The 144,179-nt window shown below is 47.6% G+C and overlaps 1 protein-coding gene and 26 non-coding genes across 27 annotated transcripts; all 27 read right to left on the bottom strand.

Annotated features, from left to right (window-relative positions):
* Positions 1-4,818: 4,818 nt before the first annotated feature.
* Positions 4,819-4,891, bottom strand: Trnak-uuu (transfer RNA lysine (anticodon UUU)). Its single transcript has one exon. It is a non-coding gene; the product is annotated as a tRNA-Lys (tRNA).
* Positions 4,892-12,954: 8,063 nt separating this feature from the next.
* Positions 12,955-13,027, bottom strand: Trnar-ucg (transfer RNA arginine (anticodon UCG)). The gene has a single exon. It is a non-coding gene; the product is annotated as a tRNA-Arg (tRNA).
* Positions 13,028-25,134: 12,107 nt separating this feature from the next.
* On the bottom strand, positions 25,135-25,207 carry Trnak-cuu (transfer RNA lysine (anticodon CUU)). Its single transcript has one exon. It is a non-coding gene; the product is annotated as a tRNA-Lys (tRNA).
* A 5,246-nt stretch (positions 25,208-30,453) lies between these two features.
* LOC126281707 (testis-specific gene A8 protein-like) lies at positions 30,454-31,065 on the bottom strand. Its single transcript, XM_049980882.1, has one exon. It carries the CDS (start codon positions 31,063-31,065, stop codon positions 30,454-30,456), a length of 612 nt encoding a protein of 203 aa, XP_049836839.1.
* Positions 31,066-32,853: 1,788 nt separating this feature from the next.
* Trnar-ucg (transfer RNA arginine (anticodon UCG)) lies at positions 32,854-32,926 on the bottom strand. The gene has a single exon. It is a non-coding gene; the product is annotated as a tRNA-Arg (tRNA).
* A 9,334-nt stretch (positions 32,927-42,260) lies between these two features.
* On the bottom strand, positions 42,261-42,333 carry Trnak-cuu (transfer RNA lysine (anticodon CUU)). Its single transcript has one exon. It is a non-coding gene; the product is annotated as a tRNA-Lys (tRNA).
* Positions 42,334-43,801: 1,468 nt separating this feature from the next.
* Positions 43,802-43,874, bottom strand: Trnak-cuu (transfer RNA lysine (anticodon CUU)). Its single transcript has one exon. It is a non-coding gene; the product is annotated as a tRNA-Lys (tRNA).
* Positions 43,875-45,311: 1,437 nt separating this feature from the next.
* On the bottom strand, positions 45,312-45,384 carry Trnak-cuu (transfer RNA lysine (anticodon CUU)). Its single transcript has one exon. It is a non-coding gene; the product is annotated as a tRNA-Lys (tRNA).
* Positions 45,385-46,810: 1,426 nt separating this feature from the next.
* On the bottom strand, positions 46,811-46,883 carry Trnak-cuu (transfer RNA lysine (anticodon CUU)). Its single transcript has one exon. It is a non-coding gene; the product is annotated as a tRNA-Lys (tRNA).
* Positions 46,884-48,315: 1,432 nt separating this feature from the next.
* Positions 48,316-48,388, bottom strand: Trnak-cuu (transfer RNA lysine (anticodon CUU)). The gene has a single exon. It is a non-coding gene; the product is annotated as a tRNA-Lys (tRNA).
* Positions 48,389-51,367: 2,979 nt separating this feature from the next.
* Positions 51,368-51,440, bottom strand: Trnak-cuu (transfer RNA lysine (anticodon CUU)). The gene has a single exon. It is a non-coding gene; the product is annotated as a tRNA-Lys (tRNA).
* A 4,450-nt stretch (positions 51,441-55,890) lies between these two features.
* On the bottom strand, positions 55,891-55,963 carry Trnak-cuu (transfer RNA lysine (anticodon CUU)). Its single transcript has one exon. It is a non-coding gene; the product is annotated as a tRNA-Lys (tRNA).
* Positions 55,964-62,889: 6,926 nt separating this feature from the next.
* Positions 62,890-62,962, bottom strand: Trnak-cuu (transfer RNA lysine (anticodon CUU)). The gene has a single exon. It is a non-coding gene; the product is annotated as a tRNA-Lys (tRNA).
* A 1,425-nt stretch (positions 62,963-64,387) lies between these two features.
* Trnaq-cug (transfer RNA glutamine (anticodon CUG)) lies at positions 64,388-64,460 on the bottom strand. Its single transcript has one exon. It is a non-coding gene; the product is annotated as a tRNA-Gln (tRNA).
* A 6,650-nt stretch (positions 64,461-71,110) lies between these two features.
* Positions 71,111-71,183, bottom strand: Trnak-cuu (transfer RNA lysine (anticodon CUU)). Its single transcript has one exon. It is a non-coding gene; the product is annotated as a tRNA-Lys (tRNA).
* Positions 71,184-102,010: 30,827 nt separating this feature from the next.
* Positions 102,011-102,083, bottom strand: Trnak-cuu (transfer RNA lysine (anticodon CUU)). Its single transcript has one exon. It is a non-coding gene; the product is annotated as a tRNA-Lys (tRNA).
* An 8,569-nt stretch (positions 102,084-110,652) lies between these two features.
* Positions 110,653-110,725, bottom strand: Trnak-cuu (transfer RNA lysine (anticodon CUU)). Its single transcript has one exon. It is a non-coding gene; the product is annotated as a tRNA-Lys (tRNA).
* A 1,413-nt stretch (positions 110,726-112,138) lies between these two features.
* On the bottom strand, positions 112,139-112,211 carry Trnak-cuu (transfer RNA lysine (anticodon CUU)). Its single transcript has one exon. It is a non-coding gene; the product is annotated as a tRNA-Lys (tRNA).
* A 1,415-nt stretch (positions 112,212-113,626) lies between these two features.
* Positions 113,627-113,699, bottom strand: Trnak-cuu (transfer RNA lysine (anticodon CUU)). Its single transcript has one exon. It is a non-coding gene; the product is annotated as a tRNA-Lys (tRNA).
* A 1,462-nt stretch (positions 113,700-115,161) lies between these two features.
* On the bottom strand, positions 115,162-115,234 carry Trnak-cuu (transfer RNA lysine (anticodon CUU)). The gene has a single exon. It is a non-coding gene; the product is annotated as a tRNA-Lys (tRNA).
* Positions 115,235-116,649: 1,415 nt separating this feature from the next.
* Trnak-cuu (transfer RNA lysine (anticodon CUU)) lies at positions 116,650-116,722 on the bottom strand. Its single transcript has one exon. It is a non-coding gene; the product is annotated as a tRNA-Lys (tRNA).
* A 4,449-nt stretch (positions 116,723-121,171) lies between these two features.
* On the bottom strand, positions 121,172-121,244 carry Trnak-cuu (transfer RNA lysine (anticodon CUU)). The gene has a single exon. It is a non-coding gene; the product is annotated as a tRNA-Lys (tRNA).
* Positions 121,245-122,684: 1,440 nt separating this feature from the next.
* Trnak-cuu (transfer RNA lysine (anticodon CUU)) lies at positions 122,685-122,757 on the bottom strand. Its single transcript has one exon. It is a non-coding gene; the product is annotated as a tRNA-Lys (tRNA).
* A 4,479-nt stretch (positions 122,758-127,236) lies between these two features.
* Positions 127,237-127,309, bottom strand: Trnak-cuu (transfer RNA lysine (anticodon CUU)). The gene has a single exon. It is a non-coding gene; the product is annotated as a tRNA-Lys (tRNA).
* Positions 127,310-131,743: 4,434 nt separating this feature from the next.
* On the bottom strand, positions 131,744-131,816 carry Trnak-cuu (transfer RNA lysine (anticodon CUU)). The gene has a single exon. It is a non-coding gene; the product is annotated as a tRNA-Lys (tRNA).
* A 6,144-nt stretch (positions 131,817-137,960) lies between these two features.
* On the bottom strand, positions 137,961-138,033 carry Trnam-cau (transfer RNA methionine (anticodon CAU)). The gene has a single exon. It is a non-coding gene; the product is annotated as a tRNA-Met (tRNA).
* A 1,438-nt stretch (positions 138,034-139,471) lies between these two features.
* Positions 139,472-139,544, bottom strand: Trnak-cuu (transfer RNA lysine (anticodon CUU)). The gene has a single exon. It is a non-coding gene; the product is annotated as a tRNA-Lys (tRNA).
* Positions 139,545-144,179: the final 4,635 nt, after the last annotated feature.

The following is a 144,179-nucleotide window of genomic DNA, read 5'->3' as shown; positions in this document are numbered from 1 at the left end:
TCAGCAGGTCGTCAGTGTACGCTTTACATCGGAAAGTGTGGCCTCGTAACGTCATACCCGTTAGTCGTTGGCGCAGGCCGCAGAGGAGAGGTTCCATGGCCACAGCGTAAAGTAAAGTGGACAGAGGGCAGCCTTGGCGTATCGATCGAGAAATTGTGAGGGGCTGCGAAGGTGGGCCGTTGACGATCACCTTGGACGTCGCGCCACGGAGTAGTCGCATGACGACAGTGACGAATGGCTGTGGGTACCGCATATGTTGGAGGACCGCTTCCAAATAGTTGTGGTCCACTCGGTCGAAAGCTTGACTAAAATCGATGGCCGCCAGTGCACCCTTCAGACGACATGCCCTCGCCAGTGAGATCAAGTCACGATATTCGCTGAGTGCCGTTTGAATATTATTGTCGCCTCCCAATGACGTCTGATCGGGTGAGATAACATTGCGTAGGGTCTGGCGTATCCGCGCCGCCAACAGTCGAGAAAAGATTTTAAAGTCGCAGTTCAATAGCGTCAACGGGCGGTAGTCCTGCAGTCGTCAGCCGCCAGACGGTTTGTGAATAGGAATAATCATCCCTTCCACAAGGGCCGCAGGGAGCGGCACGTCCGGGGATAGTAGTTCGCGACAGATGTCCGTCCATCGGGAGGCTAATAAATATTGAAAAGTCCGGTAAAATTCCAAGGGGAGGCCATCAGGACCCGGAGACTTGTTGACAGCTCCTTTTCTAATGGCGTTGGTCACTTCTTCTTCTGTAATTTCTTCCATCAAGGCCGCTTTTATTACCGGGGTGATGGTGCCGTAAATCGTCTGAGAGACGTCCTCCAGTGCTGTCGGATCACGGTTCTGAGCGGAATAGAGCTGGGCATAATGATTGTAGAACGCTGTGTTTATGTCTTGTTGCGTGGTGAGGCGATGACCGTCCTCCGTATCGATGAAGCGTATCATCGCCTGTTGGCGTCGTTTACGTTCACGAAGGACGTGGAACATTGACGGGCGTTCGCTAGGTATCCGATCCTGCGTACTCGAGCGGATGACTACCCCCTCTAGGTGGCGTCGCATATGAGCGAGGATCTGAGCCTTGGCACGGTGGACCGCCGTTTGTCGTTCCGGAGACGGCGCCATAGCATCGCAGGTGCGCAAGACCCGGAAGTAAAAGTCGAGTGTATGTCTTCGCCAAGTAGCATGGTCGCGACCGTAGGTTATCAACGTTCGCCTCAGTGCCGGTTTGGCGCAGTCCAACCACCAGCGGATCGTTGTGGGATACGCACGGAGGCGATTTTCACACGAATGCCACGTATCCTCAACGGCTTGGCGGCAATCCGGGTACGACAGGTGAGCGATTTTTAATTTCCACGGGCTGCGGCTTCTCCACATTTGTTGCTGCCGCAGGGTGACGGCACAAATGTAAGCTGAGTGGTCCGAGAATGCTGCAGGCCACAGTTCCACATCCTGTGTTCCAGAGAGAGTAAGACATAAATCCTGTCGATACGACTGGAAGAGTGACTCGTGAAGTGCGTGAATCCCGGTCGGTGGCCGTGAAGATGTTCCCAAGTGTCCACCATCTGCAGGTCTCGAAATAGCGTCTCGAGTTCCGGGCACGGATTATGACGTGGTAGTTGGTCTCTGGGCGCCAGTACGCAATTGTAGTCACCTCCAAACAACAGACGGTCGTGGTGGCCTTGGAAGAGCGGGGCGACGTCTTCCGCAAAGAATCGTGAACGTTCGCGACGTTTGTCCGTCCCGGAAGGTGCGTAGATATTGATAAGGCGGACACCCAGTACTGTGAGTGCCATTCCTCTTGCCCCAGGCAGAAACATCATATCGTCCGCCACTACCCCTTCCCGAAGAAGTACAGCGACACCGCTGCATTTTGGGGAAGCTGGAGAGACGCAAGCATCGTAACCGTACATGCCTGGGAAGTCGTTGACGTACACTTCCTGGAGGGGGGCTATGTCGATGGAAGCAGAGTTCAACATATCCTGAAGCAAGGATAACTTAGCGCGCGTCCGTATAGTGTTGATGTTTATAGTTGCAATGCGATAAGTTTGAGGTGTATCCACAGCATCCGTGTTGGCCATCAGTACCCCTGTAAGGCTGTCTCGTCACTCTAACTGATGGCGGGAAAGGGTCAGCACTGGTGGGATAAATTTCCCCCCGTGTCGTCCGACACGATGGGCAAGGAGTGTGCCTCACAGTCGTCTGCCCAGTCGCCATGAAATACCATCGGCTGTTGGTGGCTGTTAGTGGCTGCTGCGGCACTCGGCGCTGACTCCATCGGCTCTTCTGGCTGGGAATCGGCAGCGGCTGCCTGCTTGTTATCCTGCTGTTCTGTGGGGTCGGAGGGGCTGAAGCCGTCACCACGGCGATCTGTTGAGTTTGAAGTTACAGCGGACTCTGTACCTCCGGTACCGTCGTCGGAATTTCCACTGTCCATGTCAGACGATCGCTGCAAACACTCGTCCGATGGAGCACGCCGCCGTCTCTTGTGTTGTCGCGGGGAACGCTGTTTACGGTCGTGTGCTTCAGTATCTGAATGTGGGTGGATTTCTTCAGCTGCTCCGGTGTCTGGAAGAAAAGCCGCTGTCGGCACAACCCGTGGGTCAATGTCCATCCTGGCATCCATGCCTTCTTGCAAGGTCGGTCGGCGATTATCATCAGGTGGGGGTGCCGTTGTACAGACCGGATCCTGTACTGTAGAAGCCATTATGTTCACGCCGTCGGGGGCGGCTATCGGACTAATTTCGTCAGTATCGGTAAAGGTTGCTGCCCGTGTAACTTCGGCGTAATTGAGAGGAAGGGTCGTCACCGTAGAAGGAGTCATAGATTCACCTGTCGGGATTTGAGTAAGCCGTCGTCGGGGACAATCCGAACGGACGTGCCCTACTTGGCCACAACCAGAGCAAGTGCGTGGCTGACCGTCATACATAATGATCGCCCTACATCCGCCGATGACAAGATAGGACGGAACATGTTTGGTCAATTCAATTTTAATCTGTCGTACCCCGTTCTTAACGGGGTACGTTGTAAAGGTGGTCCATTTTTCTGCCATATGGCTGATCACTCCGCCGTAGGGCTGGAAAGCTGCGCCGACTACGTCCGGTGGTACTTCAAAAGGGAGTTCGAAGACGCGTATCGTACGTAGGCCAAGCCCCGCGTGATCGATAGAGACCGCCCCAATATGGCCATCAGAATGTTTGAATTTAAGACCGTTCGCATGGGCGCTCACGATGCTGTTGCACACCTCGTCATTTACTAGCTTGACGTAGACAACACTGCTCGTGATAGAGAGATGGATACCAATTATGTCTCGCGGGTCAATTTTAACGTCGTCACGTAAGAAACGTTCCACTTCAAAAGCTCGCGGTCGTGCATGATCGGGTTGAAAACTGATCTTGATGGTGGTTTGTCTGTATGAATGTGCCATGGTGCGTCGGTAGTGACAACGCAGTAGTAAACAACTACGAGCACTCGCGACCACGCGGACGGGACGTAAACAAGACGTCCTCGCCGCAGCGCTGCGGAAAGCAGACTGACCATTAGGCCACACGGTCACTGACGACCAAGTATAACTTATATACGACTCATCTCGAAACGCTCACACACCAGAGGAATTGTGTTTTCGTTCTATACAGACGCTGCCCCTTGCTGTTTCCCACCCTTTCGTCACATTCAACCTCTTACGAGACCGACCAAATATAGACTGAGAAACAAAACCACACACTTTGTGCATTCGCAATCGAAGACAGGGCGTCTCTCGCCGCATTTGCTACGATGGCCATTTGCTACTTCTGCAGAAGCGGCGGCGACGACGACGACCGAGAGAGACACTGAGATATATGAAAAATACATCTACTGTCTCGTCCCACATTATGCTGTACCGCTTTGACAAACGCTTTATCTGCGCCATTCGCCTTAATCACATCTGAGAGTAATTCTTAATAAAACGAGTGTCGCTAATTGTTCGTCATCCCAATTACTGTTTGCTATACGGCCACGACGCACAACTGATATCCAAAATTCGTCTACCTCCTGTGAGAATCGAACTCATGACCCCTGGTTTACTAGACCAGTGCTCTGCAACTTCTTTTTTTTTGATGTGGTGAGAGTGATTTTGCCCCAGTGAGTAAAACGTGTACTTCTGGTGGGACTCGAACCCACAATCCCCAGTTTAGGAGACCGATGCCTTATCCATTTTCTTTAACGCGCATTTCCGTTACCGGGAATCGAACCCGGGCCTCCTGGGTGAGAGCCAGGTATCCTAGCCACTTTCTTTTCCTTTTATCTTTTTTTTCCCTTCCTCTGAGGATTGAACTCACGACCCCTGGTTTACCACACCAGTGCTCTGCCACTTTTTTTAAATATACAATCATCTATATGAAGGAGATTATAACTGAAAATTATCGCGGCTCCATTGCCTTGTGGTAACAGAAAAACGACAAAGAAGTGAAAGGAAAAGGGAAAATTAATCCACTGAGCTAAAGATGCGCGGCCTAGCGGTACTTTTGCGTACTTCGTCCTTACGGTCGTCTGGATAATCAGTCTTCAGCTGACAACACTTCATTTTACCGACTAATATTTGCAGCTATGGATACCCATTACTGCTTGGCTACACATCTGACACGTAACCACTGTGATCTCCGACCAACACCACTTGCATTTCAGAACATGTCTTTCAAACATGTCTACAAATTCACCTTCACCTTCAAATACAGTTTCCTTGCGACTGACGGAGACCCAGGCAAAGTTTAAAGTTGCTATTTCCATTAAAGCACGTTAATCAGAAAAATGGTAATTTATATCTGCAGCGGAACAAAATTCCGTTCCGCCCAGCGTGGGGCTCGAACCCACGCCCCTGAGTTTAAAAGTCTCATGCTCTAGCGACTGAGCTAGCCGGGCTGTCTCTGTGAACACATGCCGGGTACCACGTCACACAGTAATCGTTTGGGTTGGGTGGTCCCATACAGAATCTCTCCATGCTGCCTAATGTGTTCCTAACGTCACACTCGTCACGTATTCACTTTTATTTCATAATCATTTCTGAGAGGTAAAGGAATTGCATGAAAACCTGCAGAGCTAGTGGCGTCAAAATTAACACACATACTGGATGTGACTCATAAGCCGAACGAGTTACTTTCCGACGTTGTCTTAGATGTACAAGTGCCAGTCAAAACTCGCGGCGACGGCACTCTGCCGACCATTTCTCTAGTTAACACCGGTCTTGTTGTGTGTGTTTCAAGCTGAAGAACATCTCCAAGCAGGAAATGGTCAACAGTAACATTCAGACGGTTTCGTACTGCTCAATTGCTACATTAAAACGGTATGTTTCTTTTTCAGAACTGGAAAAACACGACCGTGACAGAATTCAAACCTGCAGTCTTCGGATCCGAAGTCCGACGCCTTATCCTTTTTTTTTTTTAATCTCATTTTGTGCGCTTTTCTTTGTTGTATCTGCTCGGGGCGGACGTTGTAAGACATCCGATGAAGTTCATTGATGATCGATCAATTCAGTTCACGGTACGTAACCCTCTGACCGAACACTCTGAGCTAACGTGCCGGCAAAAATCTCATATTGTTCGTTTCATCTGCTAGTGGCGGACGTCGTAAGACGTCCGTTTCAGTTCGTCGTTGATCCCTTAACTCAGTTTTTTTTTTTATTACAGAGGCAGCTAACACTGACCGAACACGCTGAGCTCCGTGCTGGCAAGACCATTTCGCTAGTTAACATCGGTCTTGTTGTGTGTGTTTCAAGCTCAAGAGCATCTCCAAGCAGGAAATGGTCAACAGCAATATTCAGCCGGTTTTTGTACAGCACAATTGCTACACTAAAACGGTATGTTTCTTTTTCAGAACTGGAAAAACACAACCGTGACAGGATTCGAAAGTGCAATTTTCGGATCCGAAGTCCGACGCCTTATCCATTAGGCCACACGGTCACTGACGACTTAGTGTAACTTATATACGACTCATCTCGAAACGCTCACACCCCTGAGGAATTGTGTTTTCGTTCTACACAGCCGCTGCCCCTTGCTCTTTCCCACCCATTCGTTACTTTCAACCTCTTACGAGAACGACCAAATATAAACTGGGAAACAAGACCACACTCTTTGTGCATTCGGAATCGAAGGCGGGGCGTCTCTCGCCGCATTTGCTACGATGGCCATTTGCTACTTCTGCAGAAGCGGCGGCGACGACGGCCGCGAGAGGCTCTGAGATATGTGAAAAATACATCTATAAGATATAATTCAGACTGCCTCGTCCCACCTTATGCTGTACCGCTTTGCTTTATCTGCGCTATTCGCCTTAATCACATCTGAAAGTAATTCTTAATAAAACGCCTGTCGCTAATTGTTCGTCATCCCAGATACTGTTTGCTATACGGTCACGACGCGCAACTGATTTCGAAAATTCGTCGGCCTGCTGTGAGGATCGAACTCACGACCACTGGTTTACTAGACCAGTACTGTGCCACTGAGCTAAAGAGGCGCGGCCTAGCTGTTCTTTTGCGTACTTCGTTCTTACGGTCGTCTGGATCATCAGTCTTCAGCTGACAACACTTTATAACACCGACTAATATTTGCAGCTTTGGCGACCCATTACTGCTTGGCTACACATGTGACGCGTAACCGATGTGCTCTCCAAACAACAACACTTTCATTTCAGAACATGTCTTTCACACATGTCTACAAAATCACCTTCACCTTCAAATACAGTTTCCTTGCGACTGACGGAGACCTAGGCAAAGTTTAAAGTTGCTATTTCCATTACATCACGTTAATCAGGAAAACGGTGATTTACATCTGCAGCGGAACAAAATTCCGTTCCGCCCAGCGTGGTGCTCGAACCCACGACCCTGAGATTAAGAGTATCATGCTCAAGCGACTGAGCTAGCCAGGCTGCCTCTTAAAAAAAATTTTTTAAATTTTTTTATAGTTTATTTTCTTTTTTTTATGCATCTCAGCGCTAGGCAGTCGGCGGCAAGGCGGGCAGGCGTCGCATCCTGAGGCCTGGCCACGATGTCACCGCCATACCCCGCACTCATTCGCATGGTTTTGTGATTTTATGTTATGGCTATTTGTGTATCATTCATTTTTGTATTAATTTTCAAAGTGGCATCATGTGCGCCAGTGTTTTTATACATATAAACAGAATGTTAAAATAAATCCATGTCTGGTCTTAGGATTACGCAGCATACTATGAAATCCAGCACAGCAGATACTCTAAGTTGGTCTTCGCGTACAAATAATTTTCCCAGTTTCCATGTCGTTTATTAGTATGGTCAATTCTGTTGCCAGATGGTTGATTGTGGATTCCTGCTTCTCAAAACCTTGAGCATGCTATGCGTTTGAAGATGCGCGCTGGTAACGTGGGGGCACCATAGAGCAGGGACATGCCAAACAACCATTTCCCGTATTATAAGTCCTCTTGATAGGAATAATAGAAGCTGCAGAAAACTTCTGGTTCTTACTAAATCTTTGTGCAGCTTTGATGAAAGATAATTCGAAATGAAAGTAAACAAATGAGGATCCTCTTCTGGGTGTCGCACTGCGGAACCAAAAGTAAAGTGCTTTCACTGCAAAACGAAAAGGAACACCAAAATACAATTAAATGTTCGAGGCCGAGTGCACGATGTACTCTGTACCGTCTATTGATCCATGATGCAAATCACCCACATCTGACGGTGCGGAGCAGACCAATCCATGGAAACAATAACAACAATAACAAAGTAGTGAAGAAAAGAAAAACTCCGCCCAATGGATTTAGAAACTTAAATTCTTCCATCACTTAAAGCAATAGTGAGAAAATATTGGAACTGGTCTTTATACTGTCGCAATTTCTTAATCGCATAGTACTCTTCGATGAGGTACATCTGATAATCGTGTAGCGTTGCCGTTGTATGGACGAGCATGTAATAGACGAAGTGGCCCATGAGCCATACATAACTATTATTCTTAGATTGAGGATAAAGCTGCCAGTCCGGTCGGAGCGCGTCTTGAAGTTGAATGGAAGTATCCGACGTCCTATTAATGGCAGCGAGTTTCTTTCGTGTCCACTGCCATATCTGTGTTTGATCCCTGCAGTGAAAGAGATGCGGCAGGGTTTCCACTAGGTTACACTTGGCACAAAACGGGGTGGGCCGCAGCTTGATTTTGTGCAATTTCTCTCCAGTGGGAATCACCTTATTGACAGCGTCATACCAAACAGATCGAACTCTGGAACGAAGGAACGGATAACTAATGTTCTTCCATATATTTCTATAGTTTATGCCTAAATGTTTCTTCTCAATTGGGTTATTCAGCTGCCGTTTAGTAAGAGCACGATAGATCTCCGCCGTGTGGAACGGATGCGGATTATCCTGAACATAGCTGAGCTCCACGTAATATCGCCAGACATAGCTGAGCTCAGGATGAATGTGTCCCACATACGTTGGCGCAGACAACTCCTTTGGACGTAAGGTCTTGAAAAGCTAGTCCGTAAGGCTATTTTGGTTACTGTGTAGTATGCGGGAAGTACGAGTTAAAAAAGTAGCCACACATTGGGATTCAACTTCTTTGACGCCTAAGCCACCTCGGGAACGAAGTAACGAGGTAGCTTTAAAGGAAACTTTAAAGATGTTCCCTCCCCAGGCAAACCAGCAAGCAAGTGCTAAAAATTTTTTCGCAATGGCTGTTGGGATTGGTAAAACAGCGGCAGTATGATAGAGCTTACTGAAAACGTAACTAATAATAAACTGTGCCCTCTGCATCCGGTCTAAAGACCGCATGTTAAGTTCTTTGATCACCGCACGTAAGATGGTAAGCTTGCGTTCCCAATTCGCGTTGAGCATTGCCTGGGGATGTGGTGATATAACCAGTCCTAAATGCCACAGATGTTCGGTCTTCTCCAACCAAGAAATATCGATGGAGTTTGGATTACGACCCAACGGCATGATTTTGGACTTTCGCTCATTAAGTCTGGCGCCACAAGCGACAGAGTACTGATGGACAATCCGACGAACTGACCCCAGCTCTTCGGTGGTAGTAATAATCACACTGATATCGGCGGCATAGGCGTGGTAGACCGTTTTGTTGTTTAACGTTTGCAACCCATGTAAAGTTATGTAAAACTTTTTAAGAAGTGGCTCTATAGCAATCGAGAATAAAGTCATGGAAAGGGGGCACCCTTGTCGTACTGATTGTCGTATAGGCACAGGGGCGGTTAACTGGCCGTTAACCTTCACGCGTGAAGACGTTCCGCAGATACATTTCTTAATAAGCTGTCGAAAACGCTGACTGAATCCCATTTTACTCATTGTGCGCAATAAAAATCAGTGATTAATTCTGTCAAACGCCTTATCGAAGACAAGAAACAGTTACGCCAAATCAGTGTTGGTAATCCAAGTTAAATAAGCCAGGTCACGATATTCACACAGGGCATTTAACATAGATCGACCACTGACTGCACTCGTCTGATAAGGGCCAAGTACTTTGCCAAGAAGCACTTTAAGCCTGTTGCTTATAATCCTAGTCAAGATCTTAAAATCGGAGTTAAACAACGTAATGGGCCGAAAATCATTTAACATAGTCGGATTTGATGTTTTAGGAACCAGGACAACCATTCCTTGCGTGAACTGCGGGGGGAAGGCAGCATGCGAGAACAATTCATTGTATATTCGGGTCAATTCGTCACCGATCACATCCCAATACCGTGAATAAAATTCGACCGGTAAGCCGTCTAAGCCGGCAGCTTTGTTCTTGGCAGCGCACGCAATAATGGACTTAACTTCAGAGTTGGTGACATTGGCCAAGAGATCAGCGTTATCATCCTGATCCACTGTGGAGGCGATGTCGGTTAAAAATCATCCCCCGCCGATAGATCGGTATCTGACTCGGAATAATGTTCTCGAAAATAATTGAAGACATACGCCTTGATAGCACCCTGCTCATTGTACAGATGTCCCCCAGCATCCGTAAGATGAGCAATAAGTTTTTGTTTACCACGTTTCTTTTCCCGTATGATATGGAATAACGATGTGGACTCGTGGGAAACGTCATCAGAAGAGCGCGATCGTACCCGATTACCAACAAGTGCTTCACGAACTAAAGCTGTAAGTTTTGCTTTGATACGCTTGATGCGGGTCAGGTTGTCGGACAATGCGGAGGGATCGCTGTACAGCTGGCGTAAACCGAGGAAATAAAATTCTAGAGACTGTTTCCTCCAATAAGCCCTGGTCCTGGCAAACTTGCAGAGACATTTCTGAATCCGCGGCTTAACAAAATCCGTCCACCAAAGAATGCGCTCCCTATAACGAGCTTGCCTCTGGAGGCACTGCTGCCACGTGGCAACGAGGCAACGCCTTCTTCTAGCAGAGAGACATTCAGCTGCCACGTGCCGCGTCCCAAAAATGTCTTCTGTCGCAAATGCCGTAACGTTACGTGGTATGCGGAGCGGTCACTAAAACTGAGCGGCCATAGTTCACAATCACGAATGGTATTTAAAAGGTCTTGAGAAACATAAAACCTATCCAGACGGCTGGAAGAAGCAGCGCTCACATAGGTATATACCATCGTGTGTGGTCGAAGGTGACACCAACTATCTTTTAAATGCAGTCCATCTGTTAACATTAGTAGGTCGGGACAAAAATTAAAATTCGGACGTTGATCTGCTTTGCGCAAAACGCAGTTAAAATCCCCACCCAGGATGATCTTCAGACGAACGTTTGTCAATAATGGCACAACTTCAGCCCTAAAAAAATCACTTCTGTCCCGTCTGCCAGCGGACCCTGTCGGGGAGTACACGTTCAGGAGAAGCAAATCCTGTAATTGGGCGGCAATGCCGCGTCCCGTTTCTAAGATCGCTGTAGGTTGGTAAGCGATGCCAGCTTTGAATAAAATCGCAGTTCCCGTCTCAGCGCCTAGATTTAATATGGCATCATACCCAGGTATTTCTCTAACCTTGGGTGACACAACTTCTTGGAAGAAAACTATATCGATATCTGCTGCATGTAGAGAGTCGGTCAAACATTTAAGTTTGACATCGGATGCGATCCGATTTAAATTAACTGTGGCAAGTGTGTAATCTTGCATGGTGGGGATAGGAAGGGTCCGTTTTATTCACTGTCGTCGGCCCAAGACTTTTCGGATGGCGTATGCTGATGGCCAGTATCCATCAGCTCAGGACTCGGACGGTCGACATGCATGTCCATATCGGCCTCCCCCACGTGGCGGGCGACGGAACCCATTTCATCTGTGCTGCCGCGGTCACTGCCGTCTTTTCGGATCTGCTTTATGGTGCGCTGCAGTTTCTTTTCCAGAGTGCGTATCTCCTCCTCACTCTGCTTCCGTGCCGCCCGCTTAGATTTCCCCGTTCTTTGGGGAGGTGCGTCGGCGTCAGAAACGGTTTTGGTATCCGTCAAGAGGCTGTGCGTAGAGCCTTCCTCAGATTGGTCACTGTCGGGAGGGAGGGGTGTGGGGGGCGCAACGTCAGGGGTGCAAGAAACGCGCGACCTGTCGCCACCATCCGACAACTGTTTCAGCTCAGCGAACATGGTTGGAGTAATGACGGGAGTCGGTCCTGCATGGTCGGCACGACGGCCGACAGTCGCGGAAACCTGCAGGTGTGCAGCGTGGCTGTCGGCATCGGTGACATCACTACGAACGGGACATTGGGGGGTTGTCGCAGAGTTGTTGACAATAACTGCGCCGGCGTCTGGGGTCACCGCAGCCGGTTGGTGGAGCGTCGGGTGTGTCACAGGCGACTCCATCAGAGTCTGGGCGTAAGACAACCGATTGTCATCTTGCCCATCGAGAGGCGTAAGACAATGTGGCATTCTTCGTCGACCCGCCCGGACACGGGGACAAGCAGATTTTAAATGGTCGGTAGAACCACAAATTACACAAGTTCTCGGTTGTCCTTCGTACATCACCACCGCTCGAAAACCCTGCACCAAAATGTTGGACGGGATGTGCTTCGTCAAATCAATTTTCGCATTCCTAAAGCCATTATCTACATTGAAATGTCTGTAACCCCTCCACTGCTCGGCATGAATTTGCAGGACATTACTGTAGCGAGACAAAGCTTGCCGAATTCTATCGAAGCTAACTTCGAAAGGCAAATTAAATATCCGGACGGTTCGTAGCCCTAGGCCAGCATGACTAACAGACACTTTGCATATGTCGCCTTTAGAATTCACAAAATCCGCTGTGCCCTCCGTGAGGGTCATAATACGAACGCAAGGATCGTCACTAACAAATTTTACATACACAGCGTTCGCAAGAAAATCATATGAAAAGCCAAGAACTTCTTCATCTCGCAGTCCTAAACGATCGTAAAACCAGTCAACGAGTTCGTGAACCTGAGGTCAAGCATATCCATACGGAAATCCAAATCGTAGCGTGTAACGTCTCAACTCATCTTCCATCACTTTCTTGAAGTACTACTTACAGTACCAACAGCTGCGGGCGACGCCAAGCTCAGGCGAAGCGACCACTACCGCACGTCTGCTCACGGCCGCGGCCGCGGCGGAACTATCTGCCTAGGTGAATATGTGCCGGGTAGCACGTCACACTGTACTCGTTTGGGTTGGGTGGTCCCATACAGAATCTCTCCATGCTGCCTAGTGTTTTCCTAACGTCACACTCGTCACGTACTTCACTTTTATTTCATAATCATTTCTGAGAGGTAAACGAATAGCATGAAAACCTGCAGAGCTGGTGGCGTCAATATTAACACACATACTTGATGTGACTCATAAGCCGAACGAGTTACTTTCCGACGTTGTCTTAGATGTGCAAGTGCCAGTCAAAACTCGCGGCGACGGCACTCTGCCGACCATTTTGCTAGTTAACACCGGTATTGTTGTGTGTGTTTCAAGCTGAAGAACATATCCAAGCAGGAAATGGTCAACAGCAACATTCAGACGTTTTCGTACTGCACAATTGCTACACTAAAACAGTATATTTCTTTTTCAGAACTGGAAAAAACGACTGTGACAGGATTCGAACCTCCAATCTTCGGATCCGAAGTCCGACGCCTTATCCATTAGGCCACACGGTCACTGACGACCAAGTATAACTTATATACGACTCATCTCGAAACGCTCACACCCCTGAGGAATTGTGTTTTCGTTCTACACAGCCGCTGCCCCTTGCTGTTTCCCACCCATTCGTTACATTCAACCTCTTACGAGACTGACCAAATATAGACTGGGAAACAAGACCACACATTTTGTGCATTCGGAATCGAAGGCGGGGCGTCCCTCGCCGCATTTGCTACGATGGTCATTTGATACTTCTGTAGAAGCGGCGGCGCCGCCGCCGCCGACGACGACGACCTCGAGTGGCTCTGAGATATGTGAAAAATACATCTATAAAATATAATTCAGACTGCCTCGTCCCACATTATGCTGTACCGCTTTGGCAAATTCTTTATCTGCGCTATTCGCCTTAATCACATCTGAGAGTAATTCTTAATAAAACGCCTGTCGCTAATTGTTCGTCATCCCAGATACTGTTTGCTATACTGCCACGACGCACAACTGATTTCCAAAATTCGTCTGCCTCCTGTGAGGATCGAACTCACGACCCCTGGTTTACTAGACCAGCGCTCCGCCACTTTTATTTTTTTTTATTTTTATTTTTTTGCAGGCTGTGTGTACTATGTCCCTCTTGTTGTAAGTACTAGACAATCAGAACAGCTACAGGGCGGAGTAATTCACATCCTCAGCGGTAATTGCATTGTCACAAAGGCAGAGCAATTCCATAGGCGTCAGCTTCAAAAAGATCGCATGCCGATACCCGGGTTCGTACTAGGGACCTTTAGATCTTCAGTCTAACGCTCTCCCAACTGAGCTTTTTTTTTTTTTTATCAACAACTAAAACACTCTTCTTTGCTTGTCACTGATTGCTTCTGGAGAAGTATAGAAAAAAAAAATAGCTCCGTTGCTAACACAAGAATTGTCCTCATTTTCCGGCGTACTGGAGTCTGCGAGTGGCGGGGGTGGGAACCAGGACGCGTGACAGAAGCAGTGGGGCCTCTTCGCGGCACCACTGGTGTCCTGCGGCCCGGGCCCACCCACTTACACTCACATGTCTCACCCTATACCCATTCTATTAAATGTTAATTTAAGCATATTGCCGAATATGTTGCCATGATTAGGATATCCGCAGGTTTTTGGGAATTCGATGTCCATAAACAGCTTGAATTCTAAGTGATCGTCACCACCAAGTTTATTAAAAACATAGCTGGAATAAGTGCCCAGCAACCACATAACTACGTTATTTTTCGACGGCGGATAAAATCGCACGTCGGGTCGAGACAACATAGTTGAAGGTATGTTGGTGGTTGTGGTCCTCGTAATAATGGCTAGTTTTTCTCTCAGACAAGCCCAATTTCGTGCACGTTCTCCGCAGGTATAACGGTGCATAACGGTATCCACCAGTTGACGGCTATGGCACAGAATTGTATCACTGAGTCCGATTTTATGTAGCCTCTCACTTGTACTAATCACTTCATTGATTGCTTTGTACCATGCAGTTCGAGCGGCTGAAGTAAGGATCCTGGAACTGACATTACGCCACACTATATCCCAGTTGATGCCACTGCACTTCGTAACAATTGGATTTGGTCCTTCATGTTGTCGCCAGTATGCCAATATTGCTGTAGCTGCTAAATGTCGAGAATTTAAGCTCTTGACTGATGTAGCTGCATGCAAGGAAATAGTCGCGGATGTATTTGAGCTTGTAACTGATGGTCTGAATGTTCAGCGGGTGGTCAAGACTTTGCGGCCTGACAGCATAGAATAATTGCGCCGTAATGCCCGAAGGGCAGTTGGTAAGGATAGAGACCGTCCTTGTGACATAGAGAGCCGCTGCCTTTTTCTTGATGTCGACTAAGCCCATCCCTCCGTTCAGGGTGTGGAGTGTAGCAGTTTTGGTAGATACACGAAAAATTTCCACTCGCTAAATAAAATTTGTTATCGTCGACATAATATTTCTAGCAATGACAGCAGGGAGCGGCAGAAGCTGCGCCATGTAGTAGGCTTTTGATAAGATACAGGCATTGATAAGTTGAATGCGATCAAATTGGTTGAGGCTGCGATGGTAATTATCAATTAGGGCTCCATTTATTTTACGTGCTACATCTCGCCAGTTAGCCGCTATCATCTGTAGAGAGGACGCCGTCAACATGATCCCCAGAGCCTTGTGTTCTCTGACTTGTTTAGCATAATCAACACGCAAATGCTGGAGGCCACAGAGGTTCAGAAATTTGCTTTTGTGTTCATTTAACTGCACCCCTGACACCAGACAGTATTTCCGAATTTCAGACTCTAATACGGTGACATCATCGACATCGCGAATCACCACACCCACATCGTCGGCATAAGCTCCGATTACACTTTTTACCCCAGAAATTGTAATCCCAGTGAGTTTCGTCTGCAACTGTTGTAACAGAGGTTCAAGGAAAAGTACAAAAAGCAACATAGACAGAGGGATCCCTTGTGGAACCCCTCGGTTGATTCATATTGGTCGCGTCAGTTGTGAGTTGACAGAAAGTTTTGCAGTGATTCCCATGGCCGCGTTTTTAATCATGTCAATCGTGTTCCGAGAGTAGCCCAATCTTTGCATAGTCTCGAGAAGGTAAGCATGATTTACGAGATCAAAAGCTTTAAAAAAATCAAGAAAGATCAGCCCACATTTCATGTTACTAGCGTTCGTTAACGCAATGACGTCGCGGTAAAAAGCAGCCGTTTGCAGAATTGTTCTCCTGAAGGCGCATGTCTGCTGTTGGCCAATGATTTTAGCAGTGAGTGGCGTGAGTCTCATGTTAATTGCGCGAGCCACGATCTTATAATACGAGTTTAACTACGATATTGGCCGGAAATTGGTGATAGTTTTAGTACCTCTGTTTTTAGGGAGAAGCACAATTTTACATACCTCTGTTTTTAGGGAGAAGCACAATTTTACATTCCTTAAAGAAGGGTGGGACAGACGTTCCTTGCAAGACTTCGTTCACGACGTGAGTGATTTTGTCCCCGATGATGTGCCAATATTGCTTGTAAAATTCAATTGGTAAACCATCATGGTCCGGCGATTTCCCAATCGGCGAACTGCAGACAACCCCCAAAACATCTTTATTACTGAAGGCCAACGAGATAGAGTCATTGTCTTCCCTAGTTACGGTAGATGAAATGGCACTAAACAGTCCATCATAGCAGTCATCGTGTAGAGTCACTGATGCGTAGGTGTTGACAAAATAGTCGTGCAGTGCTGTGACAATCTCTCGTTGTGTGTCAACCGTTGTTCCATCCTCGAGTTTCAGGGAGCCAATAAAAGTCCGCCTCCTGTTCCTTGTATGTTTGACGAGGTGGTACAGAGCCGCTGCTTCATCATCTCTGACCGACGTCACTTTAGATTTTATCTTAAGGCCGTCCAGTTGCATCCTCTTCAGACAGATTAATTTTGCCTTTATTTTCCGATTGTCGTCAATTCTGGTGGCCGTCGCGTCTGCACGATCGTACAGGTCCCGTAAGATTGTGTAATAAAGTTCCATCGTCTTTTTGATTTCCGCCGCCCTTTCAATTCCGAATGACATGATAACTTTTCGCAGTTTCGGCTTTGCCTGCGGAGTCCACCACTCTATAGTGCTGCGAAACTTGTGAGTAGCGCGGAAGCACTGCTCCCAAGCACGACGCACCCCCTCGTCCAGCTCAACATCCGATAACAAAGACACATTCAGGTTCCATTGATCTTTATACCATCGCGTGGGTTGGGGAAGTAATTTCAAGCACGCGATGACACCACTGTGATAGGAGAAACTGGAGGGGATCGTCTCTACTTTTAATAAATCATTCTCGATAACATCGGAAACATAAATCCGGTCGATTCTGCTACAGGAATTTGCGACGATGTGAGTGAAGCGTACCAATGTCGGGTACCTAATTTCCCACGCATCTTTAAGTTTGAGGTCGGTCACGAGGCGCTTTAATTCAGACGAATAATTAAAAGTTGGGGACTGATCTTTCCTGGATAAGACACAATTAAAATCACCACCAATGATAATGTGTCGGGGATTTTTCCGAAAGAAAAAAAGTAGCTCGTTCCGCTCTATAGGTATTACCAGAAGGTGCGTACAAGTTGATGATGGTGACGCCGAAAACGGTGATCCCGATCCTTCTACCCGATTCCAATTTGTCAATCTGAGTAACTGGAATCCCTTCTCTAATTAAGACTGCGGTGCCCACGGTCGTTTCCAGGCAAAAATTTGCAATGCCGACAAACCCAGGAAGAGTAAATTGTGGCATCGACACCTCCTGCAAAAGTGGTATATCAGTACCGGGCTCATATAGATATTGTTTTAATGCATGCAGTTTCACTTCTGATCTGATTTTATTAATATTGAGGGTCGTGATCGTATAGGCCTGTGACATAATAACAGGACGTCTGAGAGAAGGAGGGATCAACTGCCGTTAATTGCCCACATCTCCATGCCATTCCATGTGAGTAGCGGCCGCGGAATTCCTGTCTGGAACGTCACTGAGTTGATCTCTTGCATCTTTGTTTTTACTCTTTTTCCGGACAGCATTAACATTGGGTGGTACTCGGATCCTGTGACGGACACTCTGCAGCACCGCTGCAGTCGGAGGTGTGGGAGGGTCTTGGGTGATGTCAATCGTCTCTCCCGACACATCTTGCGCCGGGAGCGCATGCGCCGAAACCGCTGGCGAGCGATCAGCTGAGCCACCACTTTCACTATCAGCTTGTTTGGCAACACTCGCTGCCCGAAGTTGTTTGTTGTCACTGACAGTCCCAGGCTGCTGTGTTTGTATACCGTCGCGGAGTTGCTGACATTCATGTTGTTCTGAGGCTAGGGTCGGAGCAGTTGCCACGTGTTGTGTACCGTCCGCTCCCGGGGACATTGTTTGTATACCATCACGGCGAGCCGCGATGTGAGTACTTCCAGTAGATACGTGAGCCACATCTACTTGTTGACTTTCCTGAGTGTGCTGTTGCGGAAGTTCTGAGACATGAGCCTGTGGTAACTGAACGGCGTCGACGGAAGTATCGACGCTTGAAATTGCGGTAGAAGAATCGTCCACAATCGCTGCACCGGTTATAACTTTAGTATCCGAAGCGATCCCCCGTACGACCGATTCCGCGGTCTCGTGCGCACTGAAGGTTTTATCATCAGAGTCACGGCTGTCACAAGTTCAACGCCTCTTATTAGTCGTAGCATCGACCTTCGCGGGTGGCTTAGCACCATTGTCTCTCCTAACCAGAGCTGGAAACTCTTCAGGGCGAAATTCTTTTAGCTCTTCCGAGGGTACGGCAGAACTAGGGACCTCACCCTCTACGATATGGTTATCCGAAACTACATCAGCCAACGTAAGACTTTTACGCTTCTGTAGCGAATTTTTTAGCACAAACATTCGCCTGGGACAGTCATGACGCAGGTGACCACTCTCATTACATATATGGCATGTGGGAGTTTGGCCACTGTAAGTAACATGAGCCCTATAGTCACAAACGGTAACATGCGAGGGTATATTCTGATTTATATGCATTTCTACTGATCGGACGCCACTGTAACATTGTAACCTGTGCTGGTTTGACCACCGTTCGTTACGAATCTGCTTGATATCCCCGAATTTGGACAGAACTTCCTTCAGACAACAAATTTCTACTTCAAGGGGTAGGTTAAAGATACGCACATTGGTATACTCCACATCGGCATTGGAAATGAGCACAGTACTTACAGACTCGTCCCGGTGTCGAAAAACAGCTCTCCCTCCGTGTTTCGTCAGAATCTTTCCCAGTAATACAGGATTCAGCAATTTTACAAAGAAGCAATATTGCTCGGTATCATAGTACGCCGTGTGCACTTGATCAGAGGTAATTCCAATGACATCCACAACCCAATCTGGTATTTCCAAGGAACTAGGCTGCACAGAACGGGTAGACTTGTCAAATTCAAATCAGAGTGTACACTTTCTAGGAAATAACCTGGACATTGCAAAACGATAACTAGCAAAGGAACCGCTAGAAGAACACAAGAATGAAAATCAAACTCAAGAACAATATACACTAAATAAAAACACTTCACGATAAAGAGAAAACTTAAGTTGTTATCACGACTTGTAAACACGTGGCGGAGTGGAGCACTTTACACGTCCGATCAGCACGGTGTCACAGGCGCGACTTCCACTGAGCTAAAGAGGCGCGGCCTAGCGGTTCTTTTGTGTACTTCGTCCTCACGGTCGTCTCGATCATCAGTCTTCAGCTGACAACACTTCATATCACCGACTTATATTTGCAGCTTTGGCGAACCATTACTGCTTGGCTACACATCTGACACGTAACCGATGTACTCTTTAACCAACACCACTTGCATTTCAGAAAATGTCTTTCTCACATGTCTACAAAATCACCTTCACCTTCAAATACAGTTTCCTTGCGACTGACGGAGACCTAGGCAAAGTTTAAAGTTGCTATTTCCATTACATCACGTTCATCAGAAAAACGGTTATTTACATCTGCAGCGGAACAAAATTCCGTTTCGCCCAGTGTGGGGCTCGTACCCACGACCCTGAAATTAAGAGTCTCATGCTCTAGCGACTGACCTAGCCGGGCTGCCTCGGTAAATATGTGCCGGGCAGCACGTCACATAGTACTCGTTTGGGTTGGGTGGTCCCATACAGAATCTCTCCATGTTGCCTAATGTTTTCCTAACGTCACACTCGTCACGTACTTCACTTTTATTTCATAATCATTTCTGAGAGGTAAAGGAATTGAATGAAAACCTGCAGAGCTAGTGGCGTCAAAATTAACACACATACTTGATGTGGCTCATAAGCCGAACGAGTTACTTTCCGACGTTGTCTTAGATGTGCAAGTGCCAGTCAAAACTCGCGGCGACGGAACTCTGCCGACCATTTCGTTAGTTAACAACGGTCTTGTTGTGTGTGTTTCAAGCTCAAGAGCATCTCCAAGCAGGAAATGGTCAACAGCAACATTCAGACGGTTTGTGTACAGCATAATTGCTACACTATAACGGTATGTTTCTTTTTCAGAACTGGAAAAAAACGACCGTGACAGGATTTGAACCTGCAATCTTTGGATCCGAAGACCGCCGCCTTATCCATTTTATTATTATTTTTATTTTTCTTCTGCTTACGAGATGAAGCTTGAAAATCTTGCCAATCGAATCCTTCAATATGGTTGTAACTTGGGAGTCGGTCAACATGATATATTATTCGCCTTATAGATGGTCCGCCTTTTTGCAGTGAATATCTGCTGAACGTTCTGTAACATGAAATTCAATCAGTTGACCTGTTAGTTTCTTTATTTTACGTCACAGTTTTGAGCAGGTAGTTGGCGAAGTGATCCTTGTAGTTCTGTGTTTTCATTAGCAGATGGTGCTGAGTTGTAAGATAGACCCAGAAGTCTTCTTTACTCTTTTCTTCTTTTGTAAATAAGTAGTGTACTGTAGCGGATTTTAACCAGTTTAGTGCGTTCCTTCTCGTCCGTGGGTACGGAGTATCATCCGGCGTTAGAAAGGCAGCAGGCGTTATATATCTGGGAGATGTTCTGCTGATGAGCGCCAACTTGTTCGTAATATATGCCCATATATCTTTTACTTTGTCGCACACAAATCTGTGTTCATCAGTATCAATTAAATTACACGTGATGCATAAAGGTGATTCTGCGAGGTGTATGTTATGTAGTTTGGAGTTAGTGGCCAATTTTCTGTTAACTGCGAAATACCAAGTGGCATGCATTGCTGACGGCTAGTGTGGACAATGGATGTTCACCCAGATTACCTTCCAGTCGTAAAAATTGTATTTGTCTTCGACGTTATTTGGCTTCTTATCTTTCATGAGTTCCTGGTACACGCGTTTCACTGCCGTCATTGCTTGTACGGGGATCCTTGTCTGTGCATAACTGTACTCCAATAAAAACCGTTTTAAATGATAAAGTCCGTTTGGAATATGTTGCACCGTGATGGGTGGACTGAGGTTGGCCGGAGCTATCTCAGTAAGCAGGTGAGCAGCGAGACTATCAGCTGAGTGTTTCCATTGGTGGAAAGTTTTTGATATGTATAAAGCTTGCGCCTTCTTTCCAACATCGACAAGCTTTAAGCCACCATTTATTGTGGCCAGCGTTAAGGTGTCAAACTGAACTTTAAAAATGTGACGATGGCTGACAAACTGTCCTAATGCTGACATAATTCGTTTTGCAGTGAGTGCGGACATTGGTAAAATTTGAGCGATATAATTGATTTTTGAGGCGAGATATACATTTGCGACCGTGACTTTCTGAATTTCATTTAGTTTTCGTACACTGTGTTCCCGTATGCCGGCACGAATAGTCTGTAGAAGCTTTCTATAGTTGGTTGCAATTGTGTTGTGTCGGATACTACGCTGAAAATCAATTCCAAGACACTTGAAGATCTTCAGCTGACGTAGTTGCCTGTGAGGGCGCGATCCTAGGCCGCGGCCAATATTGAATATTCCAGACTTTGTTCAGTTTAGTTGTGCAGCGGACGCTTGCTCATATTGCCTGACTGTCTGTAGTGCGGTTTCCACTTCAGTTCTATTTATGATAAGGAAACCGACATCGTCTGCATACGCCTTGCACACAACTCGGGATCCATGTATGACGATGCCCTGTAAACTTTTCGTCAGGGTAGCTAACAAAGGCTCAATGGCAATCGCAAAAAGCGCCATGGACATTGGGCAGCCCTGCCTGACGGAACTGACTATCTCTATTGCTCTCGTAGGCTGGCCATTGTTGATGATTCTGGATGAATTAGTCGCTACCATCTGTTGTATAATGGCAACGAACCCAGGTGGAAAACCCATCGCAGACATGGTACGAAAGAGATACTGGTGGTTTACCCTGTCAAAGGCTTTGTCGAAATCTAAGGACATGATGGAACATTTCAGTTTACAGACTTCCGCAATGGAGATTAAATCACGGTAGTCGCATAAAGTCTGTTGAATTTTCCGATCCTTGCCCACGCTGGTCTGGTAAGGTCCAATGATGCTGGTCATCGTGGATTTCAGCCTTTGGGCCAATAGTCTCGCAAAGATTTTATAGTCGCTGTTGAGCAGCGTTATCGGTCTTAGATTTTTTACGTTGGCACCGCCTGAGTTTTTTTTAATTAGAACGATTGCGCCTTCACAGAAGCTGGTGGGGATCACGTTGTTGTGGTCTAGAAGTTCGTTACACATGCAAGTGATCTTCGCCTTTATGGTGTTCCAGAATTTTTGATAGAATTCGGCGGGAATTCCGTCAGGTCCGGGGGATTTATTCTTAGCACTTTCCCAGATGACATATTCCACGTCGTCTTCGGTTGCCACGGCTAATAGCTGTTCCGCGTTCGCGAGACGGACTCTGTTGTGCAAATTATTCAAAAGATCGTCCCGCACTTGCACGTTAACTTCTATTTTTGACATCAAGGTGGTGAAGTAGTTTAGCACCGCCGCCTTAATCTCATTGTGCGTAGTCAGCGTTGCGCCATCCTCAGCAGTTAACTCCGTCAGAATTTTACGGGATCCTTTCCTACTTTCTTGGATCATATGGTAGACTGAGGTGAGTTCTTGGTGTGCAGTAGTCTGGACCCGCGACCTGACTTTGTAGCCTTCTAGCTGCGTCCTCCTTAGGGTTAGGATTTTGGCATGGATTTTCTTAATTCGTTTACATTGCTCGACGGCCGAAGTGCCGAGCGCATACAGTTCCCGCAGACAATGAAAATAGAAATGGATCGTCCTGTGAAGCCAAAAGCTCTTTTCCCGTGCGTAGTTCATGAAACACCACCTAATTTTAGGTTTGGCGCACCTGAGCCACCAATCAATGGCTGTATTGTAAGAGGCATATCTCTGTTCACATTCTCGCCAGGTTTGGAGGAAGGCTTCTTGACACGCCGAGTCTTGAAGATGTGAAATATTTAATTTCCACAGGCCCCTGTATCGATACGTTCGTTGTCGGTCTAGAGTGATAGTACAGATGTATGCAGCATGATCTGAGAACGCCACTGGCCATACTTCTGACTGCAGAATGTTATTCCTCAAATTAGGTGTGACATAAATTCGATCGAGACGGCTTGCCGAATGGGTCGTAATATGGGTAAACCCAGGTGCAGCCCCATGCTTGAGCTCCCAAGAGTCAATTAAGCGTAAGTCTCGTACAATTCGTTCCAGTTCAAGTGATCTGTTAAGATTGGGAGTCTGGTCCTTTGCACTGATGACACAGTTAAAGTCACCTCCGAAGATAACATTGTCGTGGCGGACGCCAAAGATTGGAACTATTTCTCCTTTAAAAAAATCTGCTCTTTGACGTCTATTACTGGAACCGGATGGGGCATATACATTAATTAGTCTGTTTTTATAAAAAGTGCCCGCAATGCCCCTACTGTTCGGCAATTCTGTGACGTCAGTGATAATAATACCTTCCTTGGCAATAAAAGCTTTACCTAGTTCACAACCGGCTCCAGGATTAGTAATCACATTATAACCTGGTATGCAATCAAGTCCGAACTCTGTTACTTCTTGGACAAATAAAATGTCTACATCAGCTGCATATAAAAAGTCCTTTAAATGTTGTAATTTACAAGCGCTACGTATCTTATTAATATTTAGAGTAGCAAGTCGATAGGCCTGTGGCTGAATTGTGGGCTACTAAACAGAAGCAATGCCTAAAACCCGTCCAATATCAATCATAAATAGCGCTGGAAAAGCAAACCACGTCGAAAATGCACTGTGCAAGCAATTTAAAAACATCTATGGACAGTCACTGTAAAGGCAGAGTTAAAAATATTCTCCGTTTGAAAATGGATCAGTCGCGAGTTCTTTTTGCACAGTAGTTTCTGTCGAGGCGTTACCTTTCTCATTAACATCGTCGTCCTTGGGGACCGAAGTTATGGCTGTCACCGTTTCTGAAGTATCCATACTGTCTACTTCGACATTGGATTCTGTATCGTCTGCCCAACTAGTTGGCTGTGGGCCTGTCGAGGTGGTTATTGACGCTTCAACAGGATAGAGGTCGATCATGTGGTTATCACGGTCGGCTCGAAGTGTAGCTGACTGTTCGGGGTTCAGAGGTAGAGCATCTGAGACATTGTCAAGGACTGATGGTAAAATAGCTAAGGGATGATCATGGTTTGTGCTATAAGATGCTTTTGCACTGATTTGTTCACCGATCTGTTTAGCCTTTTCGCGCAGAACCGGTGCAATCAGTTCGGCACCCTGGCGGGCAACTCTCCGTTTTTTAGTTTTTCTGGGAGATGCACACTTTTGTGGACTTTTATCATCACCTGCTTGAGATTGCCCCCGTGGAGTAGCATAGGCCGGTGGAGACGCAGCCGTTTGCAACGCAGATGCCCGTTCTTCGGTGACTACGATAGACGTCGATATTTCTACTGGTTTAGGTTGACTCTGATCAGGCGTTTCAGCAGTCTCTATTCGTCTCACAGTCGCAGGCAGTTCAGTGGTTTCACTAACTTCTGGGACCGTGGGTGTAGCCGAAAGCCCACGCGCCACGGCCACATACGTTACAGACAGTGTTGTCATTCAGGGGGGCGTGGCAGCCCCGCCGATAGGCAGCTGCGCCACTCGCCTCTGCATGCATTCGGCTTGCACGTGACCTGTCGAGTTGCATGCTGCACATGTTCGAGGCTGGTCATCGTACATTACTATCGCACGATACACGCAAACGTGAACATAAGACGGGATGTGCTTCTGCAGCTCGATTCTTAATTGCCGCACCCCGTTAAGAACTGGGAATTTATGTGCACTAGACCAGCGTTCCGCAATATTGCTTATGATTTTACCGCAAGGACAAAGCACTGCGTTTATCTGTTCACTGGTTATTTCAAATGGAAGTTCAAAAATTCGAACAGTTCGTATTCCTAGGCCGGCATGCGAAACAACAACTTCTCCCACATTGCCATCGCTATGTTTAAACGTTAGGATACCACCACAAGATGCAACAATTTTCTCGCACATGTCGGATCTCGCTAATTTAACGAAAACGGTGCTACTGACAATCGAAAGATGTCCTGGCGACTGACAGAGACGTAGGCAAAGTTTAAAGTTGCTATTTCCATTACATCACGTTAATCAGAAAGACGGTAATTTACATCTGCAGCGGAACATAATTCCGTTCCATCCAGCGTGGGGCTCGAACCCATGACCCTGAAATTAAGAGTCTCATGCTGTACCGACTGAGCTAGCCGGGCTGCCTCGGTGAATACCTACCGGGTAGCACGTCACACAGTAATCGTTTGGGTTGGGTGGTCCCATACAGAATCTCTCCATGCTGCCTAATGTTTTCCTAACGTCACACTCGTCACGTACTTCACTTTTATTTCATAATCATTTCTGAGAGGTAAAGGAATTGCATGACAACCTGCAGAGCTAGTGGCGTCAAAATTAACACTCATACTTGATGTGACTCAAAAGCCGGACGAGTTACTTTCCGACGTTGTTTTAGATGTGCAAGTGCCAGTGAAAACTCGCGGTGACGGCACTCTGCCGACCATTTCGATAGTTAACACCGGACTTGTTGTGTGTGTTTCAAGCTCAAGAGCATCTCCAAGCAGAAAATGGTCAACAGCAACATTCAGACGGTTTCGTACTGCTCAATTGCTACATTAAAACGGTATGTTTCTTTTTCAGAACTGGAAAAACACGAGCGTGACAGCATTCTAACCTGTAATCTTCAGATCCGAAGTCCGACGCCTTATCCATTAGGCCACACGGTCACTGACGACCAAGTATAACTTGTATACGACTCATCTCGAAACGCTCACACCCCTGAGGATTTGTGTTTTCGTTCTACACAGCTGCTACCCCTTGCTCTTTCCCACCCATTCGTTACATTTAACCTCTTACGAGACCGACCAAATATAGACTGGGAAACAAGACCACAAACTTTGTGCATTCGGAATCGAAGGCAGGGGGTCCCTAGCCGCATTTGCTACGATGGCCATTTGCTACTTCTGCAGAAGCGGCGGCGGCGACGACCGACGACCGACGACCGACGACGACGACGACGACGACCGCGAGAGACTCTGAGATATGTGAGAAATACATCTATAAAATGTAATTCAGACCACCTCGTCCCACCTTATGCTGCACCGCTTTGGCAAATGCTTTATCTGCGCCATTCGCCTTAATCACATCTGAGAGTAATTCTTAATAAAAGGCATGTCGCTAACTGTTATTCATCACAGATACTGTTTGCTATACGGCCACGTTGCGCAACTGATTTCCAAAATTCGTCTTCCTCCTGTTAGGATGGAACTCACGACCCTAGTTTACTAGACCAGTGCTCTACCACTTTTTTTTTTTTTTTGCCGTCACTTGAGGCCGCGAACCATATTTTACGTAGTTTTCTGCAAGCGTCAGCAGAGCGCCAGTCGAGCTAAGTCGGGACAAGTCGCATAAGAGGAGCAACAAAATGCGCATTTCCGGTACCGGGAATCGAACCCGGGCCTCCTGGGTGAGAGCCAGGAATCCTAGCCACTTTTTTTTTATTCGCCTTAATCACATCTGAGAGTAATTCTTAATAAAACGCCTGTCGCTAAATGTTCGTCATCACAGATACTGTTTGCTATACGGCCACGATGCGCAACTGATTTCCAAAATTCGTCTTCCTCCTGTGAGGATGGAACCCATGACCCCTGGGTTACTAGACCAGTGCTCTACCACTTTTTTTTTTAATACTGGGTGAGAGCCAGGTATCCTAGCCACTTTTTTTTATGACCCCTGGTTTACAAGACCAGTGCTCTGCCCCGTTTTTTTTTTCTTTTTTTTACCATTATTTTGTGTCGTTTTCGTCTGCCATTGTTTAAAAGTTAGGGGTGACAATCAGATTCAGGCCTACGGAAACAAAGCGGGCAGGGGTCGAAACCCGATGCCTGGCCACGATGATTCCACCGTCCTGTTTCCGAATGGCACCTGTACAACGGCGTCGTATTTTCCCCTACTGTCTCGGTTCTTGGTCTTACGTTTGTTTCTCTTGTTCGCCCTAAAGGTGCACGTAAACTTCAGTCCAGGTGTAGAGAAGAATTTTACATAAAGGCGGCAAAACCAGCTACAGTATAAAAGAAATCGGCTCACACAGGCGACCTTAGCCAATACCCTCCCTTTCAAATGTCAGGCTAAGCATATTTGCAAAATTTTTACGAAGTCCTGGCAAGCGCAATCGGTTCCAGTAAGCAGTAACGATGTACTGCCGAAACGTTAGGTGTTCTTCCTCTTCATGACAACTATTGACAAAATGTACGAAGTGTCCAAGCAACCATATAACGGTATTGAGCTTCGTTCACGGATAAAAGAAAGATTCGGGCCGTACGATGATGTCAATGGTATAAGCGGTTTCAGCAGTCCTAGTGACAAAAGCCAGTTGTTTCCTGAGCCAAAGCCAATTAGCAAGGTGCCCACTGCAGGTGAATCGATGCTCAAGTGTGTCCAGGAGACCACACCGAGTGCAGTTGTCCGTGTCGGAAAGACCAATACGGTGCAGTCGTACGTTGGTGGGGACCAAACCATTAACTACCCTATACCACGTGGACGCCACAGCCATAGAGTGGATAGGCAGACTAACATTCTTCCAGACGTTCCTCCAGGACACTGATGGAGACGCCAGTTCGATTGGATTGGGACCAGCCAGCCCCTCACAACGGGCAATCAAGCTCTTGGTCGTTGGCACCGGTCGTCGCAAGAAGACGTCACCGAGGTAACTAACCGCAATATAAAATTCCCGGACGTGTTTCAACTTAAAATTGAGGCGACCGACGTCGGCAGGTGGAGCAAGGATCTTCGGACGCAGAACAGTAAAAAGTCTGGATGTAATAGAAGTCACTTCTTGCGTAACAATTAGAGTCGTACGGTGGACGTACAAGGCAGAAGTCTTGCGAGTAATGTCAGTGAGGCCCAAGCCTCCGGAGATACGCGGTTTCGTCATAACCTCGAAACGCAACTTGAATAGATGACCCTTCCATATAAACCTGCTAGATAATTGGCGCAACCTTTTCGCCACCATAATGGGAAGTGGGAACAGCTGAGCAACATAATAGGCTTTACATAACACGTATGTGTCTAAAATTCTGACTTTTTGCAAAATGGTAGCAGAGCGCTGCTCATGGACCATCAGAGCCCCCTGTATCTTCTCGGTGACAGATTTCCAATTAAGAGCCGCCATTTTTATAGGACACCGATCAATGGTAATCCCCAATGACGTATGGCGATCGACAAAAGTGGCCCAAGGGACACCAGCATCGCGAAACCCTTGAATATCAAGGAACTTACATTTACCCTGATTGAGACGCGCTCCAGAGACACAACAGTATGCATCAACTGCCCCTTTCAACAATGTGATATCATCACGTTGACGGAGGAGAACAACGACATCGTCCGCGTACGCCTTAACAGTGAGCTTCCCACCAGAGAGGGTCATACCCTGAAGCTTGAAAGCAAGAGTCCGAAGCAGCAGTTCCAGGGACAATATGAATTGAGACATAGAGAGCGGACTACCCTGAGGTACCCCTCGGCGGATAGCAATGGGCGGCGTCAGCTGCCCATTGACTGACACCCGAGCAGTTATTCCCCTATACAAATTGCCAAGAACACCACGTGATGAAGCGTTAAAACCTATTGTATCTAAAACACGATCTAAAAACACATGACTGACGTGATCAAAAGCCTTATAAAAATCGAGGAAAGCAAAGGCACAATGAACATTTGTAACCGCCGCAACCGAGACAACATCCCGATAATCGGCTACTGGGGTCAGAATAGATCTACAAGGAAAACAACATTGATGTGCACCAATCACACCCCGAAGCAGAGAAGACAATCGACTATTGAACGCTCTAGCAGCTGTCTTGTAATCAAAGTTCAGCAATGTGAGCGGACGAAGATTGGCAGCAGATAAACGACCAGTGGACTTCGGAATTAAAACAATTTTCCCTAGTTTAAAATCGGCTGGCACATCCATCCCCCTGACAATGTAATTTAAAATCTGAGTGAAAGTGCCACCCAAAAGAGGCCAAAAACGGAGATAAAATTCTTTAGGCAGGCCGTCTGGACCCGGCGATTTACCGGACGGAGAGCAAGCAATAAAATCGAAAACATCATCTACCTGGAACTCCCGGAGAAAGTCGCCGTTCGCGTCAGGCGAGATCGTCGCAGGAAGATCCTCAAGAACATCATCAGAAAGTGACGCACCAGAATCATCGGCAGAATAGAGACTAGCGTAATACTGATGAAGAGCACGAGTCACTTCCTCCTGTGCAATAAGCTGTTGTCCATCATCCACCATAAGAGAAGAGATGAAGGAGCGACGACTTCGAGTCTGATGCCGCAGCAGGTGGTACAAAGAAGTCAGTTCACCTTCAACAAGAGAGTGAGTTTTCGACTTTACTCGCAGACCATCCAACTGTCGTCGTTTGTGGGTCAAGAGCTTGGCTTTAATACGACGAACATCATGGATCCGCAGAGGAGAAGGACCCGCCGCGTCATACAGATCACGCAGGACACAGTAGTAAAATTCATACGTGTTCTTAAAATCACGCGCCCTTGCGGCACAGTAAAAAATCAAAGACTGACGAATCTTGGGCTTGGCAAACGCAGTCCACCAAACGAGCAAGGAGGGGTAACGCGGGACAGAGCGAAGACATCGCTCCCACACGGCACTTACAACTTCATCAATGGCACTGTCGGCAAGGTGGGAAACATTTAACATCCACTGGGAACGAGAAAGTTTTGCTGGTTGGTGACTAAGATTTACAGTTGCAGTAAAAGCACAATGGTCAGAAAAACTAGTAGGAATAACATCGACAGAAAGTAGGTTATCAAATAAAAAATCAGATAAGTAGAATCTGTCGAGTCTACTGCATGAGGACGCGGTAAAAAACGTAAATTTCACCAGGGTGGGATATTTGTGTTCCCAAACATCACGCAGGTGCATCGTACGAACCAAGTCATGTAGATCTCGGCAATAATTACAAGTCGGGGACTCGTCTTCAGGGCGTAAAACACTATTAAAATCGCCTCCGAGCAGGAGACTCCGAGGACTCTTGCGCAAAAGATAAATAAGCTCTTCCTTATAAAAGCGCAATCGAGCCACAGTGCGACCCGAACCAGAGGGGGCATACAAAACAACTAGGCAGATATCAAAAAGACGACAACCAATCCCACGGCCAGAGTCAAGGATATCAATGTCGGTAACAGGAATACCTTCTCGAAAGAAAAGAGCAGTTCCTGTTGAATTTTCCGGTGCGACATTAAAAACAGTTTGAAATCCAGGTAGAGAGAGATCAGAAAACAATACTTCCTGCAAAAATACTACGTCCGCACAGGAGTCGTAGAGAAACTGCCGTAAAGAGGCAATGCGAACGAGAGACTCAATACGGTTAACATTTAAGGTAATAAAGGTGTATGCTTGAACCATGGAGAGAAAAGCGAGAGAAGAAACCACCTACACCGACGCATCAACATCACAGTCCATATCAGGGGAGACGGAGGCATCCGAGGGAGGGGGACTGCTACCCCCTTCCGCGGATCCCTTACGTTTCGGTTTTTTACGAACAGCATTGACGTTCGGCTGAACGCGCAACTTGCGTCGGCTGACGGGCAAGGAAGCGGCAGCCGCCGGTGACGTAGGAGGGTCAAGTTCTGTATCCGACACCACCCGCACCGGTCCACAGTCAGGGTCCGGCGTCGCGGGGGAAACATCCGACGAAACGGACTGGTCTACACCAATACTAGCTTCCGGCAAACATGGACTACACGGAGGCGAAACGTGAGCAGGAAGCTCCGAAGCTGCTAAGTTGGAAGGAAGCGGAGCAGCTCCGCTGGCAGAGGTGTGGGGCAGCGAAGCAGGAAGTTGTTGCGACTCAACTTGTTGTGACAACGAAGTCGGTTCGGAAGGCGGCGCCAACAGGCCCGACCGACGAGCCGACTCGAGAGAAGCCGCGTCGGAAGCCGGAGGGGCGTCAGCAGCCGCTACTGGAACAGCTACTTCAGGGGAACAGGGAGCATCTACACGACTCTGTGGCTCGGAGGATGTCGGTCTCTCGGAGTGGGTCATCTCGGGGAGATCCTAATCCGTACTATTTCCATCTTGTGCGCGACGCCGTTTATTATTCAAAAGCGGCACACCCACCTGAGGAACAGACGCAACAACATCAGATTTTGCACGCAAAGGAGGAAATTCTGTGTTGGTACGCACGTGGCCACTCTCATTACACAAAAAACAGGTGCCAACCTGACCACTATATGTTACATGGACACGAAATCCACCGATCTGCAGGTGCGAGGGAATATTCTGCTTCACGTGCATTTCGACGGAACGAATGCCACTGTAACACTGCAGGCGATGTTGGCTGGATCAGCGTTCAAGGCGAATACTCTTAACATCACCATACTTGAGTAAACGCTCCTTAAGATACACATTATCAACCTCCGGCGGAAGGTTGTAAGCACGAACACTGGTGTACGTAATGGAAGCATTTGAAAGCAGTACGGTACTGACAGAACCATCCCGATGCCGAAAGAGAACCTGATGACCAAATTTGGAAATAATTTTATCAACCTGAAGGGGGTCCATAAATTTAACAAAGAAAACATAGAGTTCTGTATCAAAATAAGCAGTGTGCACCTGATCGGAATGAATGCCAAAGGTATCTACTAACCAATCATGAATCTCAAGGGAACTAGGTTCCACATGGCGGGTGGCCTTGTCAAAAGCAAAACTAACTGTAGCCTGACGAGGAATAACCTGAGACGACATTTTCAAAAACTACGCGGTCTAAACCGCTACACAAAAAAACACTGAAATACACACAGAAAGTAACACAAGGAACGAAACAACGACGGAGAAAAACTCACAAAAGGTACAACACTACACATAACCCAACGACATCCCACTATACGTAACGCTACGGCGGAGCGGAAGACTAGCCACGTCCACACTGCACGACATCTGAAGCGGAACTGTCACTGAGCTAAAGAGGAGCGGCCTAGCGGTACTCTTGCGTACTTCGTCCTTACGGTCGTCTGGATCATCAGACTTCAGCTGACAACACTTCATATTACCGACTAATATTTGTAGCTATGGCGACCTATTACTGCTTGGCTACACATCTGACACGTAACCGATGTCCTCTCCAAACAACAACACTTGCATTTCAGAACATGTCTTTCACACATGTCTACAAAATCATCTTCACCGTCAAATACAGTTTCCTTGCGACTGACAGAGACGTAGGCAACGTTTAAAGTTGCTATTTCCATTACATCACGTTAATCAGAAAAACGGCAATTTACATCTGCAGCGGAACAAAATTCCGCTCCGCCCAGCGTGGGGCTCGAACCTACGACCCTGGGATTAAGAGTATCATGCTGTACCGACTGAAATAGCCGGTTCCCTCGGTGAATTCCTGGCTGGTAGCACGTCACATAGTACCCGTTTGGGTTGGGTGGTCCCATACAGAATCTCTCCATGCTGCCTAATGTTTTCCTAACGACACACTCGTCACGTACTTCACTTTTATTTCATAATCATTTCTGAGAGGTAAGAGAATTGCATGACAACCTGCAGAGCTAGTGGCGTCAAAATTAACACACATACTTGATGTGACTCAAAAGCCGAACGAGTTACTTTCCGACGTTGTTTTAGATGTGCAAGTGCCAGTGAAAACTCGCGGTGACGGCACTCTGCCGACCATTTCGCTAGTTAACACCGGTCTTGTTGTGTGTGTTTCAAGCTCAAGAGCATCTCCAAGCAGAAAATGGTCAACAGCAACATTCAGACGGTTTCGTACTGCTCAATTGCTACATTAAAACGGTATGTTTCCTTTTCAGAACTGGAAAAACACGAGCGAGACAGGATTCGAACCTGTAATCTTCAGATCCGAAGTCCGACGCCTTATCCATTAGGCCACACGGTCTCTGACGACCAAGTATAACTTGTATACGACTCATCTTGAAACGCTCACACCCCTGAGGATTTGTGTTTTCGTTTTACACAGCCGCTGCCCCTTGCTCTTTCCCACCCATTCGTTACATTCAACCTCTTACGAGACCGACCAAATATAGTCTGGGAAACAAGACCACACACTTTGTGCATACGGAACCGAAGGCAGGGCGTCCCTCGCCGCATTTGCTACGATGGCCATTTGCTACTTCTGCAGAAGCGGCGGCGGCGACGACCGACGACCGACGACGACGACGACGACCGCGAGAGGCTCTGACATATGTGAGAAATACATCTATAAAATCTAATTCAGACTGCCTCGTCCCACCTTATGCTGTACCGCCTCGGCAAAGGCTTTATCTGCGCCATTCGCCTTAATCACATCTGAGAGTAATTCTTAATAAAAGGCATGTCGCTAATTGTTCGTCATCACAGATACTGTTTGCTATACGGCCACGACGCGCAACTGATTTCCAAAATTCGACTTCCTCCTTTGAGGATGGAACTCACGAACCTTGGTTTACTAGACCAGTGCTCTACCACTGAGCTAAAGAGGCGCGGCCTACCGGTGCTATTGCGTACTTGGTCCTTACGTTCGTCTGGATCATCAGACTTCCTCTGACAACACTTCATATTACCGACTAATATTTGCAGCTATGGCGACCCATTACTGCTTGGCTACACATCTGACACGTAACCGATGTCCTCTCCAAACACCAACACTTGCATTTCAGAACGTGTCTTGCACACATGTCTACAAAATCACCTTCACCTTCAAATACAGTTTCCTTGCGACTGACAGAGACGTAGGCAAAGTTTAAAGTTGCTATTTCCATTACATCACGTTAATCAGAAAAACGGTAATTTACATCTGCAGCGGAACAAAATTCCGTTTCGCCCAGCGTGGGGCTCGAACCCACGACCCTGAGATTAAGAGTCTCATGCACTACCGACCTTTTTTTTCCAACTTTTTTTTTAAGTTAAAGTGTGTTCAGTTATAAGTAGGTGGGGACAAGGCGGGCAGGGGTCGGAACCCGAGGCCTGGCCGCAATGTCTCCCCCGTCCCGTTCCTGAATCACTCCCTCAAACAAGCTTTGTTATTTATGGTTGTTTTATTTTATTATTTTTATTATTTTTTTTCTTCTCCAGGAACAGGGTAAATGAACAAAAGATCTTTATTGGTACAAACTTAAATACAAGAAAAATGCCATCTTTCCGGCGAAAATAACACAAGACATGATATTCGTATAAGGTGAGCAAGTTTCTTTTTTAGTATGAACAAGGTGTAGGGAAAAAAAAACCTAATAATAGTGATGGAAGCTAAGAGGTGTAAAGCAATTTACAGTGGAGTGAGGGAAAAGCCAGTGTTTATCTGGTGTAGTGCATAAAAGAAAGGAGGCGTGTGTCCATGTGCCTACTCCACTATGGGTTACAATGTAGAAAGCAGCGCGAGGGGTCTCAGATGTCAGCAGGGGGGGCGGGAGTGCTGTCGGCGTGTGGTACCATCCAACTGAGCGGGGGTGACGTAAAGATCACGTGTAGGTAATTAGCGAAGAAGGCGCGGTAGCGCGGTCGCTGTTCGACTTCGCTGTGGGCGGTTTGTAAGTACTGCCAGAAATCAAGGCGTGATTTGTCGCCATCATTATACATGTAGGTGATGGTCCATCCCTTGACCCATTAAATCGCATGATTTTTAGTGGCGGAGAAATAAGTAATCTCAGGATGGATAAAAGTCCATGGGTCAATCGAATCCGGCGGAACATGGAGGTAACAGGCAACGAACTGTCGGGTAAGTTTCCAGACGTCACTGGTGGCAGCACAAGTCAGTTGATGGACATCGTCATCCACGAGGTGGCACATGGAGCAGAGTGGAGAGTCCTTTAGTCCTATGGCGTGAAGACGATGATTTGTGGCGAATTTTTCATCTGAGACCTGGTACCATGTTGTCCGGACTTTGGAGGGAAGAAAAGGCTGGTGGATGTGTCGCCAAACCGTGGGCCACCGCGTGGACGGATGTCGCAGTTCGATATTGTTGCTGGATATGGAACGAAGGAGTGGGGTGTAAAAATCTTTAGGTCGAGGAGAACGCGTGGTCGGTAAGTGTGTGTGAGCATAACTGAAGTCGACGATGAAATCAGAAATGTGCGTCAGATGGTGCTTGATGAGTCCGACTGGTACTGGTGGTGTTATGGTCGCGGGCACAAGAATTTCCAGCAAGCTGCGCGTAAGGGAGGTGCCCCCGTGCCACTGCTTGTGCATGGTGGACATGTACAAGGACGCCGCGCGGAGTCGCACATTGACAAGACCGAGGCCACCCGCTCGCGGGGGAAGGGTGAGCGTGTCGTAGCGGACCTTAAAGAGCGTACCAGCCGTAAGGAAGTATCCGAAGGCAGCCTGGAGGCTACGTCCAATAGTTGATGGCAGCGGGAGGACCTGTGCAATGTGGACCATTCTGGACGCCACATGTTGATTGAGGTATTGGACACGTTGTAAAGAATCGAGTCGTCGGAGAAGATTTTGTCGCACCGTCGTGCGGATGGTTTGAAGAGCACGCCGAAAATTGATGGCAGCGGAGCGGCGCACGGTGGAGGTGAAAATGGTACCAAGGTATCGTAGTTTCTGTACACACGGGAGAGGTGCTAAGTCGTAGTGTGAGAGGCCGCGTCCAATGGGCATCGCCGCGGATTTTGTCACATTCATGTTACTGCCCGCTGCAGTGCCGTACGTTGATATCAAATCAAGTACATTGTGTGTTTCACTCCGTGAGCGGATCAAGAGGAGGAGGTCGTCCGCATATGCACGACATCGAAAACTGTGCTGTCGCAAAGTGAGACCAGAAAGGTGGCTCGTCAGACTCCCGATGAGTGGCTCCAGGCTGATGGCATAGAGTAAGGTCGAAAGTGGGCAGCCTTGCCGTACGGAACGTCGGATCGCCACTGGTCCCGCCACACGGCCATTAACCTGAATCAGCGATTCGGCGGTGCCGTACAGGCGCCGGATTACGTCGATAAAGGCTGGTGGAAAACCCATGCGGTTCATCACGGAGAACAGAAAAGGATGTCGCACTTTGTCGAATGCGCTGTCAAAATCAATGGCAACCACTGCGGCGCGGAGTCTGCACGCCGCTGCCAGTGCAATTAAATCGCGACATTCTCCTGTTGCCGTTTGTACATTAACTGACCCGCCCGGAGTTGTCTGTTCCGGGGATAGAATGCTAGCCAGGACCTTGCGGCATCGCGTTGCCAGGAGGCGTGTAAAAATTTTACAGTCTGCGTTAAGCAGAGTCAGGGGACGGTAATGTGCTGTCGTCACACCTGGTGTCGGTCTGTGGATGGGTATAATAATTCCCGTGACGAAGGACGGCGGTACGCCGTTCCCCATCGTCAGCAGTTCATAAAACATCGTGGTCCACCGTGACGCCATTAGTGTGAAGAAAGCGCGATAAAATTCTATCGGCAATCCGTCGACGCCAGGTGACTTATTCAGAGCACCTTTTTTGGTTGCATCGTGGATTTCGTCACGCGTAATGGGCTCCATCAGCTCATCCGCTTCGTCGCTGGTGAGGGTGCGAGTTACGTGTGGTAACACAGACTCCTCAGCGTGGTTGTTGGTAGTCTCCTCCTGGTACATTGTGCGGTAGTAGTCAACAAACGCACTGACGATTTCGGCCTGGCAAGTGACGTGCTGGCCGCGACAAGTTGTGATCTCGGTGATGAGTTGTTGTCGCCGGTGTTTCCTATCGGAGGCGATATGATGCATGGTCGGATGTTCCTGTTCCGCCGAATCTTGATATCGGGTTCGCACCATAGCCCCCTGCAGTCGACGGCGTGTCAAAGTTACAATTTGGGCCTTAATCCTGCTGCGTTCCCTCTGGGTGTCGGGTGTGGGCGGTTGGACGTCCAGGTCGCGGAGAACGGCGTAGAAATAGTCGGTAGTGTGCCGGCGCCACATAGCAATTTCCTTTCCATACTGAATCAAAGTACGTCGAATGGCAGGTTTGGCATATTCCAGCCACCAGGTCAAGGTCGTGCAGTATTTAGGTAAGCGACGTTCACAGGTGGCCCATGTCTCGGTGACACGTTGAAGACATTCGGGATCATGAAGATGGGAGGTGTTTAGCTTCCACGGTGCACGACTACGCCAGACCACTTGCTTGGGGAAGAGAATGTTGCAGATGTAGGGACAGTGGTCCGAAAAGGCCAGGGGCCAAAGTTCTGCACCTTGGACTGCAGGTGTGAGTTCCCGAGAGATGTAAATTCTGCCCAGGCGGCTCGCGGAGTGACTAGTCTGGTAAGTATGTCCAGGGGCGTCGCCGTGCTGAACTTCCCAAGTGTCGCGGAGCAACAGATCTCGGACGACAAGACGCAGTTCTTGACAGGTGTTGTAGTGGGGCACTTGATCTTTAGGGTGCGAGACACAATTAAAATCACCCCCAAACAAGTAATGGTCGCAGCGTCCAAGAAACAGAGGAGCGATTTCTTCTGAATAGAAGAGTGCCCTGTCGCATCTGCGGGTGGAGCCCGACGGAGCGTAAATGTTGACGATACGCGTCCCCATGACGGTGACGGCCATGCCTCTGGCAGATGGAAGGTATGTGATATCGGCCACTGGAATGCCTTCTCTGGCGTAGATGGCTACGCCGCGTCCCAGGTGGTCACCAGGAGAAGGATAAGTGTTATATCCCGCGACGTCTGGAAGTGTGGCCAAGTGTACTTCCTGTAGTAGTGCTATATCGACGTCTGACGCCCATATCATCTCTCGCAGCAGTTGAAGTTTCACGGGTGAGCTGATGGTGTTAGTGTTGATCGTCGCTATTCGGTAGGTTTGGAGCCGTCCCCCGCCGTGAAGGGAAACTCCACCGGCGGAGGATGAAGAGGGGCGAGGCAACGGCGAGTCGTGCCGTGCGCCACCTGACGGCGTTGTCAGCGGCGTAACGATGCTTGCGTCTGGGGTAACTCTGTCCCCAGCGTGTGGTCCGGGTCCTCATCGACGTCCTCACTCCACACCATTGAGGGCGCTGTCGTTGTGATGGTCGTACGTTCCACTTCGGTCGTAGAGGCGGAGGACGTCTCGGCGGCAGTAGCATCGGTTGAGTCCATTGGTTCAGGAGCACCTGAGCGAGCCAGTAGAGTTGGCATCGAAACATCCACAGTCGGCGTCATGTTGTCGTCATTCGTAACGTCGTGTAGGTTCTCTGAGGCCTCGTCGTGTCGGACGGCCTCTGGAGCATCAGGGGGAGGTGATCCGTCTCTTTCCGAGACCGTACGACGCCTCCTCTTGCGCCTCTTAGGTGAACGTTGTTTGCGGGTTCGTCCCTCTGTGTCGGAAGACGGAAGGGAGTCGCGTCGCTCTGAGAGGAAGGCCGTCGCGGGAACGTCAAATGAAGGGGTGTCCATATGTTCAGGCTGGTGGGTCTCGGAAGTCGTCGCTGTTGGTAGTGGCGCCGTAGTAGCGTCTGGCTTTGAGCGCGACGTGTCGGCCCCGGCGGTATCCATAGCAGCTGGAAGGGTCACCGGTACATGGTCCGATGAGCGGCGGCCGGTGGGAGGAGAAGAGAGTGCCGATGCGTAGGTGATCGGTAAAATCGTCGTCGGAGCCGTAGGTGCCACGGTAGCGCCTGGCAATTGGGTGATCCGTAGCTGAAGACACTCAGATCTGAGGTGGCCTTCTTTTCCGCACCCGGAACAGGTCTTGGGTTGGCCGTCGTATATGACAACCGCTCGGCACCCGCTAATTGGCAGGTAAGATGGCACGTGGCGATGGAGGTCGATGGTGATCTGCCGTACTCCGTTAAGAACGGGGTACGTTTGGAATTGCGCCCAGCGTTCGGCAGTGTGGCCATGTACAGTACCAAAGGGGCCGAAAGCCACGATAACGTCTTCCGCCGGTAGCTCGAACGGGAGTTCGAAAACTCGTATGGTGCGCATTCCTAAGCCGGCATGGTCGACAGTGACCGCTCCGACATTGCCGTCGGCGTGGCAAAAGCGTAATCCATGGTTGGTGTCACGAAGTATTCTTTCACACACCGCGTCGTTGACAACTATCACGTACACAGTACTGCTTAATATGGACAAATGGATGCCCAAGATGTCGGAAGCTGGGATCTTAGCAACGTCGCGTAGGAAGCGTCCCACTTCCAAGGCCTTTGGTCGTGCGTAATCGTTGCAGAAGTTGAATCGTAAAGTTGATTTTCGAAAACGATTGGCCATGGCTCTAGTGTACGTAAGCGACCCGTAAGTGACGGCCGCTGAAATGTAAGCAAACGCGAGCGCGCGCGCTCCGCAGGCGGAAACAACAACACGTCCGCACTGCACGGCGACGAAAGGCGAACTGGTGAATACTTGCCGGGAAGCACGTCACACAGTACTCGTTTGGGTTGGGTGGTCCCATACAGAATCTCTCCATGCTGCCTAATATTTTCCTAACGCCACACTCGTCACGTACTTCACTTTTATTTCATAATCATTTCTGAGAGGTAAAGGAATTGCATGACATCCTGCAGAGCTAGTGGCGTCAAAATTAACACTCATACTTGATGTGACTCAAAAGGCGAACGAGTTACTTTCTGACGTTGTTTTAGATGTGCAAGTGCCAGTGAAAACTCGCGGTGACGGCACTCTGCCGACCATTTCGCTAGTTAACACCGGTCTTGTTGTGTGTGTTTCAAGCTCAAGAGCATCTCCAAGCAGAAAATGGTCAACAGCAACATTCAGACGGTTTCGTACTGCTCAATTTCTACATTAAAACGGTATGTTTCTTTTTCAGAACTGATAAAACACGAGCGTGACAGCATTCGAACCTGTAATCTTCAGATCAGAAGTCCGACGCCTTATCCACTAGGCCACACGGTCACTGACGATCAAGTGCAACTTGTATATGACTCACCTCGAAACGCTCACAGCCCTGATGATTTGTGTTTTCGTTCTACACAGCCGCTGCCCCTTGCTATTTCCCACCCATTCGTTACATTCAACCTCTTACGTGACCGACCAAATATAGACTGGGAAACAAGACCACACACTTTGTGCATACGGAACCGAAGGAAGGGCGTCCCTCGCCGCATTTGCTACGATGGCCATTTGCTACTTCTGCAAAAGCGACGACGACGACGACGACGACGACGACGACGACGACGACGACGACGACGACGACGACGACCGGGAGAGGCTCTGACATATGTGAGAAATACATCTATAAAACGTAATTCAGACTGCCTCGTCCCACCTTATGCTGTACCACTTTGGCAAAGGCTTTATCTGCGCCATTTGCCTTAATCACATATGAGAGTAATTCCTAATAAAAGGCATGTCGCTAATTGTTCGTCATCACAGATACTGTTTGCTATACAGCCACGACGCGCAACTGATTTTCAAAATTCGACTTCCTCTTTTGAAGAGGGAACTCACGACCCTCGGTTTACTAGACCAGTGCTTTACCACTGAGTTAAAGAGGCGCGGCCTGGCGGTACTTTTGCGTACTTCGTCCTTACGGTCGTCTGGATCATCAGACTTCAGCTGACAACATTTCATATTACCGACTAATATTTCCAGCTATTTCGACCCATTACTGCTTGGCTACACATCTGACACGTAACCGATGTCCTCTCCAAACAACAACACTTGCATTTCAGAACATGTCTTTCACACATGTCTACAAAATCACCTTCACCTTCAAATACAGTTTCCTTGCGACTGACAGAGACGTAGGCAAAGTTTAAAGTTGCTATTTCCATTACATCACGTTAATCAGGAAAACGGTAATTTACATCTGCAGCGGAACAAAACTCCGTTTCGCCCAGCGTGGGGCTCGAATCCACTACCCTGATATTAAGAGTCTCATGCTATACCGACTGAGCTAGCCAGGCTGCTTCGGCGAATACTTGCCGGGTAGCACGTCACACAGTACTCGTTTGGTTTGGATGGTCCCATACAGAATCTCTCCATGCTGTCTAATGTTTTCCTATCGTCACACTCGTCACGTACTTCACTTTTATTTCATAATCATTTCTAAGAGGTAAAGGAATTGCATGACATCCTGCAGAGCTAGTGGCGTCAAAATTAACACTCATACTTTATGTGACTCAAAAGGCGAACGAGTTACTTTCTGACTTTGTTTTAGATGTGCAAGTGCCAGTGAAAACTCGCGGTGACGGCACTCTGCCGACCATTTCGCTAGTTAACACCGGTATTGTTGTGTGTGTTTCAAGCTCAAGAGCATCTCCAAGCAGAAAATGGTCAACAGCAACATTCAGACGGTTTCGTACTGCTCAATTGCTGCATTAAAACGGTATGTTTCTTTTTCAGAACTGATAAAACACGAGCGTGACAGCATTCGAACCTGTAATCTTCAGATCAGAAGTCCGACGCCTTATCCACTAGGCCACACGGTCACTGACGATCATGTGCAACTTGTATATGACTCACCTCGAAACGCTCACAGCCCTGATGATTTGTGTTTTCGTTCTACACAGCCGCTGCCCCTTGCTATTTCCCACCCATTCGTTACATTCAACCTCTTACGTGACCGACCAAATATAGACTGGGAAACAAGACCACACACTTTGTGCATACGGAACCGAAGGAAGGGCGTCCCTCGCCGCATTTGCTACGATGACCATTTGCTACTTCTGCAGAAGCGGCGGCGGCGACTACGACGACGACGACGACGACGACGACCGGGAGAGGCTCTGACATATGTGAGAAATACATCTATAAAATGTAATTCAGACTGCCTCGTCCCACCTTATACTGTACCACTTTGGCAAAGGCTTTATCTGCGCCATTTGCCTTAATCACATTTGAGAGTAATTCCTAATAAAAGGCATGTCGCTTATTGTTCGTCATCACAGATACTGTTTGCTATACAGCCACGACGCGCAACTGATTTTCAAAATTCGACTTCCTCTTTTGAGGAGGGAACTCACGACCCTCGGTTTACTAGACCAGTGCTCTACCACTGAGCTAAAGAGGCGCGGCCTGGCGGTACTTTTGCGTACTTCGTCCTTACGGTCGTCTGGATCATCAGACTTCAGCTGACAACACTTCATATTACCGACTAATATTTGCAGCTATGGCGACCCATTACTGCTTGGCTACACATCTGACACGTAACCGATGTCCTCTCCAAACAACAACACTTGCATTTCAGAACATGTCTTTCACACATGTCTACAAAATCACCTTCACCTTCAAATACAGTTTCCTTGCGACTGAGAGAGACGTAGTCAAAGTTTAAAGTTGCTATTTCCATTACATCACGTTAATCAGAAAAACGGTAATTTACATCTGCAGCGGAACAAAATTCCGTTTCGCCCAGCGTAGGTCTCGAATCCACGACCCTGACATTAAGAGTCTCATGCTCTACCGACTGAGCTAGCCAGGCTGCTTCGGCGAATACTTGCTGGGTAGCACGTCACACAGTACTCGTTTGGGTTGGGTGGTCCCATACAGAATCTCTCCATGCTGCCTAATGTTTTCCTAACGTCACACTCGTCACGTACTTCACTTTTATTTCATAATCTTTTCTAAGAGGTAAAGGAATTGCATGAAATCCTGCAGAGCTAGTGGCGTCAAAATTAAAACTCATACTTGATGTGACTCAAAAGGCGAACGAGTTACTTTCTGACGTTGTTTTAGATGTGCAAGTGCCAGTGAAAACTGGCGGTGACGGCACTCTGCCGACCATTTCGCTAGTTAACACCGGTCTTGTTGTGTGTGTTTCAAGCTCAAGAGCATCTCCAAGCAGAAATTGGTCAACAGCAACATTCAGACGGTTTCGTACTGCTCAATTGCTACATTAAAACGGTATGTTTCTTTTTCAGAACTGATAATACACGAGCGTGACAGAATTCGAACCTGTAACCTTCAGCTCCGAAGTCCGACGCCTTATCCACTAGGCCACACGGTCACTGACGATCAAGTGCAACTTGTATATGACTCACCTCGAAACGCTCACAGCCCTGATGATTTGTGTTTTCTTTCTACACAGCCGCTGCCCCTTGCTATTTCCCACCCATTCGTTACATTCAACCTCTTACGTGACCGACCAAATATAGACTGGGAAACAAGACCACACACTTTGTGCATACGGAACCGAAGGAAGGGCGTCCCTCGCCGCATTTGCTACGATGGCCATTTGCTACTTCTGCAAAAGCGACGACGACGACGACGACGACGACGACGACGACGACGACGACGACGACGACGACGACGACGACCGGGAGAGGCTCTGACATATGTGAGAAATACATCTATAAAACGTAATTCAGACTGCCTCGTCCCACCTTATGCTGTACCACTTTGGCAAAGGCTTTATCAGCGCCATTTGCCTTAATCACATATGAGAGTAGTTCTTAATAAAAGGCAAGTCGCTAATTGTTCGTCATCACAGATACTGTTTGCTATACAGCCACGACGAGCAACTGATTTTCAAAATTCGACTTCCTCTTTTGAGAAGGGAACTCACGACCCTCGGTTTACTAGACCAGTGCTCTACCACTGAGCTAAAGAGGCGCGGCCTGGCGGTACTTTTGAGTACTTCGTGCTTACGGTTGTCTGGATCATCAGACTTCAGCTGACAACACTTCATATTACCGACTAATATTTGCAGCTATTTCGACCCATTACTGCTTGGCTACACATCTGACGCGTAACCGATGTCCTCTCCAAACAACAACACTTGCATTTCAGAACATGTCTTTCACACATGTCTAAAAAATCACCTTCACCTTCAAATACAGTATCCTTGCGACTAACAGAGATGTAGGCAAATTTTAAAGTTGCTATTTCCATTACATCACGTTAATCAGAAAAACGGTAATTTACATCTGCAGCGGAACAAAATTCCGTTTCGCCCAGCGTGGGGCTCGAATCCACGACCCTGATATTAAGAGTCTCATGCTCTACCGACTGAGCTAGCCAGGCTGCTTCGGCGAATACTTGCTGGGTAGCACGTCACACAGTACTCGTTTGGGTTGGGTGGTCCCATACAGAATCTCTCCATGCTGCCTAATGTTTTCCTAACGTCACACTCGTCACGTACTTCACTTTTATTTCATAATCTTTTCTAACAGGTAAAGGAATTGCATGACATCATGCAGAGCTAGTGGCTTCAAAATTAACACTCATACTTGATGTGACTCAAAAGGCGAACGAGTTACTTTCTGACGTTCTTTTAGATGTGCAAGTGCCAGTGAAAACTCACGGTGACGGCACCCTGCCGACCATTTCGCTAGTTAACACCGGTCTTGTTGTGTGTGTTTCAAGCTCAAGAGCATCTCCAAGCAGAAAATGGTCAACAGCAACATTCAGACGGTATCGTACTGCTCAATTGCTACATTAAAACGGTATGTTTCTTTTTCAGAACTGATAAAACACGAGCGTGACAGCATTCGAACCTGTAACCTTCAGCTCCGAAGGCCGACGCCTTTTCCACTAGGCCACACGGTCACTGACGTTTAAGTGCAACTTGTATATGACTCACCTCGAAACGCTCAGAGCCCTGATGATTTGTGTTTTCGTTCTACACAGCCGCTGCCCCTTGCTACCTACCACCCATTCGTTACATTCAACCTCTTACGTGACCGACCAAATATAGACTGGGAAACAAGACCACACACTTTGTGCATACGGAACCGAAGGCAGGGCGTCCCTCGCCGCATTTGCTACGATGGCCATTTGCTACCTCTGCAGAAGCGGCGGCGACGACGACGACGACGACGACGACGACGACGACGACGACCTGGAGAGGCTCTGACATATGTGAGAAATGTAATTCAGACTGCCTCGTCCCACCTTATGCTGTACCACTTTGGCAAAGGCTTTATCTGCGCCATTTGCCTTAATCACATATGAGAGTAAATCCTAATAAAAGGTACGTCGCTAATTGTTCGTCATCACAGATACTGTTTGCTATACAGCCACGACGCGCAACTGATTTTCAAAATTCGACTTCCTCTTTTGAGGAGTGAACTCACGACCCTTGGTTTACTAGACTAGTGCTCTACCACTGAGCTAAAGAGGCGCGGCCTGGCGGTACTTTTGCGTACTTCGTCCTTACGGTCGTCTGGATCATCAGACTTCAGTTGACAACACTTCATATTACCGACTAATATTTGCAGCTATTTCGACCCATTACTGCTTGGCTACACACCTGACACGTAACCGATGTCCTCTCCAAACAACAACACTTGCATTTCAGAACATGTCTTTCACACATGTCTACAAAATCACCATCACCTTCAAATACAGTTTCCTTGCGACTGACAGAAACGTAGTCAAAGTTTAAAGTTGCTATTTCCATTACATCACGTTAATCAGAAAAACGGTAATTTACATCTGCAGCGGAACAAAATTCCGTTTCGCCCAGCGTAGGGCTCGAACCCACGACCCTGATATTAAGAGTCTCATGCTCTACCGACTGAGCTAGCCAGGCTGCTTCGGCGAATACTTGCTGGGTAGCACGTCACACAGTACTCGTTTGGGTTGGGTGGTCCCATACAGAATCTCTCCATGCTGCCTAATGTTTTCCTAACGTCACACTCGTCACGTACTTCACTTTTATTTCATAATCTTTTCTAAGAGGTAAAGGAATTGCATGACATCCTGCAGAGCTAGTGGCGTCAAAATTAACACTCATACTTGATGTGACTCAAAAGGCAAACGAGTTACTTTCTGACGTTGTTTTAGATGTGCAAGTGCCAGTGAAAACTGGCGGTGACGGCACTCTGCCGACCATTTCGCTAGTTAACACCGGTCTTGTTGTGTGTGTTTCAAGCTCAAGAGCATCTCCAAGCAGAAAATGGTCAACAGCAACATTCAGACGGTTTCGTACTGCTCAATTGCTACATTGAAACAGTATGTTTCTTTTTCAGAAGTGATAAAACAAGAGCGTGACAGCATTCGAACCTGTAACCTTCAGCTCCGAAGTCCGACGCCTTATCCACTAGGCCACACGGTCACTGACGATCAAGTGCAACATGTATATGACTCACCTCGAAACGCTCACAGCCCTGATGATTTGTGTTTTCGTTCTATACAGCCGCTGCCCCTTGCTACTTACCACCCATTCGTTACATTCAACCTCTTACGTGACCGACCAAATATAGACTGGGAAACAAGACCACACACTTTGTGCATACGGAACCGAAGGCAGGGCGTCCCTCGCCGCATTTGCTACGATGGTCATTTGCTACTTCTGCAGAAGCGGCGGCGACGACGACGACGACCGGGAGAGGCTCTGACATATGTGAGAAATACATCTATAAAACGTAATTCAGACTGCCTCGTCCCACCTTATGCTGTAAAGCTTTGGCAAAGGCTTTATCTGCGCCATTTGCCTTAATCACATATGAGAGCAATTCCTAATAAAAGGCATGTCGCTAATTCTTCGTCATCACAGATACTGTTTGCTATACAGCCACGACGCGCAATTGATTTTCAAAATTCGACTTCCTCTTTTGAGGAGGGAACTCACGACCCTCGGTTTACTAGACCAGTGCTCAACCACTGAGTTAAAGAGGCGCGGCCTGGCGGTACCTTTGCGTACTTCGTCCTTACGGTCGTCTGGATCATCAGACTTCAGCTGACAACACTTCATATTACCGACTAATATTTGCAGCTATTTCGACCCATTACTGCTTGGCTACACATCTGACACGGAACCGATGTCCTCTCCAAACAACAACACTTGCATTTCAGAACATGTCTTTCACACATGTCTACAAAATCACCTTCACCTTCAAATACAGTTTCCTTGCGACTGACAGAGACGTAGGCAAAGTTTAAAGTTGCCTTTTCCATTACATCACGTTAATCAGAAAAACGGTAATTTACATCTGCAGCGGAACACAACTCCGTTTCGCCCAGCGTGGGGCTCGAATCCACGACCCTGATATTAAGAGTCTCATGCTATACCGACTGAGCTAGCCAGGCTGCTTCGGCGAATACTTGCCGGGTAGCACGTCACACAGTACTCGTTTGGGTTGAGTGGTCCCATACAGAATCTCTCCATGCTGCCTAATGTTTTCCTAACGTCACTCTCGTCACGTACTTTACTTTTATTTCATAATCTTTTCTAAGAGGTAAAGGAATTGCATGACATCCTGCAGAGCTAGTGGCGTCAAAATTAACACTCATACTTGATGTGACTCAAAAGGCGAACGAGTTACTTTCTGACTTTGTTTTAGATGTGCAAGGGCCAGTGAAAACTCGCGGTGACGGCACTCTGCCGACCATTTCGCTAGTTAACACCGGTCTTGTTGTGTGTGTTTCAAGCTCAAGAGCATCTCCAAGCAGAAAATGGTCAAAAGCAACATTCAGACGGTTTCGTACTGCTCAATTGCTACATTAAAACGGTATGTTTCTTTTTCAGAACTGATAAAACACGAGCGTGACAGCATTCGAACCTGTAACCTTCAGCTCCGAAGTCCGACGCCTTATCCACTAGCCCACACGGTCACTGACGATCAACTGCAATTTGTATATGACTCACCTCGAAACGCTCACAGCCCTGATGATTTGTGTTTTCGTTCTACACAGCCGCTGCCCCTTGCTATTTCCCACCCATTCGTTACATTCAACCTCTTACGTGACCGACCAAATATAGACTGGGAAACAAGACCACACACTTTGTGCATACGGAACCGAAGGCAGGGCGTCCCTCGCCGCAATTGCTACGATGGCCATTTGCTACTTCTGCAGAAGCGGCGACGACGACGACGACGACGACGACCGGGAGAGGCTCTGACATATGTGAGAAATACATCTATAAAATTTAATTCAGACTGCCTCGTCCCACCTTATGCTGTACCACTTTGGCAAAGGCTTTATCTGCGCCATTCGCCTTAATCACATATGAGAGTAGTTCTTAATAAAAGGCATGTCGCTAATTGTTCGTCATCACAGATACTGTTTGCTATACAGCCACGACGAGCAACTGATTTTCAAAATTCGACTTCCTCTTTTGAGGAGGGAACTCACGACCCTCGGTTTACTAGACCAGTGCTCTACCACTGAGCTAAAGAGGCGCGGCCTGGCGGTACTTTTGCGTACTTCTTCCTTATAGTCGTCTGGATCATCAGACTTCAGCTGACAACACTTCATATTACCGACTAATATTTGCAGCTATTTCGACCCATTACTGCTTGGCTACACATCTGAAGCGTAACCGATGTCCTCTCCAAACAACAACACTTGCATTTCAGAACATGTCTTTCACACATGTCTAAAAAATCACCTTCACCTTCAAATACAGTTTCCTTGCGACTGACAGAGACGTAGGCAAATTTTAAAGTTGCTATTTCCATTACATCACGTTAATCAGAAAAACGGTAATTTACATCTGCAGCGGAACAAAATTCCGTTTCGCCCAGCGTGGGGCTCGAATCCACGACCCTGATATTAAGAGTCTCATGCTCTACCGACTGAGCTAGCCAGGCTGCTTCGGCGAATACTTGCTGGGTAGCACGTCACACAGTACTCGTTTGGGTTGGGTGGTCCCATACAGAATCTCTCCATGCTGCCTAATGTTTTCCTAACGTCACACTCGTCACGTACTTCACTTTTATTTCATAATCTTTTCTAACAGGTAAAGGAATTGCATGACATCCTGCAGAGCTAGTGGCTTCAAAATTAACACTCATACTTGATGTGACTCAAAAGGCGAACGAGTTACTTTCTGACGTTGTTTTAGATGTGCAAGTGCCAGTGAAAACTCGCGGTGACGGCACTCTGCCGACCATTTCGCTAGTTAACACCGGTCTTGTTGTGTGTGTTTCAAGCTCAAGAGCATCTCCAAGCAGAAAATGGTCAACAGCAACATTCAGACGGTTTCTTACTGCTCAATTGCTACATTAAAACGGTATGTTTCTTTTTCAGAACTGATAAAACACGAGCGTGACAGCATTCGAACCTGTAACCTTCAGCTCCGAAGGCCGACGCCTTTTCCACTAGGCCACACGGTCACTGACGATCAAGCGCAACTTGTATATGACTCACCTCGAAACCCTCAGAGCCCTGATGATTTGTGTTTTCGTTCTACACAGCCGCTGCCCCTTGCTATTTCCCACCCATTCGTTACATTCAACCTCTTACGTGACCGACCAAATATAGACTGGGAAACAAGACCACACACTTTGTGCATACGGAACCGAAGGCAGGGCGTCCCTCGCCGCATTTGCTACGATGGCCATTTGCTACTTCTGCAGAAGCGGCGGCGGCGGCGACGACGACGACGACGACGACGACGACGGCGACGACGACCGGGAGAGGCACTGACATATATGAGAAATACATCTATAAAATGTAATTCAGACTGCCTCGTCCCACCTTATGCTCTACCACTTTGGCAAGGGCTTTATCTGCGCCATTCGCCTTAATCACATATGAGAATAATTCTTAATAAAAGGCATGTCGCTAATTGTTCGTCATCACAGATACTGTTTGCTGTACAGCCACGACGCGCAACTGATTTTCAAAATTCGACTTCCTCTTTTGAGAAGGGAACTCACGACCCTCGGTTTACTAGACCAGTGCTCTACCACTGAGCTAAAGAGGCGCGGCCTTGCGGTACTTTTGCATACTTCGTCCTTACGATCGTCTGGATCATCAGACTTCAGCTGACAACACTTCATATTACCGACTAATATTTGCAGCTATTTCGACCCATTACTGCTTGGCTACACATCTGACACGTAACCGATGTCCTCTCCAAACAACAACACTTGCATTTCAGAACATGTCTTTCACACATGTCTACAAAGTCACCTTCACCTTCAAATACAGTTTCCTTGCGACTGACAGAGACGTAGGCAAAGTTTAAAGTTGCTATTTCCATTACATCACGTTAATCAGAAAAACGGTAATTTATATCTGCAGCGGAACAAAGTTCCGTTTCGCCCAGCATAGGGCTCTAATCCACGACCCTGATATTAAGAGTCTCATGCTCTACCGCCTGAGATAGCCAGGCTGCTTCGGCGAATACTTGCTGGGTAGCACGTCACACAGTACTCGTTTGGGTTGGGTGGTCCCATACAGAATCTCTCCATGCTGCCTAATGTTTTCCTAACGTCACACTCGTCACGTACTTCACTTTTATTTCATAATCTTTTCTAAGAGGTAAAGGAATTGCATGACATCCTGCAGAGCTAGTGGCGTCAAAATTAACACTCATACTTGATGTGACTCAAAAGGCGAACGAGTTACTTTCTGACGTTGTTTTAGATGTGCAAGTGCCAGTGAAAACTCGCGGTGACGGCACTCTGCCGACCATTTCGCTAGTTAACACCGGTCTTGTTGTGTGTGTTTCAAGCTCAAGAGCATCTCCAAGCAGAAAATGGTCAACAGCAACATTCAGACGGTTTCGTACTGTTCAATTGCTACATTAAAACGGTATGTTTCTTTTTCAGAACTGATAAAACAAGAGCGTGACAGCATTCGAAATTGTAACCTTCAGCTCCGAAGTCCGACGCCTTATCCACTAGGCCACACGGTTACTGACGATCAAGTGCAACTTGTATATGACTCACCTCGAAACGCTCAGAGCCCTGATGATTTGTGTTTTCGTTCTACACAGCCGCTGCCCCTTGCTATTTCCCACCCATTCGTTACATTCAACCTCTTACGTGACCGACCAAATATAGACTGGGAAACAAGACCACACACTTTGTGCATACGGAACCGAAGGCAGGGCGTCCCTCGCCGCATTTGCTACGATGGCCATTTGCTACTTCTGCAGAAGCGGCGGCGACGACGACGACGACGACGACGACGACGACGACGACGACCGGGAGAGGCTCTGACATATGTGAGAAATACATCTATAAAATGTAATTCAGACTGCCTCGTCCCACCTTATGCTGTACTGCTTTGGCAAAGGCTTTATCTGCGACATTTGCCTTAATCACATATGAGAGTAATTCTTAATAAAAGGCATGTCGCTAATTGTTCGTCATCACAGATACTGTTTGCTATACAGCCATGGCGCGCAACTGATTTTCAAAATTCGACTTCCTCTTTTGAGGATGGAACTCACGACCCTTGGTTTACTAGACCAGTGCTCTACCACTGAGCTAAAGAGGCGCGGCCTGGCGGTACTTTTGCGTACTTCGTCCTTACGGTCGTCTGGATCATCAGACTTCAGCTGACAACACTTCATATTACCGACTAATATTTGCAGCTATTTCGACCCATTACTGCTTGGCTACACATCTGACACGTAACCGATGTCCTCTCCAAACAACAACACTTGCATTTCAGAACATGTCTTTCACACATGTCTACAAAATCACCTTCACCTTCAAATACAGTTTCCTTGCGACTGACAGAGACGTAGTCAAAGTTTAAAGTTGCTATTTCCATTACATCACGTTAATCAGAAAAACGGTAATTTAGATCTGCAGCGGAACAAAACTCCGTTTCGCCCAGTGTGGGGCTCGAATCCACGACCCTGATATTAAGAGTCTCATGCTCTACCGACTGAGCTAACCAGGGTGCTTCGGCGAATACTTGCTGGGTAGCACGTCACACAGTACACGCTTCGGTTGGGTGTTCCCACACAGAATCTCTCCATGCTGCCTAATGTTTTCCTAACGTCACACTCGTCACGTACTTCACTTTTATTTCATAATCTTTTCTAAGAGGTAAAGGAATTGCATGACATCCTGCAGAGCTTGTGGCGTCAAAATTAACACTCATACTTGATGTGACTCAAAAGGCGAACGAGTTACTTTCTGACGTTGTTTTAGATGTGCAAGTGCCAGTGGAATCTCGCGGTGACGGCACTCTGCCGACCATTTCGCTAGTTAACACCGGTCTTGTTGTGTGTGTTTCAAGCTCAAGAGCATCTCCAAGCAGAAAATGGTCAACAACAACATTCAGACGGTTTCGTACTGCTCAATTGCTACATTAAAAAGGTATGTTTATTTTTCAGAACTGATAAAACACGAGCGTGACAGCATTCGAACCAGTAATCTTCAGATCCGAATTCCTACGCCTTATCCATTAGGCCACACGGTCACTGACGATCAAGTGCAACTTGTATATGACTCACCTCGAAACGCTCACGGCCCTGATGATTTGTGTTTTCGTTCTACACAGCCGCAGCCCCTTGCTATTTCCCACCCATTCGTTACATTCAACCTCTTACGTGACCGACCAAATATAGACTGGGAAACAAGACCACACACTTTGTGCATACGGAACCGAAGGCAGGGCGTCCCTCGCCGCAATTGCTACGATGGCCATTTGCTACTTCTGCAGAAGCGGCGACGACGACGACGACGACGACGACCGGGAGAGGCTCTGACATATGTGAGAAATACATCTATAAAATGTAATTCAGACTGCCTCGTCCCACCTTATGCTGTACCACTTTGGCAAAGGCTTTATCTGCGCCATTCGCCTTATTCACATATGAGAGTAATTCTTACTATAAGGCATGTCGCTAATTGTTCGTCATCACAGATACTGTTTGCTATACAGCCACGACGCGCAACTGATTTTCAAAATTCGACTTCCTCTTTTGAGGAGGGAACTCACGACCCTCGGTTTACTAGACCAGTGCTCTACCACTGAGCTAAAGAGGCGCGGCCTGGCGGTACTTTTGCGTACTTCGTCCTTACGGTCGTCTGGATCATCAGACTTCAGCTGACAACACTTCATATTACCGACTAATATTTGCAGCTATGGCGACCCATTACTGCTTGGCTACACATCTGACACGTAACCGATGTCCTCTCCAAACAACAACACTTGCATTTCAGAACATGTCTTTCACACATGTCTACAAAATCACCTTCACCTTCAAATACAGTTTCCTTGCGACTGACAGAGACGTAGGCAAAGTTTAAAGTTGCTATTTCCATTACATCACGTTAATCAGAAAAACGGTAATTTATATCTGCAGCGGAACAAAGTTCCGTTTCGCCCAGCATAGGGCTCTAATCCACGACCCTGATATTAAGAGTCTCATGCTCTACCGCCTGAGATAGCCAGGCTGCTTCGGCGAATACTTGCTGGGTAGCAAGTCACACAGTACTCGTTTGGGTTGGGTGGTCCCATACAGAATCTCTCCATGCTGCCTAATGTTTTCCTAACGTCACACTCGTCACGTACTTCACTTTTATTTCATAATCTTTTCTAAGAGGTAAAGGAATTGCATGACATCCTGCAGAGCTAGTGGCGTCAAAATTAACACTCATACTTGATGTGACTCAAAAGGCGAACGAGTTACTTTCTGACGTTGTTTTAGATGTGCAAGTGCCAGTGAAAACTCGCGGTGACGGCACTCTGCCGACCATTTCGATAGTTAACACCGGTCTTGTTGTGTGTGTTTCAAGCTCAAGAGCATCTCCAAGCAGAAAATGGTCAACAGCAACATTCAGACGGTTTCGTACTGTTCAATTGCTACATTAAAACGGTATGTTTCTTTTTCAGAACTGATAAAACAAGAGCGTGACAGCATTCGAACCTGTAACCTTCAGCTCCGAAGTCCGACGCCTTATCCACTAGGCCACACGGTTACTGACGATCAAGTGCAACTTGTATATGACTCACCTCGAAACGCTCAGAGCCCTGATGATTTGTGTTTTCGTTCTACACAGCCGCTGCCCCTTGCTATTTCCCACCCATTCGTTACATTCAACCTCTTACGTGACCGACCAAATATAGACTGGGAAACAAGACCACACACTTTTTGCATACGGAACCGAAGGCAGGGCGTCCCTCGCCGCATTTGCTACGATGGCCATTTGCTACTTCTGCAGAAGCGGCGGCGACGACGACGACGACGACGACGACGACGACGACGACCGGGAGAGGCTCTGACATATGTGAGAAATACATCTATAAAATGTAATTCAGACTGCCTCGTCCCACCTTATGCTGTACTGCTTTGGCAAAGGCTTTATCTGCGACATTTGCCTTAATCACATATGAGAGTAATTCTTAATAAAAGGCATGTCGCTAATTGTTCGTCATCACAGATACTGTTTGCTATACAGCCACGGCGCGCAACTGATTTTCAAAATTCGACTTCCTCTTTTGAGGATGGAACTCACGACCCTTGGTTTACTAGACCAGTGCTCTACCACTGAGCTAAAGAGGCGCGGCCTGGCGGTACTTTTGCGTACTTCGTCCTTACGGTCGTCTGGATCATCAGACTTCAGCTGACAACACTTCATATTACCGACTAATATTTGCAGCTATGGCGACCCATTACTGCTTGGCTACACATCTGACACGTAACCGATGTCCTCTCTAAACAACAACACTAGCATTTCAGAACATGTCTTTCACACATGTCTACAAAATCACCTTCACCTTCAAATACAGTTTCCTTGCGACTGACAGAGACGTAGGCAAAGTTTAAAGTTGCTATTTCCATTACATCACGTTAATCAGAAAAACGGTAATTTACATCTGCAGCGGAACAAAACTCCGTTTCGCCCAGCGTGGGGCTCGAATCCACGACCCTGATATTAAGAGTCTCGTGCTATACCGACTGAGCTAGCCAGGCTGCTTCGGCGAATACTTGCCGGGTAGCACATCACACAGTACTCGTTTGGGTTGCGTGGTCCCATACAGAATCTCTCCATGCTGCCTAATGTTTTCCTAACGTCACACTCGTCACGTACTTCACTTTTATTTCATAATCTTTTCTAAGAGGTAAAGGAATTGCATGACATCCTGCAGAGCTAGTGGCGTCAAAATTAACACTCATACTTGATGTGACTCAAAAGGCGAACGAGTTACTTTCTGACTTTGTTTTAGGTGTGCAAGTGCCAGTGAAAACTCGCGGTGACGGCACTCTGCCGACCATTTCGCTAGTTAACACCGGTCTTGTTGTGTGTGTTTCAAGCTCAAGAGCATCTCCAAGCAGAAAATGGTCAACAGCAACATTCAGACAGTTTCGTACTGCTCAATTGCTACATTAAAACGGTATGTTTCTTTTTCAGAACTGATAAAAAAAGAGCGTGACAGCATTCGAACCTGTAACATCCAGCTCCGAAGTCCGACGCCTTATCTACTAGGCCACACGGTCACTGACGATCAAGTGCAACTTGTATATGACTCACCTCGAAACGCTCACAGCCCTGATGATTTGTGTTTTCGTTCTACACAGCCGCTGCCCTTGCTATTTCCCACCCATTCGTTACATTCAACCTCTTACGTGACCGACCAAATATAGACTGGGAAACAAGACCACACACTTCGTGCATACGGAATCAATGGCAGGGCGTCCCTCGCTGCATTTGCTACGATGGCCATTTGCTACTTCTGCAGAAGCGGCGTCGACGACGACGACGACCGCGAGAGGCTTTGACATATGTGAGAAATACATCTATAAAATGTAATTCAGAGTGCCTCGCCCCACCTCATGCCGTACCGCTTTGGCAAAGGCTTTATCTGCGCCATTCGCCTTAATCACATCTGAGAGTAATTCTTAATAAAAGGCATGTCGCTAATTGTTCGTCATGACAGATACTGTTTGCTATACGGCCACGACGCGCAACTGATTTCCAAAATTCGACTTCCTCCTTTGTGGATGGAGCTCACGACCATTGATTTACTAGACCAATGCTCTACCACTGAGCCAAAGAGGCGCGGCCTAGCGGTACGTTTGCGTAGTTCGTCCTTACGGTCGTCTGGATCATCAGACTTCAGCTGACAACACTTCATATTACCGACTAATATTTGCAGCTATGGCGACCCATTACTGCTTGGCTACACATCTGACACGTAACCGATGTCCTCTCCAAACAACAACACTTGCATTTCAGAACATGTCTTTCACACATGTCTACAAAATCACCTTCACTTTCAAATACAGTTTCCTTGCGACTGACAGACACATAGGCAAAGTTTAAAGTTGCTATTTCCATTACATCACGTTGATCAGAAAAACGGTAATTTACATCTGCAGCGGAACAAAATTCCGTTCCGCCCAGCGTGGGGCTCGAACCCACGACCCTGAGATTAAGAGCCTCATGCACCACCGACTGAGCTAGCCAGGCAGCTTCGGTGAATACTTGCCGGGTAGCACGTCACACAGTACTCGTTTGGGTTGGATGGTCCCATACAGAATCTCTCCAATCTGCCTAATGTTTTCGTAACGTCACACTCGTCACGTACTTCACTTTTATTTCATAATCATTTCTGAGAGGCAAAGGAATTGCATGACAACCTGCAGAGCTTGTGGCGTCAAAATTAACACTCATACTTGATGTGACTCAAAAGGCGAACGAGTTACTTTCTGACGTTGTTTTAGATGTGCAAGTGCCAGTGAAAACTCGCGGTGACGGCACTCTGTCGACCATTTCGCTAGTTAACACCGGTCTTGTTGTGTGTGTTTCAAGGTCAAGAGCATCTCCGAGCAGAACATGGTCCACAGCAACATTCAGACGGTTTCGTACTGCTCAATCGCTACATTAAAACGGTATGTTTCTTTTTCAGAACTAGAGAAACACGTGCGTGTCATCATTCGAACCTGTAATCTTCAGATCCGAAGTCAGACGCCGTATCCATTTTTTTCTATTTATTTTTTTTTCTTCAATCTCTACTGTGAACATTTAAATCGATTTCAAACGTCCAACCACCAGGCTGCAGATGGCTCAAATGATACACGAAACTCTTTCAGAACCGGCTACTTGGTTTTTGTGCTTACCTGGAGGGCTGGAAATGCGCGGAACAGCCGCCGGCATTCCGGTAGTCGCCACACTTTTGCACAAAACGCAAGGGCTCGTCCGGGATATGAACCCGGGACCTCCTGCACCCGAAGCAGGAATCATACCCCCCTTTCTTTTTTTTTTTCTTTGTAGCGGAGCAAAATTCCGATCCGCCCATCGTGGGGCTCGAACCCACGACCGTGAGATTAAGAGCCTCATGCTCTACCGACTTTTTTTTTATAATAGTAGAGATTTTTTTTATGTATACATGCCGAAAAGAGGCGTCAGGGCAAGGCGGCCAGGGGTCGAAACCCGAGGCCTGACCGCGATGTCCCGTTCTCCTCCTCCAGGCACAACCAACTAACTTGCTTCTTGTTAATTATTTATTTAATTAATGTGTTTTAGTGCGCTTCCACTGTTGTTATGTAGTGAAGTATAAAAAAAAATTTACTCCTAGAAATTATAATATTTCTTCGTGAAACATCTGTGTCCCGTGACTGGCTTGTGTACATGTCCTTTGACGTGTTGGCGCTTCGCAGTTATGCAAAAGTATTGTTTCCGGAGCGGAAGTAAGCCAATGTAGAACGTCTCTCAAGTTGGAGGTACAGTGCAGATAAGAAAGTTTTGGAACAATTGGTTATACTTTGGACGTTGTTTCAAATGATAATGTTGGTCCTGAAGATACAAAATGAAGGCGCTGAGATCTGCATGATTTTTGGTAACAATGTAGTATGCACATTGTCCTAGGAGCCAGGCGTAACTATTATTCTTCGCGGCGGGGAACAATCGCCAATCCGGATGTAGCACATCTTCCACAGTGATCGTATTTTCCGACGTCCTGTTAATAATCGACAGCTTTTTCCTCGTCCAGTTCCAGATGACGACATTCTCTCAGCAAACGAACGTGTGAGCCAGGGTATCTATAAGCTGACAACGGGTACAGTATGGCGTAGGGCGCAGTTTAATTTGATTCAGCTTTTCGCCTGTGATGATCTTTTCATTGATAATATCATACCATACCGACGCTACGTCCAACGGCAGAATTGGGTTGCTGATGTTAGCCCATATACGTTGCCACATTTTTCCCGGATGTTTTGTTTCAATCGGATGTCGGTGCTGCCGCTTCGCTAGTTGAGTGTAAAGGGTTGAGGTAGTAAAATGTTGGGGCGACTGAGGCAGGTAGCTGATTTCCGTGTAATAGACGCGGACGTATCCCAACTGTTCACTGATGCGCCCAACATGGATTGGTGGCCGCATATCCTTAGGTAGTAAGGAGGTGAATAGGCTCTTCGATAGTCCAGTGTGATTACAGCGAAGTATTTTGGACGTTCTATTTATGAAGACTGCAAGACACTGTGAGCGTACATCCTTGATGCCTAACCGGCCTGCGTGGCGAGCCAGTGTTAACGTGTGAAGTGGAGTTTTGAAGATATTGCCTCTCCAGACAAACCAATACATGGCAACAAGCAGCTTGTGAGCGACGTCATCGGGTATTGGCAACACAGCGGCGATGTGATAGATTTTACTAAGAACAAACATATTTATAAACTGCGCTCGTTGGAGACGATTGAGGGATCTAGACTTATGCTCCTGGAGCGTTGCTCGAACTGTGTTGAGTATAAGTTGCCAGTTCGTCCTGGTCATTTCACGCGGGTCCGGCAGCAGAGTCATTCCAAGTTGCTTAATCTTATCAACACGTTGCAACCAAGATGATACCATATATTCATCAAATGGACCGAGAGGAAGAATTTTAGATTTGTGGGTATTGATCAACGCACCGGAGGAATGCGTGTACTGTGTGGTCAGGCGGCGCACCGTCTCAATATCGTCCGTCGTATTCACAATGACGCTAATGTCATCAGCATATGCATGGCAAACCGTTTTAACATTAAAGACCGTGAGGCCGGCGAGTTGTGCATGCAGATTAAATAACAGCGGCTCAACCGCGATGGCAAACAACGACATCGAGAGAGGGCAGCCTTGGCGAACAGATTGTTTGATGGGCACACGAGTAGTGAGTTGACCATTAACCTTTATTCTAGACGTTGTTCCAACGATGCATTGCTGTAAAAGCTGAAGGAACTGATGACTGAACCCCATTTTGTGCATGACGTTTGTTAAAAACTTGTGGCTAATCCTATCAAAGGCCTTTTCAAAATCTAAAACCATAATTCCTAGTTGACATTTACAGAGCCATGTTAAATGTAGGACGTCCCTGTAGGCACATAAAACATTCGTCATGGATCGACCTGTACCGACGCTTGTCTGGTACGGACCAATAACTTTCGAGAGAAGGGGTTTCAGCCGATGATGTAATAGACGAGTCAAGATTTTAAAATCAGTGTTCAACAATGTAATGGGTCGATAATCGTGCAAAGAACGGCTGCGCGCTATTTTGGGAATCAATACGACCAAGCCTTCAGTAAAGTCTATTGGAAAGGGGTCACCATTCAGCAATTCATTGTACATAGTTGTTAATTCATCACCAATAAGGTCCCAGAAGCGGATGTAAAATTCAGCAGGGAGACCGTCTAATCCCGCCGCTTTGTGTCGTGGTGATCCTGTTATGACAACCTTGAGGTCTTCATTTGTAACATTTTCCAGAAGGTCAACATTGTCGTCAGCAGTAACTGTCGTTGCAATGGGAGATAAAATAATTTCTTCCATTAATGAGTCGGTTTCCGGCTCTGCATAAAGGTTCGTATAGTATGCGACAACATGAGTTTTGATGTCGTTCTGCGTGTTGTACTCCCGTCCTCGGTCGTCTCGAAGATTGTGGAGTAGCTTCTGCCTTCCACGATTAGCTTCCCTGATAATGTGGAAAATTGAAGGCCTTTCGTGCATAATATCAGTCCCAGTCCGCACTCTTACTTTAGGACCATCCAGTGACCGCCGCATCAGAGTTGTAATTTTGGCTTTAATGCGTTTGATTTGAAGGTTGTGGCTGATGATCCGTGCGGGATCACCGTACAACTCGCGCAAGCAAGAGAAATAAAACTCTAATGTTCGCTTCCTCCAGTATGCTGTGTCCCGGGCATATTGGACCACACATTTCTTGAATTGCGGCTTTACGAATTCGGTCCACCAGACTACACGTCTTGCGTATCTTGCTTGATTGCGCATACACTTGTCCCAAGTGCGTGTGAGAGCTTGTCGCAGTTCGACGTCGTCGAGGAGAGAGAGATTGAGCTGCCATACACCACGACCCAAAAATGTCGTTTGCTTAGCAGAGTTGACTGTTATATGGAAGGCACAGTGATCAGAAAAATTTACCGGCCATATCTCACAGTCAATTACATTGTGCATTAGTCCTTTGGTGACATACATTCTGTCTAATCGACTTGCTGAACTATGGCACACGTAGGTGTACGCCAGAGCCTGTGGACGAAGATAGGTCCAGATATCTATCAGACCTAAACCATCAGTTAAAACTTTTAAGTCGTCACAAAAATTAAAATTTGGGCACTGGTCCTCGCGGCGTAACACACAATTAAAATCCCCGCCTAAAAGTATATTATGTCTGACGTTAGTGAAGAGGCGTACTATGTCCTCTCTGTAAAATTCGCGCCTGTCGCGTCGACCGTCAGACCCAGTTGGGGCATAGATATTTACTAAAAGCAACCCGTTTAGTTTTGCCGTGATCCCGCGCCCAGTTTCGAGTAAGGTGTCTAGTTCACACTGAATGCCGGCTTTATACAGGATAGCTGTACCACATTCATCGCCTATGTTCACAATGGCTTCATAGCTGGGAATATCTTCTACCTTAGTGGAAACAACTTCTTGTAACATAGCTATGTCGACGTCTGCTGCGTACAAGTAATGACGCAAGCTCTTCCATTTAACGTCTGAGACAATTCTATTGACATTAATCGTTGCAATCTTGTACGCTTGTGTCATCCCTAAGTCTGCTAGTCTCGTTCCACGTCCTCAGACCACGAAGTGGTCGTCGCAGGTATATCGGGGGCCGTCGTTTCCATTGGTTCACCTGTACGGGCATCGACATGCCTGGAACCATCATCTTCTTGCGGCTTGGATGTACCGTTCCCCTCTGTGTTGGGCAACAACACTACAGAGGAATTCTTCTTGAGGTATTTCTGGGTTCTCAACAGCTTGCTTTCCAACTCGTCTAGTTCCTCTTGTCTTTGTTTCCGAGCAGCACGTTTAGATCTGACGGCCGGTTGTTTGAAGCTGGCGTTGCCAGCAGTTGTCGGACCACCGACGGATACGTTTTCGACGCCGATGGCGGAGCCTTTCACCTTACCGGAAGGTGAACCATGTATCACAGTCGGTGTTTTCGTGGGAGTAGGAACAATAGACGTCAACTGCTGACGACTTTGGTGCTGAGCTGGCGTTTTCTCCCCTTCAAGTCGCACTTGGCTCGCAGGCGTGGGGTCTGGTATGTGATCAGTCTGACGATCGCGAGGATCGGCGATATTTTGACTACTATCGGCAGCGGAGGCCGCAGGCTGCACCGCTGTGGCGGTGTCAGCCGGGCCGGTTGCGGGCGCGGCAGCCAGTGTGGTCGGCCGCTGCGAAGCAGGCAAGTCTGCCAACGTCTGCGCGTACGTCAACTTGTCTTCCGTCTCGGTGCCCCCCGCACCAAGGAGAGGTCGAAATTCGCGGCGAGGGGATTTAATGCGTGGACATCCTGCTTTTATATGATCAGGGGACCCACAAATAACGCAAGTACGTGGTTGTCATCGTAAACAACGAGGGCTTTAAATCCACGCACAGTTACAAAGAACGGTATATGGCGATGCAAATCAATCTTGACATTACGGACACCATTGTCGACATTGAAGTGCCTGTTCCCCTGCCACTTCTCGCCATAGATATGAAGGACTTTGTCATACGGTTCAAGCGTTCGTTTGATGTTCTCGAATTCCATTTCGAAAGGTAAGTTAAAGACGCGGACAGTTCTCAAACCTAACCCAGCATAACTGATCCCCACTTTCAAAACTTCTCCTTTCGAGGTACGAAAATTAGAAGACCCTTCCGTTGTAGTCATAATCCCATGACACACCTCGTCATTTTTAAGACCAACGTACAGAGCGTTAGCTAGAAAATCATACTGCAAACCATTAACATCACCGTCTCGCAAACCTAATTGGTCGAAAAGCCAGTTGTCAATATCGAGTACATTAGGTCGTTCACAACCGAAAGGGAACTCAACTTTAAGATTGCACTTGCGGTATCTAGCCTCCATTATAAGGCGGATTTATCGTTACTTACAAACACTGAGAAGCTGTAAACAACAGCGAGCACGCGCGCGGCGAGGGCTGCAACACGTACACAAAACTCACGTCCGACCGCTACGGCGACACGGCCGCGACTGTGTCCATTAGGCCACACGGTCACTGACGACCAAGTGCAACTTGGATATGACTCATCTCGAAACGCTCACACCCCTGATGATTTGTGGTTTCGTTCTACACAGCCGCTGCCCCTTGCTCTTTCCCACCCATTCGTTACATTCAACCTCTTACGTGACCGACCAAATATAGACTGGGAAACAAGACCACACACTTTGTGCATTCGGAATCGAAGGCAGGGCGTCCCTCGCCGCATTTGCTACGATGGCCATTTGCTACTTCTGCAGAAGCGGTGGCGACGACGACGACGACGACGACGACGACGACGACCGCGAGAGGCTCTGACATATGTGAGAAATACATCTATAAAATGTAATTCAGACTGCCTCGTCCCACCGTATGCTGTACCGCTTTGGCAAAGGCTTTATCTGCGCCATTCGCCTTAATCACATCTGAGAGAAATTCTTAATATAAGGCATGTCGCTAATTGTTCGCCATCACAGATACTGTTTGCTATACGGCCACAACGCGCAACTGATTTCCAAAATTCGACTTCCTCCTTTGAGGATGGAACTCACGCCCCTTGGTTTACTAGACCAGTGCTCTACCACTGAGCTAAAGAGGCGCGGCCTAGCGGTATTTTTGCGTACTTCGTCCTTACGGTCGTCTGGATCATCAGACTTCAGCTGACAACACTTCATATTACCGACTAATATTTGCAGCTATGGCGACCCATTACTGCTTGGCTACACATCTGACACGTAACCGATGTGTTCTCCAAACAACAACACTTGCATTTCCGAACATGTCTTTCACACATGTCCACAAAATCACCTTCACCTTCAAATACAGTTTCCTTGCGACTGACAGAGACGTAGGCAAAGTTTAAAGTTGCTATTTCCATTACTTCACGTTAATCAGGAAAACGGTAATTTACATCTGCAGCGGAACAAAATTCCGTTTCGCCCAGCGTGGGGCTCGAATCCACGACCCTGAGATTAAGAGTCTCATGCTCTACCGACTGAGCTAGCCAGGCTGCTTCGGTAAATACTTGCCGAGTTGCACGTCACACAGTACTCGTTTGGGTTGGGTGGTCCCATACAGAATCTCTCCATGCTGCCTAATGTTTTCCTATCGTCACACTCGTCACGTACTTCACTTTTATTTCATAATCATTTCTGAGACGTAAGGAATTGCATGACATCCTGCAGAGCTAGTGGCGTCAAAATTAACACTCACACTTGATGTGACTCAAAAGGCGAACGAGTTACTTTCTGACGTTGTTTTAGATGTGCAAGTGCCAGTGAAAACTCGCGGTGACGGCACTCTGCCTACCATTTCGTTAGTTAACACCGGTCTTGTTGTGTGTGTTTTAAGCTCAAGAGCATCTCCAAGCAGAAAATGGTCAACAGCAACATTCAGACGGTTTCGTACTGCTCAATTGCTACATTAAAACGGTATGTTTCTTTTTCAGAACTGGAAAAAAACGAGCGTGACAACATTCGAACCTGTAATCATCAGATCCGAAGTCCGACGCCTTATCCATTAGGCCACATGGTCACTGACGACCAACTATATCATGTATACGACTCGTCTCGAAACGCTCACACCCCTGAGGATTTGTGTTTTCGTTTTACACAGCCGCTGCCCCTTGCTCTTTCCCACCCATTCGATACATTCAACCTCTTACGAGACCGACCAAATATAGACTGAGAAACAAGTCCACACACTTTGTGCATTCGGAATCGAAGGCAGGGCGTCCCTCGCCGCATTTGCTACGATGGCCATTTGCTACTGCTGCAGAAGCGGCGGCGACGACGACGACGACCGCGAGAGGCTCTAAGGTATGTGAGAAATACATCTATAAAATGTAATTCAGACTGCCTCGTCCCACGTTATGCTGTACCGCTTTGGCAAAGGCTTTATCTGCGCCATTGGCCTTAATCACATCTGAGAGTAATTCTTAATAAAAGGCATGTCGCTAATTGTTCGTCATCACAGATACTGTTTGCTATACGGCCACGACGCGCAACTGGTTTCCAAAATTCGACTTCCTCCTTTGAGGATGGAACTCACGACACTTGGTTTACTAGATCAGTGCTCTACCACTGAGCTAAAGAGGCGCGGCCTAGCGGTACTCTAGCGTACTTCGTCCTTACGGTCGTCTGCATCATCAGACTTCAGCTGACAACACTTCATATTACCGACTAATATTTGCAGCTATGGCGACCCATTACTGCTTGGCTACACATCTGACACGTAACCGATGTCTTCTCCAAACAACAACACTTGCATTTCAGAACATGTCTTTCACACATGTCTACAAAATCATCTTCACTTTCAAATACAGTTTCCTTGCGACTGACAGAGACATAGGCAAAGTTTAAAGTTGCTATTTCCATTACATCACGTTAATCAGAGAAACGGTAATTTACATCTGCAGTGGAACAAGAGTCGTTTCCGCCCAGCGTGGGTCTCGAACCCACGACTCTGAGATTCAGAGTCTCATGCTTTACCGACTGAGCTAGCCAGGCTGCTTCGGTGAATACTTGCCAGGTAGCATGTCACACAGTACTCGTTTGGGTTGGGTGGTCCCATACAGAATCTCTCCATGCTGCCTAATGTTTTCCTAACGCCACAATCGTCCCGTACTTCTCTTTTATTTCATAATCAGTTCTGAGAGGTAAAGGAATAGGATGACAACCAGCAGAGCTAGTGGCGTCAAAATTAACACTCATATTTGATGTGACTCAAAAGGCGAACGAGTTACTTTCCGACGTTGTTTTAGATGTGCAAGTGCCAGTGAAAACTCGCGGTGAGGGCACTCTGCCGACCATTTCGCTAGTTAACACCGGTCTTGTTGTGTGTGTTTCAAGCTCAAGAGCATCTCCAAGCAGAAAATGGTCAACAGCAACATTCAAACGGTTTCGTACTGCTCAATTGCTACATTAAAACCATATGTTTCTTTTTCAGAACTGATAAAACAAGAGCGTGACAAAATTCGAACATGTAATCTTGAGATCCGAAGTCCGACGCCTTATCCATTTTTTTTTAATTACAAATACTCTAAATTGGAAAGGTCACACAGATAATGTTGTGGGTAGTGCCAACCAAAGGCTGCCATTCACTGGCAGAACACTTTCTTTATTTTTTTATTTTTTTTATTATTTTTTTTTGAGAATGCATAAAAAAAACAAGGCAGTCATGCGCAAAAAGTTGCCAATAAAGTGAACTAAAAAGGGCCATCTTGCTCGCCGCGGTCACATTGCTAGGCGGGCGGCCAGGAACGGGCGGTCGTCATTACATGGGACATCACCAGCCACCAATCGTTGGAGCGACCGGGGCCGCTGCACACAGTCAGAGACTGTTTCTGTTACCATAGGGGAATCGTGGAAAGATCACATCTACAAGTTAACGTCTTCTCACACTCGGCACACCCCAGCTGGGTGGTGGATCCATGAATGACGAACCCAAATAGTTCGCAAAAAGGTTCCGGTAATCCTCTCTGTTCGTTAAGACCAGAAACTCGTCGACCATATAGTACCATAAATCGAGGACGTCTTTGTCTCCATCGCGGTATATGTAGTGTATCGCCATTCCTCGTACCCAATTAACTGCATTCACCCGGGTCAGAGGGAAATAGACAGCGTCGGGATGAAAGAGTTCTTGGGGTAAAATCGAAACGTAGGGGCGGCGGAGCAGGAAAGCCAGGATCTGGCGGATCAGTTTCCAGCACTCACGCGCGGGGCCACAGTTCAGTCTATGTTCGTCCGTGTCTAACGTCGTGCAACGGGGGCACATAGGGTCGTCAATTAGGTGAATGGCATGCAGCCGTTGTCGGGTTGGAAGTTTCTCGTTAACTACCACATACCACGTCGACCGCACGAAAGTAGACAGGAACGGCGCGTGGATGGCTCGCCATACCCGTGGCCAGTCGACCGTAGGGTGGCGCCGTACAATGTCGTTATCCGGAGTCCAGTGCTGGAGAGCACTATAAGAAGTCTTCGCTGTCGGATTTCGTGTCTCCGATATAACCCGCAACACATATCTATGCTCTACGAAAAACGTTCTAATATGTGACAGCGAGGGCGATAAATGTCCAACTGGTACTGATGGGTACAGCGTACGTGGGGCCACTTCTTCAATCAGTAGGCCGGGGAGACTGGCTGTTGGTGAAAGCCAGAGTCGCCTCATGGAACGGAGATACAGTGCCAGCGCTCTGTGCTTGACATGAGTGAGTCCAACACCGCCTTTGTCGAAGGGTAAAGTAAGCGTAACAAAACGGATCTTGAAAACAGCACCATCGTTCACCACGTGTCCAAACACTGCCTGTATCCTGGAAGCCATCGTATCCGTTATCGGCAGTACATGGGCGTAATGGTTAAGGTGAGAAGCCATGTACACATTGACGTATTGGGCGCGTTGCAAAATGTTCAATGATCTGAATTTATTGAGACGAGCCTCTAAACGGAGTCATCGTAAGACCATACGATACGTAAAGGCCGCCGTGCGTTGTATTTGTCGATGGAGTGATATCCCTAAACACTTGAGCATCGGGACCTTTGTCAGAGGTACGGCCAGACCTGCAGGCATTCCTCGTCCTACCTCCATGTAGCGTGATTTCCGAAGGTTGAGCACACTGCCTGCCACCGCCCCATACTGGTGAAGCCAGGAAAACGCCGTGTGTATTTCGTCACCAGACCGTGCTAAGAACATCACATCGTCGGCGTATGCACCACATCGAAAGGTTACGGAACGGAGGGTAAGTCCTTCTAAGCGTCGCCGTAGTCCGTGAAGAGCTGGTTCGAGGGCAGCGGCAAAGAGCATGGCAGAAAGAGGACAACCCTGCCGGACGGACCTGTTGACCCGGACGGGGGCGGACCGACAGCCGTTGATCATAATCCTCGTGACAGCCCCATGGATCAATCGAAGCACAACAGACGTCGTCAGACGCGGGACATCGATGTGTTCCATAACAGCACGCAGGAAACCATGGTTAACGCGGTCGATAGCATGGTCGAAGTCCAGTGCAACAAGAGCGCCTTGGAGGCGACAAGTTTGCATGAGCGCCACCACGTCTCTATAGGTGCTTAAAGTCGTAAACACATTAGTGTCGCCCCCGAGGCAGGTTTGATCAGTGTGAATGGCCGCCATTACCGTAGGTTTGAGCCTCTCACGGAGCATGCGTGTCAACAGCTTATAGTCAGTGTTTAGCATTGTCAACGGGCGAAAATCAAGAGGGCGACGGCCTCCGCCGGGTTTGGGCACAGGGATCAAGAGACCCTCAGTAAAATCAGATGGTACCTGAAAATCGGCGTCCAGGAGTTCACTGTACATCCTGACCCACATTGGGACCATGAGATCAAAGAACCGCTTGTAAAATTCAAGAGGGAGGCCGTCAGGGCCAGGCGTTTTGTTGGGAGAGCCACGCAACAGAGCCTCTCGCAGTTCTTCCAAAGTCACCGCCGACAAGAGCGTAGCATCATCTTGTAGGTTCTGAGAGACTGGTAGGTCAGATAGGACTTCCCTGACCCCTACATTCATGTGGGACTCCCTCTCGTAAAGAAGTTTATATGACTGTGTTACGCTCGGACGATATCCATTTGTGCGTTAACGCGTCGCCCATCCTCCGTCTCAACCTCGGTAATGAGCTGCCTCTTGCGTCTTCGGCGTTCTTGAATGATATGGTGGAGGGAAGGTCGTTCACCACGAACATCATCAGTCGTCCTCGCTCGCACCCGCACACCCGCAAGACGTACGGCGTTGATACGAAGCAATAGTGCCTTGACGCGTTGTACTGCTGATTGTCGCTCTGGCGACGGCGGTTGTACAGCCAGTTCGCGGAGCGCAGTATAGTAAAAATCAGTAGTCGCAGTATACCAGCGCGCTCGGTCGCGTCCATAGCTGACTAATGTTCGGCACAGTGCGGGTTTTGCACACCGTAACCACCATTGAAGTACAGAATGGTAGGCGGGTAAACGCCGGTGGCAATTGCTCCATGTGGACTCTACTGCGCGTCTGCAATTTATCTCATCAAGAAGGGCCACATTGAGGCGCCACGGACCCCTACTTCGGCGGACGCGCTGGCGGGGAAGGGTGAGAGTACACACATATGCGAGGTGATCCGTGAACGCTGCCGGCCACATCTCAGCGTCGACAACGGCCGATCGTAGGCCGCGGGTGACGTAGACTCGATCCAAACGGCTCGCGGAGTGACTAGTAAAGTAGGTGTGTGCTCGACGGTCGCCGTGTTGGATGATCCAGGTGTCCAACAAGGCCAAGTCCTGTACAAGTGCCTGGAGTGCCGGGCAGGTGGTATAGTGTGGCTCCTGGTCGGATGGGCGGAGCACACAATTAAAATCTCCGCCTACTACCAAGTGGTCGGTATTGCCCTGGAAGAGCGGGGCTATATCTTCGGCAAAAAAGGTGCGCCGTTCTCTCCTTTTGCCGGTGCCTGAAGGAGCATATAAGTTCACCAGACGTACTGTACCAATCGTGAGTGCGACCCCCCGGGCCGACGGTAAATAGGAGACATCAGTGGCCATTATCCCTTCCCGCAGTAGAATCGCCGTACCTCCGCCGCCCACATCTGCAGGCATAGTGTAGGCGTCATATCCGTAGGCATCGAGACAGAGTCCTGATCGGACTTCTTGAAGGAAAACAACGTCCAGATCCGCAGCGCATAACGTATTCTTCAGCATACGTGTCTTGACATCAGATGTAATGCCATTGACGTTGATCGTGGCGAGTCGGTATGCCTGGTCCATCAAGTCTCGGGAGGTGACCATGGTATAACAGGAGGGCAGTAGTCGTGACGTGGAGCGCCGGTCTTGCGAAGTGCTAGGCAGCGACGAGAGGTGCTCATGCCGCCCTAGGCGTCTGTCACCGGCCGCGTAGACGCTGCCATCGGCATCGGTGCATCGTCTTGGTCCTGAAACGCATCCTGCAACTCCATCTCCTGCGCCCAGTCGCCCAGGGACGTTGACACCACTGGATCTCGAGAGGCAGACGGAGGCAAGGGTGCATCCCCGGTGTCGGAGCTGCGGTGATCTCCCGCATCCCCATGTGGTCCAGACCCAGCGGTCGTGGGAGAAGACGTCGAACCGTGTGAGACGGTAGGGTCGCCTGTGTCGGGACGGTGGAGCGGTTGAGGCACCTCGTCATCCAGCGGTGTCGCCTCGGGCTGTTCTACGTCGTCGGTTGTCTTGCGCCGCTTCTTATGACGCTTGGGTGATTTCTGCTTACGCTGCCGGGCCTCTGTTTCCGACGTAGGGCAAGGGGAGGACGCTGCATCCTGTGCTTCAACTTCCATCGCACCGTCGGCGAGCCGTTGTGACGGTGCGCCGGGGTCCGACGAAAGGACATCAGTAGCATCAGCACTGAAAGACGCTTTGGGCTCCGTGGAACCAACTGCAGGGTCCTCCAAAGCTCCCACCAATACAGTGGGGTCGTCATATACAGCTGGCGTCTCCCGTCTCGCCGCCGCAACATACGTAATCGGCAGAGAGGTCGGTGTCGACGGACGAATCTGGTCGGTCGAGGGTGTCTGCACGAGACGGCGTTGCAGGCATTCGGTACGCATGTGTCCCGTCTGGCCACAACCGGAGCAGGTTCTCGGCTGACCGTCGTAAATAATTATTGCCCTGCAACCAGCGATCGTGAGATACGAAGGAATATGGCGATGCAGGTCAATACGGTCTTGTCGCACCCCGTTAAGGACAGGGTAGGTGTCGAAGGTCTTCCATTTTTCAGCCGTGTGGCCGAGAACTGTTCCATAGGGTCGAAGAGCAAGGGTGACCAAATCCGCTGGAACTTCAAAAGCGAGCTCAAACACGCGCACATTTTGGATTCCCAATCCAGCACGTTCAAGCGTCACCACACCCACGTATCCGTCTGAGTGGCAGAAGCGATAACCTGCCTTCGAGCGTCTGAGAAGTTTGTCACATGCTTCGTCGTCAGTGAACTTAAGATATACGACGCTGGAGACAATAGATAAGTGGATACCGATCAGCTCGTTAGGATCAACATGTACCACATCGCGTAAAAAACGCTCTACTTCGTGGGCCTTGGGTCTAGAGAACGTAGTGTCGAACTGCAGCTTGATCGTGGCTTTCCGATACGAAAGAGCCATCGTGTGTCAGGAACGTGACGGCAATACGTAACACTAGCGCGCCGGCGCGGTAAACAACAACACACCCGGAAACGCGACACGGAGCGGCCGGGACGTACCGCACCGCTCCACAGCCAAAGGCCGACTGTTCCATTAGGCCACACGGTCACTGACTACCAAGTGCAACTTGTATATGACTCATCTCGAAACGCTCACATCCCTGACGATTTGTGTTTTCGTTCTACACAGCCGCTGCCCCTTGCTCTTTCCCACCCATTCGTTACATTCAACCTCTTACGTGACCGACCAAATATAGACTGGGAAACAAGACCACACACTTTGTGCATACGGAACCGAAGGCAGTTCGTCCCTCGTTGCATTTGCTACGATGGCCATATCCTACTTCTGCAGAAGCGGCGACGACGACGACGACGACGACGACGGCGAGAGGCTCTGACATATGTGAGAAATACACCTATAAAATGTAATTCAGACTGCCTCGTCCCACCTTATGATGTACCGCTTTGGCAAAGCTTTATCTGCACCATTCGCCTTAATCACAACTGAGAGTAAATCTTAATAAAAGGCATGTCGCTAATTTTTCGTCATCACAGATACTGTTTGCTATACGGCCACGACGTGCAACAGATTTCCAAAATTCGACTTCCTCCTTTGAGGATGGAACTCACGATCCTTGGTTTACTCGACCAGTGCTCTACCACTGAGCTACAGAAGCGTGGCCTAGCGGTAGTTTTGCGTACTTCGTCCTTACGGTCATCTGGATCATCAGACTTCAGCTGACAACACTTCATATTACCGACTAATATTTGCAGCTATGGCGACCCATTACTACTTGGCTACACATCTGACACGTAACCGATGTGCTCTCCAAACAACAACACTCGCATTTCAGAACATGTCTTTCACACATGTCTACAAAATCACCTTCACCTTCAAATACAGTTTCCTTGCGACTGACAGAGACGTAGTCAAAGTTTAAAGATGCTATTTCCATTTCATCACGTTAATCAGAAAAACGGTAATTTACATCTGCAGCGGAACAAAATTCCGTTCCGCCCAGCGTAGGGCTCGAACCCACGACCCTGAGATTAAGAGCCTCATGCTCTACCGACTGAGCTAGCCGGGCTGCTTCGATGAATACTTGACGGGTAGCACGTCACACAGTACTCGTTTGGGTTGGGTGGTCCCATACAGAATCTCTCCGTGCTGCCTAATGTTTTCCTAACGTCACACTCGTCACGTACTTCATTTTTATTTCATAATCATTTCTGAGAGGTAAAGGAATTGCATGACAACCTGCAGAGCTAGTGGCGTCAAAATTAACACTCATACTTGATGTGACTCAAAAGGCGAACGAGTTATTTTCCGACGTTGTTTTAGATGTGCAAGTGCCAGTGAAAACTCGCGGTGACGGCACTCTGCGACCATTTCGCTAGTTAACACCGGTCTTGTTGAGTGTGTTTCAAGCTCAAGAGCATCTCCAAGCAGAAAATGGTCAACAGCAACATTCAGACGGTTTCGTACTGCTCAATTGCTACATTAAAACGGTATGTTTCTTTTTCAGAACTGATAAAACACGAGCGTGACAGCATTCGAACCTGTAATCTTCAGATCCGAAGTCCGACGCCTTATCCATTTTTTTTTATTTCCGACGCCTGATCCATTTTTTTACGCCTTAACCACTTTTTTTGTTTTTTTGTCCCTTTTTCATTGTTGTTTTTTTTTTACTTCCTTAGATCGCTGTTGTTTTTCGTTTTTGTTGATTATGTCCTTTTTAGGTTTTTCTTTATTCATCTTTTTTTTTTAACACTGTTTCGTCGTTTTTCCTTTGTTATGACCCAGGGCAGGTCGTTGGAGGCGCGTAGGGCAGGGGTCGAATCCCGAGGCCTGGCCATGACGTCTCCTCCGCCCTGCACCGAAGCACAGTGTCACCAATACGTTGTAATTGTCTTTGGTTCGGAGTCATATGATACTTATATGTGAACACAGGACTTATGAAGCGTTGTCTATCTAAACAGTTATTTTTCCTTCCTGCCAAGATTTTACCTAAGGACTAGCGAGAATGTCTTCCCTGTCATGAAGTTAGCTCAGTTTGCCCCTATACCGGTTCTATTAATGATTCAGGCGCAGGGGCGATCAATAGAAATTGAAACTTAACCAACTCCTTGCTTTTCGAACACAATAGTAAGCATATTCGCGAAGTCCCTCTTAAAGTGTGGGAAAGACTTTTGTGTCCAGTACTCATGAAGCATGTAACCAGTAAACGAAATAAAATCGGTAATACCATGATCATTAACCACTGCAAAAATGTAACGGCCAAGAAGCCACATAACGGTGTTGTTCTTGGTCCGGGGATAAAAAACCGTGTCCGGCCAGCAGAGAATATCAGTCTTAAATGTCGATTCTGAGCTCCTGTTGAGTAAAGCCAATTGTCGGCGCAGCCAGTGCCACATGCGAAGACGGTCAGCGCAGGTAAATCGGTGTTGGAGTGTATCGACACAACCACACGTTTGACAAAGCGGAGAGACACATAAACCTATACGATGAAGGCGTTCGTTCGTAGGTATCAGCTGATTAACTACCTTATACCACAGGGAGGCAACAGTTGCTGAATGAACAGGTAAGCTAATATTCGTCCATATGTTACACCAATTAAAACAAGGATAATGCAAAACAATCGGGTTGGAAGAAGAAGACCTGTGCCATTTGTCAAGCAGGGTTAGCGTAGTAATAACAGGACGACGTTGTAAGTGGAGATCTAGGTAACTAATCTCAATGTAGAAATCCCGAACATGCCGTAGCTTTGCATTTAGAGTCCCAACATTAATAGGCGGTGACAAGCTCGCAGGACGAACGACATGGAATAATCGCGAAGTAACAGTCGGGTACTCAGAAAATAAAAGATGGAGGGTTCGCTTAACATAAAGGGCAGCAGCCTTGACACGGACATCGGTGAACGACAAGCCGCCCTTAAGACGCGGCTTCGTAAGAACATCATAACGTAATTTAAAAATATGCCCCCGCCAAATATATCTGTTAATAAGCTGTACCATTTTTGCACATTGCATTCGCGGAAGCGGAAACAATTGAGCAACGTAATATACTTTACATAAAACATAAGTGTCTAATACACGCTTTTTTTGCAGTAGCGGTATCGAACGCCATGAGTGTTCTAATAAAACACCTTGCAGCTTGGAAATGGCCACTTGCCAATTTTTTGCAGCCATCCGAAGAGGACAACGTTCAAGACAGATACCTAAATGTGTATGGTGTTCAACAGCTGTAACCCACGGAACAACCATACGTTCAAAGCCCCGCAAATTCAGGAGCTTGCTTTTACGGGGATTGATACGAGAACCTGAGGCCGCAGAAAATTTATCGAGTTCCATTTTCAACTGCGGCACTTTTGCGGTGGAACGAAGCAAAACAACCATATCATCAGCATAAGCTGTTGCCGTCTGGGTAACCCCAGAGATTGTAAGACCACGAAGTGACGAGTTGAGACGTGTGAGGAGTGGTTGAAGGGAGAGAGCATAAAGGGTCATGGTTAAAGGGCTACCTTGCGGGAAGCCACGTTGAAAATCAATGACCTTTGTTATCTGGCCATTAATGTCAATCTTAGCAGAAATGCCAGTCGTCATATTCTTAAGTACCAGCAGCGCCTGTTCATTAAAACCGAGCCGGCGCAGCAGAAGCTCTAAAAACGAATGGGACACACGATCAAAAGCCTTACTAAAATCAACAAATAAAAGCGCACAGGAAATATTGGTGACAGCGACAATCGACACGACATCACGATACCCCGCCAGAGACGTCAATATAGAGCGCCCTGGAAAGCAGCTTTGACAAGGAGGTATCACAGGTGTAAGCAAGAGGGATAGACGTGCATTAACAGCCCTAGCGGCCGTCTTATAGTCAAAATTTAAAAGGGTTAAAGGACGAAAGTCACTAGCTGTCTTCAAACCAGCACATTTTGGTATCAGGACAACCGTACCTCTCTTGAAATCGGCTGGAATTGTGCCACCATTCAAAATTTCATTCACAATATCCGTAAAAACAGGCCCTATAAGAGGCCAAAAGCGAACAAAAAACTCCTTAGGTAGGCTATCAGGACCAGGAGATTTGTGAGATGCTGAACAAGCAATGAAAGCTGAAAGTTCGTCTGCAGTAAAAGGAGCTAAAAATTTCGTATTATGGTCCTCTGTTAAAACTGATGGGATAGCAGTTAAAATCTCTTCAACATCAGTCGGATCAGAATCAGCCGCAGTATATAACGTCTCATAGTAGCAGGTAAGTTCATGGGTTATTTGATTCTGTAAGGTAAGCCGGCGACCATCAGCTGCCATAAGGCCGTCAGTCAATATACGTCGACGGTTCTTGTGGTGACGAAACAGATGGTACATAGAAGTCATTTCATGTGCTAACGTGGACGGTGGTTTAGATTTTATCTTCAATCCTTCCATCTGAAGCCGCTTAGTACTAAGAAGCTTGGCCTTAATTTTCCGAATCTCAGAAAGGTGGGCACATGTCATTCTAGAGGTATCATAAAGGTCGCGAAGCACCGAATAGTAATATTCAAAAGTCTGTTTCAGATCTCGCGCTCTATTATAGCTGTAGGACATTAAAGTGCGACGTAGTTTTGGCTTCGCACAGTGGATCCACCAGTGAAGCTTAGACGGATAGTATCGCTGAGAACGTAAACAAATGTCCCACGCCGTCTGTATTAGAGGTTCGATGACAAGGTCATCGAGCAAGGAGACATTTAATTTCCACAGCGGCCTATAAAGTTTAAGAGGCTGAGGCTCCAAATTAATTATAACAGCAAGGGCACAATGATCCGTAAAACTGTCTGGAATAACATCTACATCTAAAACAGAAACACTAAGGGGATCAGAAATATACAATCGGTCAAGTCGACTACTTGAGGTGGCAGTAAAAAATGTAAATTTAACTAAAGTGGGGTGTTTAACCTCCCACGCATCGCGTAGTCGTAGTTGACGTACAAGAGAATGTAGCTTGAAACAATAATTAAAATGAGGGGATTGGTCTTTGGCTTGTAACACACAATTAAAATCGCCCCCCAATATCAAGGTCGCAGGATTTTTGCGTAAAAGGTAAATCAGATCCTCTTTATAAAAATGAGACCTTTCCTGCCGCTTGCTAGAACCAGAGGGGGCGTAAATGTTAACCAAGGTCGTGTCAAATAACCGACAACCAATGCCCCGTCCCGAGTCGAAAAGCTCAATTTCGCTAACGGGGATACCGTCACGAATTAGGAAAGCAGTACCTGCAGAAAACTCAGGTGCAAAATTTATAATAGTGCGAAAACCAGGAACAAACAGGTGTGCAACGGAAACTTCCTGCAGGAAAACAATATCAGCTGCAGAGTCATAAATAAACTGCTGCAGAGACGCTAACTTCAGAGCAGATTGAATGCCATTTATATTTAAGGTAAAAAAACGTGTACGCCTGCAACATCAACCAAAAAACGGGAAATGAACCCAAATTACACCACACTAGAAGCAACTACATCCATATAATCAACATCAGACATGGCAGAGGGTGATTGTCCAGAATCAACGGAATCAGAGTCGTCCTTCGCATGCTTATGTTTCTTCCGCACCGCGTGGAGATTGGGGGGCACTTTCACCCGACGACGTATCTGATGCACACCAGATTCAAGAGCAGGCGGAGTGGGGGGTTCGAGATCAAGCACGTCAACCAAAGCGTCTGAAGGATTAGCAGGGCGAGAGGAGTCAGAAGGAGGAGCCATCAATGGGAAAACTGCATCAGGAACATCGGCACCGGTTTCAGAATGTGTAGGTATTGGAAGTGTAGGAGATGGTAAGATAGGTTTGGAGTCTGCTGATGCGGAGCGCGCAGGTCTAGGAGCGGTTTTCCGACAAACAGCCGTCTCCACCGAAGTGTCGTCAACATGTTGTGATGCCTGTGGCGGTGGGGATGTCAACAACACCTCGACCGAATGTTGTGGCTCTTGCACCGACGGCATGGCAGCAAGTTTGACGTCACCAGGCAAAGCAGGAGACACAGCGGGAACAGAATCCGAAACAGGCATGGGAGATTCTGGAATTCTCTCATCAGATTCGCAAACCGGCTGCGAAACAGCAGCTTCGTCATCAGTGCTACCGGTATCACTAGCACGACGGCGTTTGTTGTTGGAAACAGACAGAATCGGTATAGGAGCAGCCGATACGTCTGGGCGAGTGGGTAGCGGAGGAAAAACTGCATCAGGGAAGGGTGACACCTGTTGTGAAGTAGCTACTGCAGGAGGCTGATAGGAAACAGTGGAGGAAGCTGCTAGCACAAGATCGGCAACCGTTAATTTGCGGCGCTGTGCTAGGCCATTTTTAAGCACAAATACCCGCTTAGGGCAATTAGCTCGAACATGACCATGTTCATTACATAGGAAACATGTACCAACCTGCCCCTCATAAGTAAGATGTACACGATAACCACATACAACTAGATGGGACGGTATATTAGACTTAATATGCATTTCAACTGATCTGACACCATTATAACATTGCAGCGTATGTTGCGCAGACCAACGTTCATTTCGAATTGACCGAACAGTACCATAACCAAGCAAAGTTTCCTTAAGATAGCTGTTGTCAACTTCAAGGGGTAAATTATAAACCCGAACTGTAGTATACGTAATTTCAGCATTTGAGACAGTAACACTGCTAACAGAACCATCCCTATGACAGAACGACACTTGCTCACCATGTTTAAGTAAAATCTTATCCAGCAAAACCGGGTTTAACAATTTCACAAAAAAGCAGTATAATTCAGTATCAAAATACGCCGTATGTACCTGGTCCGATGTAATGCCAATCGTGTCCACAATCCATTCGTGAATTTCCAACGATGACGGTTGGACATTCCTGGTAGCCTTGTTAATTTGAAAACTGAGAGTACACTTCCCCGGAAACAACCGGGAAGCCATAACACTTAATTAATGCGGCAAAAGCAGCAATACAACACAAGACACAAAACAAAACCTAAGGCAAAGAAACAACGAAAAACAGAAGACAAAGAAACGTCACACAAAGAAGGTAAATATTCACAACCCGAGGGTAACGGCGGATCGAATACACAGCACGTCCGATCGCTGTCGCGTCTCAAGCGGAACTGCATCCATTAGGCCACACGGTCACTGACGACCAAGTGCAACTTGTATGTGACTCATCTCGAAACGCTCACTCCCCTGATGATTTGTGTTTTCGTTCTACACAGTCGCTGCCCCTTGCTCTTTCCCACCCATTCCTTACATTAAACCTCTTACGTGACCGACCAAATATAGACTGGGAAACAAGAACACACACTTTGTGCATACGGAATCGAAGGCAGGGCGTCCCTCGCCGCATGTGCTACGATGGCCATTTGCTACTTCTGCAGAAGCGGCGACGACGACGACGACGACGACGACGACCGCGAGAGGCTCTGCCATATGTGAGAAATACATCTATAAAATGTAATTCAGACTGCCTCGTCCCACCTTATGCTGTACCGCTTTGGCAAAGGCCTTATCTGCGCCATTCGCCTTAATCACATCTGAGAGTAATTCTTAATAAAAGGCATGTCGCTAATTGTTCGTCATTACAGATGCTGTTTGCTATACGGCCACCACGCGCAACTGATTTCCAAAATTCGACTTCCTCCTTTGAGGATGGGTCTCACGACACTTGGTTTACTAGACCAGTGCTCTACCACTGAGCTAAAGAGGCGCGGCCTAGAGGTTCTTTTGTGTACGTCGTCCTTACGGGCGTTTGGATCATCAGACTTCAGCTGACAAAACTTCATATTACCGACTAATATTTGCAACTATGGCGACCCATTACTGCTTAGCTACACATCTGACACGTAACCGATGTGCTCTCCAAACAACAACACTTGCATTTCAGAACATGTCTTTCACACATGTCTACAAAATCACCTTCACCTTCAAATACAGTTTCCTTGCGACTGACAGAGACGTAGGCAACGTTTAAAGTTGCTATTTCCATTACATCACGTTAATCAGAAAAACGCTAATTTACATCGGCAGCGGAACAAAATTTCGTTCCACCCAGCGTGGGGCTCGAACACAACACCCTGAGATTGAGAGTCTCATGCTCTAACGACTGAGCTAGCAAGGCTGCTTCGGTGAATATTTGCCGGGTAGCACGTCACACAGTACTCGTTTGGGTTTTGTGGTCCCATACAGAATCTCTCCATGCTGCCTAATGTTTTCCTAACGTCACACTCGTCACGTACTTCACTTTTATTTCATAATCATTTCTGAGATGTAAAGGAATTGCATGACAACCTGCAGAGCTAGTGGCGTCAAAATTAACACTCATACTTGATGTGACTCAAAAGGCGAAAGAGTTACTTTCCGACGTTGTTTTACATGTGCAAGTGCCAGTGAAAACTCGCCGTGTCGGCACTCTGCCGTCCATTTCGCTAGTTAAAACCGGTCTTGTTGTGTGTGTTTCAAGCTCAAGAGCATCTCCAAGCAGAAAATGGTCAACAGAAACATTCAGACGGTTTCGTACTGCTCAATTGCTACATTAAAACGGTATGTTTCTTTTTCAGAACTGATAAAATACGAGCGTGACAGCATTCGAACCTGTAATCTTCAGATCCGAAGTCCGACGCCTTATCCATTAGGCCACACGATCACCAACGACCAAATGCAACTTGTATGTGACTCATCTCGAAACGCTCACACCCCTGATGATTTGTGTTTTCGTTCTACACAGCCGCGGCCTCTTGCTCTTTCCCACCCATTCGTTACATTCAACCACTTACGTGACCGACCAAATATAGACTGGGAAAAAAGACCACACACTTTGTGCATACGGAATCGAAGGAAGGGCGTCCCTCGCCACATTTGCTACGATGGCCATTTGCTACTTCTGCAGAAGCGGCGGCGACGACGACGACGACGACGACGACCGCGAGAGGCTCTGACATATGTGAGAAATACATCTATAAAATGTAATTCAGACTGCCTCGTCCCACCTTATGCTGTACCGCTTTGGCAAAGGCTTTATCTGCGCCATTCGCCTTAATCACATCTGAGTGTAATTCTTAATAAAAGGCATGTCGCTAATTGTTCGTCATCAAAGATACTGTTTGCTATACGGCCACGACGCGCAAGTGATTTCCAAGATTCGACTTCCTCCTTTGAGGATGGAGCCAACGACCCTTGGTTTACTAGACCAGTGCTCTACCACTGAGCTAAAGAGGGGCGGTCAAGCGATACATTTGCGCACATCGTCCTTACGGTCGTCTGCATCATCAGACTTCAGCTGACAACACTTCATATTACCGGCTAATATTTGCATCTATGGCGACCCATTACTGCTTGGCTACACATCTGACACGTAGCCGATGTGCTCTCCAAACAACCACACTTGCATTTCTGAACATGTCTTTCACACATGTCTCCAAAATCACCTTCACCTTCAAATACAGTTTCTTTGCGACTGACAGAGACGTAGGCAAAGTTTAAAGATGCTATTTCCATTACATCTCGTTAATCAGAAAAACGGTAATTTACATCTGCAGCGGAACAAAATTCCGTTCCACCCATCGTGTGGCTCGAACCCTCGACCCTGGTTTTAAGAGTCTGACGCTCTACCGACTGAGCTAGCCGGGCTGCTTCTGTGAGTACTTGACGAGTAGCACGTCTCACAGTACTCATTTGGGTTGGGTGGTCCCATACAGAATCTCTCCATGCTGCCTAATGTTTTCCTAACGTCACACTCGTCACGTACTTCACTTTTTTTTAATAATCATTCCTGAGAGGTAAAGGAATTGCATCACAACCTGCAGAGCTAGTGGCGTCAAAATTAACACTCATACTTGATGTGACACAAAAGGCGAACGAGCAGCATTAAAACCTGTAATCTTCAGATCCAAAGTACGACGCCTTATCCATTAGGCCACACGGTCACTGACGACCAACTATAACATGTATACGACTCATCTCGAAACGCTCACACCCCGGGGATTTGTGTTTTCGTTCTACACAGCCGTTGCCCCTTGCTCTTTCCCACCCATTCGTTACATTCAACCTTTTACGAGACCGAAAAAAATATAGACTGAGAAACAAGACCACACACTTTGTGCATTCGGAATCGAAGGCAGGGCGTCCCTCGCCGCATTTGCTACGATGGCCATTTGTTACTTCTGCAGAAGCGGCGGCGGCGACGACGACCACGACGACCGCGAGAGGCTCTGAGATATGTGAGAAATACATCTATAAAATGTAATTCAGACTGCCTCGTCCCACCTTATGCTGTACCGCTTTGGCAAATGCTTTATCTGCGCCATTCGCCTTAATCACACCTGAGAGTAATTCTTAAAAAAACGCCTGTCGCTAATTGTTCGTCATCACAGATCCTGTTTGCTATACGGCCACGACGCGCAACTGATTTCCAAAATTCATCTTTCTCCTGTGAGGATGGAACTTACGACGCCTGGTTTATTAGAGCAGAGCTCTACCACTGAGCTAAAGAGGCGCGGCCTAGTGGTACTCTTGGGTACTTCGTCCTTACGGTCTTCTGCATCATCAGACTTCAGCTGACAACACTTCATATTACCGGCTAATATTTGCAGCTATGGCGACCCATTACTGCTTGGCTACACATCTGACACGTAACCAATGTGCTCTCCAAACAACCACACTTGCATTTCTGAACATGTCTTTCACACATGTCTCCAAAATCACCTTCACCTTCAAATACAGTTTCTTTGCGACTGACAGAGACGTAGGCAAAGTTTAAAGATGCTATTTCCATTACATCTCGTTAATCAGAAAAACGGTAATTTACATCTGCAGCGGAACAAAATTCCGTTCCACCCATCGTGTGGCTCGAACCCTCGACCCTGGTTTTAAGAGTCTGACGCTCTACCGACTGAGCTAGCCAGCTACTTCGGTGAATCCCTGCCGGGTTGCACGTCACACAGTACTCGTTTGGGTTGGGTGGTCCCATACAGAATCTCTCCATGCCGCCTAATGTTTTCCTAACGTCACACTCGTCACGTACTTCACTTTTATGTCATAATCATTTCTGAGAGGTAAAGAAATTGCATGACAACATGCAGAGCTAGTGGCGTCAAAATTAACACACATACTTTACGTGACTCAAAAGCCGAACGGGTTACTTTCCGACGTTGTTTTAGATGCGCAAGTGCCAGTCAAACTCGCGGTGTCGGCACTCTGCCGACCATTTCGCTACTTAACAACGGTCTTGTTGTGTGTTTCAAGCTCAAGAGCATGTCCAAGCAAAAAATGGTCAACCGCAACATTCAGACGGTTTCGTACTGCTCAATTGCTACATTCAAACGGTATGTTTCTTTTTCAGAACTGGAAAAACACGAGCCTGACAGCATTAAAACCTGTAATCTTCAGATCCAAAGTACGACGCCTTATCCATTAGGACACACGGTCACTGACGACCAATTATAACATGTATACGACTCATCTCGAAACGCTCACACCCCTGAGGATTTGTGTTTTCGTTCTACACAGCCGTTGCCCCTTGCTCTTTCCCACCCATTCGTTACATTCAACCTCTTACGAGACCGACCAAATATAGACTGAGAAACAAGACCTCACACTTTGTGCATTCGGAATCGAAGGCAGGGCGTCCCTCGCCGCATTTGCTACGATGGCCATTTGTTACTTCTGCAGAAGCGGCGGCGGCGGCGACGACGACGACGACGACGACGACGACGACGACGACGACGACGACGACGACGACGACGACGACAACAACGACGTCGACCGCGAGAGGCTCTGAGATATCTGAGCTGCCTCGTCCCACCTTATACTGTACCGCTTTGGCAAATGCTTTATCTGCGCCATTCGCCTTAATCACATCTGAGAGTAATTCTAAAAAAAACGCCTGTCGCTAATTGTTCGTCATCACAGATACTGTTTGCTATACGGCCACGACGCGCAACTGATTTCCAAAATTCATTTTTCTAATGTGAGGATGGAACTTACGACGCCTGCTTTATTACAGCAGTGCTCTACCACTGAGCTAAAGAGGCGCGGCCTAGCGGTACTCTTGGGTACTTCGTCCTTACGGTCTTCTGCATCATCAGACTTCAGCTGACAACACTTCATATTACCGGCTAATATTTGCAGCTATGGCGACCCATTACTGCTTGGCTACACATCTGACACGTAACCGATGTGCTCTCCAAACAACAACACTTGCATTTCTGAACATGTCTTTCACACATGTCTACAAAATCACCTTCTCCTTCAAATACAGTTTCCTTGCGACTGACAGAGACGTAGGCAAAGTTTAAAGTTGCTATTTCCATTACATCTCGTTAATCAGAAACCGGAAATTTACATGTGCAGCGGAACAATATTCCGTTCCGTCCAGCGTGTGGCTCGAACCCACGACCCTGTGATTAAGAGTCTGACGCTCTACCGACTGAGCTAGCCGGCTACCTCTGTGAATACCTGACAAGTAGCACGTCACACAGTACTCGTTTGGGTTGGGTGGTCCCATACAGAATCTCTCCATGCTGCCTAATGTTTTCCTAACGTCACACTCGTCACGTCCTTCACTTTTATGTCATAATCATTTCTGAGAGGTAAAGAAATTGCATTACAACATGCAGAGCTAGTGGCGTCAAAATTAACACACATACCTTATGTGACTCAAAAGCCGAACGAGTTACTTTCCGACGTTGTTTTAGATGTGCAAGTGCCAGTCAAAACTCGCGGTGTCGGCACTCTGCCGACCATTTCGCAACTTAACCCCTGTCTTGTAGTGTTTTTCAAGCTCAAGAGCATCTCCAAGCAAAAAATGGTCAACAGCAACATTCAGACGGTTTCGTACTGCTCAATTGCTACATTAAAACGGTATGTTTCTTTTTCAGAACTGGAAAAACACTAGCGTGACAGCATTAAAACCTGTAACCTTCAGATCCGAAGTCCGACGCCTTATCCATTAAGCCACACGGTCACTGACCACCAACTATAGCATGTATACGACTCATCTCGAAACGCTCACACCCCTGCGGATTTGTGTTTTCGTTCTACACAGCCGTTGCCCCTTGCTCTTTCCCACCCATTCGTTACATTCAACCTCTTACGAGACCGACCAAATATAGACTGAGAAACAAGACCACACTCTTTGTGCATTGGGAATCGAAGGCAGGGCGTCCCTCGCCGCATTTGCTACGATGGCCATTTGCTACTTCTGCAGGAGCGGCGGCGGCGGCGGAGACGACGACGACAGCGAGAGGCTCTGAGATATGTGAGAAATACATCTATAAAATGTAATTCAGACTGTCTCGTCCCACCTTATGCTGAACCGCTTTGGCAAATGCTTTACCTGCCCCATTCGCATTAATCACATCTGAGAGTAATTCTTCAAAAACGACTGTCGCTAATTGTTCGTCATCACAGATACTGTTTGCTATACGGCTAAGACGCGCAACTGATTTCCTAAATTCATCTTTTTCCTGTGAGGATGGAACTTACGACGCCTCGTTTATTACAGCAGTGCTCTACCACTGAGCTAAAGAGGCGCGCCCTAGCGGTACTCTTGGGTACTTCGTCCTTACGGTCTTCTGCATCATCAGACTTCAGCTGACATCACTTCATATTACCGGCTAATATTTGCAGCTATGGCGACCCATTACTGCTTGGCTACACATCTGACACGTAACCGATGTGCTCTCCCAACAACAACACTTGCATTTCTGAAGATGTCTTTCACACATGTCTACAAAATGACCTTCACCTACAAATACAGTTTCCTTGCGACTGACAGAGACGTAGGCAAAGTTTAAAGTTGCTATTTCCATTACATCTCGTTAATCAGAAAAACGGTAATTTACATCTGCAGCGGAACAATATTCCGTTCCGTCCAGCTTGTGGCTCGAACCCACGACCCTGGGATTAAGAGTCTGACGCTCTACCGACTGAGCTACCCGGCTACTTCGGTGAATACCTGCCGGGTAGCACGTCACACAGTACTCGATTGGGTTGGGTGGTCCCATACAGAATCTCTCCATGCTGCCTAATGCTTTCCTTACTTCACACTCGTCACGTACTTCACTTTTATGTCATAATCATTTCTGAGAGGTAAAGAAATTGCATGACAACATGCAGAGCTAGTGGCGTCAAAATTAACACACATACCTTATGTGACTCAAAAGCTGAACGAGTTACTTTCCGACGTTTTTTTTAGATGTGCAAGTGCCAGTTAAAACTCGCGGTGTCGGCACTCTGCCGACCATTTCGCTACTTAACACCGGTATTGTTGTGTGTTTCAAGCTCAAGAGCATCTCCAAGCAAAAAATGGTCAACAGCAACATTCAGACGGTTTCGTACTGCTCAATTGCTACATTAAAACGGTATGTTTCTTTTTCAGAACTGGAAAAAAAACGAGCGTGACAACATTCGAACCTGTAATAATCAGATCCGAAGTCCGACGCCTTATCCATAGGCCACACGGTCACTGACGACCAACTATAACATTTATACGACAGATCTCGAAACGCTCACACCCCTGCGGATTTGTGTTTTAGTTCTACACAGCCGTTGCCCCTTGCTCTTTCCCACCCATTCGTTACATTCAACCTCTTACGAGACCGACCAAATATAGACTGAGAAACAAGACCACACACTTTGTGCTTCGGAATCGAAGGCAGGGCGTCCCTCGCCGCATTTGCTACGATGGCCATTTGCTACTTCTGCAGAAGCAGCGGCGACGGCGACGGCGACGACGACGACGACGACCGCGAGAGGCTCTGAGGTATGTGAGAAATACATCTATAAAATGTAATTCAGACTGCCTCGTCCCACCTTATGCTGAACCGCTTTGGCAAATGCTTTACCTGCCCCATTCGCATTAATCACATCTGAGAGTAATTCTTAAAAAACGACTGTCGCTAATTGTTCGTCATCACAGATACTGTTTGCTATACGGATAAGACGCGCAACTGATTTCCTAAATTCATCTTTTTCCTGTGAGGATGGAACTTACGACGCCAGGTTTATTAGAGCAGTGCTCTACCACTGAGCTAAAGACACGCGGCGTAGCGGTACTCTTGGGTACTTCGTCCTTATGGTCGTCTGCATCATCAGACTTCAGCTGACAACACTTCATATTACCGGCTAATATTTGCAGCTATGGCGACCCATTGCTGCTTGGCTACACATCTGACACGTAACCGATGTGCTCTCCAAACAACAACACTTGCATTTCAGAACATTTCTTTCACACGTGTCTACGAAATCACCTTCACCTTCAAATACAGTTTCCTTGCGACTGACAGAGATGTAGGCAAAGTTTCAAGTTGCTGTTTCCATTACTTCTCGTTAATCAGAATAACGGTAATTTACATCTGCAGCGGAACAAAACTCCGTTCCGCCCAGCGTGTGGCTCGAAGCCACGACCCTGAGATTAAGAGTCTGACGCTCTACCGACTGAGCTAGCCGGCTACCTCGGTGAATACCTGCCGGGTAGCACGTCACACAGTACTCGTTTGGGTTGGGTGGTCCCATACAGAATCTCTCCATGCTGCCTAATGTTTTGCTAACGTCACACTCGTCACGTACTTCACTTTTATGTCATAATCATTTCTGAGAGGTAAAGAAATTGCATGACAACATGCAGAGCTAGTGGCGTCAAAATTAACACACATACTTTACGTGAATCAAAAGCCGAACGAGTTACTTTCCGACGTTGTTTTCGATGTGCAAGTGCCAGTCAAAACTGGCGGTGTCGGCACTCTGCCGACCATTTCGCTAGTTAACACCGGACTTGTTGTGTGTGTTTCAAGCTCAAGAGCATCTCCAAGCAAAAAATGGTCAACAGCAACATTCAGACGGTTTCGTACTGTTCAATTGCTACATTAAAACGGTATGTTTCTTTTTCAGAACTGGAAAAACACGAGCGTAACAGCATTCGAACCTGTAATCTTCAGATTCGAAGTCCGACGCCTTATCCGTTATGCCACACGGTCACTGACGAGCAACTATAACATGTATACGACTCATCTCGATAGGCTGACACCCCTGAGGATTTGTGTTTTCGTTCTACACAGCCGCTGCCCCTTGCTCTTTCCCACCCATTCGTTACATTCAACCTCTTACGAGACCGACCAAATATAGACTGAGAAACAAGACCACACACTTTGTGCATTCGGAATCGAAGGCAGGGCCTCCCTCGCCGCATTTGCTACGATGGCCATTTTCTACTTCTGCAGAAGCGGCGGCGGCGGCGGCGGCGGCGGCGACGATGACGACGACGACGACGACGACCCCGAGAGGCTCTGAGATATGTGAGAAATACATCTATTTAATGTAATTCAGACTGCCTCGTCCCACTTTATGCTGTACCGCTTTGGCAAATGCTTTATCTGCGCCATTCGCCTTAATCACATCTGAGAGTAATTCTTAAAAAAACGCCTGTCGCTAATTGTCTGTCATCACAGATACTGTTTGCTATACGACCACGACGCGCAACTGATTTCCAAAATTCATTTTTCTTCTGTGAGGATGGAACTTACGACGCCTGGTTTATTAGAGCAGTGCTCTACCACTGAGCTAAAGAGGCGCGGCCTACACTTGGGTACTTCGTCCTTACGGTCGTCTGCGTCATCAGACTTCAGCTGACAACACTTCATATTACCGGCTAATATTTGCAGCTATGGCGACCCATTACTGCTTGGCTACACATCTGACACGTAACCGATGTTCTCTCCAAACAACACTAGCATATCAGAACATGTCTTTCACACATGTCTACAAAATCACCTTCACCTTCAAATACAGTTTTCTTGCGACCGACAGAGACGTAGGCGAAGTTTAAAGTTGCTATTTCCATTACATCTCGTTAATCAGAAAAACGGTAATTTACATCTGCAGCGGAACAAAATTCCGTTCCGCCCAGCATGTGGCTCGAAGCCACGATCCTGGGGTTAAGAGTCTGACGCTCTACCGACTGAGCTAGGCGGCTCCCTCGGGGTATGCCTGCCGGGTAGCACGTCACACAGTATTCGTTTGGGTTGGGTGGTCCCATACAGAATCTCTCCATGCTGACTAATGTTTTCCTAACATCACACTCGTCACGTACTTCACTTTTATGTCATAATCATTTCTGAGAGCTAAAGAAATTGCATGACAACATGCAGAGCTAGTGGCGTCAAAATTAACACACATACTTTATGTGACTCAAAAGCCGAACGAGTTACTTTCCGACGTTGTTTTAGATGTGCAAGTGCCAGTCAAAACTCGCGGTGTCGGCACTCTGCCGACCATTTCGCTGGTTAACACCGGTCTTGTTGTGTGTGTGTCAAGCTCAAGAGCATTTCCAAGCAAAAAATGGTCACCAGCAACATTCAGACGGTTTCGTAGCGCTCAATTGCTACATTAAAACGGTATGTTTCTTTTTCAGAACTGGAAAAACACGAGCGCGACAGCATTCGAATCTGTAATCTTCAGATTCAAGTTCGACGCCTTATCCAAGAGGCCACACGGTCACTGACAACCAACTATAACATGTATACGACTCATCTCGAAACGCTCACACACCTGAGGATTTGTGTTTTCGTTCTACACAGCCGCTGCCCCTTGCTCTTTCCCACCCATTCGTTACATTCAACCTCTTACGAGACCGACCAAATATAGACTGAGAAACAAGACCACACACTTTGTGCAGTCGGAATCGAAGGCAGGGCGTCCCTCGCCGCATTTGCTACGATGGCCATTTGCTACTTCTGCAGAAGCGACGACGACGACGACGACGACTACGACGACCGCGAGAGGCTCTGAGATATGTGAGAAATACATCTATAAAATGTAATTCAGACTGCCTCGTCCCACCTTATGCTGTACCGCTGTGGCAAATGCTTTATCTGCGCCATTCGCCTTAATCACATCTGAGAGTAATTCTTAAAAAAACGCCTGTCGCTAATTGTTCGTCATCACAGATACTGTTTGCTATACGGCCACGACGCGCAACTGATATCCAAAATTCATCTTTCTCCTGTGAAGATGGAACTTACGACGCCGGGTTTATTAGAGCAGTGCTCTACCACTGACCTAAAGAGGCGCGGCCTAGCGGTACACTTGGGTACTTCGTCCTAACGGTCGTCTGCATCATCAGACTTCAGCTGACAACACTTCATATTACCGGCTAATATTTGCAGCTATATCGACACATTACTGCTTGGCTACACATCTGACACGTAACCGATGTGCTCTCCAAACAACACTTGCATTTCAGAACATGTCTTTCACACATGTCTACAAAATCACCTTCACCTTCAAATACAGTTTCTTGCGACTGACAGAGACGTAGGCAAAGTTTAAAGATGCTATTTCCATTACATCTCGTTAATCAGAATAACGGTAATTTACATCTGCAGCGGAACGAAATTCCGTTCCGCCCATCGTGCAGCTCGAAGCCACGACCCTGGGATTAAGAGTCTGACGCTCTACCAACTGAGCTAGCCGGCTACCTCGGTGAATACCTGCCGGGTAGCACGTCGCATAGTATTCGTTTGGGTTGGGTGGTCCCATACAGAATCTCTCCATGCTGCCTAATGTTTTTCTAACGTCACACTCGTCACGTACTTCACTTTTATGTCATAATCATTTCTGAGAGCTAAAGAAATTGCATGAAAACATGCAGAGCTAGTGGCGTCAAAATTAACACACATACTTTATGTGACTCAAAAGCCGAACGAGTTACTTTCCGACGTTGTTTTAGATGTGCAAGTGCCAGTCAAAACTCGCGGTTCTCGGCACTCTGCCGACCATTTCGCTAGTTAACACCGGTCTTGTTGTGTGTGTGTCAAGCTCAAGAGCATTTCCAAGCAAAAAATGGTCACCAGCAACATTCAGACGGTTTCGTATTGCTCAATTGCTACATTAAAACGGTATGTTTCTTTTTCAGAACTGGAAAAACACGAGCGTGACAGCATTAGCGCCTGTAATCTTCAGATTCAAGTTCGACGCCTTATCCATTAGGCCACACGGTCACTAACAACCAACTATAACATGTATACGACTCATCTCGAAACGCTCACACCCCTGAGGATTTGTGTTTTCGTTCTACACAGCCGCTGCCCCTTGCTCTTTCCCACCCATTCGTTACATTCAACCTCTTACGAGACCGACCAAATATAGACTGAGAAACAAGACCACACACTTTGTGCATTCGGAATCGAAGGCAGGGCGTCCCTCGCCGCATTTGCTACGATGGCCATTTGCTACTTCTGCAGAAGCGACGACGACTACGACGACCGCGAGAGGCTCTGAGATATGTGAGAAATACATCTACAAAATGTAATTCAGACTGCCTCGTCCCACCTTACGCTGTACCGCTTTTTTTTTTTTTTTTTTTTTTTTCCTTTATTGTGATTTTAATACCTGTGACAAACAGGTAGGCCGGCAGCGGACCAAGTATGCCGCTCTTCGGCCTCAGAGTATACACAGAACAGAGATGAGTGAGATATAAAAACAATCAAGACGGCGGGGTACAAACAGTAGACAAAACAGAGTTAAAACGGAGTCGGTCACGTGCGCAGCACAATGGATAAAAGCGGAGAAACACGGTGCACAAACGCAGATGGCAGATGGCCACACGTGAACCAGCGGAGCACAAACGACGAAACACAAACACACTGCAGGAGAGTCGAGGCACAAACACATGCGATGGTCTTCGGCGTAGGACGATGAAAGTAACTGATGGAAGACAGCAGAGTCGTGGCCTGCCAAGGGGAAAAGGTGTGGGGAAGAGGAGAGAGAGGGGGAGGGGAAGATGCCAGTGGAGGAGAGGGATGGAGGAGAAGGGGGAGGGTAGGGGGAGTGGGAGCCCAAGGAGAAAGGGGAGGGGAGGGAGGGAGAGAAGGGAGAGAGGGTGCCCACAGGAAAAGGAGAGGAGAGGGAAGGTAAGGCTCAAAGTTGGTAGGAGGGGTAGATGGAGGGGAGGAGGGCATCATCAGGGAGGGGGAGTTGACGGAAGCCACCGAGGGAGAGGGTGTGGAGGGTGTAAAGATGGAGAGCAGGTGGGATATAGGAATGCAGGCGCGGCAGCGGGTTGGGGTGGGAGAGGATGGGAGAGACAAGAGGGTGTGGAGGATCAAGCTTGCGGGAGGTGTAGAGGATCCGTAACCGTTCGAGGAAAAGGAGGAGGTGCGGGAAGGGAATCAGGTCATAGAGGATCCGCGTGGGGGAAGGGAGACGGATGCGATAGGCGAGGCGGAGCGCATGGCGTTCTAGGATCTGAATGGACTTGTAGAAGGTAGGAGGGGCAGAGATCCAGGCGGGATGAGCATAGCAAAGGATAGGACGGATGAGGGACTTGTAGGTGTAGAGGATGGTGGAAGGGTCCAGACCCCATGTACGGCCAGAAAGGAGCTTAAGGAGGCGGAGGCGGGAGCGTGCCTTGGCTTGGATCGTCCGGAGATGTGGGTTCCAGGAGAGGCGACGGTCGAGGGTGACACCAAGGTACTTGAGAGTAGGTGTGAGGGTGATGGGACGGCCATAAATAGTAAGATAGAAATCAAGGAGACGGAAGGAACGAGTGGTTTTGCCTACAATGATCGCCTGGGTCTTGGAAGGATTGACCTTGAGCAACCACTGGTTACACCAAGTGGTGAACCGGTCAAGATAGGATTGGAGAAGGTGCTGGGAGCGTTGCAGGGTGGGAGCGAGGGCAAGGAAGGCAGTGTCATCGGCGTACTGGAGAAGGTGTAGGGGAGGTGCAGGTGGAGGCATGTCTGCCGTGTAAAGGAGGTAGAGAAGAGGGGAAAGGACGGAACCTTGGGGCACACCGGCGGAGGGGTAGAAGGTGTAGGAATCAGTGTTGTGGATGGTGACATAGGAAGGACGGTGGGAAAGGAAGGAAGCGACCAGACGGACATAGTTGAGAGGAAGAGCAAAGGTTTGGAGCTTGAAAAGGAGACCGGAATGCCACACACGGTCATATGCGCGTTCGAGGTCGAGGGAAAGGAAGATGGCGGAACGACGGGAATTGAGTTGTTCGGAGAGGAGGTGAGTGAGGTGAAGGAGGAGGTCATCGGCTGAGAAGGACGGCCGAAAGCCACATTGGGTAGGGGGGAGGAGGCGGTGTTGGTGAAGGTGCTTGTGTAGGCGGCGGGTAAGAATGGATTCCAGGACCTTGCTGAAGACCGAGGTAAGGCTGATGGGACGGTAGGAGGAGACAGCGGAAGGCGGTTTGTCGGGCTTGAGGAACATCAGGATCCGGGAGGTTTTCCACAGGTCGGGGTAGTAGCCGGTGGACAGGACCACATTGTAGAGCCTGGCCAATGTGGAGAGGAAGGAGGCAGGAGCTTCACGGAGGTGACGGTAAGTAACACGATCGTGACCGGGAGCAGTGTTGCGTTTAGGGCGAAGTGTAGCAATGATATCTTGAGTGGTGATTGGGGTATTTAGTTCTGTGTGTGTGATGTTGTCCAAGTACTGGAAGCCAGGAGCAAGCGGGGGGACAGAGGTATCAGTTCGATCACGGACATCAGGAAAGAGGGAATAATCGAACTGGGGATCGTCAGGGATGGTAAGGATATCGGAGAGGTAGGAGGCGAAATGGTTGGCCTTACTAAGGGCATCAGGGAAGGGGTGGTCAACATGAAGGAGAGGGTAGTAGGGAGAGGGTTTAGATCCGGTAAGGCGGCGGAAGGCTGACCAGTACTTGGACGAGTTGATAGGTAAGGTGGCATTAAGACGGGTGCATGTCTGTCGCCAGTCCCGGCGTTTCTTTGCCGTGAGTAAGTTCCTGATGTGTCGCTGTAATTGCCGGTGGCGTCGTAGTGTGTCCTGGTCACGTGTGTGAAGGAAGGCACGGTAGAGCCGGCGGGATTCACGCAGGAGAAGGACGGCCTGTGGGGGTAAGGTGGGGCGGTGCGGATGGATGGCAATGGTAGGGACGTGGGCCTCCACGGCCTCAGACAAGGTCTGCTGGAGAAAGGAGGCAGCACGGGTAACGTCATCAGGTTGGTGGTAGGTGAGGGGGTGGCTATCGACCTGGAGAGCAAGGGAGTCCCGGTAGGCATTCCAGTTGGCACGGGAGTAGTCATGGACATATTTCGGGGGAGGGTCATGGCGCGGGTCGGGACGGGGGCGACGACCGTCTGATACAGTGAGGAGGACAGGGAGATGGTCACTGCCAATGGGATCAAGGACGTCCACCGCTATGCGGCCAAGCAGGGTGGGGGAGGCTAGGACGACATCGGGAGTGGTATTGGATTCAGGGCGGGTGTGTTGGGGAATTGGAAGGACGTCGCCTTGGAGGGTGGCAAGGAACCGATGCCACCGCCGTAACTGGGCGGCAGAACGACTATGGATGTTAAGGTCGGCGGCGATCACGTAGGAGGAGAAGGTACGGTCGATGTGGGAAAGGAAGTCGAAAGGAATAGGTGCAGCGGGGCGGACATAGATGGTGGCACAGGTAAGGGTAAGGCCGGGGAAGAAGAGACTAAGGATCAAGTGTTCTGTGGGGTCAGGAAGGAGGGGTTGGAGCCGGACAGGGATCTGGCGGTGGTGGCCAATGGCAACTCCGCCACGCGCTATCTGGAGTGGATTGTCAGACCGGTGAAGGAGGTAGGGCGAGGTGTGGACGGTGTGGTGGGGCTGAAGAAAGGTTTCGTTCAGAAGGAAGGCATCCACACGGTGGGTCGTAAGGGTATGCATAAGGAGGTGCTTGTTGGTGGGAAGGGAGCGGATGTTATTGAACAGGATACGGTGCTGTCGTGCCATAATGGGAATTTAAACGAGGGTGTTGAGACGGGAGAAGGTGAAATGGGCCTGGTTGTGGGAATAGGTGGCGTAGGTGTTGAGGTGGAACACGGAACGGGCAGCGAGGGAAATCTGGTGGAGGGTGTGGGGACGCTGAAAGGGATGGACGTTCTGGAGCACTATTGTGACGAACCTGATGATGTCCTCTGCGGTGGGGGGAGGACGGAGGGAATTGCCAGGAGGGGTGGGGTCATCCAAAGGGCGGAGAGGAACAGTGAGTTCAGGAGCGGACGGAGGAGGTCGAGCCTTGCATTTCTGGGAGTAGGTAGGGTGTTGGAGGTTGCGCTGTACCGCTTTGGCAAATGCCTTATCTGCGCCATTCGCCTTAATCACATCTGAGAGTAATTCTTAAAAAAACGCCTGTCGCTAATTGTCTGTCATCACAGATACTGTTTGCTATCCGGCCACGACGCGCAACCGATTTCCAAAATTCATCTTTCTCCTGTGAAGATGGAACTTACGACGCCGGGTTTATTAGAGCAGTGCTCTACCACTGAGCTAAAGAGGCGCGGCCTAGCGGTACACTTGGGTACTTCGTCCTAACGGTCGTCTGCATCATCAGACTTCAGCTGACAACACTTCATATTACCGGCTAATATTTGCAGCTATATCGACACATTACTGCTTGGCTACACATCTGACACGTAACCGATGTGCTCTCCAAACAACACTTGCATTTCAGAACATGTCTTTCACACATGTCTACAAAATCACCTTCACCTTCAAATACAGTTTCTTGCGACTGACAGAGACGTAGGCAAAGTTTAAAGATGCTATTTCCATTACATCTCGTTAATCAGAATAACGGTAATTTACATCTGCAGCGGAACGAAATTCCGTTCCGCCCATCGTGCAGCTCGAAGCCACGACCCTGGGATTAAGAGTCTGACGCTCTACCAACTGAGCTAGCCGGCTACCTCGGTGAATACCTGCCGGGTAGCACGTCGCATAGTATTCGTTTGGGTTGGGTGGTCCCATACAGAATCTCTCCATGCTGCCTAATGTTTTTCTAACGTCACACTCGTCACGTACTTCACTTTTATGTCATAATCATTTCTGAGAGCTAAAGAAATTGCATGACAACATGCAGAGCTAGTGGCGTCAAAATTAACACACATACTTTATGTGACTCAAAAGCCGAACGAGTTACTTTCCGACGTTGTTTTAGATGTGCAAGTGCCAGTCAAAACTCGCGGTTCTCGGCACTCTGCCGACCATTTCGCTAGTTAACACCGGTCTTGTTGTGTGTGTGTCAAGCTCAAGAGCATTTCCAAGCAAAAAATGGTCACCAGCAACATTCAGACGGTTTCGTATTGCTCAATTGCTACATTAAAACGGTATGTTTCTTTTTCAGAACTGGAAAAACACGAGCGTGACAGCATTAGCGCCTGTAATCTTCAGATTCAAGTTCGACGCCTTATCCATTAGGCCACACGGTCACTAACAACCAACTATAACATGTATACGACTCATCTCGAAACGCTCACACCCCTGAGGATTTGTGTTTTCGTTCTACACAGCCGCTGCCCCTTGCTCTTTCCCACCCATTCGTTACATTCAAGCTCTTACGAGACCGACCAAATATAGACTGAGAAACAAGACCACACACTTTGTGCATTCGGAATCGAAGGCAGGGCGTCCCTCGCCGCATTTGCTACGATGGCCATTTGCTAGTTCTGCAGAAGCGGCGGCGGTGCCGGCGACGACGACGACGACGACGACCGCGAGAGGCTCTGAGATATGTGAGAAATACATCTATAAAATGTAATTCAGACTGCCTCGTCCCACCTTATGCTGTACCGCTTTGGCAAATTTTTTATCTGCGCCATTCGCCTTAATCACATCTGAGGTAAAGAAATTGCATGAAAACATGCAGAGCTAGTGGCGTCAAAATTAACACACATACTTTATGTGACTCAAAAGCCGAACGAGTTACTTTCCGACGTTGTTTTAGGTGTGCAAGTGCCTGTCAAAAGTCGCGGTGTCGGCACTCTGCCGACCATTTCACTAGTTGACGCCGGTCTTGATGTGTGTGTTTCAAGCTCAAGAGCATTTCCAAGCAAAAATAGGTCAACAGCAACATTCAGACGGTTTCGTACTGCTCAATTGCTACATTAAAACGGTATGTTTCATTTTCAGAACTGGAAAAACATGAGCGTGACAGCATTCGAACCTGTAACCTTCAGATCCGAAGTCCGACGCCTTGTCCATTAGGCCACACGGTCACTGACGACCAACTATATCATGTATACGACTCATCTCGAAACGCTCACACCCCTGAGGATTTGTGTTTTCGTTCTACACAGCCGCTGCCCCTTGCTCTTTCCCACCCATTCGTTACATTCAAATTCTTACGAGACCGACCAAATATAGACTGAGAAACAAGACCACACACTTTGTGCATTCGGAATCGAAGGCAGGGCGTCCCTCGCCGCATTTGCTACGATGGCCATTTGCTACTTCTGCAGAAGCGACGACGACGACGACGACCGCGAGAGGCCTTGAGATATGTGAGAAATACATCTATAAAATGTAATTCAGACTGCCTCGTCCCACCTTATGCTGTACCGCATTGGCAAATGCTTTACCTACGCCATTCGCTTTAATCACATCTGAGAGTAATTCTTAAAAAAACGCCTGTCGCTAATGGTCTGTCATCACAGATACTGTTTGCTATACGGCCACGACGCGCAAATGATTTCCAAAATTCATCTTTCTCCTGTGAGAATGGAACTTACGATTCCTGGTTTATTAGAGCAGTGCTCTACCACTGTGCTAAAGAGGCGCGGCCTAGCCGTACTATTGGGTACTTCGTCCTTACGGTCGTCTGCATCATCAGACTTCAGCTGACAACACTTCATATTACCGGCTAATATTTGCAGCTATGGCGACCCATTACTGCTTGGCTACACATCTGACACGTAACCGATGTGCTCTCCAAACAACAACACTTGCATTTCAGAACATGTCTTCCACACATGTCTACAAAATCACCTTCACATTCAAATACAGTTTCCTTGTGACTGACAGAGACGTAGGCAAAGTTTAAAGTTGCTATTTCCATTACATCTCGTTAATCAGAAAAACGGTAATTTACATCTGCAGCGGAACAAAATTCCGTTCCACCCAGCGTGTGGCTCGAACCCACGACCCTAGGATTAAGAGTCTGACGCTCTACCGGCTACCTCGTTGAATACCTGCCGGATAGCACGTCACACAGTACTCGTTTTTGTTGGGTGGTCCCATACAGAGTCTCTCCATGCTGCCTAATGTTTTCCTAACGTCACACTCGTCACGTACTTCACTTTTATGTCATAATCATTTCTGAGAGGTAAAGAAATTTCATGACAGCATGCAGAGCTAGTGGCGTCAAAATTAACACACATACTTTATGTGACTCAAAAGCCGAACGAGTTACTTTCCGTCGTTGTTTTATATGTGCAAGTGCCAGTCAAAACTCGCGGTGTCGGCACTCTGCCGACCATTTCGCTAGTTAACATCGGTCTTGTTGTGTGTGTTTCAAGCTCAAGAGCATTTCCAAGCAAAAAATGGTCAACAGCAACATTCAGACGGTTTCGTACTGCTCAATTGCTACATTAACACGGTATGTTTCTTTTTCAGAACTGGAAAAAAAACGAGCGTGACAGCATTCGAACCTGTAATCATCAGATCCGAAGTCCGACGCCTTATCCATTAGGCCACATGGCGACTGACGACCAACTATGTCATGTATACGACTCATCTCGAAACGCTCACACCCCTGAGGATTTGTGTTTTCGATCTACACAGCCGCTGCCCCTTGCTCTTTCCCACCCATTCGTTACATTCAACCTCTTACGAGACCGACCAAATATAGACTGAGAAACAAGACCACACACTTTGTGCATTCGGAATAGAAGGCAGGGCGTCCCTCGCCGCATTTGCTACGATGGCCATTTGCTACTTCTGCAGAAGCGGCGGCGGCAACGACGATGACGACGACGACGACGACAGCGAGAGGCTCTGAGATATGTGAGAAATACATCTATAAAATGTAATTCGGACTGCCTCGTCCCACTTTATGCTGTAAAGCTTTGCCAAATGCTTTATCTGCGCCATTCGCCTTAATCACATCTGAGAGTAATTCTTAAAAAAACGCCTGTCGCTAATTGTTCGTCATCACAGATACTGTTTGCTATACGGCCACGACGCGCAACTGATTTCCAAATTTCATCTTTCTCCTGTGAGGATGGAACTTCCGATGCCTGGTTTATTAGAGCAGTGCTCTACCAATGAGCTAAAGAGGCGCGGCCTAGCGGTACTCTTGGGTACTTCGTCCTTACGGTCGTCTGCATCATCAGACTTCAGCTGACAACACTTCATATTACCGGCTAATATTTGCAGCTATGGCGACCCATTACTGCTTGGCTACACATCTGACACGTAACCGATGTGCTCTCCAAACAACAACACTTGCATTTCAGAACATGTCTTCCACACATGTCTACAAAATCACCTTCACATTCAAATACAGTTTCCTTGTGACTGACAGAGACGTAGGCAAAGTTTAAAGTTGCTATTTCCATTACATCTCGTTAATCAGAAAACGCTAATTTACATCTGCAGCGGAACAAAATTCCGTTCCGCCCAGCGTGTGGCTCGAACCCACGACCCTAGGATTAAGAGTCTGACGCTCTACCGACTTAGGTAGCCGGCTAATTCGTTGAATACCTGCCAGATAGTACGTCACACAGTACTCGTTTGGGTTGGGTGGTCCCATACTGAATCTCTCCATGCTGCCTAATGTTTTCCTAAAGTCACACTCGTCACGTACTTCACTTTTATGTCATAATCATTTCTGAGAGGTAAAGAAATTTCATGACAGCATGCAGAGCTAGTGGCGTCAAAATTAACACACATACTTTATGTGACTCAAAAGCCGAACGAGTTACTCTCCGTCGTTGTTTTAGATGTGCAAGTGCCAGTCAAAACTCGCGGTGTCGGCACTCTGCCGACCTTTTCGCTAGTTAACACCGGTCTTGTTGTGTGTGTTTCAAGCTCAAGAGCATTTCCAAGCAAAAAATGGTCAACAGCAACATTCAGACGGTTTCGTACTGCTCAATTGCTACATTAAAAAGGTATGTTTCTTTTTCAGAACTGGAAAAAAACGAGCGTGACAACATTCGAACCTGTAATCATCAGATCCGAAGTCCGACGCCTTATCCATTAGGCCACATGGTCACTGACGACCAACTATGTCATGTATACGACTCATCTCGAAACGCTCACACCCCTGAGGATTTGTGTTTTCGTTCTACACAGCCGCTGCCCCTTGCTCTTTCCCACCCATTCGTTTCAATCAACCTCTTACGAGACCGACCAAATATAGACTGAGAAACAAGACCACACACTTTGTGCATTCGGAATCGAAGGCACGGCGTCCCTCGCCGCATTTGCTACGATGGCCATTTGCTACTTCTGCAGAAGCGGCGGCGACGACGACGACAGCGAGAGGCTCTGAGATATGTGAGAAATACATCTATAAAATGTAATTCAGACTGCCTCGTCCCACTTTGTGCTGTACCGCTTTGGCAAATGCTTTATCTGCGCCATTCGCCTTAATCACATCTGAGAGTAATTCTTAAAAAAACGCCTGTCGCTAATTGTTCGTCATCACAGATACTGTTTGCTATACGGCCACGACGCGCAACTGATTTCCAAAATTCATCTTTCTCCTGTGAGGATGGAACTTCCGATGCTTGGTTTATTAGAGCAGTGCTCTACCAATGAGCTAAAGAGGCGCTGCCTAGCCGTAATCTTGGGTACTTCGTCCTTACGGTCGTCTGCATCATCAGACTTCAGCTGACAACACTTCATATTACCGGGTAATATTTGCAGCTATGGCGACCCATTACTGCTTGGCTACACATCTGACACGTAACCGATGTGCTCTCCAAACAACAACACTTGCATTTCAGAACATGTCTTCCACACATGTCTACAAAATCACCTTCACATTCAAATACAGTTTCCTTGTGACTGACAGAGACGTAGGCAAAGTTTAAAGTTGCTATTTCCATTACATCTCGTTAATCAGAAGAACGGTAATTTACATCTGCAGCGGAACAAAATTCCGTTCCGCCCAGCGCGTGGCTCGAACCCACGACCCTAGGATTAAGAGTCTGACGCTCTACCGACTGAGCTAGCCGCCTACCTCGTTGAATACCTGCCGGATAGCACGTCACACAGTACTCGTTTGGGTTGGGTGGTCCCATACAGAATCTCTCCATGCTGCCTAATGTTTTCCTAACGTCACACTCGTCACGTACTTCACTTTTATGTCATAATCATTTCTGAGAGGTAAAGAAATTTCATGACAGCATGCAGAGCTAGTGGCGTCAAAATTAACACACATACTTTATGTGACTCAAAAGCCGAACGAGTTACTCCCCGTCGTTGTTTTAGATGTGCAAGTGCCAGTCAAAACTCGCGGTGTCGGCACTCTGCCGACCATTTCGCTAGTTAACACCGGTCTTGTTGTGTGTGTTTCAAGCTCAAGAGCATTTCCAAGCAAAAAATGGTCAACAGCAACATTCAGACGGTTTCGTACTGCTCAATTGCTACATTAACACGGTATGTTTCTTTTTCAGAACTGGATAAAAACGAGCGTGACAACATTCGAACCTGTAATCAACAGATCCGAAGTCCGACGCCTTATCCATTAGGCCACATGGTCACTGACGACCAACTATGTCATGTATACGACTCATCTCGAAACGCTCACACACCTGAGGATTTGTGTTTTCGTTCTACACATCCGCTGCCCCTTGCTCTTTCCCACCCATTCGTTACATTCAACCTCTTACGAGACCGACCAAATATAGACTGAGAAACAAGACCACACACTTTGTGCAGTCGGAATCGAAGGCACGGCGTCCCTCGCCGCATTTGCTACGATGGCCATTTGCTACTTCTGCAGAAGCGGCGGCGACGACGACGACGACGACAGCGAGAGGCTCTGAGATATGTGAGAAATACATCTATAAAATGTAATTCAGACTGCCTCGTCCCACTTTGTGCTGTACCGCTTTGGCAAATGCTTTATCTGCGCCATTCGCCTTAATCACATCTGAGAGTAATTCTTAAAAAAACGCCTGTCGCTAATTGTTCGTCATCACAGATACTGTTTGCTATACGGCCACGACGCGCAACTGATTTCCAAAATTCATCTTTCTCCTGTGAGGATGGAACTTCCGATGCCTGGTTTATTAGAGCAGTGCTCTACCAATGAGCTAAAGAGGCGCGGCCTAGCGGTACTCTTGGTTACTTCGTCCTTACGGTCGTCTGCATCATCAGACTTCAGCTGACAACACTTCATATTACCGGCTAATATTTGCAGCTATGGCGACCCATTACTGCTTGGCTACACATCTGACACGTAACCGATGTGCTCTCCAAACAACAACACTTGCATTTCAGAACATGTCTTCCACACATGTCTACAAAATCACCTTCACATTCAAATACAGTTTCCTTGTGACTGACAGAGACGTAGGCAAAGTTTAAAGTTGCTATTTCCATTACATCTCGTTAATCAGAAAAACGGTAATTTACATCTGCAGCGGAACAAAATTCCGTTCCGCCCAGAGTGTGGCTCGAACCCACGACCCTAGGATTAAGAGTCTGACGCTCTACCGACTGAGCTAGCCGGCTACCTCGTTGAATACCTGCCGGATAGCACGTCACACAGTACTCGTTTGGGTTGGGTGGTCCCACACAGAATCTCTCCATGCTGCCTAATGTTTTCCTAACGTCACACTCGTCACGTACTTCACTTTTATGTCATAATCATTTCTGAGAGGTAAAGAAATATCATGACAGCATGCAGAGCTAGTGGCGTCAAAATTAACACACATACTTTATGTGACTCAAAAGCCGAACGAGTTACTCTCCTACGTTGTTTTAGATGTGCAAGTGCCAGTCAAAACTCGCGGTGTCGGCACTCTGCCGACCATTTCGCTAGTTAACACCGGTCTTGTTGTGTGTGTTTCAAGCTCAACAGCATTTCCAAGCAAAAAATGGTCAACAGCAGCACTCAGACGGTTTCGTACTGCTCAATTGCTATATTAAAACGGTACGTTTCTTTTTCAGAACTGGAAAAAAAACGAGCGGGCCACATTGGAACCTGTAATCATTTAGATCCGAAGTCCGACGCCTTATCCATTAGGCCACATGGTCACTGACGACCAACTATAACATGTATACGACTCATCTCGAAACGCTCACACAACTGAGAATTAGTGTTTTCGTTCTTCACAGCCGCTGCCCCTAGCTCTTTCCCACCCATTCGTTACATTCAACCTCTTACGAGACCGACCAAATAAAGACTGAGAAACAAGACCACACACTTTGTGCATTCGGAATCGAAGGCAGGGCGTCCCTCGCCGCATTTGCTACGATGGCCATTTGCTAGTTCTGCAGAAGCGGCGGCGGCGACGACGACGACGACGACGACGACGACGACGACCGCGAGAGGCTCTGAGATATGTGAGAAATATATCTATAAAATGTAATTCAGACTGCCTCGTCCCACTTTATGCTGTACCGCTTTGGCAAATGCTTTATCTGCGCCATTCGCCTTAATCACATCTGAGAGTAATTCTTAAAAAAAACGCCTGTCGCTAATTGTTCTTCATAACAGAAACTGTTTGCTATACGGCCACGACGCGCAACTGATTTCCAAAATTCATGTTTCTAATGTGAGGAAGGAACTTCCGATGCCTGGTTTATTAGAGCAGTGCTCTACCACTGAGCTAAAGAGGCGCGGCCCAGCGGTACTCTTGGGTACTTCGTCCTTACGGTCGTCTGCATCATCAGACTTCAGCTGACAACACTTCATATTACCGGCTAATATTTGCAGCTATGGCGACCCATTACTGCTTGGCTACACATGTGACACGTAACCGATGTGCTCTCCAAACAACAACACTTGCATTTCAGAACATGTCTTCCACACATGTCTACAAAATCACCTTCACATTCAAATACAGTTTCCTTGTGACTGACAAAGACGTAGGCAAAGTTTAAAGTTGCTATTTCCATTACATCTCGTTAATCAGAAAAACGATAATTTACATCTGCAGCGGAACAAAATTCCGCTCCGCCCAGCGTGTGGCTCGAACCCACGACCCTAGGATTAAGAGTCTGACGCTCTACCGACTGAGCTAGCCGGCTACCTCGGTGAATACCTGCCTGATAGCACGTCAAACAGTACTCGTTTGGGTTGGGTGGTCCCATACAGAATCTCTCCATGCTGCCTAATGTTTTCCTAACGTCACACTCGTCACGTACTTCACTTTTATGTCATAATCATTTCTGAGAAGTAAAGAAATTGCATGACAGCATGCAAAGCTAGTGGCATCAAAATTAACACACATACTTTATGTGACTCAAAAGCCGAACGAGTTACTTTCCGACGTTGTTTTAGATGTGCAAGTGCCAGTCAAAACTCGCGGTGTCGGCACTCTGCCGACCATTTCGCTAGTTAACACCGGTCTTGTTGTGTGTGTTTCAAGCTCAAGAGCATTTCGAAGCAAAAAATGGTCAACAGCAACATTCAGACGGTTTCGTACTGCTCAATTGCTACATTAAAACGGTATGTTTCTTTTTCAGAACTGGAAAAAAAACGAGCGGGCCACATTCGAACCTGTAATCATCGGATCCGAAGTCCGACGCCTTATCCATTAGGCCACATGGTCACTGACGACCAACTATAACATGTATACGACTCATCTCGAAACGCTCACACCCCTGAGGATTTGTGTTTTCGTTTTACAAAGCCGCTGCCCCTTGCTCTTTCCCACCCATTCGTTACATTCAACCTCTTACGAGACCGACCAAATATAGACTGAGAAACAAGACCACACACTTTGTGCATTCGGAATCGAAGGCAGGGCGTCCCTCGCCGCATTTGCTACGATGGCCATTTGCTAGTTCTGCAGAAGCGGCGGCGGCGACGACGACGACGACGACGACGACGACGACGACGACGACCGCGAGAGGCTCTGAGATATGTGAGAAATATATCTATAAAATGTAATTCAGACTGCCTCGTCCCACTTTATGCTGTACCTTTTTTTTTTTTTTTCTTTATTGTCATTTTATACCTACAAAGGTAGGCCGGCAGCGGACTAATATGCCGCTCTTCGGCCACAAGAAACACACAAGAGATAAAAACAGGAAGACATAATCTCAAAACACAGACATGGAGGACAAAAATCGGAAGACAACAGAGAATAAAAAGAAATGAAGTCGTTCACCGACGCAGCACTGTTTCAGTTTTAAAAAGACGGGCAGCACAGCACGGAACAGAGAACACTAGCACAGGTGAACGGTGGAGCAGAAAACGAAGAAACACTCGAGGCACAGACGGGGCGAAAGACACGGACTCTGCGGAGATGGGCTTCGGCGCTTGCAGGGGCACTGTGCACACCGAGAAGCTGGGGGCCTGCCAAGGGAAAAAACAGGGGGAGGGAAGGAGGGAGGGGGAGATAGGATGCCAGGGAGGAGGAGGGGAGAAAACGAAAAGAGGGGGGTGGAAGCCCAGGGAGAGGGGGAGGGGAGGTAAGGATGGCAGGAGGGAGAGAGGGTGGGAGAGAAGGGAGAGAGGGTGCCCACAGGAAAATGAGAGGAGAGGGGAAGGCAAGGCTCAAAGTTGGTAGGAGGGGTAGACGGTGGGGAGGAGGGCATCATCCGGGAGGTGGAGTTGGCGGAAGCCACCTTGGGAGAGGGTGTGGAGAGTGTGAAGATGGAGAGCAGGTGGGATACAGGAGTACAGGCGCGGCAGTGGGTTGGGGTGGGAGAGGATGGAAGAGACAAGCGGGTGGGGAGGATCAAGCTTGCGGGAGGTGTAGAGGATCCGTATCCGTTGGAGGAAGAGGAGGAGGTGTGGAAAGGGGATGAGGTCAGAGAGGAGCCGCGTGGGGGAAGGGAGGCGGATGCGATAGGCGAGGCGGAGTGCATGCCGTTCAAGGATTTGAAGGGATTTGTAAAATGTAGGCGGGGCAGAGATCCAGGCGGGATGGGCATAACAGAGGATAGGGCGGATGAGAGATTTATAGGTGTGGAGGACGGTGGAGGGGTCCAGACCCCATGTGCGGCCAGAAAGGAGCTTCAGGAGGTGGAGTCGGGAGCATGCCTCGGATTGTCCGGAGATGATGGGTCCAGGAGAGGCGACGGTCAAGGGTGACGCCAAGGTACTTGAGGGTGGGTGTGAGGTTAATAGGACGGCCATAAATGGTAAGATAGAAATCAAGGAGACGGAAGGAAGGGGTGGTTTTGCCTACGATGATTGCCTGGGTCTTGGAAGGATTGACCTTGAGCAACCACTGGTTACACCAAGAGGTGAACCGGTCAAGATGGGATTGGAGAAGGTGTTGGGAGCGTTGCAGGGTGGGGGCAAGGGCAAGGAAGGCGGTGTCATCGGCGTACTGGAGAAGGTGAAGGGGGGGTGCAGGTGAAGGCATGTCCGCCGTATAAAGAAGGTAAAGAAGAGGGGAAAGGACGGAACCTTGGGGCACACCGGCAGAGGGGTAGAAGGTGTAGGAATCAGTGTTGTGGATAGTGACATAGGAAGGGCGGTGGGAAATGTAGGAGGCGATCAGACGGACATAGTTAATAGGAAGAGCAAAGGTTTGGAGCTTGAAGAGGAGACCAGAATGCCACACTCGGTCATAGGCGCGTTCAAGGTCAAGGGAGAGGAATATGGCGGAGCGACGGGAGTTGAGTTGTTCGGAGAGGAGGTGAGTGAGGTGAAGGAGAAGGTCATCGGCAGAGAAGGATGGTCGAAAGCCACATTGGGTGGAGGGAAGGAAGCGGTGCCGGTGGAGATGCTGGTGGATGCGGCGGGTTAGAATGGATTCCAGGACATTGCTGAAGACCGAGGTAAGGCTTATAGGACGGTAGGAGGAGACAGCGGAAGGTGGTTTATCGGGTTTGAGGAACATCAGGATCCGGGAGGTTTTCCACAGGTCGGGGTAGAAGCCGGTGGACAAGACCACATTGTACAGCCCGGCCAGGGTGGAGAGGAAGGGGGCGGGAGCTTCACGGAGGTGACGGTAAGTAACACGGTCGTGACCAGGAGCAGTGTTGCGTTTGGTGCGGAGTATATCGATGATGTCTTGAGTAGTTATAGGGGTATTGAGTTCAGTGTGTGTAATGTTGTCCAAGTACTGGAAGCCAGGAGCTAGTGGAGGGATAGAGGTGTCAGTTCGATCGCGGACATCGGGGAAGAGGGAATAATCGAACTGGGGATCGTCAGGGATGGTAAAGACATCGGTGAGGTAGGAGGCAAAATGGTTGGCCTTACTAAGGTTGTCAGGAAAGGGATTGTCATTATGAAGGAGAGGATAGTAAGGGGGGGGGGGTTTTGATCCAGTAAGGCGGCGGAAGACTGACCAGTATTTGGACGAGTTAATAGGTAGGGTAGCATTAAGACGGGTGCATGTCTGTCGCCAGTCCCGGCGTTTCTTAGCCGCGAGCAAGTTCCGGATGTGTCTCTGGAGTTGCCGGTGGCGTTGTAGTGTGTCCCGGTCACGCGTGTGGAGGAAGGCACGGTAGAGACGACGGGATTCTCGAAGGAGGAGGACGGCCTGTGGGGGTTGAGTGGGACGGTGCGGGTGGATGGCGACGGTAGGGATGTGGGCCTCCACGGCCTCAGACAAGGTCTGCTGGAGAAAGGATGCGGCATGGGTTATGTCATGTGGGCGGTGGTAGGTGAGGGGGTGGCTATCGACTCGGGTAGTAAGGGTATCCCGGTATGCATTCCAGTCGGCACGGGAGTAATCATGGACATACTTGGGGGGAGGGTCAAGGCGAGGATCGGGACGGGGGCGACGACCGTCTGATATGGTAAGAAGGACAGGGAGATGGTCACTGCCAATAGGGTCGAGGACGTCCACCGCTATGCGGCCAAGGAGGTTGGGGGAGGCTAGGACGACATCGGGTGTGGTATTGGATTCAGGGCGGGTGTGTTGGGGAAGAGGAAGGACATCTCCTTGGATGGTGGCGAGGAACCGATGCCACCGCCGTAACTGGGTGGCGGAGCGACTATGGATATTGAGATCTGCGGCAATCACGTAGGAGGAGAAGGTACGGTCGATGTGGGAAAGGAAGTCAAAAGGAATAGGGGCAGAGGGGCGGACATAGATGGTCGCGCAGGTAACGGTGAGGCCGGGGAAGAATAGACTAAGGATCAGGTGTTCCGTGGGGTTGGGAAGGAGGGGTTGGAGCCGAACAGGGATCTGGCGATGGTGGCCAATGGCAACTCCGCCACGCGCTATCGGGAGGGGGTTGTCAGAGCGGTGAAGGAGGTAGGGCGAGGTATGGACAGTATGGTGGGGCTGGAGAAATGTTTCGTTTAGGAGGAAGGCATCCACGCGGTGGGTGGTGAGGGTATGCATAAGGAGATTCTTGTTGACAGGAAGGGAACGGATGTTGTTAAACAGGATACGTTGCTGTCGCGCCATAGTGGGAATTTAGACGAGGGTGTCGAGACGGGAGAAGGTAAAATGGGCCTGGTTATGGGAGTAGGTGGCGTAAGTGTTGAGCTGGAAGACGGAACGGGCGGCAAGGGATACCTGCTGGAGGGTGTGGGGGCGCTGAAAGGGGTGGATGTTCTGAAGGACAACGGTTACAAAGCAGATGATGTCCTCAGCTGTGGGGGGGGGGGGGACGGAGGGAATTGCCGGGAGGGGTGGGGGCATCCAAGGGGTGGACAGGGACAGTGAGTTCAGGAGCGGAGGGAGGGGGTCGGGCCTTGCACTTTTGGGAGTAGGTTGGGTGTTGGAGGTTACAGGTGTTACAGGAGGGGGGGGACTGAAGGTTGGGGCACTGCCAGAGGAAGGGTGCTTCTTTGCAGTGTGGGCAGACGGGGGCCTCGCGGCACTCAGATGTAGGATGTGCATTATAGCGCAAGCACCTCTGGCAGCGGATGGACAGTGGAGGGGAGCGGGAGGGGTCGACCTTATAACGGCGGTTGAAAAGGAGGGCACCCTCCTTGAGGAGGAGGTCTATGGAGGGAGCATGCTCGGAGAACACCCGCATGAGGCGGGTGGGGCCGGCTGGATTGTGAATCCGGCGGACAGCTCGAACCTCTAGATAGGGATGGGCCTTCAGCTCCGCCAACACCTCCTCCTCCGTGATCATCGGGCTAAGCCGAGTGATCACGGCAGTGAGGGTCGGTGGGCGACGGGGCGGCTGGGGTTGTCGGGATGAGGAGGGGGGGGGGAGCAGGGGCAAGGGAGGCATGGGGACCAAACCGGGTGAGGGGAATGCGGGAGAGGATGTCGGAGTGGAGGGTGGGGCTGGGGGATGTGATCAGGACGGAGTCCCGACGGGGGGTGAGAATGGAGATTGGGGCTCCGGGGAAGTGCCGGCAGAGGAGAAGGGTAAGATTGCGGCCTCCAGGAGAGAGGGATCAGGGTGAGAAAGGAGGTACCTGTAGGAGGGGGAGGTAGAGGAGGGAGTAGATAGGGAAGGTGAGGTGGTATCCATGGCATCCAGGGGGGTTGGATGGGGGAGAGTCTGCGACTTCTTGGGAGCAGAAGAGGCTGGGGTGCCGCTGGGACGTTTCACAGCGGGAGAGGGACGGGAAGAGGTGTGGGGGATGGGGACGACTGGGAGATGGCGGGAGACGGCAGGTCCCACCGGCGGTGCAGGCACTGGTGGTGGTGCTGGTGCTGGCGCTGGGGCTGGAGCTGGCGCCACAGAAGATGCAGTGGCAGTGGTTGGCACTGGCGATGGTGATGGTGATGGTGATGGTGATGACGATGATGATGGTGTGGCGTGGGTGGTGGCCCGACGGGCAACAACCCTGGCGGGGGTGGCATGAGTCACATGTGGGAGGGGAGGGAATGGGTCACGTGAGGCATGGGGGGTAGGAACAGGGGAGGGAGCAACAAAAGGAGCGGGGGTGGGAAGAGTGAGGAGGGGGGGGAATATATGGGGGAGGCGGTGATTGAGCACACCACGTGATGGTGGTGGCAGCAAGTGAGGGGGACGTGTACACGATTGCAGTGGTAGTGGCGGTAGTTGTGGGGGTTGTCATGGTGAGAGGATAAGTGGGAGAGGGGAAAAGAGGAAAAATAACAGGGGACAGTCAAAGGACTAGGACAAGAGACTGACGAAGAGGAAGGGTAAGACGTAAGCAGAGACGACAGAAAGAAAGACGGGCAGGGAACGGCGGTGGCGGCGGCGGCGGCGGCGGCGGCGGCGGTCGGCAACAACAGCAGCGGCAGGAACCGGATACGGTGGCGGCAACCGGCGGCGACGTCGGCGGGAGACCGGCGGCGGCGGCGGCGGCGGCGGCGGGAACCGGCGGCGGCGGCGGAAACCGGCGGCGGCGGCGGGAAACGGCGGCGGCGTCGGCGGCGAGCAGCGGCAGCGGCGGCAGGAACCAGATGCGGCGCCGCCGGCGGCGGCGGCGGCGGCGGCGGCGGCGGCGGCGGCGGCGGTCGGCTGCAGCAGCAGCGGCAGGAACCGGATACGATGGCGGCAACCGGCGTCGGCGGGAGACCGGCGGCGGCGGAGGCGGCGGCGGCGGTGGGAACCGGCGGCGGCGGCAGCGGCGGATGGGACCAACGGCGGCAAAGGCTCGGGACAACGGCAGCTGCAGCGATCACTAAAACTCCTAGCACTTCGAAATTAACGACAATAATATCGAAGGGCGCAACCCTCTCGAGTTACGCCGATGAACTACGATGCTGTACCGCTTTGGCAAATGCTTTATCTGCGCCATTCGCCTTAATCACATCTGAGAGTAATTCTTAAAAAAAAACGCCTGTCGCTAATTGTTCGTCATCACAGATACTGTTTGCTATACGGCCACGACGCACAACTGATTTCCAAAATTCATCTTTCTCCTGTGTGGATGGAACGTCCGATGCCTGGTTTATTAGAGCAGTGCTCTACCACTGAGCTAAAGAGGCGCGGCCTAGCGGTACTCTTGGGGACTTCGTCCTTGCGGTCGTCTGCATCATCAGACTTCAGCTGACAACACTTCATATTACTGGCTAATATTTGCAGCTATGGCGACCCATTACTGCTTGGCTACACATCTGACACGTAACCGATGTGCTCTCCAAACAACAACACTTGCATTTCAGAACATGTCTTCCACACATGTCTACAAAATCACCTTCACATTCAAATATAGTTTCCTTGTGACTGACAGAGACATAGGCAAAGTTTAAAGTTGCTATTTCCATTACATCTCCTTAATCAGAAAAACGGTAATTTACATCTGCAGCGGAACAAAATTCCGTTCCGCCCAGCGTGTGGCTCGAACCCACGACCCTAGGATTAAGAGTCTGACGCTCTTCCGACTGACCTAGCCGGCTACCTCGGTGAATACCTGCCGGATAGCACGTCACACAGTTCTCGTTTGGGTTGGGTGGTCCCATACAGAATCTCTCCATGCTGCCTAATGTTTTCCTAACGTCACACTCGTCACGTACTTCACTTTTATGTCATAATCATTTCTGAGAGGTAAAGAAATTGCATGACAGCATGCAGAGCTAGTGGCGTCAAAATTAACACACATACTTTATGTGACTCAAAACCCGAACGAGTTACTTTCCGACGTTGATTTAGATGTGCAAGTGCCAGTCAAAACTCGCGGTGTCGGCACTCTGCCGACCATTTCGCTAGTTAACACGGGTCTTGTTGTGTGTGTTTCAAGCTCAAGAGCATTTCCAAGCAAATAACGGTCAACAGCAACATTCAGACGGTTTAGTACTGCTCAATTGCTACATTAACACGGTATGTTTCTTTTTCAGAACTGGAAAAAAACGAGCGTGACAACATTCGAAACTGTAATCATCAGATCCGAAGTCCGACGCCTTATCCATTAGGCCACATGGCCACTGACGACCAACTATATCATGTATACGACTCATCTCGAAACGCTCACACCCCTGAGGATTTGTGTTTTCGTTCTACACAGCCGCTGCCCCTTGCTCTTTCCCACCCATTCGTTGCATTCAACCTCTTACGAGACCGACCAAATATAGATTAAGAAACAAGACCACACACTTTGTGCATTCGGAATCGAAGGCAGGGCGTCCCTCGCCGCATTTGCTACGATGGCCATTTGCTAGTTCTGCAGAAGCGGCGGCGGCGACGACGACGATATGTGAGAAATACATCTATAAAATGTAATTCAGACTGCCTCATCCCACTTTATGCTGTACCGCTTTGGCAAATGCTTTATCTGCGCCTTCGCCTTAATCACATCTGAGAGTAATTCTTAAAAAAAACGCCTGTCGCTAATTGTTCGTCATCACAGATACTGTTTGCTATACGGCCACGACGCGCAACTGATTTCCAAAATTCATCTTTCTCCAGTGTGGATGGATCGTCCGATGCCTGGTTTATTAGAGCAGTGCTCTACCACTGAGCTAAAGAGGCGCGGCCTAGCGGTACTCTTGGGTTCTTCGTCCTTACGGTCGTCTGCATCATCAGACTTCAGCTGACAACACTTCATATTACCGGATAATATTTGCAGCTATGGTGACCCATTACTGCTTGCCTACACATCTGACACGTAACCGATGTGCTCTCCAAACAACAACACTTGCATTTCAGAACATGTCTTCACACATGTCTACAAAATCACCTTCACATTCAAATACAGTTTCCTTGTGACTGACAGAGACGTAGGCAAAGTTTAAAGTTGCTATTTCCATTACATCTCCTTAATCAGAAAAACGGTAATTTACATCTGCAGCGGAACAAAATTCCGTTCCGCCCAGCGTGTGGCTCGAACCCACGACCCTAGGATTAAGAGTCTGACGCTCTACCGACTGAGCTAGCTGGCTACCTCGGTGAACACCTGCAGGATAGCACGTCACACAGTACTCGTTTGGGTTGGGTGGTCCCATACAGAATCTCTCCATGCTGCCTAATGTTTTCCTAACGTCACACTCGTCACGTACTTCACTTTTATGTCATAATCATTTCTGAGAGGTAAAGAAATTGCATGACAGCATGCAGAGCTAGTGGCGTCAAAATTAACACACATACTTTATGTGACTCAAAAGCCGAACGAGTTACTTTCCGACGTTGTTTTAGATGTGCAAGTGCCAGTCAAAACTCGCGGTGTCAGCACTCTGCCGACCATTTCGCTAGTTAACACCGGTCTTGTTGTGTGTGTTTCAAGCTCAAGAGCATTTCGAAGCAAAAAATGTCAACAGCAACATTCAGACGGTTTCGTACTGCTCAATTGCTACATTATTACGGTATGTTTCTTTTTCAGAACTGGAAAAAATCGAGCGTGACAACATTCGAACGGGTAAACATCAGTTCCGAAGTCCGACGCCTTATCCATTAGGCCACATGGTCACTGACGACCAGCTATATCATGTATACGACTCATCTCGAAACGCTCACACCCCTGAGGATTTGTGTTTTCGTTTTACACAGCCGCTGCCCCTTGCTCTTTCCCACCCATTCGTTACATTCAACCTCTTACGAGACCGACCAAATATAGACAGAGAAACAAGACCACACACTTTGTGCATTCGGAATCGAAGGCAGGGCGTCCCTCGCCGCATTTGCTACGATGGCCATTTGCTAGTTCTGCAGAAGCGGCGGCGGCGACGACGACGACGACGATATGTGAGAAATACATCTATAAAATGTAATTCAGACTGCCTCGTCCCACTTTATGCTGTACCGCTTTTTCAAATGCTTTATCTGCGCCATTCGCCTTAATCACATCTGAGAGTAATTCTTAAAAAAAACGCCTGTCTCTAATTGTTCGTCATCACAGATACTGTTTGCTATACGGCCACGACGCACAACTGATTTCCAAAATTCATCTTTCTCGTGTGTGGATGGAACGTCCGATGCCTGGTTTATTAGAGCAGTGCTCTACCACTGAGCTAAAGAGGCGCGGCCTAGCGGTACCCTTGGGAACTTCGTCCTTACGGTCGTCTGCATCATCAGACTTCAGCTGACAACACTTCATATTACCGGCTAATATTTGCAGCTATGGCGACCCATTACTGCTTGCCTACACATCTGACATGTAACCGATGTGCTCTCCAAACAAAAACACTTGTATTTCAGAACATGTCTTCCACACATGTCCACAAAATCACCTTCACATTCAAATATAGTTTCCTTGTGACTGACAGAGACATAGGCAAAGTTTAAAGTTGCTATTTCCATTACATCTCCTTAATCAGAAAAACGGTAATTTACATCTGCGGCGGATCAAAATTCCGTTCCGCCCAGCGTGTGGCTCGAACCCACGACCCTAGGATTAAGAGTCTGACGCTCTACCGACTGAGCTAGCCGGCTACCTCGGTGAATACCTGCCGGATAGTACGTCACACAGTTCTCGTTTGGGTTGGGTAGTCCCATACAGAATCTCTCCATGCTGCCTAATGTTTTCCTAACGTCACACTCGTCACGTACTTCACTTTTATGTCATAATCATTTCTGAGAGGTAAAGAGATTGCATGACAGCATGCAGAGCTAGTGGCGTCAAAATTAACACACATACTTTATGTGACTCAAAAGCCGAACGAGTTACTTTCCGACGTTGTTTTAGATGTGCAAGTGGCAGACAAAACTCGCGGTGTCGGCACTCTGCCGACCATTTCGCTAGTTAACACCGGTCATGTTGTGTGTGTTTCAAGCTCAAGAGCATTTCCAAGCAAAAAACGGTCAACAGCAACATTCAGACGGTTCCGTACTGCTCAATTGCTACATTAAAACGGTATGTTTCTTTTTCAGAACTGGAAATAATCGAGCGTGACAACATTCGTACCGGTAATCATCAGATCCGAAGTCCGACGCCTTATCCATTAGGCCACATGGTCACTGACGACCAACTATATCATGTATACGACTCATCTCGAAACGCTCACACCCCTGAGGATTTGTGTTTTCGTTTTACACAGCCGCTGCCCCTTGCTCTTTCCCACCCATTCGTTACATTCAACCTCATACGAGACCGACCAAATATAGACTGAGAAACAAGACCACATACTTTGTGCATTCGGAATCGAAGGCAGGGCGTCCCTCGCCGCATTTGCTACGATGGCCATTTGCTAGTTCTGCAGAAGCGGCGGCGGCGACGACGACGACGACGATATGTGAGAAATACATCTATAAAATGTAATTCAGACTGCCTCGTCCCACTTTATGCTGTACCGCTTTGGCAAATGCTTTATCTGCGCCATTCGCCTTAATCACATCTGAGAGTAATTCTTAAAAAAAAACGCCTGTCGCTAATTGTTCGTCATCACAGATACTGTTTGCTATACGGCCACGACGCGCAACTGATTTCCAAAATTCATCTTTCTCCAGTGTGGATGGAACGTCCGACGCCTGGTTTATTAGAGCAGTGCTCTACCACTGAGCTAAAGAGGCGCGGCCTAGCGGTACTCTTGGGTTCTTCGTCCTTACGGTCGTCTGCATCATCAGACTTCAGCTTACAACACTTCATATTACCGGATAATATTTGCAGCTATGGTGACCCATTACTGCTTGCCTACACATCTGACACGTAACCGATGTGCTCTCCAAACAACAACACTTGCATTTCAGAACATGTCTTCCACACATGTCTACAAAATCACCTTCACATTCAAATACAGTTTTCTTGTGACTGACAGAGACGTAGGCAAAGTTTAAAGTTGCTATTTCCATTACATCTCCTTAATCAGAAAAACGGTAATTTACATCTGCAGCGGAACAAAATTCCTTTCCGCCCAGCGTGTGGCTCGAACCCACGACCCTAGGATTAAGAGTCTGACGCTCTACCGACTAAGCTAGCCGGCTACCTCGGTGAATACCTGCCGGATAGCACGTCACACAGTACTCGTTTGGGTTGGGTGGTCCCATACAGAATCTCTCCATGCTGCCTAATGTTTTCCTAACGTCACACTCGTCACGTACTTCACTTTTATGTCATAATCATTTCTGAGAGGTAAAGAAATTGCATGACAGCATGCAGAGCTAGTGGCGTCAAAATTAACACACATACTTTATGTGACTCAAAAGCCGAACGAGTTACTTTCCGACGTTGTTTTAGATGTGCAAGTGCCAGTCAAAACTCGCGGTGTCAGCACTCTGCCGACCATTTCGCTAGTTAACACCGGTCTTGTTGTGTGTGTTTCAAGCTCAAGAGCATTTCGAAGCAAAAAATGGTCAACAGCAACATTCAGACAATTTCGTACTGCTCAATTGCTACATTAAAACGGTATGTTTCTTTTTCAGAACTGGAAAAAATCGAGCGTGACAACATTCGTACCGGTAATCATCAGATCCGAAGTCCGACGCCTTATCCATTATGCCATATGGTCACTGACGACCAACTATATCATGTATACGACTCATCTCGAAACGCTCACACCCCTGAGGATTTGTGTTTTCGTTTTACACAGCCGCTGGCCCTTGCTCTTTCCCACCCATTCGTTACATTCAACCTCTTACGAGACCGACCAAATATAGACTGAGAAACAAGACCACATACTTTGTGCATTCGGAATCGAAGGCAGGGCGTCCCTCGCCGCATTTGCTACGATGGCCATTTGCTAGTTCTGCAGAAGCGGCGGCGGCGGCGGCGGCGGCGGCGGCGGCGGCGACGACGACGACGACGACGACGACCGCGAGAGGCTCTGAGATATGTGAGAAATACATCTATAAAATGTAATTCAGACTGCCTCGTCCCACTTTATGCTGTACCGCTTTTTCAAATGTTTTATCTGCGCCATTCGCCTTAATCACATCTGAGAGTAATTCTTAAAAAAAACGCCTGTCTCTAATTGTTCGTCATCACAGATACTGTTTGCTATACGGCCACGACGCACAACTGATTTCCAAAATTCATCTTTCTCGTGTGTGGATGGAACGTCCGATGCCTGGTTTATTAGAGCAGTGCTCTACCACTGAGCTAAAGAGGCGCGGCCTAGCGGTACCCTTGGGAACTTCGTCCTTACGGTCGTCTGCATCATCAGACTTCAGCTGACAACACTTCATATTACCGGCTAATATTTGCAGCTATGGCGACCCATTACTGCTTGCCTACACATCTGACATGTAACCGATGTGCTCTCCAAACGAAAACACTTGTATTTCAGAACATGTCTTCCACACATGTCCACAAAATCACCTTCACATTCAAATATAGTTTCCTTGTGACTGACAGAGACATAGGCAAAGTTTAAAGTTGCTATTTCCATTACATCTCCTTAATCAGAAAAACGGTAATTTACATCTGCGGCGGATCAAAATTCCGTTCCGCCCAGCGTGTGGCTCGAACCCACGACCCTAGGATTAAGAGTCTGACGCTCTACCGACTGAGCTAGCCGGCTACCTCGGTGAATACCTGCCGGATAGTACGTCACACAGTTCTCGTTTGGGTTGGGTAGTCCCATACAGAATCTCTCCATGCTGCCTAATGTTTTCCTAACGTCACACTCGTCACGTACTTCACTTTTATGTCATAATCATTTCTGAGAGGTAAAGAGATTGCATGACAGCATGCAGAGCTAGTGGCGTCAAAATTAACACACATACTTTATGTGACTCAAAAGCCGAACGAGTTACTTTCCGACGTTGTTTTAGATGTGCAAGTGGCAGACAAAACTCGCGGTGTCGGCACTCTGCCGACCATTTCGCTAGTTAACACCGGTCATGTTGTGTGTGTTTCAAGCTCAAGAGCATTTCCAAGCAAAAAACGGTCAACAGCAACATTCAGACGGTTCCGTACTGCTCAATTGCTACATTAAAACGGTATGTTTCTTTTTCAGAACTGGAAATAATCGAGCGTGACAACATTCGTACCGGTTATCATCAGATCCGAAGTCCGACGCCTTATCCATTAGGCCACATGGTCACTGACGACCAACTATATCATGTATACGACTCATCTCGAAACGCTCACACCCCTGAGGATTTGTGTTTTCGTTTTACACAGCCGCTGCCCCTTGCTCTTTCCCACCCATTCGTTACATTCAACCTCATACGAGACCGACCAAATATAGACTGAGAAACAAGACCACATACTTTGTGCATTCGGAATCGAAGGCAGGGCGTCCCTCGCCGCATTTGCTACGATGGCCATTTGCTAGTTCTGCAGAAGCGGCGGCGGCGACGACGACGACGACGATATGTGAGAAATACATCTATAAAATGTAATTCAGACTGCCTCGTCCCACTTTATGCTGTACCGCTTTGGCAAATGCTTTATCTGCGCCATTCGCCTTAATCACATCTGAGAGTAATTCTTAAAAAAAAACGCCTGTCGCTAATTGTTCGTCATCACAGATACTGTTTGCTATACGGCCACGACGCGCAACTGATTTCCAAAATTCATATTTCTCCAGTGTGGATGGAACGTCCGATGCCTGGTTTATTAGAGCAGTGCTCTACCACTGAGCTAAAGAGGCGCGGCCTAGCGGTACTCTTGGGTTCTTCGTCCTTACGGTCGTCTGCATCATCAGACTTCAGCTGACAACACTTCATATTACCGGATAATATTTGCAGCTATGGTGACCCATTACTGCTTGCCTACACATCTGGCACGTAACCGATGTGCTCTCCAAACAACAACACTTGCATTTCAGAACATGTCTTCCACACATGTCTACAAAATCACCTTTACATTCAAATACAGTTTTCTTGTGACTGACAGAGACGTAGGCAAAGTTTAAAGTTGCTATTTCCATTACATCTCCTTAATCAGAAAAACGGTAATTTACATCTGCAACGGAACAAAATTCCGTTCCGCCCAGCGTGTGGCTCGAACCCACGACCCTAGGATTAAGAGTCTGACGCTCTACCGACTGAGCTAGCCGGCTACCTCGGTGAATACCTGCCGGATAGCACGTCACACAGTACTCGTTTGGGTTGGGTGGTCCCATACAGAATCTCTCCATGCTGCCTAATGTTTTCCTAACGTCACAATCGTCACGTACTTCACTTTTATGTCATAATCATTTCTGAGAAGTAAAGAAATTGCATGAAAGCATGCAGAGCTAGTGGCGTCAAAATTAACACACATACTTTATGTGACTCAAAAGCCGAACGAGTTACTTTCCGACGTTGTTTTAGATGTGCAAGTGCCAGTCAAAACTCGTGGTGTCAGCACTCTGCCGACCATTTCGCTAGTTAACACCGGTCTAGTTGTGTGTGTTTCAAGCTCAAGAGCATTTCGAAGCAAAAAATGGTCAACAGCAACATTCAGACGGTTCCGTACTGCTCAATCGCTACATTAAAACGGTATGTTTCTTTTTCAGAACTGGAAATAATCGAGCGTGACAACATTCGTACCGGTAATCATCAGATCCGAAGTCCGACGCCTTATCCATTAGGCCACATGGTCACTGACGACCAACTGTATCATGTATACGACTCATCTCGAAACGCTCACACCCCTGAGGATTTGTGTTTTCGTTTTACACAGCCGCTGCCCCTTGCTCTTTCCCACCCATTCGTTACATTCAACCTCTTACGAAATCGACCAAATATAGACTGAGAAACAAGACCACACACTTTGTGCATTCGGAATCGAAGGCAGGGCGTCCCTCGCCGCATTTGCTACGATGGCCATTTGCTAGTTCTGCAGAAGCGGCGGCGACGACGACGACGACCGCGAGAGGCTCTGAGATATGTGAGAAATACATCTATAAGATGTAATTCAGACTGCCTCGTCCCACTTTATGCTGTACCGCTTTGGCAAATGCTTTATCTGCGCCATTCGCCTTAATCACATCTTAGAGTAATTCTTAAAAAAAACGCCTGTCGCTAATTGTTCGTCATCACAGATACTGTTTGCTATACGGCCACGACGCGCAACTGATTTCCAAAAAAGTCATCTTTCTCCTGTTTGGATAGAACGTCCGATGCCTGGTTTATTAGAGCAGTGCTCTATCACTGAACTAAAGAGGCGCGGCCTAGCGGTACTCTTGGGTACTTCGTCCTTACGGTCGTCTGCATCATCAGACTTCAGCTGACAACACTTCATATTACCGGCTAATATTTGCAGCTATGGCGACCCATTACTGCTTGGCTACACATCTGACACGTAACCGATGTGCTCTCCAAACAACAACACTTGCATTTCAGAACATGTCTTCCACACATGTCTACAAAATCAGCTTCACATTCAAATACAGTTTCTTGTGACTGACAGAGACGTAGGCAAAGTTTAAAGTTGCTATTTCCATTACATCTCCTTAATCAGAAAAACGGTAATTTACATCTGCTGCGGAACAAAATTCCGTTCCGCCCAGCGTGTGGCTCGAACCCACGACCCTAGGATTAAGAGTCTGACGCTCTACCGAGTGAGCTAGCCGGCTACTTTAGTGAATGCCTGCCGGATAGCACGTCACACAGTACTCGTTTGGGTTGGGTGGTCCCATACAGAATCTCTCCATGCTGCCTAATGTTTTCCTAACGTCACACTCGTCACGTACTTCACTTTTATGTCATAATCATTTCTGAGAGGTAAAGAAATTGCATGACAGCATGCAGAGCTAGTGGCGTCAAAATTAACACACATACTTTATGTGACTCAAAAGCCGAACGAGTTACTTTCCGACGTTGTTTTAGATGTGCAAGTGCCAGTCAAAACTCGCGGTGTCGGCACTCTGCCGACCATTTCGCTAGTTAACACCGGTCTTGTTGTGTGTGTTTCAAGCTCAAGAGCATTTCGAAGCCAAAAATGGACAACAGCAACATTCAGACGGTTTCGTACTGCTCAATTGCTACATTAAAACGGTATGTTTCTTTTTCAGAACTGGAAAAAAACGAGCGTGACAACATTCGAACCTGTAATCATCAGATCCGAAGTCCGACGCCTTAACCATTAGGCCACATGGTCACTGACGACCAACTATATCATGTATACGACTCATCTCGAAACGCTCACACCCCTGAGGATTTGTGTTTTCGTTTTACACAGCCGCTGCCCCTTGCTCTTTCGCACCCATTCGTTACATTCAACCTCTTACGAGACCGACCAAATATAGACTGAGAAACAAGACCACACACTTTGTGCATTCGGAATCGAAGGCAGGGCGTCCCTCGCCGCATTTGCTACGATGGCCATTTGCTAGTTCTGCAGAAGCGGCGGCGGCGGCGACGACGACGACGACGACGACGACGACGACGACCGCGAGAGGCTCTGAGATATGTGAGAAATACATCTATAAAATGTAATTCAGACTGCCTCGTCCCACTTTATGCTGTACCGCTTTGGCAAATGTTTTATCTGCGCCATTCGCCTTAATCACATCTTAGAGTAATTCTTAAAAAAAACGCCTGTCGCTAATTGTTCGTCATCACAGATACTGTTTGCTATACGGCCACGACGCGCAACTGATTTCCAAAATTCATCTTTCACCTGTTTGGATGGAACGTCCGATGTCTTGTTTATTAGAGCAGTGCTCTACCACTGAGCTAAAGAGGCGCGGCCTAGCGGTACTCTTGGGTACTTCGTCCTTACGGTCGTCTGCATCATCAGACTTCAGCTGACAACACTTCATATTACCGGCTAATATTTGCAGCTATGGCGACCCATTACTGCTTGGCTACACATCTGACACGTAACCGATGTGCTCTCCAAACAACAACACTTGCATTTCAGAACATGTCTTCCACACATGTCTACAAAATCACCTTCTCATTCAAATACAGTTTCCTTGCGACTGACAGAGACGTAGGCAAAGTTTAAAGTTGCTATTTCCATTACATCTCCTTAAACAGAAAAACGGTAATTTACATCTGCAGCGGAACAAAATTCCGTTCCGCCCAGCGTGTGGCTCGAACCCACGACCCTAGGATTAAGAGTCTGACGCTTTACCGACTGAGCTAGCCGGCTACTTTAGTGAATGCCTGCCGGATAGCACGTCACACAGTACTTGTTTGGGTTGGGTGGTCCCATACAGAATCTCTCCATGCTGCCTAATGTTTTCCTAACGTCACACTCGTCACGTACTTCACTTTTATGTCATAATCATTTCTGAGAGGTAAAGAAATTGCATGACAGCATGCAGAGCTAGTGGCGTCAAAATTAACACACATACTTTATGTGACTCAAAAGCCGAACGAGTTACTTTCCGACGTTGTTTTAGATGTGCAAGTGCCAGTCAAAACTCGCGGTCTCGGCACTCTGCCGACCATTTCGCTAGTTAACACCGGTCTTGTTGTGTGTGTTTCAAGCTCAAGAGCATTTCGAAGCAAAAAATGGTCAACAGCAACATTCAGACGGTTTCGTACTGCTCAATTGCTACATTAAAACGGTATGTTTCTTTTTCAGAACTGGAAAAAAACGAGCGTGACAACATTCGAACCTGTAATCATCAGATCCGAAGTCCGACGCCTTATCCATTAGGCCACATGGTCACTGACGACCAACTATATCTTGTATACGACTCATCTCGAAACGCTCACACCCCTGAGGATTTGTGTTTTCGTTTTACACAGCCGCTGCCCCTTGCTCTTTCGCACCCATTCGTTACATTCAACCTCTTACGAGACCGACCAAATATAGACTGAGAAACAAGACCACACACTTTGTGCATTCGGAATCGAAGGCAGGGCGTCCCTCGCCGCATTTGCTACGATGGCCATTTGCTAGTTCTGCAGAAGCGGCGGCGGCGGCGACGACGACCGCGAGAGGCTCTGAGATATGTGAGAAATACATCTATAAAATGTAATTCAGACTGCCTCGTCCCACTTTATGCTGTACCGCTTTGGCAAATGCTTTATCTGCGCCATTCGCCTTAATCACATCTTAGAGTAATTCTTAAAAAAAACGCCTGTCGCTAATTGTTCGTCATCACAGATACTGTTTGCTATACGGCCACGACGCGCAACTGATTTCCAAAATTCATCTTTCTCCTGTGTGGATGGAACGTCCGATGCCTGGTTTATTAGAGCAGTGCTCTACCACTGAGCTAAAGAGGCGCGGCCTAGCGGTACTCTTGGGTACTTCGTCCTTACGGTCGGCTGCATCATCAGACTTCAGCTGACAACACTTCATATTACTGGCTAATATTTGTAGATATGGCGACCCATTACTGCTTGGCTACACATCTGACACGTAACCGATGTGCTCTCCAAACAACAACACTTGCATTTCAGAACATGTCTTCCACACATGTCTACAAAATCACCTTCACATTCAAATACAGTTTCCTTGTGACTGACAGTGACGTAGGCAAAGTTTAAAGTTGCTATTTCCATTACATCTCCTTAATCAGAAAATCGGTAATTTACATCTGCAGCGGAACAAAATTCCGTTCCGCCCAGCGTGTGGCTCGAACCCACGACCCTAGGATTAAGAGTCTGACGCTCTACCGACTGAGCTAGCCGGCTACCTCGGTGAATACCTGCCGGATAGCACGTCACACAGTACTCGTTTGGGTTGGGTGGTCCCATACATAATCTCTCCATGCTGCCTAATGTTTTCCTAACGTCACACTCGTCACGTACTTCACTTTTATGTCATAATCATTTCTGAGAGGTAAAGAAATTGCATGACAGCATGCAGAGCTAGTGGCGTCAAAATTAACACACATACTTTATGTGACTCAAAAGCCGAACGAGTTACTTTCCGACGTTGTTTTAGATGTGCAAGTGCCAGTCAAAACTCGCGGTGTCGGCACTCTGCCGACCATTTCGCTAGTTAACACCGGTCTTGTTGTGTGTGTTTCAAGCTCAAGAGCATTTCGAAGCAAAAAATGGTCAACAGCAACATTCAGACGGTTTCGTACTGCACAATTGCTACAATAAAACGGTATGTTTCTTTTTCAGAACTGGAAAAAAACGAGCGTGACAACATTTGAACCTGTAATCATCAGATCCGAAATCCGACGCCTTATCCACTAGGCCACATGGTCACTGACGACCAATTATATCATGTATACGACTCATCTCGAAACGCTCACACCCCTGAGGATTTGTGTTTTCGTTTTACAAAGCCGCTGCCCCTTGCTCTTTCCCACCCATTCGTTACATTCAACCTCTTACGAGACCGACCAAATATAGACTGAGAAACAAGACCACACACTTTGTGCATTCGGAATCGAAGGCAGGGCGTCCCTCGCCGCATTTGCTACGATGGCCATTTGCTAGTTCTGCAGAAGCGGCGGCAGCGGCGACGACGACGACGACGACGACGACCGCGAGAGCCTCTGAGATACGTGAGAAATACATCTATAAAATGTAATTCAGACTGCCTCGTCCCACTTTATGTTGTACCGCTTTGGCAAATGCTTTATCTGCGCCATTCGCCTTAATCACATCTGAGAGTAATTCTTAAAAAAACGCCTGTCGCTAATTGTTCGTCATCACAGATACTGTTTGCTATACGGCCACCACGCGCAACTGATTTCCAAAATTCATCTTTCTCCTGTGTGGATGGAACGTCCGATGCCTGGTTTATTAGAGCAGTGCTCTACCACTGAGCTAAAGAGGCGCGGCCTAGCGGTACTCTTGGGTACTTCGTCCTTACGGTCGTCTGCATCATCAGACTTCAGCTGACAACACTTCATATTACCGGCTAATATTTGCAGCTATGGCGACCCATTACTGCTTGGCTACACATCTGACACGTAACCGATGTGCTCTCCAAACAACAACACTTGCATTTCAGAACATGTCTGCCACACATGTCTACAAAATCACCTTCACATTCAAATACAGTTTCCTTGTGACTGACAGAGACGTAGGCAAAGTTTAAAGTTGCTATTTCCATTACATCTCCTTAATCAGAAAAACGGTAATTTACATCTGCAGCGGAACAAAATTCCGTTCCGCCCAGCGTGTGGCTCGAACCCACGACCCTAGGATTAAGAGTCTGACGCTCTACCGACTGAGCTAGCCGGCTACCTCGGTGAATACCTGCCGGATAGCACGTCACACAGTACTCGTTTGGGTTGGGTGGTCCCATACAGAATCTCTCCATGCTGCCTAATGTTTTCCTAACGTCACACTCGTCACGTACTTCACTTTTATGTCATAATCATTTCTGAGAGGTAAAGAAATTGCATGACAGCATGCAGAGCTAGTGGCGTCAAAATTAACACACATACTTTATGTGACTCAAAAGCCGAACGAGTTACTTTCCGACGTTGTTTTAGATGTGCAAGTGCCAGTCAAAACTCGCGGTGTCGGCACTCTGCCGACCATTTCGCTAGTTAACACCGGTCTTGTTGTGTGTGTTTCAAGCTCAAGAGCATTTCGAAGCAAAAAATGGTCAACAGCAACATTCAGACGGTTTCGTACTGCACAATTGCTACAATAAAACGGTATGTTTCTTTTTCAGAACTGGAAAAAAACGAGCGTGACAACATTTGAACCTGTAATCATCAGATCCGAAATCCGACGCCTTATCCATTAGGCCACATGGTCACTGACGACTAACTATATCATGTATACGACTCATCTCGAAACGCTCACACCCCTGAGGATTTGTGTTTTCGTTTTACACAGCCGCTGCCCCTTGCTCTTTCCCACCCATTCGATACATTCAACCTCTTACGAGACTGACCAAATATAGACTGAGAAACAAGACCACACACTTTGTGCATTCGGAATCGAAGGCAGGGCGTCCCTCGCCGCATTTGCTACGATGGCCGTTTGCTAGTTCTGCAGAAGCGGCGGCAGCGGCGACGACGACGACGACGGCGACCGCGAGAGCCTCTGAGATACGTGAGAAATACATCTATAAAATGTAATTCAGACTGCCTCGTCCCACTTTATGTTGTACCGCTTTGGCAAATGCTTTATCTGCGCCATTCGCCTTAATCACATCTGAGAGTAATTCTTAAAAAAACGCCTGTCGCTAATTGTTCGTCATCACAGATACTGTTTGCTATACGGCCACGACGCGCAACTGATTTCCAAAATTCATCTTTCTCCTGTGTGGATGGAACGTCCGATGCCTGGTTTATTAGAGCAGTGCTCTACCACTGAGCTAAAGAGGCGCGGCCTAGCCGTACTCTTGGGTACTTCGTCCTTACGGTCGTCTGCATCATCAGACTTCAGCTGACAACACTTCATATTACCGGCTAATATTTGCAGCTATGGCGACCCATTACTGCTTGGCTACACATCTGACACGTAACCGATGTGCTCTCCAAACAACAACACTTGCATTTCAGAACATGTCTGCCACACATGTCTACAAAATCACCTTCACATTCAAATACAGTTTCCTTGTGACTGACAGAGACGTAGGCAAAGTTTAAAGTTGCTATTTCCATTACATCTCCTTAATCAGAAAAACGGTAATTTACATCTGCAGCGGAACAAAATTCCGTTCCGCCCAGCGTGTGGCTCGAACACACGACCCTAGGACTGAGAGTGTAACGCTCTACCGACTGAGCTAGCCGGCTACCTCGGTGAATACCTGCCGGATAGCACGTCACACAGTACTCGTTTGGGTTGGGTGGTCCCATACAGAATCTCTCCATGCTGCCTAATGTTTCCCTAACGTCACACTCGTCACGTACTTCACTTTTATGTCATAATCATTTCTGAGAGGTAAAGAAATTGCATGACAGCATGCAGAGCTAGTGGCGTCAAAATTAACACACATACTTTATGTGACTCAAAAGCCGAACGAGTTACTTTCCGACGTTGTTTTAGATGTGCAAGTGCCAGTCAAAACTCGCGGTGTCGGCACTCTGCCGACCATTTCGCTAGTTAACACCGGTCTTGTTGTGTGTGTTTCAAGCTCAAGAGCATTTCGAAGCAAAAAATGGTCAACAGCAACATTCAGACGGTTTCGTACTGCTCAATTGCTACATTAAAGCGGTATGTTTCTTTTTCAGAACTGGAAAAAAACGAGCGCGACAACATTTGAACCTGTAATCATCAGATCCGAAGTCCGACGCCTTATCCATTAGGCCACATGGTCACTGACGACCAACTATATCATGTATACGACTCATCTCGAAACGCTCACACCCCTGAGGATTTGTGTTTTCGTTTTACACAGCCGCTGCCCCTTGCTCTTTCCCACCCATTCGATACATTCAACCTCTTACGAGACCGACCAAATATAGACTGAGAAACAAGACCACACACTTTGTGCATTCGGAATCGAAGGCAGGGCGTCCCTCGCCGCATTTGCTACGATGGCCATTTGCTAGTTCTGCAGAAGCGGCGGCGGCGACGACGACGACGACGACGACGAGGACCGCGAGATATGTGAGAAATACATCTATAAAATGTAATTCAGACTGCCTCATCCCACTTTATGCTGTACCGCTTTGGCAAATGCTTTATGTGCGCCATTCGCATTAATCACATCTGAGAGTAATTCTTAAAAAAAACGCCTGTCGCTAATTGTTCGTCATCACAGATACTGTTTGCTATACGGTCACGACGCGCAACTGATTTCCAAAATTCATCTTTTTCCTGTGTGGATGGAACGTCCGATGACTGGTTTATTAGAGCAGTGCTCTACCACTGAGCTAAAGAGGCGTGGCCTAGCGAAACTCTTGGGTACTTCGTCCTTACGGTCGTCTGCATCATCAGACTTCAGCTGACAACACTTCATAATACCGGCTAATATTTGCAGCTATGGCGACCCATTACTGCTTGGCTACACATCTGACACGTAACCGATGTGCTCTCCAAACAACAACACTTGCATTTCAGAACATGTCTTCCACACATGTCTACAAAATCACCTTCACATTCAAATACAGTTTCCTTGTGACTAACAGAGACGTAGGCAAAGTTTAAAGTTGCTATTTCCATTACATCTCCTTAATCAGAAAAACGGTAATTTACATCTGCAGCGGAACAAAATTCCGTTCCGCCCAGCGTGTGGCTCGAACCCACGACCCTAGGATTAAGAAACTGACGCTCTACCGACTGAGCTAGCCGGCTACCTCTGTGAATACCTGCCGGATAGCACGTCACACAGTACTCGTTTGGGTTGGGTGGTCCCATACAGAATCTCTCCATGCTGCCTAATGTTTTCCTAACGTCACACTCGTCACGTACTTCACTTTTATGTCATAATCATTTCTGAGAGGTAAAGAAATTGCATGACAGCATGCAGAGCTAGTGGCGTCAAAATTAACACACATACTTTATGTGACTCAAAAGCCGAACGAGTTACTTTCCGACGTTGTTTTAGATGTGCAAGTGCCAGTCAAAACTCGCGGTGTCGGCACTCTGCCGACCATTTCGCTAGTTAACACCGGTCTTGTTGTGTGTGTTTCAATCTCAAGAGCATTTCCAAGCAAAAAATGGTCAACAGCAACATTCAGACGGTTTCGTACTGCTCAATTGCTACATTAAAACGGTATGTTTCTTTTTCAGAACTGGAAAAAAACGAGCGTGACAACATTCGAACCTGTAATCATCAGATCCGAAGTCCGACGCCTTATCCATTAGGCCACATGGTCACTGACGACCAACTATATCATGTATACGACTCATCTCGAAACGCTCACACCCCTGAGGATTTGTGTTTTCGTTTTACACAGCCGCTGCCCCTTGCTCTTTCCCACCCATTCGATACATTCAACCTCTTACGAGACCGACCAAATATAGACTGAGAAACAAGTCCACACACTTTGTGCATTCGGAATCGAAGGCAGGGCGTCCCTCGCCGCATTTGCTACGATGGCCATTTGCTAGTTCTGCAGAAGCGGCGGCGGCGACGACGACGACGACGACGACGACGACGACGACGACGACGACGACGACGACCGCAAGAGGCTCTGAGATATGTGAGCAATACATCTATAAAATGTAATTCACATTGCCTCGTCCCACTTTATGCTGTACCGCTTTGGCAAATGCTTTATCTGCGCCATTGGCCTTAATCACATCTGAGAGTAATTCTTAAAAAAAACGCCTGTCGCTAATTGTTCGTCATCACAGATACTGTTTGCTATACGGCCACGACGCGCAACTGATTTCCAAAATTCATCTTTCTCCTGTGTGGATGGAACGTCCGATGCCTGGTTTATTAGAGCAGTGCTCTAGCACTGAGCTAAAGAGGCGCGGCCTAGCGGTACTCTTGGGTACTTCGTCCTTACGGTCGTCTGCATCATCAGACTTCAGCTGACAACACTTCATATTACCGGCTAATATTTGCAGCTATGGCGACCCATTACTGCTTGGCTACATATCTGACACGTAACCGATGTGCTCTCCAAACAACAACACTTGCATTTCAGAACATGTCTTCCACACATGTCTACAAAATCACCTTCACATTCAAATACAGTTTCCTTGTGACTGACAGAGACGTAGGCAAAGTTTAAAGTTGCTACTTCCATTACATCTCCTTAATCAGAAAAACGGTAATTTACATCTGCAGCAGAACAAAATTCCGTTCCGCCCAGCGTGTGGCTCGAACCCACGACCCTAGGATTAAGAGTCTGACGCTCTACCGACTGAGCTAGCCGGCTACCTCGGTGAATACCTGCAGGATAGCACGTCACACAGTACTCGTTTGGGTTGGGTGGTCCCATACAGAATCTCCCCATGCTGCCTAATGTTTTCCTAACGTCACACTCGTCACGTACTTCACTTTTATGTCATAATCATTTCTGAGAGGTAAAGAAATTGCATGACAGCATGCAGAGCTAGTGGCGTCAAAATTAACACACATACTTTATGTGACTCAAAAGCCGTACGAGTTACTTTCCGACGTTGTTTTAGATGTGCAAGTGCCAGTCAAAACTCGCGGTGTCGGCACTCTGCCGACCATTTCGCTAGTTAACACCGGTCTTGTTGTGTGTGTTTCAAGCTCAAGAGCATCTCCAAGCAAAAAAAGGTCAACAGCAACATTCAGACGGTTTCGTACTGCTCAATTGCTACATTAAAACGGTATGTTTCTTTTTCAGAACTGGAAAAAAACGAGCGTGACAACATTCGAACCTGTAATCATCAGATCCGAAGTCCGACGCCTTATCCATTAGGCCACATGGTCACTGACGACCAACTATATCACGTATACGACTCATCTCGAAACGCTCACACCCCTGAGGATTTGTGTTTTCGTTTTACACAGCCGCTGCCCCTTGCTCTTTCCCACCCATTCGATACATTCAACCTCTTACGAGACCGACCAAATATAGACTGAGAAACAAGACCACACACTTTGTGCATTGGGTATCGAAGGCAGGGCGTCCCTCGCCGCATTTGCTACGATGGCCATTTGCTAGTTCTGCAGAAGCGGCGGCGGCGACGACGACGACGACGACGACGACGATATGTGAGAAATACATCTATAAAATGTAATTCAGACTGCCTCGCCCACTTTATGCTGTACCGCTTTGGAAAATGCTTTATCTGCGCCATTCGCCTTAATCACATCTGAGAGTAATTCTTAAAAAAAACGCCTGTCGCTAATTGTTCGTCATCACAGATACTGTTTGCTATACGGCCACGATGCGCAACTGATTTCCAAAATTCATCTTTCTCCTGTGTGGATGGAACGCCCAATGCCTGGTTTATTAAAGCAGTGCTCTACCACTGACATAAAGAGGCGCGGCCTAGCAGTACTCTTGGGTACTTCGTCCTTACGGTCGTCTGCATCATCAGACTTCAGCTGACAACACTTCATATTACCGGCTAATATTTGCAGCTATGGCGACCCATTACTGCTTGGCTACACATCTGACACGTAACCGATGTGCTCTCCAAACAACAACACTTGCATTTCAGAACATGTCTTCCACACATGTCTACAAAATCACCTTCACATTCAAATACAGTTTCCTTGTGACTGACAGAGACGTAGGCAAAGTTTAAAGTTGCTATTTCCATTACATCTCCTTAATCAGAAAAACGGTAATTTACATCTACAGCGGAACAAAATTCCGCTCCGACCAGCGTGTGGCTCGAAACCACGACCCTAGGATTAAGAGTCTGACGCTCTACCGACTGAGCTAGCCGGCTACCTCGGTGAATACCTGCCGGATAGCACGTCACACAGTACTCGTTTGGGTTGGGTGGTCCCATACAGAATCTCTCCATGCTGCCTAATGTTTTCCTAACGTCACACTCGTCACGTACTTCACTTTTATGTCATAATCATTTCTGAGAGGTAAAGAAATTGCATGACAGCATGCAGAGCTAGTGGCGTCAAAATTAACACACATACTTTATGTGACTCAAAAGCCGAACGAGTTACTTTCCGACGTTGTTTTAGATGTGCAAGTGCCAGTCAAAACTCGCGGTGTCGGCACTCTGCCGACCATTTCGCTAGTTAACACCGGTCTTGTTGTGTGTGTGTCAAGCTCAAGAGCATTTCCAAGCAAAAAATGGTCAACAGCAACATTCAGACGGTTTCGTACTGCTCAATTGCTACATTAAAACGGTATGTTTCTTTTTCAGAACTGGAAAAAAACAAGCGTGACAACATTCGAACCTGTAATCATCAGATCCGAAGTCCGACGCGTTATCCATTAGGCCACATGGTCACTGACGACCAACTATATCATGTATACTACTCATCTCGAAACGCTCACACCCCTGAGAATTTGTGTTTTCGTTTTACACAGCCGCTGCCCCTTGCTCTTTCCCACCCATTCGTTACATTCAACCTCTTACGAGACCGACCAAATATAGACTGAGAAACAAGACCACACACTTTGTGCATACGGAATCGAAGGCAGGGCGTCCCTCGCCGCATTTGCTACGATGGCCATTTGCTACTTCTGCAGAAGCGGCGGCGACGACGACGACGACGACAGCGAGAGGCTCTGAGATATGTGAGAAATACATCTATAAAATGTAATTCAGACTGCCTCGTCCCACTTTATGCTGTACCGCTTTGGCAAATGCTTTATCTGCGCCATTCGCCTTAATCACATCTGAGAGTAATTCTTAAAAAAACGCCTGTCGCTAATTGTTCGTCATCACAGATACTGTTTGCTATACGGCCACGACGCGCAACTGATTTCCAAAATTCATCTTTCTCCTGTGAGGATGGAACTTCCAATGCCTGGTTTATTAGAGCAGTGCTCTACCAATGAGCTAAAGAGGCGTGGCCTAGCGGTACTCTTGGTTACTTCGTCCTTACGGTCGTCTGCATCATCAGACTTCAGCTGACAACACTTCATATTACCGGCTAATATTTGCAGCTATGGCGACCCATTACTGCTTGGCTACACATCTGACACGTAACCGATGTGCTCTCCAAACAACAACACTTGCATTTCAGAACATGTCTTCCACACATGTCTACAAAATCACCTTCACATTCAAATACAGTTTCCTTGTGACTGACAGAGACGTAGGCAAAGTTTAAAGTTGCTATTTCCATTACATCTCCTTAATCACAAAAACGGTAATTTACATCTGCAGCGGAACAAAATTCCGTTCCGCCCAGCGTGTGGCTCGAACCCACGACCCTAGGATTAAGATTCTGACGCTCTACCGACTGAGCTAGCCGGCTACCTCGGTGAATACCTGCCGGATAGCACGTCACACAGTACTCGTTTGGGTTGGGTGGTCCCATACAGAATCTCTCCATGCTGCCTAATGTTTTCCTAACGTCACACTCGTCACGTACTTCACTTTTATGTCATAATCATTTCTGAGAGGTAAAGAAATTGCATGACAGCATGCAGAGCTAGTGGCGTCAAAATTAACACACATACTTTATGTGACTCAAAAGCCGAACGAGTTACTTTCCGACGTTGTTTTAGATGTGCAAGTGCCAGTCAAAACTCGCGGTGTCGGCACTCTGCCGACCATTTCGCTAGTTAACACCGGTCTTGTTGTGTGTTTTTCAAGCTCAAGAGCATTTCCAAGCAAAAAATGGTCAACAGCAACATTCAGACGGTTTCGTACTGCACAATTGCTACATTAAAACGGTATGTTTCTTTTTCAGAACTGGATAAAAACGAGCGTGACAACATTCGAACCTGTAATCATCAGATCCGATGTCCGACGCCTCATCCATTAGGCCACATGGTCACTGACGACCAACTATATCATGTATACGACTCATCTCGAAACGCTCACACCCCTGAGGACTTGTGTTTTCGTTTTACAAAGCCGCTGCCCCTTGCTCTTTCCCACCCATTCGTTACATTCAACCTCTTACGAAACCGACCAAATATAGACTGAGAAACAAGACCACACACTTTGTGCATTCGGAATCGAAGGCAGGGCGTCCCTCGCCGCATTTGCTACGATGGCCATTTGCTACTTCTGCAGAAGCAGCGGCGGCGACGACGACGACGACGACGACGACCGCGAGAGGCCCTGAGATATGTGAGAAATACATCTATAAAATGTAATTCAGGCTGCCTCGTCCCACTTTATGGTGTACCGCTTTGGCAAATGCTTTATCTGCGCCATTCGCCTTAATCACATCTGAGAGTAATTCTTAAAAAAAACGTCTGTCGCTAATTGTTCGTCATCACAGATACTGTTTGCTATACGGCCACGACGCGCAACTGATTTCCAAAATTCATCTTTCTCCTGTGTGGATGGAACGTCCGATGCCTGGTTTATTAGAGCAGTGCTCTACCACTGAGCTAAAGAGGCGCGGCCTAGCGGTACTCTTGGGTACTTCGTCCTTACGGTCGGCTGCATCATCAGACTTCAGCTGACAACACTTCATATTACTGGCTAATATTTGCAGCTATGGCGACCCATTACTGCTTGGCTACACATCTGACACGTAACCGATGTGCTCTCCAAACAACAACACTTGCATTTCAGAACATGTCTTCCACACATGTCTACAAAATCACCTTCACATTCAAATACAGTTTCCTTGTGACTGACAGTGACGTATGCAAAGTTTAAAGTTGCTATTTCCATTACATCTCCTTAATCAGAAAATCGGTAATTTACATCTGCAGCGGAACAAAATTCCGTTCCGCCCAGCGTGTGGCTCGAACCCACGACCCTAGGATTAAGAGTCTGACGCTCTACCGACTGAGCTAGCCGGCTACCTCGGTGAATACCTGCCGGATAGCACGTCACACAGTACTCGTTTGGGTTGGGTGGTCCCATACAGAATCTCTCCATGCTGCCTAATGTTTTCCTAACGTCACACTCGTCACGTACTTCACTTTTATGTCATAATCATTTCTGAGAGGTAAAGAAATTGCATGACAGCATGCAGAGCTAGTGGCGTCAAAATTAACACACATACTTTATGTGACTCAAAAGCCGAACGAGTTACTTTCCGACGTTGTTTTAGATGTGCAAGTGCCAGTCAAAACTCGCGGTGTCGGCACTCTGCCGACCATTTCGCTAGTTAACACCGGTCTTGTTGTGTGTGTTTCAAGCTCAAGAGCATTTCGAAGCAAAAAATGGTCAACAGCAACATTCAGACGGTTTCGTACTGCACAATTGCTACAATAAAACGGTATGTTTCTTTTTCAGAACTGGAAAAAAACGAGCGTGACAACATTCGAACCTGTAATCATCAGATCCGAAGTCCGACGCCTTATCCATTTTTTTTTTTTTGGGGGGGAAAATTCATCTTTCTCCTGTGTGGATGGAACGTCCGATGCCTGGTTTATTAGAGAAGTGCTCTACCACTTTTTTTTTTTTTTTTTTTTTTTTTAGGGCCTCCTTCCTCCCCTTCAGCCCCGCCTTGCGCTCGCCATAAATCGCCTTCGTCGGCGTCGGCTTCATCTGCCATGATTTCTGAATTACTTATTCTTCTGAACTATTCCGATTTCCAAACCAAAGATAATTTTTTTATAGAAAATGAAAAAGGAACTCTGGTCCGCTAGAAAAACAGAAGAAAATAAAATAGTCCTTGTCGTAACACTGTTCAGTATACGTCACTGTGACATTTGAAGAAGAAAAGAAAAAAAAAACAAAGCAATGTAGAATGAAGGAAAGAAAAAAATACTTCTTTCATCGAAGAACGACTTCTAAAAAATTCGCATATCGTTTCCTGTAATGTCTCGTCTGTGAAAGTATGTGAAACTGTAATGCCAGGTAAAGACAGAACGCCGCCTCACTCTTGGGTTCTTGCGTCTGTAAATAATGAACATAATGACCCTTCAACCAATTGACAGAGATCCGTTTGGTGTTCGGGTACGGCACTGAATCCGGATACAGGAAATCTTCAGGTTTAATACAAAGCTGGGAAGTCCTCATAATCGTAGCCAGTTTTCGGCGAATGCATGGCCAAACAGCTTGGACAGTGGTGCACAGAAAACGATGTTCATCAGTATCAGGCAAGTTGCACGTTAGGCACAAAGGTGAGTCAGCCAAATGTAGAGCATGAAGTCGTGAATTGGTACTTATTTTACGGTTCACGACCCTGTACCAAGAGGCTTTCACTGACGTTGGTAAATCACGGCTATGTATGTTTTTCCATATCACTGGCCAGCGATGATTGGGGTATTTGTGTTCGATGTTGTTCCTGTTCTTGGTTGCCAGTAGTTTATTATAAACTAACTTCACCACGGAAAGCTCATTTTCTGGGAGAGTTGACCGTACGTAACTGAACTCAATGAAAAAGCTCTTAAAGTGAGTCAGCGCAGGCGGAATATGTTGAACAGAGACGGGAGGCTGCAGGCAGGCCGGCGCTATTTCGGTTAACAAGTGAGCCGTTAGACTGTTCGGTAACGACCTCCACCGTTTGTAGGTGGTGCATACGTACAAAGCTCGTGACTTGGAACGAACATCTGTTAAATTTAAGCCTCCATCGGTCGTGGACAGAGTGAGCGTATCGTACTTGACTTTAAAAATGTGTCCACGTGTGACAAAATGGCCTAGAGCGGACATCATACGCTTCGCTGTCTCCTGTGGCATGGGCAGTACTTGTGCAACGTAGTTAATCTTTGAGGTGAGGTAGACATTAGCGAAGGTGACTTTCTGCAGTTCATCAAGGCTCCTTAGGTAGTGGGTGTGCATGCAAGCACGCATACTTGCCAGGAGATTCCTATAGTTCACCGCAATTGTGTGCTGTATGTTGCTCCTGTACTCAATACCAAGGCATTTCATTTTAGAAATTAGTTGCAACTGACCGTGATGGTGCAGCGAGATGCCGCGTCCTATGTTCATAATGCCAGATTTCCTGGCATTCAACTTCGCACCCGCAACAAGTTCGTAGTTTTTAACGATCTGAAGGGCTTCCTCGACTTCACCTTCGTCCATGACCAAAAATCCGACGTCATCCGCATATGCAGTACAAACAATCTTAATGCCGTGGATGGTTAATCCTTGTAGACGCTGTGTCAAGGTGACAAGCAAAGGCTCAATGGCAATGACAAACAAGGCCATTGACATAGGGCATCCCTGTCGCACTGAATTAGTAATATTAATTGATGCGCTCAGCTGGCCATTCACCATGAGTCGAGTTACTCCTTTACGAAGGAGCTCATGTATAAGATTGATAAAACGTAGTGGAAATCCCATGGCATGCATCGTCCGGATGAGAAACTGATGGTGTACTCTGTCGAATGCCTTTGAAAAGTCAAGGGAAACTAGCGCACACCGTATCTTGCACGCATCTGCAATGGCTATAACGTCCCTGTATTGAGACAAATTTTGGAAGATCGTCCTACCGACACCTACACTGGTCTGGTACTGACCAATGACAGTATTCATCAACATTATCAATCTATTAGAAATAATACGTGCTAAAATTTTGTAGTCACTGTTCAGTAAAGTAAGCGGCCGAAAATCGTCAACAGAACTGCACATTGGGCGTTTAGGGATTAAAACCACGATGCCTTCCACGAGAGCCTGAGGAACATTAAAATCAGGCCGTAAAATTTCATTAAACATACTCAACAACTTGGGCTTTAATTTGTAGCAGAAAGTAAGATAAAATTCGGCAGTGAGACCGTCGGGTCCGGGCGATTTATTTTTCGGACTTCGTGATAGCGCAGAATCCAATTCGTCTTCATCAATTTCTCGCATGAGAGTTTCGACTTCAGCAGCACCCAAAGTCCTTTGCAAGTTATTGAGTAATTCATCGTGAGTTCCATCGTCGGTATGTGTCGTTGCCAGGAGATCTGCCAGGTGATTGTGAAGTGCGTTCCGTATGTCTTGTTGCCGCGTGAGCGCAACGCCTTCACTCAACTGAAGACGAGTTATTAATCTCCGCCGCCCCCTCTTATTTTCACGAATGACGTGAAACATGGATGTCATTTCGTCGTCTATCACATTCTGGGGCCTGGACCTTATTTGAAAGCCTTCTGCCTGCTGCCGCTGAAGTTTTAATAATTTTGCCTTAATTTTTTTAATCTGCATAAAATTTTCAGGTACAGTCACATCGGACTGGTAAAGCTCCCTGAGACAAGTAAAATAAAACTCAGACGTTTGCCGTTGCCACCAGGATTTGTCCCGAGCGTAGCGTTTAAACATTTTTGATAAAGTTGGTTTGGCATGTGTTATCCACCATTCAGTAACGGAGGCATACTGTGCAACCCGTCGTTCACATGCCTCCCATGTTGCGTTAAAGACACGGTGACAGTCAACATCGTTAAGGAGAGCATTGTTAAGTTTCCAGAAACCTCTGCCGCGAAATGTGCCTTGCTTGACCATGGTAACAGTACAAATATATGCGGCATGATCGGAAAAAATTGTGGGCCAAACTTCGGATTGGAGGACTTGAGTCTTCATACACGCCGATACATAGATTCTGTCTAGCCGGCTTGCAGAGTGGTTCGTGACATGAGTGAACCCAGGTGCCTCTCCGTGCGTATGCTCCCATGTGTCAATGAGGTTCATTTCTTGGACGATACGTTCTAGTTCTCCAGATTTGTTAAAATTAGGCGTCTGGTCTTTTGGACTTAAGACACAATTGAAGTCACCCGCAAAAATTATACGATCGTAGGTTCCCCTAAAAAGTGGGACTATGGCGCTTGTGAAGAACTCAGCCCTAGCACGCCTATTGCTACTGCCGGACGGGGCGTAAACATTGATTATGCGTGTCCGATGGAAAGTGACAGCGATCCCTCTATGATCAGGCAGTTTTTCTGCGTCGGTCGCTACAATCCCTTCTTTTAACAGAATCGCTGTCCCTAAATTCGCACCGCTCCCGGAATTGGAGAGAGTAGTATAACCAGTTATTCGGTCAAGTTCAATCGCAGCGACTTCTTGAAGTAACAGAATATCGATATCCGCTGCGTATACAAAATCTTGTAAATTACGGAGCCGCCAGTACGACTGTATCTTATTGATGTTTAACGTGGCAATTTTATAGGCTTGGGGCTCGTTCATGGGAGAAGGCACATACTATTAATTAAACAGTCTTAGAAGGATGGCTAACGAAATTGAGGCCAAGCGCGTCAGTCGGAGTTCCTGTAGTTCCCGGTACGGTTGGTGTATGCTGCTCTGTGGGGGGTGCCGAAGATTCCGTCTCAATGGTCCGCATGACAGCCGCATCATTGCTCGCATCCAATACTTCCATTTCCTGTGCCCAATTCCCAGTGAGAGTGGCCTCTGACAATAGCGATCCTGCGTTTCCTTGAGCGTGGGTATCCGGCAAAACGACTCTACTAGAGGTATCACTATCTTCCACCCGTCGTGGATTCACAGGGGGAGACACTACAGGATCAATGTCCATTCGACCAGACGCAGGGAGACCAACTTCAGAGGGTTCAGAAGTGTTCTGACTCATTTGGCTGCTTATTCGTTTCGCTTTGTCGCGGAGCTGTGGGGCGAGCTGATTGGCTCCTTGATGTGCAAGTCTCCGCTTCTTTTTGGAAGGCTTCCTGTTAGGGTTCGCAGTATCATCAACATCCGAAGTGGACTGTTGACTCTGGGGTTGATCCGCCGGGAACACAGCGTCTGCTTCATCCTCAGTACCAGTGGCATCAACCACTGGGGAGTCATCCGTCGTTACCTCCATCTCTGAGTGTGGTAGCGGCGGTGCCGCGTCAGCACTCGGTTCTTTGACGTTATCGGCCAAAACATCATTCAAACGAGGGGCATCTACAGGCGGGGTCGCGGGTGGAAGACCAGAAGCCGCGACAGCGTATGTCAGTGGCAGTGCCGTCGTCACAGGGGGGCTAGCGGCTTCACCGACAGGTATCTGCGTCACGCGTCTTTGTATACATTCAGAGCGCACGTGGCCGGGCGCACCACAGCCGGCACACGTTTTTGGCTGCCCATAATATATGACAATTCCGCGATGTCCACCTACGTAAATATATGAAGGTATGTGCTTCTGTAGATCGATCTTAACCTGCCTGACGCCGTTAAGCACCGGAAATTTGTGGGCATTGGACCAACGCTCCGCAAAATTGTTAATGACCCTCCCGTAAGGTGTTAATGCAGAATTTATTTGCGCGGCTGATATTTCAAACGGGAGTTCGAAAATACGTGCCGTTCGGATGCCCAGTCCAGCATGCGTAATGCTGACGTCACTGACGGTACCATCGCTATGTTTAAACTTCAGTACACCTCCACTGGACTCCACAATTCTATCACACAGTTCAGAGGACGTTAATTTCACATAAACAACAATAGTCACGATAGAGAAATTTATCCCTACAATGTCATCAAAAGTAATCTTAGCTGTTTCCTCTAACCATGCTTCAACTTCAAACGAATTTGGTTTCGAAAAGTTCCTATCAAAGGTAAACTTCAAGGTATCTTTCCTGTTAGTCGGATTCATAATTCCACATCAGATCCTACAGAACGGAACGAATACTAATAAGCAGACGCTGTAAGCACGCGACTCACCGCCTGACGTAAACACTTCCTGCCGCAGCGCGCTGGCCCTGGAGGTCCGCTCACCACAGCTGCCGCAGGCAGACTGCCACTGAGCTAAAGAGGCGCGGCCTAGCGGTACTCTTGGGTACTTCGTCCTTACGGTCGTCTGCATCATCAGACTTCAGCTGACAACACTTCATATTACCGGCTAATATTTGCAGCTATGGCGACCCATTACTGCTTGGCTACACATCTGACACGTAACCGATGTGCTCTCCAAACAACAACACTTGCATTTCAGAACATGTCTTCCACACATGTCTACAAAATCACCTTCACATTCAAATACAGTTTCCTTGTGACTGACAGAGACGTAGGCAAAGTTTAAAGTTGCTATTTCCATTACATCTCCTTAATCAGAAAAACGGTAATTTACATCTGCAGCGGAACAAAATTCCGTTCCGCCCAGCGTGTGGCTCGAACCCACGACCATAGGATTATGAGTCTGACGCTCTACCGACTGAGCTAGCCGGCTACCTCGGTGAATACCTGCCGGATAGCACGTCACACAGTACTCGTTTGGGTTGGGTGGTCCCATACACAATCTCTCCATGCTGCCTAATGTTTTCCTAACGTCACACTCGTCACGTACTTCACTTTTATGTCATAATCATTTCTGAGAGGGAAAGAAATTGCATGACAGCATGCAGAGCTAGTGGCGTCAAAATTAACACACATACTTTATGTGACTCAAAAGCCGAACGAGTTACTTTCCGACGTTGTTTTAGATGTGCAAGTGCCAGCCAAAACTCGCGGTGTCGGCACTCTGCCGACCATTTCGCTAGTCAACACCGGTCTTGTTGTGTGTGTTTCAAGCTCAAGAGCATTTCCAAGCAAAAAATGGTCAACAGCAACATTCAGACGGTTTCGTACTGCTCAATTGCTACATTAAAACGGTATGTTTCTTTTTCAGAACTGGAAAAAAACGAGCGTGACAACATTCGAACATGTAATCATCAGATCCGAAGTCCGACGCCTTATCCATTAGGCCACATGGTCACTGACGACCAATTATATCATGTATACGACTCATCTCGAAACGCTCACACCCCTGAGGATTTGTGTTTTCGTTTTACAAAGCCGCTGCCCCTTGCTCTTTCCCACCCATTCGTTACATTCAACCTCTTACGAGACCGACCAAATATAGACTGAGAAACAAGACCACACACTTTGTGCATTCGGAATCGAAGGCAGGGCGTCCCTCGCCGCATTTGCTACGATGGCCATTTGCTAGTTCTGCAAAAGCGGCGGCGGCGACGACGACGACGACGACGACGACCGCGAGAGGCCCTGAGATATGTGAGAAATACATCTATAAAATGTAATTCAGGCTGCCTCGTCCCACTTTATGGTGTACCGCTTTGGCAAATGCTTTATCTGCGCCATTCGCCTTAATCACATCTGAGAGTAATTCTTAAAAAAAACGTCTGTCGCTAATTGTTCGTCATCACAGATACTGTTTGCTATACGGCCACGACGCGCAACTGATTTCCAAAATTCATCTTTCTCCTGTGTGGATGGAACGTCCGATGCCTGGTTTATTAGAGCAGTGCTCTACCACTGAGCTAAAGAGGCGCGGCCTAGCGGTACTCTTGGGTACTTCGTCCTTACGGTCGGCTGCATCATCAGACTTCAGCTGACAACACTTCATATTACTGGCTAATATTTGCAGCTATGGCGACCCATTACTGCTTGGCTACACATCTGACACGTAACCGATGTGCTCTCCAAACAACAACACTTGCATTTCAGAACATGTCTTCCACACATGTCTACAAAATCACCTTCACATTCAAATACAGTTTCCTTGTGACTGACAGTGACGTATGCAAAGTTTAAAGTTGCTATTTCCATTACATCTCCTTAATCAGAAAATCGGTAATTTACATCTGCAGCGGAACAAAATTCCGTTCCGCCCAGCGTGTGGCTCGAACCCACGACCCTAGGATTAAGAGTCTGACGCTCTACCGACTGAGCTAGCCGGCTACCTCGGTGAATACCTGCCGGATAGCACGTCACACAGTACTCGTTTGGGTTGGGTGGTCCCATACAGAATCTCTCCATGCTGCCTAATGTTTTCCTAACGTCACACTCGTCACGTACTTCACTTTTATGTCATAATCATTTCTGAGAGGTAAAGAAATTGCATGACAGCATGCAGAGCTAGTGGCGTCAAAATTAACACACATACTTTATGTGACTCAAAAGCCGAACGAGTTACTTTCCGACGTTGTTTTAGATGTGCAAGTGCCAGTCAAAACTCGCGGTGTCGGCACTCTGCCGACCATTTCGCTAGTTAACACCGGTCTTGTTGTGTGTGTTTCAAGCTCAAGAGCATTTCGAAGCAAAAAATGGTCAACAGCAACATTCAGACGGTTTCGTACTGCACAATTGCTACAATAAAACGGTATGTTTCTTTTTCAGAACTGGAAAAAAACGAGCGTGACAACATTCGAACCTGTAATCATCAGATCCGAAGTCCGACGCCTTATCCATTTTTTTTTTTTTTGGGGAAAATTCATCTTTCTCCTGTGTGGATGGAACGTCCGATGCCTGGTTTATTAGAGAAGTGCTCTACCACTTTTTTTTTCTTTTTTTTTTTTTTTTTAGGGCCTCCTTCCTCCCCTTCAGCCCCGCCTTGCGCTCGCCATAAATCGCCTTCGTCGGCGTCGGCTTCATCTGCCATGATTTCTGAATTACTTATTCTTCTGAACTATTCCGATTTCCAAACCAAAGATAATTTTTTTATAGAAAATGAAAAAGGAACTCTGGTCCGCTAGAAAAACAGAAGAAAATAAAATAGTCCTTGTCGTAACACTGTTCAGTATACGTCACTGTGACATTTGAAGAAGAAAAGAAAAAAAAAAACAAAGCAATGTAGAATGAAGGAAAGAAAAAAATACTTCTTTCATCGAAGAACGACTTCTAAAAAATTCGCATATCGTTTCCTGTAATGTCTCGTCTGTGAAAGTATGTGAAACTGTAATGCCAGGTAAAGACAGAACGCCGCCTCACTCTTGGGTTCTTGCGTCTGTAAATAATGAACATAATGACCCTTCAACCAATTGACAGAGATCCGTTTGGTGTTCGGGTACGGCACTGAATCCGGATACAGGAAATCTTCAGGTTTAATACAAAGCTGGGAAGTCCTCATAATCGTAGCCAGTTTTCGGCGAATGCATGGCCAAACAGCTTGGACAGTGGTGCACAGAAAACGATGTTCATCAGTATCAGGCAAGTTGCACGTTAGGCACAAAGGTGAGTCAGCCAAATGTAGAGCATGAAGTCGTGAATTGGTACTTATTTTACGGTTCACGACCCTGTACCAAGAGGCTTTCACTGACGTTGGTAAATCACGGCTATGTATGTTTTTCCATATCACTGGCCAGCGATGATTGGGGTATTTGTGTTCGATGTTGTTCCTGTTCTTGGTTGCCAGTAGTTTATTATAAACTAACTTCACCACGGAAAGCTCATTTTCTGGGAGAGTTGACCGTACGTAACTGAACTCAATGAAAAAGCTCTTAAAGTGAGTCAGCGCAGGCGGAATATGTTGAACAGAGACGGGAGGCTGCAGGCAGGCCGGCGCTATTTCGGTTAACAAGTGAGCCGTTAGACTGTTCGGTAACGACCTCCACCGTTTGTAGGTGGTGCATACGTACAAAGCTCGTGACTTGGAACGAACATCTGTTAAATTTAAGCCTCCATCGGTCGTGGACAGAGTGAGCGTATCGTACTTGACTTTAAAAATGTGTCCACGTGTGACAAAATGGCCTAGAGCGGACATCATACGCTTCGCTGTCTCCTGTGGCATGGGCAGTACTTGTGCAACGTAGTTAATCTTTGAGGTGAGGTAGACATTAGCGAAGGTGACTTTCTGCAGTTCATCAAGGCTCCTTAGGTAGTGGGTGTGCATGCAAGCACGCATACTTGCCAGGAGATTCCTATAGTTCACCGCAATTGTGTGCTGTATGTTGCTCCTGTACTCAATACCAAGGCATTTCATTTTAGAAATTAGTTGCAACTGACCGTGATGGTGCAGCGAGATGCCGCGTCCTATGTTCATAATGCCAGATTTCCTGGCATTCAACTTCGCACCCGCAACAAGTTCGTAGTTTTTAACGATCTGAAGGGCTTCCTCGACTTCACCTTCGTCCATGACCAAAAATCCGACGTCATCCGCATATGCAGTACAAACAATCTTAATGCCGTGGATGGTTAATCCTTGTAGACGCTGTGTCAAGGTGACAAGCAAAGGCTCAATGGCAATGGCAAACAAGGCCATTGACATAGGGCATCCCTGTCGCACTGAATTAGTAATATTAATTGATGCGCTCAGCTGGCCATTCACCATGAGTCGAGTTACTCCTTTACGAAGGAGCTCATGTATAAGATTGATAAAACGTAGTGGAAATCCCATGGCATGCATCGTCCGGATGAGAAACTGATGGTGTACTCTGTCGAATGCCTTTGAAAAGTCAAGGGAAACTAGCGCACACCGTATCTTGCACGCATCTGCAATGGCTATAACGTCCCTGTATTGAGACAAATTTTGGAAGATCGTCCTACCGACACCTACACTGGTCTGGTACTGACCAATGACAGTATTCATCAACATTATCAATCTATTAGAAATAATACGTGCTAAAATTTTGTAGTCACTGTTCAGTAAAGTAAGCGGCCGAAAATCGTCAACAGAACTGCACATTGGGCGTTTAGGGATTAAAACCACGATGCCTTCTACGAGAGCCTGAGGAACATTAAAATCAGGCCGTAAAATTTCATTAAACATACTCAACAACTTGGGCTTTAATTTGTAGCAGCAAGTAAGATAAAATTCGGCAGTGAGACCGTCGGGTCCGGGCGATTTATTTTTCGGACTTCGTGATAGCGCAGAATCCAATTCGTCTTCATCAATTTCTCGCATGAGAGTTTCGACTTCAGCAGCACCCAAAGTCCTTTGCAAGTTATTGAGTAATTCATCGTGAGTTCCATCGTCGGTATGTGTCGTTGCCAGGAGATCTGCCAGGTGATTGTGAAGTGCGTTCCGTATGTCTTGTTGCCGCGTGAGCGCAACGCCTTCACTCAACTGAAGACGAGTTATTAATCTCCGCCGCCCCCTCTTATTTTCACGAATGACGTGAAACATGGATGTCATTTCGTCGTCTATCACATTCTGGGGCCTGGACCTTATTTGAAAGCCTTCTGCCTGCTGCCGCTGAAGTTTTAATAATTTTGCCTTAATTTTTTTAATCTGCATAAAATTTTCAGGTACAGTCACATCGGACTGGTAAAGCTCCCTGAGACAAGTAAAATAAAACTCAGACGTTTGCCGTTGCCACCAGGATTTGTCCCGAGCGTAGCGTTTAAACATTTTTGATAAAGTTGGTTTGGCATGTGTTATCCACCATTCAGTAACGGAGGCATACTGTGCAACCCGTCGTTCACATGCCTCCCATGTTGCGTTAAAGACACGGTGACAGTCAACATCGTTAAGGAGAGCATTGTTAAGTTTCCAGAAACCTCTGCCGCGAAATGTGCCTTGCTTGACCATGGTAACAGTACAAATATATGCGGCATGATCGGAAAAAATTGTGGGCCAAACTTCGGATTGGAGGACTTGAGTCTTCATACACGCCGATACATAGATTCTGTCTAGCCGGCTTGCAGAGTGGTTCGTGACATGAGTGAACCCAGGTGCCTCTCCGTGCGTATGCTCCCATGTGTCAATGAGGTTCATTTCTTGGACGATACGTTCTAGTTCTCCAGATTTGTTAAAATTAGGCGTCTGGTCTTTTGGACTTAAGACACAATTGAAGTCACCCGCAAAAATTATACGATCGTAGGTTCCCCTAAAAAGTGGGACTATGGCGCTTGTGAAGAACTCAGCCCTAGCACGCCTATTGCTACTGCCGGACGGGGCGTAAACATTGATTATGCGTGTCCGATGGAAAGTGACAGCGATCCCTCTATGATCAGGCAGTTTTTCTGCGTCGGTCGCTACAATCCCTTCTTTTAACAGAATCGCTGTCCCTAAATTCGCACCGCTCCCGGAATTGGAGAGAGTAGTATAACCAGTTATTCGGTCAAGTTCAATCGCAGCGACTTCTTGAAGTAACAGAATATCGATATCCGCTGCGTATACAAAATCTTGTAAATTACGGAGCCGCCAGTACGACTGTATCTTATTGATGTTTAACGTGGCAATTTTATAGGCTTGGGGCTCGTTCATGGGAGAAGGCACATACTATTAATTAAACAGTCTTAGAAGGATGGCTAACGAAATTGAGGCCAAGCGCGTCAGTCGGAGTTCCTGTAGTTCCCGGTACGGTTGGTGTATGCTGCTCTGTGGGGGGTGCCGAAGATTCCGTCTCAATGGTCCGCATGACAGCCGCATCATTGCTCGCATCCAATACTTCCATTTCCTGTGCCCAATTCCCAGTGAGAGTGGCCTCTGACAATAGCGATCCTGCGTTTCCTTGAGCGTGGGTATCCGGCAAAACGACTCTACTAGAGGTATCACTATCTTCCACCCGTCGTGGATTCACAGGGGGAGACACTACAGGATCAATGTCCATTCGACCAGACGCAGGGAGACCAACTTCAGAGGGTTCAGAAGTG

The sequence above is a fragment of the Schistocerca gregaria genome, chromosome 7, assembly GCF_023897955.1.
Source record: "Schistocerca gregaria isolate iqSchGreg1 chromosome 7, iqSchGreg1.2, whole genome shotgun sequence".
NCBI classification, from domain to species: Eukaryota; Metazoa; Arthropoda; class Insecta; order Orthoptera; family Acrididae; genus Schistocerca; species Schistocerca gregaria.
The sequence above is the reverse complement of the archived record's forward strand: the minus strand, read 5'-3'. Positions and strand labels throughout refer to the sequence as shown.

Excerpts from the sequence above, each read along its gene's own strand:
- LOC126281707 (XM_049980882.1), bottom strand. The coding sequence starts at position 31,065 with ATGACCCACTCCGAGAGACCGACATCCTCCGAGCCACAGAGTCGTGTA.